The sequence below is a fragment of the Hyla sarda genome, chromosome 1 (assembly GCF_029499605.1).
Source record: "Hyla sarda isolate aHylSar1 chromosome 1, aHylSar1.hap1, whole genome shotgun sequence".
Lineage (NCBI taxonomy): Eukaryota > Metazoa > Chordata > Amphibia > Anura > Hylidae > Hyla > Hyla sarda.
Window position 1 is genome coordinate 400,251,374 of NC_079189.1, and position 144,179 is coordinate 400,395,552.

A 144,179-nucleotide genomic window follows, 5' to 3' on the forward strand; every position below is an offset into this window, starting at 1 on the left:
CCCTATTGTACATGACGCTGCCCTGTTGTTGTTTTTATGGGGCCCCTGTTCCCTCAATATTTCCTTAGTTGCTGATTTCTTTTACGATTTCTCTGTTGTTGGATTGACTTGTTCACACATATGCTGGATTGGAGGTCGGTAATCCTGTTAATCGTCTCCCCCGAGACGTCACTGTTCCTTCTGGCTGCTTATAAAACCATTATTATTTTGCTCTTCCTATTTCTGTCTTATATTATAAAGTGTACACTGTTCCATTATATATGGTCCTATGATTAGTCACTTATTTGTTGCTATTTTATGATCTGTATTAATGTCCTTTACGGGCACCTAAGATGTCACGGGCACCTATGATGTGATGTCTCATAATGTCTGCGGGCTCAATTCCCCTATGAAGCGTAAAAAGGCCATGTTAGACTATCTTAAACATAACCCTGATGTACTTTGTTTACAAGAATCACACTTCACCACTACTTCCTTCCCAAAGCATAGTCACTCCTATAATTCTCGTTTCTATATGGCCGCCTTTACTTCCAGGCCCAGAGGTGTTGTGGTTTTGTTACATAATTCATTTCTGTTTACTTTGGTTAACCTTCACACCGACCCTGAAGGTAGATACTTAATCCTTGAGGGTCTCTATCAGGAGTCTCAGCTGTGTATCTTCAACTCTTATGCACCCAATGATAATCCACTGGATTTTTTTAAAGCCATTGCTTCAAAACTACACAACCTTACCTATGATCACCTCATTTGGTGTGGCGACTTTAACATGGTGATTAATGGGGTGCTTGATAGGTCTCATACGAGGGCGTTTCACCGTTCAGATGCACAGCAGAGACTTCTCTTAGACACTTTTGTCACTCATGACTTGGCAGACTCATGGAGGGAGCAAAATTTGGCTCAGAGGGGGTATATGTATTTCTCTTCTGCCCACACATTATACACAAGGATCTATTGGATGCTTACGCATTCTCCGACTTTTCCACATTTTTTGTATGCCCAACATTTTCCATGTGCGTGGTCAGACCACCATATTGTTTTTGCTCACTTTAATTTTGGTGTTAGGTGTTGTACCCCATATACCTGGAGACTTAACAAGTCTCTTCTCTCTCGCCCACATATCCACACTGCAATTGAGGAGGCTATTTCTTCCTACTTTTCTACTAACTCTGCCTCCCCTCCTGATATTGGCTGGGCCTGGATGGCCCATAAGGCATTTATTCAGGGTAAGTTCATTGCCCTAGCTTCCGGATTAAAAAAGGATTAGAACCCAATCTACTCTAGAGCATAAACTAGCTTGGTTCATTACAGCCCATAAACTGAATCCCTAACCTTATTTACTTCAGGCCATCAAGACCACTAGACTTCAACTCAATGCTGTCCTCACGGATCGCACAGAAAAAGCATTATGCTGGATGCAGGCTACATATTATAAGTGGGCCAATAAGCCAGATCGATTATTAGCCTCTATGTTATGCCAGCGACAGTGTCTCAACAGAGTTCATACTATTCAGGTGAAGCCTGGAGTGCCCACTTCCAATCCATCTTGCATCAATGAGGTCTTCCATTCTTTTTATTCCTCTCTATATAAAGAACGCTCCTCTCCTCCTTCCGCTGCCACTGTTGATGCTTTTCTTGCCTCCACCTCTTTACCTTCTCTTTCCTCCTCTGCTAGGGATTCTCTAAATCTTCCGGTATCGATTGAGGTAGTCAAACAGACAATCTCTGATTTGAAACTTGATAAGGTGCCAGGCCCGGACAGCCTTTCTGTGTTGTATTACAAAAAATGTAGTCCTGTTCTTCTCCCCCATATTGCCTCTTTTTGTAATAAACTAATGTCTGGTTCCCCCATGCTCACTGAATTTATTACAGCCTCCATTGTGGTCATCCCCAAACCTAATAAAGATCCCATTCTGCCATCAAATTATCTCCCCATTTCCTTATTAATCTAGACACAACATTTTTTGCCTCCATTTTAGCCCGTAGACTGAATCAACTTTTCCCAGATTGATCCACAATGGTCAAGTGGGGTTCATACTGGGTCGACAGGCCCCTGATAATATTCATAAAGTGTTGAATGTGGTCTATTGGGCTTCCACTACTTACACTCCCTTGATCTTATTGGGTCTGGATATTAAAAAAGCATTTGACACAATCTCAGGCCCTATCTTTTTGTAATCCTATGAGCCATGGGCTTCTCAGGCCCAATTGTAGCGGCTCTTCATTCTCTCTACTCCAATCCTCGGGCCTACCTAAAACTCTCTGCTCCCTCCCTCTATTTCTATTGTTATTGAGCGTGGTACTCGCCAGGGGTGTCCTCTTTTTCCAGCTTTATTTGCTTTGGATATGGAGCCCCTGGCGAGTATCTTTCATAGCAATCCAAACATCTCGAGGTCACCATTGCTAATTCAGTCTATAAAGTAAATTTATTTAAGGATGACCTACTACTCACCCTCACTAAGCCTCTTTTTTCAGTTTTAGACGGGTTTCCAACTGTTTCGGGCCTGGTGGTTAACAGGAGCAAATTGGAGATACTATTTTGCAATACTCCCCTTTCAGTACAGAAACTTATCCATCTTAACTTCTCACTTCGCCCTTCTACTTACTACCATCCCTACTTAGGTGTTTCTCTCCCTACACATCTTTCTTCTCTCTAGAAACTGAATTATCCCCCTCTCTTTCAAATTATTTGTAAAGATCTAGCAAGGTATAATCTACCACACATCTTTTGGGTGGGTTGTCTCCACTCAGTCAATATGGTGATCTAGCCCGACTGCTTTACTTTTTTTTTTTTAGATCACTCCCTATTTCAGTTTTCTTGGCTGATCTTAGGACACTCCAGGCTGACCTTTTTAGGTTTATATGGCGAGACCTCCATCCCAGAATTCCACAAAATGTTATGTATTACCATAAAAGTGTTGGGGGCCTATCTGTGCCCAATATTCTGAAGTATTATAAGGCGGCATTTATAGCTCAACTCCTGGTCTGCAATGTAGGTTCTTCTGGTTCCTCGGTGGCTTACCCTTGAAAATTATCTCTTATCTCCGTATATGTTATGTTCCCTTATGTGGTCATCCAGCCCAGTTTGCTCTTTCATCCCTCCTCCTGCCTTACTCTCTAGCTATTCTTTGCTACTTTGGTGCTCTATCTGATTCAAACTCCCTCTCCAGTCTCCTTTCTCCCCCGCTATGCCTCTTTTCCGTAACCCTTCTTTTCTGCCTTGACTACGTCCATTGACTTTTAGTTGGTGGTTTGCAAATAAACGTATCCATATTCATCAGTTCCTGGCGGGAAAGAGGCTTATTGGAAAAGAACAGTTTCTGTCTAGATTTAGACCCTCCTCCTCGGAAAACTTCGGGCTTGCACAGATCTTTTATTTTCTGTCCTTTCTCCCCCATACCTCGTCTTTGATTGCTCCCACACATCTTGAAGCAATGGCTATCTACACTCCCGTCCGACCTGGGGCATTGTCTCTTCTTTATTTCATGCTTAATCGTATTCCTAATGATACTAAATTGAAATTTATGTCCCAGTGGGTATCTATGTCCCTCTCTGAGTGGCAAGATTGTTGTTCTCAACTCAGTAAGGGAAGTTGGCAGGTTTCACTTGCCAAAATGTCTCTCAAGATATTGCATAGGACATACCATGTCCCAGCCCGCCTACATGCTGTCTACCCGGAGGTCTCTCCTCTCTGTTTTAAAGGATGTCCTGAGACAGGGTCCATGCTTCACATTTGGTGGTCTTGTCCACTGATATCGACTTTCTGGACTGGGGACTGGACCTCGTCTCATCAGTATTGGTGAGACAAATACCTTTCTCTTCTGATATTTGTCTTCTGGGGTGAAAACCCCATGGATTCCCCTTTGCCTCTTTTAAATTGGTCCAGTTTATATTATTAGCGGTAGGTGTCCATGTCACTTCCAAGTGGCGCTCTGTCCCCATGGTCATTTCATGGGTTAATCAGATCCTTGTCTGTGAAAAACTTAATGCCCTCAGGGAAGACACACTTGACCTGTTCAATAAAGTTTGGAAGCCCTGGCTTTCCTCTTCTCATGCCCCAGACATGTCATACTATTTATTTCTCTAACAATATGATGTAATTTTATACTCTCCAGGTGTTCTTTTTCTTATTTTAATATGTACCTCCTTTAACCCCTTAAGGACCAAGCCATTTTCCCTTTAAGGACCAGAGCATTTTTTGCACATCTGACCACTGTCACTTTAAGCATTAATAACTCTGGGATGCTTTTAATTATGAATTTGATTCCGAGAAAGTTTTTTCATGATAGATTCTACTTTAACATAGTGGTAAATTTTCGTCGATACTTGCATCATTTCTTGGTGAAAAATGTCATGAAAAATTTGAAAATGTTTCTAACTTTGAAGCCCTCTTGTAAGAAAAAAGGAAAAAAAAAATATATATATATATATATATATTAATTCACATATACAATGGGGTTTATTTACTAACGTGATCCCGACTCTTTTTTGTCGGGTTTTGCACCCAAATTGTGTCGCACGTCCCATGCGACACAATTTGCGACCAAAAAACCCAAAAACCTCCATTTTACAAGAAAAACCTGAAAAGGGGGCGTGACCACGGGATAAAGTGGGCGTTGTCCTGACAAAAGGGGCGTGGTCCCGACCGTTTTGAAAAATCCCAACATATTTACTAAGGTTTCCACAAAAAAGTGTTGTATTTGAGCTGAGAAACACCCGACAGATCAGAACAGTTGTAAAAAAGCAAAATGTAGGGAAAAGTGCAAAATGTAGGGAAACCTTAGTAAATACCTTGGGAAAATACCAGTGGGAAATCAAGACCCACAAAGAAACCTACACTCCACTCTTAGTAAGTAAACCCCAATATGTTTACTTTAACAACATAAAGTTGACATGTTTTCACGTTTGGAAGACATCAGAGGGCTTCAAAGTTCAGCAGCAATTTTCCAATTTTTCACAACATTTTCAAAATCTGAATTTTTCAGGGACCAGTTCAGTTTTCAAGTGGATTTGAAGGGACTTTATATTAGAAATACCCCATTAATTACCCCATTATAAAAACTGCACCCCTCAAAGTATTCAAAATTACATTCAGAAAGTTTGTTAACCCTTTAGGTGTTTCACAGGAATAGCAGCAAAGTGAAGGAGAAGATTCAAAATCTTAATTTTTTTTCACAAGCATGTTCTTGTAGACCCCGTTTTTGAATGTTTCCAAGAGCTAATAGGAAAAAAAGCTCCCCAAAATTTGTAACCCAATTTCTCTCGAGTAAGGAAATACCTCATATGTGGATGTAAAGTGCATTTTGGGTGCACTAGAGGGCTCAGAAGGGAAGGGGCGACAATAGGATTTTGGAGAGTAAATTTTGGTGAAATGGTTTTTGGGGGGGCATGTCACATTTAGGAAGCCCCTATGGTGCCAGAACATCAAAGAATAAAAAAAAAACACATGGCACAATATTTTGGAAAATACACCCCTCAAGGCACGTAACAAGGGGAACAGTGAGCCTTAACACCTCTGTTATAATTCGGCTAGCTGGATGTGGATCCTCTGTGTCAGCGAGGGATTGGCGTGGACCGTCTCGGTGGACCGGTTCTAGGTTGCTACTGGTATTCACCAGAGCCCGCCGCAAAGTGGGATGGTCTTGCTGCGGCGGTAGCAACCGCGTCGTATCCACCGGCAACGGCTCAACCTCGCTGACTGCTGAGAAGGCGTGGGACAGAAGGACTAGGTAGAGGCAAGGTCAGACGTAGCAGAAGGTCGGGGCAGGCGGCAAGGTTCGTAGTCAATAGCAATAGCAGAAGGTCTGGAACACAGGCTTTGGACAACACTAAACGCTTTCTCTGGCACAAGGCAAGAAGATCCGGCCAGGAAGGGAAGGGGAAGTGAGGTTAAATGGACAGGGAGCAGGTGGAAGCTAATTAGACTGATTGGGCCTAGGCACCAATCACTGGTGCACTGCCCCTTTAAATCTTAGAGAGCTGGCACGCGCGCCCTAGAGAGCGGAGCCGCGCGCGCCCTAGAGAGCGGAGCCGCGCGCGCCAGAATGTGACAATCGGGGACCGGGATGGGTAAGTGGCTTGGGATGTGATTCGCGAGCGGGCGCGTCCCGCTATGCGAATCGCATCCCCATCGTGAATGTCAGTGCAGCGCTCCCGGTCAGCGGGTCTGATCGGGGCGCTGCAGAGAGGAGAACGCCGCGAGTGCTCCGGGGAGGAGCAGGGACCCAGAGCGCTCGGCGTAACAGTACCCCCCCCCCTTAGGTCTCCCCCTCTTTTTGTCTCCTTGTCCCTTCAAATGAGACGGAAACATAGGGGACGCCTCTTGAGTTTCCTTCTGGAACAAAAAGAAGTCCTGGGTAGCTACATCAGCGGCAGGTAAACCAGAAGAAGTGGGAATGGGGAGGTGGGGCAGAGGGTGAAGCTTGTCACGGGGCAGAGTGTCACCAGGAAGGGGGCTATGAGGAGCAGATGTGAGGCATCATTTGTGACAAGCAAGACCCCAATTCTTGATCTCCCCGGTGGTCCAGTCAAGGGTGGGAGAATGACCCTGGAGCCATGGCAGACCGAGGATGACTTCAGAGGTGCAGTTGGGCAAAACAAAAAATTCAATTTTCTCGTGAGGCAGTCCAATGCTCATAAGCAAGGGCTCTGTGCGGTAACGCACAGTGCAGTCCAACTTCACTCCATTGACCGAAGAAATGTAGAGCGGCTTGACGAGACGGGTCACAGGAATGCGGAACCTATTAACCAAAGAGGCCAGAATAAAATTTCCAGCAGAACCAGAGTCCAAGAAGGCCACAGCTGAGAAGAAGGAGTTGGCAGAAGGAGCAATCCACAAGGGCACAGTTAGACGTGGAGAAGCAAAATTCACACCAAGGGACGCCACTCCCATTTGAACAGGGTGTGTGCATGCGTTTCCCAGACGTGGAGGACGAATAGGCAATCCACCAAGAAATGTTCGGTACTAGCGCAGTACAGACATACATTTTTATCTCTGCGGCGGGTCCTCTCTTCATGGGTCAGGCGAGACCGATCCACTTGCATAGCCTCCTCGGCGGGAGGCACAGGGGTAGATTGCAAAGGATACTGGGAGAGAGGTGCCCAGAGATCAAGGTCCTTTTCCTGGCGGAGCTCCTGGTGTCTTTCAGAAAAACGCTTGTCAATGCGGGGGGCCAAAAGGATAAGTTCTGACAGGTTAGCTGGAATTTCTCGTGCGGCCAGTACATCTTTGATGTTGCTGGATAGGCCTTTTTTAAAGGTTGCGCAGAGGGCCTTGTTGTTCCAAGATAATTCAGAGGTGAGGGTACGAAATTGGATAGCGTATTCGCCTACAGAAGAATTTCCCTGGACCAGGTTCAGCAGGGCAGTCTCGGCAGAAGAAGCTCGGGCTGGTTCCTCGAAGACACTACGGACTTCAGCGAAGAAGGACTGGACTGTGGCTGTGGCAGGATCATTGCGGTCCCAGAGCGGTGTGGCCCAAGACAAGGCCTTTCCAGACAGAAGACTAACCACGAACGCCACCTTAGACTGTTCTGTAGGAAATTGGTCCGACAACATCTCCATATGTAGGGAACATTGAGACAGGAAGCCACGGCAGAGTCTAGAGTCCCCATCAAATTTTTCCGGTAGGGACAAGGAGGCTAGGAGCGGCCACTCGCTGCAGAGGAGATGCAGGAGCTGGCAGAGGAGATGGTTGCTGCTGTAGCAGTGGCAGAAGTTGCTGTAACATGGCGGTCAACTGCGACAGCTGCTGTCCTTGTTGGGTAATTTGCTGCGATTGCTGGGCGACCACCGTGGGTAGGTCAGCGAGACTTGGCAGCGGCACCTCAGCGGGATCCATGGCCGGATCTACTGTTATGATTCGGCTAGCTGGATGTGGATCCTCTGTGTCAGCAAGGGATTGGCGTGGACCGTGTCGGTGGACCGGTTCTAGGTTGCTACTGGTATTCACCAGAGCCCGCCGCAAAGCGAGATGGTCTTGCTGCGGCGGTAGCAACCAGGTCGTATCCACCGACAACGGCTCAACCTCGCTGACTGCTGAGAAGGCGTGGGATAGAAGAACTAGGCAGAGGCAAGGTCAGGCGTAGCAGAAGGTCAGGGCAGGCGGCAAGGTTCGTAGTCAATAGCAATAGCAGAAGGTCTGGAACACAGGCTTTGGACAATACAAAACGCTTTCTCTGGCACAAGACAACAAGATCCGGCCAGGAAGGGAAGGGGAAGTGAGGTTAAATGGACAGGGAGCAGGTGGAAGCTAATTAGACTGATTGGGCCAGGCACCAATCACTGGTGCACTGCCCCTTTAAATCTTAGAGAGCTGGCGCGCGCGCGCCCTAGAGAGCGGAGCCGCGCGCGCCAGAACGTGACAGCCGGGGACCGGGACGGGTAAGTGGCTTGGGATGCGATTCGCGAGTGGGCGCGTCCCGCTATGCGAATCACATCCCCATCATGAATGTCAGTGCAGCGCTCCCGGTCAGTGGGCCTGAAGGGAATTGGAATTAATAAAAATCAAGTGCTCTGCTGGCACACTACAATGCTCAAAAGAGAAGGAGCACCATTGAGCTTTTGGAGAGAGAATTTGTTTGGGTTAAAAGTTGGGGGCCATGTGCGTTTACAAAGCCCCCCGTGGTGCCAGAATAGTGGACCCCCCACATGTGACAACATTTTTGGAAACTAAACCCCTCACAGAATTTTAAAAGGGATGCAGTGAGCATTTACACCCCAGTGGCGTTTGACAGATCTTTGGAACAGTGGGCTGTGCAAATGAAAAATGACATTTTTCATTTTCACGGACCACTGTTCCAAAAATCTGTCAGACACCTGTGGGGCGTAAATGCTCACTGTACCCCTTATTATATTATGTGAGGGGTGTAGTTTCCAAAATGGGGTCACATGTGCAAGGGGGGCATTGTTCTGGCACCATGTAGGCTTTGTAAACACACATGGCCTTCAATTCCAGACAAATTTTCTCTCCAAAAGCCCAATGGCACTCCTTCTCTTCTGAGCATTGTAGTTCGCCCGCAGAGCACTTTACATCCACATATGGGGTATGTTCTTACTCAGAAGAAATGGGGTTACAAGTTTTGGGGGGCTTTTTTTTCCTATTTTCCCTTGTGAAAATACCCTAAAAAAAAATTAGGGTCAAACATTTTAGCATTTTTGTTAAAAAAAATGTTTTTTTCATTTTCCCATTGAAATTTAATGAACATTCGTCAAACACCTGTGGGGTGTTAAGGCTCACTATACCCTTGTTACATTCCGTGAGGGGTGTGGTTCCCAAAATGGGGTCAAAGGTGGGTATTTATTTTTTTGCGTTTATGTTAGAACCGCTGTAAAATCAGCCCCGTCTGTGCAAATCAACAATTTAGGCCTCAAATGTACATAGTGCCCTCTCACTCCTGAGCCTTGTTGTGCGTCCGCAGAGCATTTTACTCTCACATGTGGGGTATTTCCATACTCAGGAGAAATTGCGTTACACATTTTGTTTTTTTTTCTTTTCTTTTACCTCTTGTGATAATAAAAAGTATGGGCAACAACAGCATGTAAGCGTAATTATTTTTTTTTTTTTTACACTAACAGGCTGGTGTAGACCACAACTTTTCCTTTTCGAACGGGGTGAAAGGAGAAAAATCCACCAAACATTTGTAGCGCAATTACTCCCGAGTACGGAAATACCCCATATGTGGCCCTAAACTGTTTCCTTGAAATACGACAGGGCTCTGAAGTGAGAGAGCGGCATGCGCATTTGAGGACTACATTTGGGATTGCATAGGGGTGGACATAGGGATATTCTATGCCAGTGATTCCCAAACAGGGTGCATCCAGCTGTTGCTAAACTCCCAGCATGCCTGGACAGTCAATGGCTGTCCGGAAATGCTGGGAGTTGTTGTTTTGCAACAGCTGGAGGCTCCGTTTTGGAAACAATGCTGTACAATGCGTTTTTCATTTTCATTGGGGGGGGAAGGGGGGGACAGTCTAAGGGGGTGTATATGTAGTGTTTTACCCTTTATAATGTGTTAGTGTAGTGTAGTGTAGTGTTTTTAGAGTACATTAACACTGGCAGGGGTTTATGGTGATTTTCCCGCTAGGAGTTTGCGCTGAGGCGGAAAATTTGCCGCAGCTCAAACTTGAAGCAGGAAACTCACTGGAAACCCCTGCCCGTGTGATTGTAACCTGTACATTCGTACATTCACATGGGGGGGGCAAACTTCTAGCTGTTGCAAAACTACGACTCCCAGCATGCAATGATAGACCGTGCATGCTGGGAGTTATACTTTTGCAACAGCTGGAGGCACACTGGTTGGAAAACCTTGAGTTATGTTCTGTTACCTAACTCAGCATTTGAATGAAAAACGGATTCCTCAAAAAACGGCTGAACTGCATCAAAACGTGTGTACAAATTTTAATCCGTATACGGTTAAAAAACTTATATGGTTTGAAAAATTATGTCTGATTGCATCTGTTTTTTATGTATACATTTTTAACTTTTCATTCCATTATAAAGTTTCACTTGTTTGATTGAAATTCCAAGACAAAAACTGTGCAAAGTCAAAAACCGTATGGTGAAAACTGGATGGAACCATATGACTGCCATGTTAAAAAAAAATAAAATGTTTACGTTTCAATATGGTTTTTCACCAGGACCAAAAACAGTAGTAGTCTACGGTTTTGGGTACGCGAAAAAAAACTGACAAAACCGTACAGAATGCAAAACGGACACAACCGGATGCATCTCTTTGCATATGGTTTTCAATGGAGAGTCAATGCATACGGTTTTCAATACGGTTCCGTACGGTTTTCAAATTGAAAACATATATGGGAACTGTATTGCAAAAACGTGGTTTGAACCCAGCCTCATATGTGTACTGTACCCTAGAAAGAGATGCAGAGTAACCAGTAGTGATGTCGCGAACATAAAATTTTCGGTTCATGTACCGCGAATGTGAACGTCTGCAAAAGTTCGCGAACCGGGCGAACCGCCATTGACTTCAGTGGGCAGGCGAATTTTAAAACCCACAGTGACTCTTTCTGGCCACAATAGTGATTTAAAAGTTGTTTCAAGGGGACTAACACCTGGACTGTGGCTTGCCGGAGTGGGATCCATGGCAAAACTGCCATGGAAAATTACATAATTGATGCAGAGTCTGGTTTTAATCCATAAAGGGCATAAATCACCTATTATTCCTAAATGGTTTGGAATAACGTGCTTTAGCCCCCTTTAGGCATCACATAGTTAGATTCCCCCCTTTAGACAGCACATAGATTTCCCCATATTAGGCAGCACATAGTTAGAGCCTCCCTTTAGGCAGCACATAGTTAGATCCCCCCTTTAGGCATCACATAGTTACATTCCCCTTTAGGCAGCACATAGATTCCCCCATGTTAGGCAGCACATAGTTAGAGCTCCCCTTAAGGCAGTACATAAGATTCCCCCATATTAGGCAGCGTATAGTTAGAGCCCCCCTTGAGGCAGCAAGACCCCAGCGCTGCAAGGCAGCAGTGCTAACCTCTGAGCCACCATGCTACCCTTAGCATACATCTAATATCTAATATGTTGAAAAAATGGACAGAGATGTCAGCAGAGAGTACCTGAAAAATTGCTGGGGTGCCGGTGATGTGGAGCAAGACGCAGCAGTGGAAGAGGACTCGGCCGAGGATGTTATGGAAGAAGATGGAGTAGGAGGAGTAGAGGAGGTGGCAGCAGTCCTGCCTGCAAGTCGTGGCGGTGTCATCAACTCCTCTGCCGAGCCACGCATTCCATGCTTGGCAGCCGTCACCAGGTTTACCCAATGAGCAGTGTAGGTGATATACCTGCCCTGACCATGCTTTGCAGACCAGGTATCAGTGGTCAGATGGACCCTTGCCCCTACACTGTGTGCCAGACATGCCATCATTTCCTTTTGCACAATGGAGTAAAGGTTGGGGATTGCCTTTTGTGTAAAAATTTTTTGTCCGGGTACCTTCCACTGCGGTGTCCCAATGGCTACAAATTTTTTTAAAGGCCTCAGACTCCACCAGCTTGTATGGTAAAAGCTGGTGGGCTAGCAGTTCCGACAAGCCAGCTGTCAGACGCTGGGCTAGGGGGTGACTTTGAGACATCGTCTTCTTGCGCTCAAACATCTCCTTGACAGACACCTGACTGTGGGCAGATGAGCAGGAACTGCTCAAGGCGAGAGACGGAGAGGCGGATGGTTGAGAGGGGGCAAGGAGGGCAGCAGTGGTTGACCTGGCTGAAGATGCTGGACCAGGAGGAGGATGGCGGCTTTGACTTTGTGTGCTGCTTGTACTGACGTGTTGATCCCATAGGCGTTTGCGATGTGACATCATGTGCCTTCGCAAAGCAGTTGTGCCTAGGTGGGTGTTGGACTTCCCACGACTCAGTTTCTTCTGGCACAGGTTGCAAATGGCCTCGCTGTTGTCAGAGGCAGACACACAAAAAAAATTCCACACTGCTGAGCTCTGCGATGACGGCATTCTGGTGGTGTCAACAGCATGCGTTGATTGGCGTCCCGTGTGGCTGACCCCGGGTGCCGATGCATGCTGTCTGACTGTGCCACTAGCTCCTTGCAACGACCTCCCCCTGCTTCCAACTCATCTCCTCCTCCTCTCTGTCTCCCCTTCTGAACTTTCCCCCTCTTCTTCTCTTCTAGCGGGCACCCACATGGCATCCACGGACACATCATCATCATCAACACCTTCACTGCTATCTGACACCTCAAGAAAGGAAGCAGCAGTGGGTACAACATCATCATCACACCGTACGTCCATGTGTGTAATGCTGCCTGACTGAGACATATCCCTGTTAACTACATCCTCTGGCAATAATGGTTGCGCATCACTCATGTCTTCAAACTGATGTGTAAATAACTCCTCTGACGGATCAAGTAAAGCTGCTGTGGTGCTAGTGTTGGTGGTGGCGGCAGGCGGGCAAGTGGTAGCATGAGAGGTGCCTGAAGCTAAGCTAGAGGAGGAGAAGGACGGTGTGTCAATGTTCCGAGCGGAAGTTTTAGTAGTAGATTGGGTGTCTTGTGATAGCCAGTCAACTAAGTCCTCAGAACTTTGGGGGTTTTTATTTGCGCAACTGTCACACCTAATGTGATTTGCACTAGGGTGACACAATTTGCCCTGCAGGCAGGAAAAATGGCAACTGTGACGTGAACTAACAGTGACGGCTGATTTTATTTAACAGTCAAAAAAGGTATTTTTTTTAATTTGCACAACGGTCACACCTAATGTGATTTGCACTAGTGTGACAATGAGCAAAAAAACTTGCCAGCGGAGTTCCCCTTTTATGCAGTGGTCCCCAACCAGGGTGCCTCCATCTGTTGCAAAACACACAGACTGATATCTTTCAGCCCTTTGAATACTGTAGCAGTTAGTTGCTTGAAGGAACTTTAGTTTGATTCTGGAGTACCCCTTTTAACCAGCGGTTCCCTCCCAACCAGGGTACCTCCAGCTGTTGCAAGACTAACGGACTGATATCTTTCTGCCCTTTGAATACTGTAGTAGTTAGTTGATTTAAAGAAAAAAAGCTTGCCAGCGGAGTTCCCCTTTTAAGCAGTGGTCCCCAACCAGGGTACCTACAGCTGTTGCAAAACACACGGACTGATATCTTTCAGCCCTTTAAATACTGTAGTAGTTAGTTGCTTGAAGGAACTTTAGTTTGATTCTGGAGTACCCCTTTTAACCAGCGGTTCCCTCCCAACCAGGGTGCCTCCAGCTGTTGCAAGACTAACGGACTGATATCTTTCAGCCCTTTGAATACTGTAGTAGTTAGCTGCTTGAAGAAACTTAAGTTTGATTCTCCAGTACCCCTTTTAACCAGCGGTTCCCTCCCAACCAGGCTGCCTCCAGCTGTTGCAAGATCAACGGACTGATATAGCCCAACCAGGCAATTGAAGGGAAGGGTGTAAGGGGATAAGGGGAAGGGATGTAGTTTCATAATTCTGCATAAGCGTTAATGTTATTTTGTTCCAGGAATGTATCTAACCTTGTTTTAAAGCTGTTAATTGTTCCTGCTGTGACAATTCAAAGAGCTCTTAGAATACTGTAGTAGTTAGTTGCTTGAAGGAACTTAAGTTTGATTCTGGAGTACCCCTTTTAACCAGCGGTTCCCTCCCAACCAGGACTGATATCTTTCAGCCCTAGAAAGGGCTTTTTTGGGTGCTGTCCTTAAACCAGATGTTATACTAGTGCTTTAGGAGTAAACTGGACCCTGAATACACCACCTAGCAGCAACCTAGCTATCGCTTTCCCTATACAACAGGAGCAGCTTCTCTAACCCTCCACTTCCTAAGCCTGCAGCATGCTGAATGAGGGTAAAATGGCATCCGTGCAAGAGGTAGGAGGGTCTGGAAGGGAGGGACTGATGCTGATTGGCTGTAATGTGTCTGCTGACTCTGACTCACAGGGTCAAAGTTTACTGCAATGTTAAAGTATAGGGGGCAGATCGAACTTCACATATGTTCGCCCGGCGATGCAAACTCGGACATGCGAAATTTGCCGGGAACTGTTCACGGGCGAACAATTCGCGACATCTCTAGTAACCAGGTGACCCTGTCCACCCAATGGGAACCCCCAAATTGCCCTGTATATAGTGTAGGGGGGAGTTGCCCCAGTTTAGTTTCAGGTCAGTGCTGAGTCACTGAGATGAGCTAGCTAATAGTCATATCCTGGCGGTATCAATAAAATTGGACCTTAGCAGAACCCTAGTCAGCGTAGGATATCTCTTAATCTCCAAGTCTATCGAATTCAAGTGGTTGGAAAGCACTATAAATCTCAGCAAGGCAACAGGGCTCCCAAGGGTTACTCTGCATTCCTTCAACTCTGCTCCATACTGTGAGTGTTGTACCATCTGCTCCTGCCTCAGTAAAAGACAGTTATCCGTAACCTGGTGTGGTGTGTTTGTTACCTCCCTGCCTGGCCCAGGAGAAGCTGTCTCCACCTCGAACCGTGTATAGGCTAATTGTGCCCTGGAATCACGAATTGACAAGTATACCTTGCACCCCCATGTCACCACAACTTGAGCCGATGCCACAGGTTTGACATTTTATAATTCCTTATTGACTCCCTGCCAACATCTGGTTGCTGTACTTTTGCTGTAAAAACAAACAAACACTGTGGCTTGTTTTTGCAATAAAAAAAAAAAAACAAGTGGAAACAGCCTCAAACTACTGATCTACTGATATGTCTAAGAAGCACCACAGGATAGGTATTAGTTTCTGATAATGGGGGGACGGCACCTCTGAGACCCCCCTCCCCACCCTCCCCCTTTGCTATGTTTACAAAGGGGACCTGTCTGTCCCTCTGCACGGGACAGCATGTTGGCAATCACTCAATGCATTCTCTATGGGAGTTTCAGTATGCATGCAGAGAGTGCCCAAATGCTGCTCTGTGGACAGTAAGAGACCGGGCCCCTTTCTGGAGATCGTTTTGGGGTTCTCAGTGGTCAGATTCCACTACGTATTCCCTATCCTGTGAATGTTTTAAAGTACTGAAGTAGGTCTTCAAAATTACGCTGAAACACACTGTTATTAGACAGAAATTTGAAACTTTGTGGAGTGTCACAGAAAGTCATTCTTTTTTGGGTTAAAAGTGTCATTAATATGTCTTAAATGTTGTTTGCCAGAATCTTGGTGCATTTAAATGCCTAGAATGTGCTGGTAACTGGTTGATACATTTTTCCTCATTGAATTTAGAGAGGAATAAGTTATACCATTACTGGCTATGGGTTAACAAGTTGATCACTGGGGGTCTGTCCATTAGGAACCCCCAAGGCCACTGATCACAGTGAATGAAAATTGACATTCAACACCACACAGCTTAGGGTTTTGCTTAGTCTACTAATCTATGATACGCTGAACTGTATACTGTATGTATGTATGTAATTATAGTTATGTTGTACAGGCAGGAAATACGTGTGTACCTATGTGTCACTCTGAGCACAGAGATACACAGCACTGTCTTCAGGCTTGATATCACGTATAAGGAGAACACTAGATTTTCTTCCTTCATTAAAAGTTAATTTATGCTTATTGTTTAGCAGGTCAGTGTCCTGGAAGCTACCAATTACATGTACTGGTCCTTGACCAGGAAGCATCCTGTACCAGCGAATGTAGTCACCAGTAGTTATAGCGGCATGGTCACATTTGAGATTTAAATCTTCTCCTGCTAAACCTTCTTGTCTGGCTTCTTGTACGACATTACAGGTGCATGGAATGCCTGAAAAGCATACATGTGACAAGTAAATAATTCATCACTGATATAACTACATAATATAGTGTAATAAAGAAAGATTGTCTGCTCCAACATGTGTTTTTCCAGCTGTTGTAGAACTACAACACCCATCATACCCTGACAGTCACATGCTGGAGAGCCATAGATGGAAGGCCACCAGAGACTAAACACTTGAAAAATGTAAAAGACTGGATTTATGCTCTATGAACTATATATAAGTTGTCTAAGTCAGACATATACTTACTTAAAATAAATATTACTGTGGCCTTGAAAAAAAACATGTTCCTTGTAGACAATTAAAAAAAAAATCTTTGTGAATGTGCAGTATGTGACTGCTGAATGTGAGTAATGTTCTGCATGTGGGAAGATTTTCTTGCCTTTGCTTCAGTTACGTATGATGATCCCACCCCTAGGTCTTCAGAGAAATGTAAACATATATTTAGTGCCAACACCATAGTGCCACCTAGTGACATTTACTCTACTAGAACTGTACAAAATAAAATATCTCCTCTAGTGACTCCTCTAGTCTAGTTTTATAAGAAATTTGTGAGCTAGTATTGATTCCCTATATATCTAACCAGAACTCCTGGAAGGGGTTAAAAGCACCTTCACAAGCATCTGTTTAGATCTGTTTGTGAACTTCTGAATGTAAGCAGAGAAATTTGTGATATATATATATATATATATATATATATATATATATATATATATATGCTAATATGCTGCAAGCATCCAAAGGGAGGCCACAAGTGCCCAGCAATTTCATCCCTTATTGCTACTTTCACCTCTCTGCTGTGTACTGTAAAGGGTGGAAATGCTGTGATCTGGAGGTGATCTTCTCAACCCTATAGACACTTTTTATTTACACATATGAAAAAAGTGCTAAATGCTCATCTCACTAGCAGAAGTTCACAAAACTAATGGTGTCTGTGCAAAGTGACACCATCTGAATGATTAATTTTTTTATATGTGGTGTGCCACGGGGGTGCGATGTGAGGTGTATGAGGCAGTTGTTGTAGCACAAGGGCAGATGGTGTTAACTCCTTAATGTTCGTGACGCCAGGGCGTGGTTTTCACCGAGAACCACCCGAATGGTACGGAAGGTAAATAATAGTCCAAAGTCAGGTTAGGGTTAACCGTAGCTTTACTGAGGTAGACAGATGGTATAGTCTTTACAACTAGGCCAGGATCCCAGAGAGGTGACCAGTAACACAAGAGACCTTGCAGCTTGCTGGGACTTGTAGTGACTTTGACAGACTTTAGCACAGCCACGCTGACTATAATAAACTTGACTTGACTGAAGATAGTGACAGCAGACAGAGATGACTTGACTTACTGACTTGCAGCTGTAATTTAGGCTTGAGGCCTCCAGATGTGCTGCACACTGGCTTTGAGACGTCTGGACTGGACTTGACCTCAGCAGAAAGTGTGGTGGAAGAGCCAAAAGTAGACAGATTGCAGTACCTCCCCCTCTTATAAAGGGGGGCTGAGCAAGGAGCCCATAGGCTAGCTGTGGGTCATTTGGTCCTCTGGTGTTCTCTGGGTAACAAAACATGTGAGTTTAATGTGTGACAACCATAATCATATGACTAACAACCATGTGACCATATCACAGGTTCTTTACATTTAATGTACAACTAAACACATCATGCGGGTACACTGCAGGTGAGTCCTGGGTATGTTCAGGAACTCAAACTGATAGGACAGTGGGATGCATATCCTGTACCGGGACATCACATATAATTATGCAGACATCTTAGTTTTAATGATAAACTGGGTGTAAAGTCAAGTAGGTGGCTCTCGGATGCTTCTCTCCACCTCACTGGGCTTGACTGACAGGTCCCTACCTATACATACAGGTGAAACTGGAAAAATTAGAATATCGTGCAAAAGTTAATCTATTTCAGTAATGCAACTCGTCTGCAGAAGAAAGCATGAAGTGCTTCAAAAATCTCCTGGTAGATGAATGTGTTGACCCTGGACTTAAAGGTGTACTCCTCTGGGAAACATTTTTTTTTTTTTTTAATCAACTGGTGCCAGAAAGTTAAACAGATTTGTAAATTACTGCTATTTATCAATCTTAATCTATCCAGTACTTATCAGATGCTGTATGCTCCACAGGATGTTCTTTTCTTTTTGAATTTCTTTTTCTGTCTGACCACAGTGCTCTCTGCTGACACCTCTGTCCATGTCCGGAACTGTCGAGAGCAGGATAGGTTTTCTGTGGGATTTACTCCTACTCTGGACAGTTCCTAAAATGGACAGAGATGTAAGCATAGAGCACTGTGGTCAGACAGAAAGGAAATTCAAAAAGAAAAGAACTTCCTCTGGAGCATACAGCAGCTGATGAGTCCCGGAAAGATTAAGATTTTTAAATAGAAGTAATTTACAAATCTGTTTGCCTTTCTGGCACCAGTTGCTTTAAAAAAATGTTTTTTTCTAGTGGAGTAGCCCTTTGAGGAAGCACAGTGGACAAACACTAGCAGATGACATGACAAATCATATAATATAGTGGGGATTTAGGGTTTTCATGAGCTGTAAGCAATAATCAACACAATTATGACAAATCACAGCTTGAACTGTCTTGCTAAGCATGTAATGAGTCTCTCTCATATATTAGTTTCACCTTTTAAGTTGCATTTCTGAAAGAAATTAACTTTTGCACGGCATTCAGATTTTTCAAATCTTGCCTGTTAAAGGAGAAACCTTTAGTTCAAGAAGGCAGGGACCAGTAAGTGGCCTCCTTGACTAGAGGAAGAGAAGAGTCAATACATTGAACTGATCACCTGCCTATATAAGCTAGGAGTAGTGATCAGTTCAATGTCTGTGAAAGGTTATACCTTAGCTGTAACCTCCTACATACTAGATAAATGCTGGTTTAATAATCTTTGGCTTTTTCCTTGACTCTTCTCTTGCTGTACATTCCTGCACTCCACTATCTCGTGGTTCCGACTTCGGCTATACTAACATTGAATTGACCGTGTGTATGTCTTAGTGTATCTCTGTTAGTTTGTGTGCCTCCAGCTGTTTCCCGACTCCTACTGTTTTTGTATTTTATTTTGACAAAGCTGCTGGGCACTTAGCAGGAAGGGTTTGTCATCGTGGTTGGCGATCTGTCACTTAGGGCAGATAGGTAATAGGTAGGGACAGTGCTTGTGAAATAGGGCTCCACTGTTCCCTGCCTATACGTGACACCAGCATTGCACCCACATATCTGGGATTGTGACAAATGATGGTATTCTAAGGCTCCTAAATTACACCTGTATTACCACAAACTGTAACTGCTGTTTACAGCTAAAGAAGTAGAAATAATATTGTGTTGTGTCTTTTCCTTGTCTCTCTTTGTCTGGTCAACTGCAAGTACCATGGCTCCAAGGGCATCCCTATCAATATCACCCACCAGTACACAGGGGCACACCTGAAGGGATTTCTACCACTGTACCAAAATGTGCACGCCTAAGGAAGGGTTACATGGGACACCCACACCCCCTGCAGGACCATTGACGTTTCAGTAGAGCCACACAGGCTTTAAGTATGAACAGGATCCTTGGAATCCTTGCCACAGGCAACCTTTCTTGTGCACTAAACAATACTACTCTTAGTCACATTTTTGTTAAGATCTAGCATATAAATAGTGCCTAAAACAAAACATTTTACTTTTTATTGGTCATCCTGTTCCATATAGTGCCATTATGCTGCAACACCTCCTATGACATCAGAGGCCAACAGGAACAGCTTTTCTCTTGCCATAGTGAAAGCAGGGGACAGCTGTATAATCAACTGGGTCTGTGATGTCCATAGATAAAAAAGCTTAAAGTGTAAATATGAACTTTCAGTCACCAGTATTAGAGAGTGTGAGAGCAATAACACCAAATATAAAACATCTGCTCCCCATTCACACGTAAGACCTTGTAACACTTTTACAGTAGTGTAGTGAAGAAAAAGGCAAGGGTGGTCACCAATAGAGCAGTCAGAATGTGAAAGTTTAGTGTCCCAGTACCAAATGCTGCCCTGTGGGCTGCGGCTCTTCTCGGGAATGCCTGCTGCTCTTGAGTTGGGCTCACAGTTACAATGGTTATTGTCACGATGCCGGCTGGCAGGTAGTGGACCCTCTGTGCCAGAGAGGGATTGGCGTGGACCGTGCTAGTGGACCGGTTCTAAGTCACTACTGGTTTTCACCAGAGCCCGCCGCAAAGCGGGATGGTCTTGCTGCGGCGGTAGTGACCAGGTCGTATCCACTAGCAACGGCTCACCTCTCTGGCTGCTGAAGATAGGCGCGGTACAAGGGAGTAGGCAGAAGCAAGGTCGGACGTAGCAGAAGGTCGGGGCAGGCAGCAAGGATCGTAGTCAGGGGCAACGGCAGAAGGTCTGGAAACACTGGCAAGGGACACACAAGGAACGCTTTCACTGGCACTAAGGCAACAAGATCCGGCAAGGGAGTGCAAGGGAAGTGAGGTAATATAGGGAGTGCACAGGTGATAACTCTAATTGGAACCACTGCGCCAATCAGCGGCGCAGTGGCCCTTTAAATCGCAGAGACCCGGCGCGCGCGCGCCCTAGGGAGCGGGGCCGCGCGCGCCGGGACAGAACAGACGGGGAGCGAGTCAGGTAGGAGAGCCGGGGTGCGCATCGCGAGCGGGCGCTACCCGCATCGCGAATCGCATCCCGGCTAGCAGCAGGATCGCAGCGCCCCGGGTCAGAGGACGTGACCGGGGCGCTGCAGCGGAGGAGGTGAAGCGAGCGCTCCGGGGAGGAGCGGGAACCCGGAGCGCTCGGCGTAACAGTACCCCCCCCCTTGGGTCTCCCCCTCTTCTTGGAGCCTGAGAACCTGAGGAGCAGACTTTTGTCAAGGATGTTGTCCTCAGGTTCCCAGGATCTCTCTTCAGGACCACAACCCTCCCAGTCTACTAAAAAAAAATTTTTTCCTCTGACCTTTTTGGCAGCCAAAATCTCCTTGACCGAGAAGACGTCCGAGGAGCCGGAAACAGGAGTGGGAGGAACAGATTTGGGAGAAAAACGGTTGAGGATGAGTGGTTTGAGAAGAGAGACGTGAAAGGCATTAGGGATACGAAGAGAAGGAGGAAGAAGAAGTTTATAAGAGACAGGATTAATTTGACACAGAATTTTGAAAGGACCAAGATAGCGTGGTCCCAACTTGTAGCTAGGGACACGGAAGCGGACATATTTAGCGGAGAGCCATACCTTGTCTCCAGGGGAAAAAACGGGGGGAGCTCTTCTTTTCTTATCCGCGAACCTCTTCATGCGTGAAGAAGCCTGTAAGAGAGAATTTTGGGTCTCTCTCCATATAATGGAAAGGTCACGAGAAATTTCATCCACAGCGGGCAGACCAGAGGGCAAGGGGGTAGGGAGGGGGGGAAGAGGGTGACGGCCGTACACCACGAAAAATGGGGATTTGGAGGAAGATTCAGAGACCCTGAAGTTATACGAGAATTCGGCCCATGGAAGGAGATCTGCCCAGTCATCCTGGCGGGAGGAAACAAAATGTCGCAAATAATCACCCAGGATCTGGTTAATTCTTTCTACTTGTCCATTGGACTGGGGATGATATGCAGAGGAAAAATTTAATTTAATCTTGAGTTGTTTACAGAGAGCTCTCCAGAATTTAGACACGAATTGGACCCCTCTATCCGAGACAATCTGCGTAGGCAACCCGTGAAGACGAAAAATGTGTACAAAAAATTGTTTAGCCAACTGAGGCGCTGAAGGAAGACCAGGAAGAGGAATGAAATGTGCCATTTTGGAGAATCGATCAACGACCACCCAAATAACGGTGTTGCCACGGGAAGGGGGTAAATCAGTAATAAAATCCATACCAATCAGAGACCAAGGCTGTTCGGGGACAGGCAGAGGATGAAGAAAACCGGCGGGCTTCTGGCGAGGAGTCTTATCCCGGGCACAGATAGTGCAGGCTCGCACAAAGTCCCCAACATCCGTCTCCAGAGTCGGCCACCAATAGAAGCGGGAGATGAGTTGCACAGATTTCTTGATGCCCGCATGACCTGCGAGATGGGAGGAGTGACCCCATTTGAGGATTCCGAGGCGTTGGCGTGGAGAAACAAAGGTCTTTCCTGGAGGAGTCTGTCTGATGGAGGCAGGAGAAGTGGAGATCAGGCAGTCAGGTGGAATGATGTGTTGCGGAGGGAGATCAACTTCTGAGGCATCCGAGGAACGAGAGAGAGCATCGGCTCTAATGTTCTTATCGGCAGGACGAAAGTGAATCTCAAAATTAAATCGGGCAAAGAACAGAGACCACCGGGCCTGGCGAGGGTTCAGCCGTTGGGCCGACTGGAGGTAGGAGAGGTTCTTGTGGTCGGTGTAGATAATAACAGGAAATCTTGATCCCTCCAGCAGATGCCTCCATTCCTCAAGTGCTAATTTAATGGCTAGAAGCTCTCGATCCCCGATGGAGTAGTTCCTCTCCGCTGGAGAGAAGGTCCTAGAGAAAAAACCACAAGTGACAGCATGCCCGGAAGGATTTTTTTGAAGAAGAACAGCTCCAGCTCCTACTGAGGAGGCATCAACCTCCAATAGGAAGGGTTTGGAAGGGTCAGGTCTGGAGAGCACGGGAGCCGAAGAAAAGGCAGACTTGAGTTGTTTAAAGGAGTCTTCTGCTTGAGGAGGCCAGGACTTGGGATCAGCATTTTTCTTGGTTAAAGCCACGATAGGAGCCACAATGGTAGAAAAATGTGGAATAAATTGCCTGTAATAATTGGCGAACCCCAAAAAGCGTTGGATAGCACGGAGTCCGGAGGGGCGTGGCCAATTTAAGACGGCAGAGAGTTTGTCTGGATCCATCTGTAGTCCCTGGCCAGAGACCAAATATCCTAGAAAAGGAAGAGATTGGCATTCAAACAGACATTTCTCAATTTTGGCATAGAGTTGGTTGTCACGAAGTCTCTGAAGAACCATACGGACATGCCGGCGGTGTTCCTCTAGATTGGCAGAAAAAATTAGGATATCGTCCAGATATACCACAACACAGGAGTATAATAGATCACGAAAAATTTCATTGACAAAGTCTTGGAAGACGGCAGGGGCATTGCACAGTCCAAAGGGCATGACCAAATACTCAAAGTGTCCATCTCTGGTGTTAAATGCCGTTTTCCACTCGTCCCCCTCTCTGATGCGGATGAGGTTATAGGCGCCTCTTAAGTCCAATTTAGTGAAGATGTGGGCACCTTGGAGGCGATCAAAGAGTTCAGAGATGAGGGGTAAGGGGTAGCGGTTCTTAACCGTGATTTTATTAAGACCGCGGTAGTCAATGCAAGGACGTAGGGAGCCATCTTTTTTGGAGACAAAGAAAAATCCGGCTCCGGCAGGAGAGGAGGATTTACGGATAAAGCCCCTTTTTAGATTCTCCTGGACGTATTCGGACATGGCAAGAGTCTCTGGGGCAGAGAGAGGATAAATTCTGCCCCGGGGTGGAGTAGTACCCGGGAGGAGGTCGATAGGGCAATCATAAGGCCTGTGAGGAGGTAGAGTCTCAGCTTGTTTTTTGCAGAAAACATCCGCGAAGTCCATATAGGCCTTGGGGAGACCGGTTACTGGAGGAACCACAGAGTTACGGCAAGGGTTACTGGGAACCGGTTTTAGACAGTTCTTGGAACAAGAGGACCCCCAACTCTTGATCTCCCCAGTGGACCAATCCAGGGTTGGGGAATGAAGTTGAAGCCAGGGAAGTCCAAGGAGAATCTCCGAGGTGCAATTGGGGAGGACCAAAAGTTCAATCCTCTCATGATGAGATCCGATGCTCATAAGAAGGGGCTCCGTGCGGAAACGTATGGTACAGTCCAATCTTTCATTATTTACACAATTGATGTAGAGGGGTCTGGCGAGACTGGTCACTGGGATGTTGAACCTGTTGACGAGAGAGGCCAAAATAAAATTTCCTGCAGAACCAGAGTCCAAGAAGGCCACTGTAGAGAAGGAGAAGGCAGAAGCAGACATCCGCACAGGCACAGTAAGACGTGGAGAAGCAGAGTAGACATCAAGGACTGTCTCACCCTTGTGCGGAGTCAGCATACGTCTTTCCAGGCGGGGAGGACGGATAGGACAATCCCTCAGGAAGTGTTCGGTACTAGCACAGTACAGGCAGAGGTTCTCCATACGGCGTCGTGTCCTCTCTTGAGGTGTCAGGCGAGACCGGTCGACCTGCATAGCCTCCACGGCGGGAGGCACAGGAACAGATTGCAGGGGACCAGAGGAGAGAGGAGCCGAGGAGACGAAACGCCTCGTGCGAACAGAGTCCATATCTTGGCGGAGTTCCTGACGCCTTTCAGAAAAACGCATGTCAATGCGAGTGGCTAGGTGAATAAGTTCATGTAGATTAGCAGGAATTTCTCGTGCGGCCAGAACATCTTTAATGTTGCTGGATAGGCCTTTTTTGAAGGTCGCGCAGAGGGCCTCATTATTCCAGGACAATTCTGAAGCAAGTGTACGGAATTGTACGGCATACTCGCCAACGGAAGAATTACCCTGGACCAGGTTCAACAGGGCAGTCTCAGCAGAAGAGGCTCGGGCAGGTTCCTCAAAGACACTTCGGATTTCCGAGAAGAAGGAGTGTACTGAGGCAGTGACGGGGTCATTGCGGTCCCAGAGCGGTGTGGCCCATGACAGGGCTTTTCCGGACAGAAGACTGACTACGAAAGCCACCTTAGACCTTTCAGTGGGAAACAGGTCCGACATCATCTCCAGATGCAGGGAACATTGGGAAAGGAAGCCACGGCAAAACTTAGAGTCCCCATCAAACTTATCCGGCAAGGATAAGCGTATCCCAGGAGCGGCCACTCGCTGCGGAGGAGGTGCAGGAGCTGGCGGAGGAGATGACTGCTGAAGCTGTGGTAGCAACTGTTGTAGCATAACGGTCAGTTGAGACAGCTGTTGGCCTTGTTGCGCAATCTGTTGTGACTGCTGGGCGACCACCGTGGTGAGGTCAGCGACAACTGGCAGAGGAACTTCAGCGGGATCCATGGCCGGATCTACTGTCACGATGCCGGCTGGCAGGTAGTGGACCCTCTGTGCCAGAGAGGGATTGGCGTGGACCGTGCTAGTGGACCGGTTCTAAGTCACTACTGGTTTTCACCAGAGCCCGCCGCAAAGCGGGATGGTCTTGCTGCGGCGGTAGTGACCAGGTCGTATCCACTAGCAACGGCTCACCTCTCTGGCTGCTGAAGATAGGCGCGGTACAAGGGAGTAGGCAGAAGCAAGGTCGGACGTAGCAGAAGGTCGGGGCAGGCAGCAAGGATCGTAGTCAGGGGCAACGGCAGAAGGTCTGGAAACACTGGCAAGGGACACACAAGGAACGCTTTCACTGGCACTAAGGCAACAAGATCCGGCAAGGGAGTGCAAGGGAAGTGAGGTAATATAGGGAGTGCACAGGTGATAACTCTAATTGGAACCACTGCGCCAATCAGCGGCGCAGTGGCCCTTTAAATCGCAGAGACCCGGCGCGCGCGCGCCCTAGGGAGCGGGGCCGCGCGCGCCGGGACAGAACAGACGGGGAGCGAGTCAGGTAGGAGAGCCGGGGTGCGCATCGCGAGCGGGCGCTACCCGCATCGCGAATCGCATCCCGGCTAGCAGCAGGATCGCAGCGCCCCGGGTCAGAGGACGTGACCGGGGCGCTGCAGCGGAGGAGGTGAAGCGAGCGCTCCGGGGAGGAGCGGGAACCCGGAGCGCTCGGCGTAACAGTTATCCTGTTATAGCACTTTATTCTATTTACTGTGTTTACTGGATTCATTATGTTATTTACGTACTGGATACGCTAGTACTTTAGGACCAAGGGCGTACCTTTACACCCGTGGGAATTTCAGTCCCTGCCACGCTCCGGGCGGGGACCGGACCAGGGTGACTGCTGATATCGATCAGCAGGCACTCCATGCACATGAGCATGCAAATTTCGTCGATCGCCGCAAATCACCGGTGAATTCACACTGATTTGCTCCAATCCCGGGTCATACGGGTCTATGGTGACCCGGTGACCCAGAAAATAAGGGGGTCGGGGTTGTCCAAGACACCCACGATTCCCCTGAAAGGATAGGAGTGAGGTGGCAGGGGTGCCACCCCTCCTATCCCTGCTTTTGGTCATCAAGAAGCGACGACCAATAACAGATTGGGGGTGGGGGGGTTAACTTTCGTTTCCCTGTTCTGCCCACCCACAATAGGCAGGGCAGAACGGGGAAACCAAAGGGGACCGGCACCGAAGTCCACCTAGCCATCGGCAGTGGCAGCAGGCGGGTATTGGCGGCAGAAGAGCACGGCGATGCGGCTCCCCGGATCCTACGGAAGCCGGTGAGTTGCCTAGCAACAGCTGGAGGGCTACAGTTTGAGACCATTATACAGTGGTCTCTAAACTGTAGTCCTCCAGATATTGCAAAACTCCAACTCCCAGCTGTCTGGGCATGCTGGGATTTGCAGTTTTGCAACAGCTGGTAGGCCACCATTTGGCGATCACTGTGCAGTGGTCACTAAACTGTAGCCCTCCAGATTTTGCAAAACTGCAAATCCCAGCATGTCCACACAGCAAACAGCTGTCTCGGCATGCTGGGAGTTGTAGTTGCGTACCTGCAGCTGTTACATCTCCCAGAATGCCCTTTGGCGATCAGTACATGTTGGGAGTTGTAGTTTGGCAACAGCTGGAGGCACACTGGTTGGAAAATACTGAGTTAGGTAACAGAACCTAACTGAAGGTTCTCCAACTGTTCTCCGCTGTTGCAAAAGTACAACTCCCAGCATGCACAGTCTGTCAGTACATGCTGGGAGTTATAGTTTTGAAACAGCTGGAGGTTTTCCCCCCATGTGAATGTACAGGGTACATTCACATGGGCAGGTTTATAGGGAGTTTTTTCACTGCAGCGCAAACTCCTAGCGGGAAACTCACTGTAAACCTCCGCCCATGTGAATGTACCCTAAAAACACTACACTACAATAACACATAATAAAGGTTAAAACACTACATGTACACCCCCTTACACTGTCCCCCCCCAATAAAAATTATAAACAAATCGTACGCCAGTGTTTCCAAAATGGAGCCTCCAGCTATTGCAAAACAACAATGACCACCCCTATGCAATCCCTAATTTAGTCCTCAAATGCGCATGGTGCTCTCTCACTTCGGAGCCATCGTATTTCAAGGAAACAATTTGTAACGCAATTTGTAATGCAATTTGTTACGCAATTTGTAACGCAATTTCTCCTGAGTAAGGAGATACCCCAAATGTGGATGTAAAGTGCTCTGCGGGCGAACTACAATGATCAGAAGAGAAGGAGCGCCATTGGGCTTTTGAAGAGAAAATGTGTCTGGAATTGAATGCCACGTGTGTTTACAAAGCCCCTATAGTGCCAGAACGATGACCCCCCCCCCCCCACATGTGACCCCATTTTGGAAACTACACCCCTCACATAATGTATTAAGGGGTACAGTGAGCATTTACGGTGTCTGACAGAATAGGTGACTGACAGAACTTTGGAACAGTGGTCCGTAAAAATGAAAAATTTAAGTTTCCATTTGCACAGCCCACTGTTCCAAGGATCTGTAAAACGCCAGTGGGGTGTAAATGATCACTGCACCCCTTATTAAATTCTATGAGGTGTGTAGTTTCCAAAATGGGGTCATATGTGGGGGTCCACTGTTCTGGCACCATGGGGGCTTTGTAAACACACATGGCCCCTGACTTTCATTCCAAACAAATTTCCAAAAGCTCAATGGCACTCCTTCTCTTCTGAGCATTGTAGTTCACCAGCAGAGCACTTGATGTCCACACATGGGGTATTTCCATACTCAGAAGAAATGGAGTTACAAATTTTGGGGGTAATTTTCTCCTATTACCCTTTGTAAAAATGTCAAATTTGTGGAAAAACCAGCATTTTTGTGAAATTTTTTTTTTTCACTTTAACAAAAAGTCGTCAAACACCTGTGAGGTGTTAAGGCTTACTATACCCCTTGTTACGTTCCTTGAGGGGTTTAGTTTCCAAAATAGTATGCCTTGTATTTTTTTTTTTTTTTTTGCTGTTCTGGCACCATAGTGGCTCCCTAAATGCAACATGCCCCCCAAAAAACCATCAGCAAAATTTGCTTTCCAAAAGTCAAATGTGACTCCTTCTCTTCTGAGCATTGTAGTTTGCCGGCAGAGCATTTAACATCCTAAAATGGAGTATTTCCATACTCAGAAGAGATGGGGTTACAAATTTTGGGGGCATTTTCTCCCACTACCCTTCGTAAAAATGGTAAATTTGTGGGAAAAACTGCACTTTAGGGAAAATGTTTTTTTTTTTTTTTTCATTTACACATCCGACTTTAACAAAAAGTCGTCAAACACCTGTGGGGTGTTAAGGCTCACTGGACCCCTTGTTACGTGCCTTGAGGGTGTAGTTTCCAAAATAGTATGCCATGTGGTTTTTTTTCTGCTGTTCTGGCACCATAGGGGCTTCCTATATGTGACATGCCCCCCAAAAAACATTTCAGAAAAACTCACTCTCCAAAATCCCATTGTCGCTCCCTCCCTTCTGAGCCCTCTACTGTGCCCGCCGAACACTTGGCACACACATATGAGGTATTTCCTTACTCGAGAGAAATTGGGTTACAAATTTTGAGAGGATTTTTCTCCTTTTACCCCTTTGCTGCTATTCCTGTTAAACATCTAAAGGGATAACACACTTACTGAATGTCATTTTGAATACTTTGAGGGGTGCAGTTTTTATAATGGGGTCAATTGTGGGGTATTTCTAATATGAAGGCCCTTCAAATCCACTTCAAAACTGAACTGGTCACTGGTCATTTATTTGGAATGTCCATTTTCCTTATAAGCAGAGAGCTTCAAAAATGAAAAAAATTAAAAATTTTACATTTTTTCATCAAATTTTGGAATTTTTCACCAAGAAATGATGCAAGTATCGGCGAAAATTTACCATTAACATAAAGTAGAATGTGTCACGAAAAAACAATCTCTGAATCAGAATGAAAAGTAAAAGCATCCCAGAGTTATTAATGCTTAAATGGGCACTGTCACCAACTTTATTTTTTTATATGTTGTAGTACTTATGTGCTACAACATATCTCTAATATACTTTTATTTTTTTATTAAAATAGTTTAATTTACATTTGAAAACCGGCCACTAGGGGTCTCCCTCCTAGTGGCCGGCTGCAGCCTGACGTCACGCCTGAAAAAGGACTGATGCAGCCGGGCATCGGTCCTTTTTCATTCAGCCTGCGCTCGCTCCCTGCCTGTCAATCAGACAGGCAGGGAGCGAGCGCATTGGCTCCCCACTTGCTGGGAGGCCACTCCTCCCGCCCATCGCCGCTTCATCGCCGTCACCGCCGCTTCGTCGCCGTCACCGCCGCTGTCCCTGCATGCCCGCTGCTGGACTCTGCAGTAAGTGTAATGGGGGGGGGGGGGGGGGGGGTTGTGATGGAGGGAACAGGGTATGGCGTGGGGGGGGGGGAGGGAGACGGAGGGGACGGGCTAGCGCCGCATGTAACTAATAGTTTATCTACACAGGGTGCCTCCAGCTGTTTCAATACTACAACTCCCAGCATGCCCTGACAGCCAATAGATGTCAGGGCAAGCTGGGAGTTGTAGTGATGAAACAGCTGGAGGCACCCTGTGTAGATGAACTAAGGGCGGAAGTCCCCCCCCAGCAGGCATCAGTGATGCGGTGCCTGCTGGGGAAGTCTGCCTGGTAGTGAGCACACTGCCAGGCAGACAAAAAGCATTTTTAACCCCTTAACGACGCAGGACGTATATTTACGTCCTGCGCCGGTTCCCGCGATATGATGCGGGATCGCGCCGCGATCCCGCATCATATCGCGTCGGTCCCGGCGCTCATCAATGGCCGGGACCCGCGGCTAATACCATACATCGCCGACCGCGGCGATGTGCGGTATTAACCCTTTAGAAGCGGTGGTCAAAGCTGACCGCCGCTTCTAAAGTGAAAGTGACCCGGCTGCTCAGTCAGGCTGTTCGGGACCGCCGCGGTGAAATCGCGGCATCCCGAACAGCTTGCAGGACACCGGGAGGGCCCTTACCTGCCTCCTCGGTGTCCGATCGACGAATGACTGCTCCGTGCCTGCAGTCAAGCGCCGATAACACTGATCACAGGCGTGTTAATACACGCCTGTGATCTGTGTAAAAGATCAGTGTGTGCAGTGTTATAGGTCCCTATGGGACCTATAACACTGCAAAAAAAATTTAAAAAAAAGTGTTAATAAAGGTCATTTAACCCCTTCCCTAATAAAAGTTTGAATCACCCCCCTTTTCCCATAAAAAAATAAAACAGTGTAAAAAAATAAAAATAAACATATGTGGTATCGCCGCATGCGTAAATGTCCTAACTATAAAAATATATCATTAATTAAACCGCACGGTCAATGGCGTATGCGCAAAAAAATTCCAAAGTCCAAAAAAGCGTATTTTGGTCACTTTTTAAACCATTAAAAAATGAAGAAAAAGTGATCAAAAAGTCCGATCAAAACAAAAATTATACTGATAAAAACGTAAGATCACGGCGCAAAAAATGAGTCCTCATACTGCCCTGTACGTGGCAAAATAAAAAGTTATAGGGGTCAGAAGATGACATTTGTAAACGTATACATTTTCCTGCATGTAGTTATGATTTTTTCCAGAAGTGCGACAAAATCAAACCTATATAAGTAGGGTATCATTTTAACCGCATGGACCTACAAAATAATGATAAGGTGTAATTTTTACCGAAATATGCACTGTGTAGAAACGGAAGCCCCCAAAAGATACAAAATGGCGTTTTTTTATTCGATTTTGTCACACAATGATTTTTTTTCCGTTTCGCCGTACATTTTTGGGTAAAATGACTAATGTCACTGCAAAGTAGAATTGGCGACGCAAAAAATAAGCCATAATATGGATTTTTAGGCAGAAAATTGAAAGGGTTATGATTTTTAAAAGGTAAGGAGGAAAAAACGAAAGTGCAAAAACGGAAAAAACCTGAGTCCTTAAGGGGTTAATAGAGTAAAAATAAAAATTAAAAGCAGGGAGGGGGTTAGGGATAGATTGGCAATAGGCAGGGACAGAAAAAAAATAGGATGGTGGGAGCTACTCTTTAAAGTGACAGTGGTCAGATGTGCAAAAAATGCTCTGGTCCTTAAGGTGAAAATGAGCTTGGTCCTTAAGGGATTAAGATAGAGATGCAGTGGTAATCATTTGACCCAGTTTGCCCAAAAGCAAATTCTCCTGTATATAGTGTAGAGGGGGGGGGGGGGGGGGAGGAGTTTTCCCAGTTCAGTTGAGCCCAAAGTTAAAGGGGTTATCCAGGAAAAAACTTTTTCCTGGATCCAGAAAGTTAAACAGATTTGTAAATTACTTATAATAAAAAATCTTAATCCTTTCATTACTTATGAGCTTCTGAAGTCAAGGTTGTTCTTTTCTGTCTAAGCCCTGTCTGATGACACCTGTCTCGGGAAACGCCCAGTTTAGAAGCAAATCCCTATAGCAAACCTCTTCTAAACTGGGCGTTTCCCGAGACAGGTGTCATCAGAGAGCGCTTAGACAGAAAAGAACAACCTTTACTTCAGAAGCTCATAAGTACTGAAAGGATTAAGATTTTTTAATAGAAGTAATTTACAAATCTGTTTAACTTTCTGGAGCCAGTTGATATATAAAAATAAGTTTTTGCCTGGAATACCCCTTTAAGTCTGAGCTGCAGTGTGGAAAAGAGATGGAATTCATGTGTGGTGAATCCAGAGGGAAGCCTGAGAAAATCTCTGAATCAAATCAGCCCCCCCATTCTGCAAGAGTTCTCCATAGAGTGGTGAGTCAAGCCCTGGCGGTGTTAGTAATTGGACCTTGTCAGAACCTTAGTCAGCGTGGGATATCTTCAAGTCTCACATCTCAAGTTCATAGAATTGCATCCCTTCTCCTCTGGTCTGTACTGTGTGTTGTACCATCTACACCTGCTCGGTAAAAGACAGTTATCCATAACCCGACGTCGGTATGTTTCTTACCCCCCATGTGTGGCCCAGGAGAAGCTGTCTCCCCCTCGGACCATGTATAGGCTAAGGTGCCCTGGTGTCACGAATTGACTAGAATCCCTTGCACCCCCGTGATAGCAACCAAGCCTGGGGGTGAGACAGGAGAATAGTTAGGAATGGAACTACATTGCACTAAACTGGAACTATATTGCTTTAATAAAATTATAATACTTTGTAAATAATAATAACTCTTTAATTATATAGCGCACACAAATTCTACAGTGCTTTACAGTCAAATTGGTCCCTTTTCCCATCGGAGCTCACAATCTAAACCTATCAGTATGCTTGAAAGTGTGGGAGGAAACTGGAGTACCCGGGGGACTCCCATGCAAACACAGAGTGACATTCAAACTCTTTACAGATGTGCTTTCGGGCCCCCTTAGGGACCACGGCGCTGGTGCGACTGCTACCTCTGCACCCCTAAAGCTACGCCCCTGAGAGCGGACACAGAGCTCCCTGTAGCCACCAATGTTTGTGTCAGAAACAAAGTAATATAACTTTATTAAAGCAAAATGACAAAAAAAATAATTTTTTTTCAAAATCCCCTTTTAACTGTCAGAGTCAGGAGTGTTACAATAGGTTTCAGAAGAAAAATCCCAAGGGTAAGACAGAAGTGATATCCAGGAATTAGGTCAGGGTCAGGATAAAACAAGAGTCAGGATCCGAAGGAGAAACATGATGCACGAAAAGGTATTACTCAGCTTCCAGACTGTACTGTGGTTGACTTTCACTTTAAATGGACAGCACGAAGAATCTATATGCAAAGAGGGCTTATGTGAACAGACCTGGAAGGAGGCTGTAGTTAGGTCATATTGTTTTATTTCCTATAGTAGACACACAAATGCCACACCCCTAACCATGTCCTCAACCAAGCCCCATAACCCCACCAGCCTACTTTACATATTGAATATTCTTTAACTGCTGTTTAATAACACACTACACATGCACAACCAACACTCCGGCCAGGTAGTGACCCACCCTGAGAAACAGTTACCCAGGTCCCTGAGGAATTATTTAGTTATGGTTACATTGAAAAATCTGAGCATATCAGAGTACTTCCTAGTTTTCCTGGTTGATTTTGAGATAAAAGGTGGCATTCACAACAACTTCTCCTGATGAAGCAGTTACAAAACACACAGTAACAGTAACCTCCTGCTGGTGACACTGTTGTTTGTTTTTCTATATATATATATAGATACTAGCTGAGTACCTGACACTGCCCAGTTTTTCCTAATTTATCCTTGTGGGGGAGGAAAAGCAACAAAGGAGGAAGCTTTTGTCCTCATATCCCATGACTAAATCCTGACCCCATATCCCCTCCTCATATCCCGACCCCAAATTCCCTCCTCATATCCCATCCCTATATCCTGTCCTAATATCCCAACCTCATATTCCGTCCTCATATCCAGTCCCTATTTCCAAATCTCATATCCCGACGTCATATTCCGTCCCCATATCCCATCCCCATATCCTGACCCCATGTCCCGTCCTCATATCCTGACCCTATATCCCGTCCTCATATGCCGTCCTCATATCCCATCTTCATATCCTGACCCCATGTCCTGACCCCATATCCCGACCTCATATCCCAACCTCATATCCCATCCTCATATCCAGTTCTCATATACCGTCCTCATATCCCGTCCTCATATCCCAACCTCATATCCCGTCCCCATAGCTAATCCTCATTTCTAATCCTCATATCCCGTCCTCAGGTGGGGCTGCGTTGTGGTAAAGATATTGTAAACTTTAAAAAAAAGTGTGCGGCTTAAAAGGTGGGCATGTCTTTGTGAGATGGGACATGGCATGCAGGGATGGTGTGGATTGCCAGCCGGACTGATGCATTCACCAGGAGAAGCAGAGCAGAGCTTGTGGAGTAAGGCACCAGAAGTCCTATATACTTGCATGGAACTTCAAACAAAAACCCCATCCTTCCCATATGGGGGCAGGTTAGGAGTTAATAAAAAAAAATTATTTTATTTTTATTTGACATATAAGTAACATGTGACCAAGTATTATCGAAATATCTCCAGCTGTTTAGAAGTTATGCAGTAACATATTTCCCATAGACTTGTATGGGACTTTAAATAAAAACCCAGACTCTCGCAAATAGGGGTGGGTAAGGGTTAAATTATCAATTTCTATGTTTGTTGTTGACATATAAGTAACATGTGTGCCAAGTTTCATTTTAATATCTTTAGCCGTTTGGACGTGATGCTGGAACATACACACACATACACATACACATTGAGTTTTACATATCTACTAGCTGAGTACCCAGCGTTGCCCGTGTTTCCTTCCTAATCCTTGTTGTGGAGGAAAATCAACAGAGGAAGCTTTTGACTTCATATCCCGTCCTCATATGTTGTTGTCATATCCCAACCCCATATCCTGTCCTCATATCTCGACCTCCTATCCCAACCTCTTATCCCGTCCTCCTTTCCCATCCTCTTATCCCGTCCTCATATCCCGACCTCATATCCCGACCTCATATCCCGACCATCCCGTCCTCCTATCTTGACCTCCTATCCCGACCTCCTATGCCGTCCTCATATCCCATCCTCATATCCCGTCCTCCTATCCCGTCCTGGTATCTCGACCTCCTATCTCGACCTCCTATCTCGACCTCTTATCCCGACCTCCTATCCCGTCCTCCTATCCCGTCCTCCTATCTCGACCTCCTATCCCGACCTCCTATACTGTGCTCCTATCCCATCCTCTTATCCCTTCCTCCTATCCCGTCCTCCCATCCCGACCTCCTATGCCGACCTCCTATCTCGACCTCATATCCCATCCTCATATCCCGTCCTCCTATCTCGACCTCCTATCTCGACCTCTTATCCCGACCTCCTATCCCGACCTCCTATCCCAACCCGTAATATGTGTACCAGGTATTGAAATATCTCCAGCCGTACTGAAGTTATGTGGGAACATACATTTCCCATTGATTTGCATGGGACTTTAAACAAAAACCCCTACACTCACAAATGGGGGTAGTTAAGGGTTAAATTAACTATCCTATATTTTAAGTGGACATATACGCAACATGTGACCAAGTATTATCGAAATATATCCAGCCGTTTGGAAGTTATGCAGTAACATATATTTCCCATAGACTTGTATGGGACTTTAAACAAAAACCCCGACCCTGACAAATGGGGGTGATTAACCCCTTATGGACACATGACGTACTGGAACGCGTGGCCCCGCGTCATAGCGGGTCGGGCCCGGCCGTTGTCTAACAACGGCCGGGACCCGTGGCTAATAGCGCGCGGCATTGATCGCAGTGCCGCGCGCTAACGCCGCGTCTAAAGTGAAAGTGAAAGTGTGCCGGTCAGCTCAGTGGGCTGTTCGGGATAGCCGCGGCGAAATCGCGGCATCCCGAACAGCTTACAGGACAGCAGGAGGGTCCCTACCTGCCTCCAAGCTGTCCGATCGCCGAATGACTGCTCAGTGCCTGAGATCCAGGCATGAGCAGTCAAGCAGCAGAATCATCGATCACTGGTTTCTTATGAGAAACCAGTGATCAATGTGAAAGATCAGTGTGTGCAGTGTTATAGGTCCCTATGGGACCTATAACCCTGAAAAAAAAAAAGTGAAAAAAAAAATTGTAAATAAAAATAGATAGTGTGAATTAAAATAAAAATAAACATATATGGTATCGCGGAAATGTCCGAATTATAAAAATATATTGTTAATCAAATCACTCGGTCAATGGCGTGCGCGCAAAAAAATTCAAAAGTCCAAAATAGTGCATTTTTTTTCACTTTTTATATCATGAATAAGTCCTATTATATCATGAATAAGTCCTATCAATGCAAAAATGGTACAGCTAAAAACTTCAGATCACGGCACAAAAAATGAGCCCTCATATCGCCCCATACGTGGAAAAATAAAAAAAGTTATAGGGGTCAGAAATGACAATTTTAAACGTATTCATTTTCCTGCATGAAGTTATGATTTTTTCCAGAAGTACGACAAAATCAAACCTATATAAGTAGGGTATCATTTTAACCATATGGACCTACAGAATAAATATCAGGTGTCATTTTGCCGAAAAATGTACTATGTAGAAACGGAAGCCCCCAAAAGTTACAAAACGGCGGATTTTTTTCAATTTTGTCTCACAATGATTTTTTTTTCCGTTTCACCGTAGATTTTTGGGCAAAATGACTGACGTCATTACAAAGTAGAATTGGTGGCGCAAAAAATAAGCCATCATATGGATTTTTAGGTGCGAAATTGAAAGAGTTATGATTTTTTAAAGGCAAGGAGCAAAAAATGAAAATACAAAAACCGAAAAAAACCCGGTCCTTAAGGGGTTAAGGGTTAAATTACCTATCCTATGTTTGTTGTTGAAATATAAGTAACATGTGTGCCAAGTTTCATGTTAATATCTTTAGCCGTTTGGAAGTTTTTGTGGAACATACACACATACATACATACACACACACACACATTGAGTTTTATATATATACTAGCTGAGTACCCGGCGTTGCTCGGTTTTTCCTTCCTCATCCTTGTTGGGGAGGAAAATAAACAAAGGAGGAAGCTTTTGACTTCATATCCTGTCCTCATATATTGTTGTCATATCCCAACCCCATATCCCGACCTCCAATCCCGTCCTCCTATCTCGACCTCCTGTCCCGACCTCCTATACCATCCTCCTGTCCCATCCTCCTATCTCGACCTCCTATGCCGTTCTCCTATCCCGTCCTCCTGTCCCATCCTCCTATTCTGTCCTCCTATCCCGACCTCCTATCTCGACCTCCTACCTCAACCTCCTATCCTGTCCTCCTATCCCGTCCTCCTATCCCATCCTCCTATGTCGACCTCCTATCCCGTTCTCCTATCCAGTCCTCCTATCCCCACCTCCTATCCTGTCCTCCAATCTCGAGTTCCTATCCCGACCTCCTATCCCGTCCTCCTTTCTCAACCTCCTATCTCGACCTCCTATCTCGACCTCCTATCCCGTCCTCCTTTCCCAACCTCCTTTCCCGTCCTCATATCTCGACCTCCTATCCAGACCTCATATCCCGTCCTCCTATCCCGACCTCCTACCTGACCTCCTATCCCGATCTGCTATCCTGACCTCCTATCCCGACCCCCACAGATCACCTCAGTTGAAGTGGTTCTCCAGCTGTTGGAAAGCTAAAACTCCCATCATGTCTCGAGTGCCTCAGGCATTATCGGAGTTGTAGTTTAATAACAGCTGGAGATACACAGATTGGACACAGTTTTATCCATCATCACTGCAGAACTTACAAGTGACTACAGCTCTGATGGGACAGTCAGGAGAATACACATTGATATCAGTGACCTGAGTGACGTCTTCTCTGTTATCTTTTCTTCCTCATCTGGTCCAGAGACCAGGTCTTCCTCCAGCTCCATCTTCTCTGCAGAGTCTGACATCCAGACATCATTGGCTCCTCACTGTCAGCAGATCCTCATCCTCTGCATGAAGACAGTAATCATTATAACCTTGCCAGAAAGTGTACCCTAAATAAAATACTGCCCCACACTGTACTCTGAATATAATACTGCTATACACTGTACCCTGAATATAATCATGCCACACTCTGTACCCTGAATTTAATACTGCTATACACTGTACCCTAAAGAAAATACTGCTATACACTTTACCCACTAAATATAATACTGCCACACACTGTACCCCCTGAATATTATTCTGACATACATGCATACACATACACATCTTATCCTCTGTGCCCTCATCACCCCCAAAACCCCCGACAACCCCCTCCTCATCACTACTATTACCCCCCCTCCTCATTACCCCCATAACCCCCCTGCACCTCTCATCCACTCCATAACCCCCCTGCACCTCTCATCCACTCCATAACCCCCCTGCACCTCTCATCATCCCCATAACCCCCTGCACCTCTCATAATCCCGATAACTTCCCCTGCACCTCTCATAACCCCAATAACTTCCCCTGCACCTCTCATCACCCCCATAACCCCCATGCACCTCTCATCACCCCCATAACCCCCTGCACCTCTCATCACCCCCATAACCCCCCTGCACCTCTTATCACCCCAATAACACCCATGCACCTCTCATTGCCCCCATAACCCCCCTGCACCTCTCATCACCCCCATAACCCCCTGCACCTCTCATCACCCCCATAACCCCCCTGCACCTCTCATCACCCCCATAACCCCCCTGCACCTCTCATCATCCCCATAACCCCCTGCACCTCTCATCACCCCAATAACCCCCCTGCACCTCTCATCACCCCATAACCCCCCTGCACCTCTCATCATCCCCATAACCCCCCTGCACCTCTCATCACCCCCATAACCCCCCTGCACCTCTCATCACCCTCATAACCCCCCTGCACCTCTCATCACCCCCATAACCCCCCTGCACCTCTCATCACCCCCATAACCCCCTACACCTCTCATCACCCCCTGCACCTCTCCTCACCCCCATAACCCCAATAACTTCCCCTGCACCTCTCATCACCCCCATAACCCCCCTGCACCTTTCATCCACTCCATAACCCCCCTGCACCTCTCATCATCCCCATAACCCCCTGCACCTCTCATAACCCCAATAACTTCCCCTGCACTTCTCATCACCCCCATAACCCCCGGCACCTCTCATCACCCCCATGACCCCCCTGCACCTCTCATCACCCCCATAACCCCCCTGCACCTCTCATTCACTCCATAACCCCCTGTACCTCTCATCATCCCCATAACCCCCTGCACCTCTCATAACCCCAATAACTTCCCCTGCACCTCTCATCACCCCCATAACACCCATGCACCTCTCATCACCCCCATAACCCCCATGCACCTCTCATCACCCCCATAACCCCCTGCACCTCTCATCACCCCATAACCCCCTTGCACCTTTCATCACCCCCATAACCCCCCTGCACCTCCTATCACCCCCCAAAAAACCCCTGCACCTCTTATCACCCCCCATAACCCCCCTGCACCTCTTATCACCCCAATAACACCCATGCACCTCTCATTGCCCCCATAACCCCCCTGCACCTCTCATCACCCCCATAACCCCCTGCACCTCTCATCACCCCCATAACCCCCCTGCACCTCTCATCACCCCCATAACCCCCCTGCACCTCTCATCATCCCCATAACCCCCTGCACCTCTCATCACCCCAATAACCCCCCTGCACCTCTCATCACCCCATAACCCCCCTGCACCTCTCATCATCCCCATAACCCCCCTGCACCTCTCATCACCCCCATAACCCCCCTGCACCTCTCATCACCCTCATAACCCCCCTGCACCTCTCATCACCCCCATAACCCCCCTGCACCTCTCATCACTCCCCATAACCCCCTACACCTCTCATCACCCCCTGCACCTCTCCTCACCCCCATAACCCCAATAACTTCCCCTGCACCTCTCATCACCCCCATAACCCCCCTGCACCTTTCATCCACTCCATAACCCCCCTGCACCTCTCATCATCCCCATAACCCCCTGCACCTCTCATAACCCCAATAACTTCCCCTGCACTTCTCATCACCCCCATAACCCCCGGCACCTCTCATCACCCCCATAACCCCCCTGCACCTCTCATCACCTCCATAACCCCCCTGCACCTCTCATTCACTCCATAACCCCCTGTACCTCTCATCATCCCCATAACCCCCTGCACCTCTCATAACCCCAATAACTTCCCCTGCACCTCTCATCACCCCCATAACCCCCATGCACCTCTCATCACCCCCATAACCCCCATGCACCTCTCATCACCCCCATAACCCCCTGCACCTCTCATCACCCCATAACCCCCTTGCACCTTTCATCACCCCCATAACCCCCCTGCACCTCCTATCACCCCCAAAAAAAACCTGCACCTCTTATCACCCCCCATAACCCCCCTGCACCTCTTATCACCCCCATAACCCCCCTGCACCTCTCATCACCCCCTGCACCTCTCATCACCCCCATAACCCCCCATTCACCTCTCATCACCCCCATAACACCCCTGCACCTCTCATCACCCCCATAACAGCCCTGCACCTCTCATCACCCCCATAACCCCCCTGCACCTCTCATCACCCCCATCCCCCATAACCCCCCTGCACCTTTCATCACCCCCCTCCCTCGCACCTCTCATCACCCCCCCCCCCCGCAGCTCTCATAACCCCCCCCCCCTGGAACTTGGAAATGTTATGCTCAATGGCCGTGCGTGCTGTTGATATGTTTTGAATAAACTGGGCCGAGGTTGTCCCATTTTACCACATATGGTGTGCTCTTGTTATTGGAGAGAGGTATTTTTGGGTGGGTGAAGGTGAGTAATATTGGGGGGGGGGTCACAATCTTTAATCTCTCCAGTCAAGACAATTTTGGTGCATATTATGCAGGATATGTGGTGCATTTACAATAGTTAAAGGGGTACTCTGGTGAAAAACTTTTTTTTATTTATTTTTTTAAATCAACTGGTGCCAGAAAGTTAAACAGATTTGTAAATTACTTCTATTAAAAATCTTAATCCTTCCTGTACTTATTAGCTGCTGAATACTGCAGTGGAAATTATTTTCCGTTTGAAACACAGAGCTCTCTGCTGACATCATGAGCACAGTGCTCTCTGCTGACATCATGAGCACGGTGCTTTCTGCTGACATCTCTGTCCATTTTAGGAACTGCCAGCATAAAAGGAAATCCCCATAGCACACATATGCTGTTCTGGACAGTTCCTAAAATGGACAGAGATGTCAGCAGAGAGCACTGTGCTCGTGATGTCAGCAGACAGTTCTGTGTTTCAAAAAGAAAATAATTTTCGCTGTAGTAATAAGTACAGGAAGGATTAAGATTTTTTAATGGAAGTAATTTACAAATCTGTTAACTTTCTGGCACCAGTTGATTTAAAAAAAAAAAAAAGTTTTTCACCGGAGTACCCCTTTAATCTGTCACACAATGCCCATTTAAATGAATACTTTGTACTTTCTATCTTTTGGCTTAAAAAAAGATGACAAAACTGTACAGTACACACATCTGTTACAATTTGGCTGTTTGATTTTCTAATCTGCAGTAGGCAGCTGTTTGGTTCTTGTACAGATCTGCAGTCTGTCACTGTCACTGTGTCCCTCACTGCACAGTAATACACGGCTGTGTCTTCCCCCTTCACATTCTTTATATGAAGTTCAGTACTGAGGGAACTTTTCTCCACATTCATTGAGTATTTTGGCTTTAGGTTAGTGGTTTGGGTATAGCCATAAGCACAGATCTCCAGGGCCAATCCAGGAATGTGCTTGTACCATATGAGATTATCATAACTTTTTATAGTGTGATTGCACTTCAGGGTGACATTTTGGCTTTCTTTAGTTAGGTAATCCTCATCCTGGAACACCTGCGTATTTGATTTTACACCTGAAAAAGATTTTTTTTTTTATTATTTAGAAGACATAAGATAGGAATGTTCATAGATGCTGTATAGTAATTACATGGATTTTATTACGATAAAATAACTATTCTATTCTTGTTAATGAAAAAAAATTAGACATTTTTAGCATAGTATGTATTACTTAATGTTGACTTATTGTTTCATATTTATATATACTGTCCTAATGTTACTATGCATTAGCAATATTAAATAATATGATGACATTTTAAATAGTAAAAGTGTTACCTTTAAACATAGCAAAAGTTAAGAAGATTGCAAGCACAACAATATTGCTCCACGCCATGCTTTCGCGAGATGGAAGATGAATGTACAGGATGTCTGGGTGACTGTAGATAACACATTTCAGACACACCCATTGTTGTGGTGACAACTTTAACATTTCATTTGAGCGTACTGTATATTAGGCAGTTGAGCAGTTTTTAAGCAATCAGTTTTATATACAGTACATCAACCTGCTCTTTATCTTAAAGAGGACTTTTTACCTACAAAGTGTTTTTCTGCATATTTGACATGTTAGAGTCTGTTCACATTACATTATTTCTGCTTGGAGTTGCAGCACAGAATCAGCGTTATTTCCAGCAGGAAAAAAAAAGGTTTATTGAACAAATGGGATTCTACTACTAAATTCCCCCAAAAGATTGAACATGTTCATTCTTTAGGAAAAAATGCAGTGTGAGCTGTGCATCGGAAATCCCATAAAATCTTTCGTTTGCTGCTTAAAAGAGATCTTCGGCGTAAATGAACTAATCCCCAATTCAAATGCCCCCCCCCCCCCCCCGTGCTTACCCTTTAGCCTTTGAATATGGGATAAGTAAATTTTCGTCAGAGTACTCCTGTAATCAAATCATATAAACCCTGCTTCTTAGGTCCTCCTCCTCCATTTTATATTGCTCTTAGACATAATACAGACATTGCCTAAAATATTTTCTTTAAATTTAAACAAGTGGGTTCTTAGCCTCTGACAGAAAATATCTTAAAAATGATAGGGAAGGGAAATACAAAGTATATGAGAAAGATGATGTTAAGGCTTTAGTATGATTATATACACATGTAGGGATGAGAGAATCAAATCTGACGAATACGAATTTGTTAAGAATTTCAGGAAAAATTTGATTTGTAACGAATGCGAATATCGCCGCAATTCGATCGCACAAATTGCTTCATTAAACTCCATTTAGTGCAGTTCAGGCTCCAGGGCATCTAAGATGGTGGCTCCACATGTCAGGACATGGGGCAAGGAATTCTGGGAAGACAGGAACAAGGGTAGGCTGGATGACCCTGAATCACATGCAGCATGCAGCCTATCAGCAGTCAGTCACCCCTGTGATGTCACAGCCCTAAATAATCGGCAGCCATCTTACGGCCACTCACATCAGCGTTCTATTGCAGAGAGAGAGGGACAGAGAGCAGTGTGTGTTGCACAGAATAGCATTTTTAGAGCAGTGATTCACCTCAAGCTCATATCCAGCTTAAAAGTACTGATAGGGAATGGAGAGAGATTGACAGAAAGTGCAATTTTGGATGTATTACAGCAGCGATTCCCCTCAAGCCCAAATCCAGCCTAGAAGCTCTGATAGGGAAGGGAGTAAGATTGAGAGAAAGTGCAATTTTGGGTGTACTACACAGCGACTGTGTGCTGCAGCACTGGTGTGTACAACAACTGAAAAGCTAATAGCAGCCAGCCAATTAGGGTGAGCAGAGCACTAAAAGCCACAATCACCTGCTATTAGTGCCTAATATTGGTTGAGTAGTGGAGGGTATTGTCCTCTATTAAGTGTATCCTGTCTGTACATAGGTGGTGTACCATTTGGTTCCTGTTAAAGTCTTAAGGGCCTAGTTACTGTGAAAGGCCAGCCAAAAGTACACACCTGCTGGTGTTGTAGACAAATAATGTTTTAAGCAAACTGGACCGCATTGTACTCCCCTCATAAGTGCATACGACGTACGTACATCTAAGTGGTGTACCACTTTGTTCTGTTAATGTTCTAAGGGCCTAATTACTGTAAAAGGCCAGGCAAAAGTACACACCTGCTGGTGTTGTAGAAAAATACTGTTTTAAGCGTAGTGGAGGGCATTGTATTCCCCTCTTTAGTGCATATCACGTATGTACATCTAAGTGGTGTATCATTTTGTTCCTATTAACCCCTTGCCGCATATGGATGTTTCTAAAAGTCCATAAGCGGCTCCCGAGGTATGACTCATGCTCAGCAGGTGAGCACGCATCATACCCGGTGGGTCCTGGGTTGCTATAAGCATCCGGGACCCACGGCTAATGCCAGACATCACCGATCGGGCTGATGTTACATAGTTACATAGTTAGTACGGTCGAAAAAAGACATATGTCCATCAAGTTCAACCAGGGAATTAAGGGGTAGGGGTGTGGCGCGATATTGGGGAAGGGATGAGATTTTATATTTCTTCATAAGCATTAATCTTATTTTGTTCCAGGAATGTATCTAATCCTGTTTTAAAGCTGTTAATTGTTCCTGCTGTGACCAGTTCCTGAGGTAGACCGTTCCATAAATTCACAGTCCTCACGGTAAAGAAGGCGTGTCGCCCCTTGAGACTAAACTTTTTTTTCTCCAGACGGAGGGAGTGCCCCCTCGTCCTTTGGGGGGGTTTAACCTGGAACAGTTTTTCTCCATATTTTTTGTATGGGCCATTAATATACTTATATACGTTTATCATATCCCCCCTTAAACGTCTCTTCTCAAGACTAAACAATTGTAACTCCTTTAATCGCTCCTCATAGCTAAGATGTTCCATGCCCCATATTAGTTTAGTCGCGCGTCTCTGCACCCTTTCCAACTCCGCAGTGTCCCTTTTATGGACAGGTGACCAAAACTGAACAGCATATTCCAGGTGAGGCCGTACCAATGCTTTATAAAGGGGGAGTATTATGTCCCTGTCCCTTGAGTCCATGCCTCTTTTGATACATGACAATATCCTGCCGGCTTTGGAAGCAGCAGCCTGACATTGCATGCTATTCTGTAGCCTGTGATCTACAAGTACACCCAGATCATTCTCTACCAGTGACTCTGACAGTTTAACCCCTTCAGGACGGAGCCCATTTTGGCCTTAAGGACCGGAGCGTTTTTTGCACATCTGACCACTGTCACTTTAATCATTAATAACTCTGGAATGCTTTTAGTTATCATTCTGATTCCGAGATTGTTTTTTCGTGACATATTCTACTTTAACATAGTGGTAAATTTTTGTCGATACTTGCATCCTTTCTTGGTGAAAAATCCGTAAATTTGATGAAAAATTTGAAAATTTAGCATTTTTCTAACTTTGAAACTTTCTGCTTGTAAGGAAAATGGATATTACGAATACATTTTTTTTTGGTTCACATATACAATATGTCTACTTTATGTTTGCATCATAAAATTGACGTGTTTTTACTTTTGGAAGACACCAGAGGACTTCAACGGTCAGCAGCAATTTTCCGATTTTTCACAAAATTTTCAAACTCAGTATTTTTCAGGGACCAGTTCAGGTTTGAAGTGGATTTGAAGGGTCTTCATATTAGAAATACCCCATAAATGACCCCATTATAAAAACTACACCCCCCAAAGTATTCAAAATGACATTCAGTAAGTGTTTTAACCCTTTAGGTGTTTCACACGAATAGCAGCAAAGTGAAGGAGAAAATTCACAATCTTCATTTTTTACACTCACATGTTCTTGTAGACCCAATTTTAGAATTTTTACAAGGGGTAAAAGGACAAAATTTTTACTTGTATTTGTAGCCCAATTTCTCTCGAGTAAGCACATACCTCATATGTCTATATAAAATGTTCGGCGGGCGCAGTAGAGGGCTCAGAAGGGAAGGAGCGACAAGGGGATTTTGGAGAGTACGTTTTTCTGAAATGGTTTTTGGGGGGCATGTTACCTTTAGGAAGCCCTTATGGTGCCAGAACAGCAAAAAAAACCCACATGGCATACCATTTTGGAAACTAGACCCCTCGGGGAATGTAACATGGGATAAAGTGAACCTTAATACCCCACAGGTGTTTCACGACTTTTGCAAATGTAAAAAAAAAAAAAAAATTTTACCTAAAATGCTTGTTTTCCCAAAAAATTTTTATTTTTAAAAAGGGTAATAGCAGAAAATACCCCTAAAAATTTGAAGCCCAATTTCTCCCGATTCAGAAAACACCCCATATGGGGGTGAAAAGTGCTCTGCTGGCGCACTACAGGTCTCAGAAGAGAAGGAGTCACATTTGGCTTTTTGAAAGCGAATTTTGCTCTGGGGGCATGCCGCATTTAGGAAGCCCCTATGGTGCCAGGATAGCAAAAAAAAAACACATGGCATACCATTTTGGAAACTAGACCCCTCGGGGAACGTAACAAGGGGTTAAGTGAACCTTTATACCCCACAGGTGTTTCACGACTTTTGCATATGTAAAAATTTTTATTTTTTTTTTACCTAAAATGCTTGTTTTCCCCAAAATTTTACATTTTTAAAAAGGGTAAAAGCAGAAAATACCCCCCAAAATTTGTAACACAATTTCTCCCGAGTACGGCGATACCCCATATGTGACCCTAAACTGTTGCCTTGAAATACGACAGGGCTCCAAAGTGAGAGCGCCATGCGCATTTGAGGCCTAAATTAGGGATTGCATAGGGGTGGACATAGGGGTATTCTACGCCAGTGATTCCCAAACAGGGTGCCTCCAGCTGTTGCAAAACTCCCAGCATGCCTGAACAGTCAACGGCTGTCCGACAATACTGGGAGTTGTTTTGCAACAGCTGGAGGCTCCGTTCTGGAAACAGTGGCGTACCAGACGTTTTTCATTTTTATTGGGGAGGGGAGGGGGGCTGTGTAGGGGTATGTGTATATGTAGTGTTTTTTACTTTTTATTTTATTTTTTTGTGGTAGTGTAGTGTAGTGTTTTTAGGGTACAGTCACATGGGCGGGGGTTCACAGTAGTTTCTCGCTGGCAATTTGAGCTGCAGCAGAAAGTTTGCGGCAGCTCAAATTTGCAGCCAGATACTTACTGTAATCCTCCGCCCATGTGAGTGTACCCTGTACGTTCACATTGGGGGGGGGGACATCCAGCTGTTGCATAACTACCACTCCCAGCATGCCCGTTGGCTGTCGGTGACTGCTGAGAGTTGTAGTTTTGCAACAACTGTAGGTACACTGGTTATGTATCACTGAGTTTGTGACCTAACTCAGTGTTTCACAACCAGTGTGCCTCCAGCTGTTGCAAAACTACAACTCCCAGCATGTACGGTGCATGGTGTAAGGTGACTGCTGAGAGTTGTAGTTTGCAACAGCTGGAGGCACACCGGTCGTGAAACACTGAGTTAGGTAAAAAAAAACTCTTGAGTTTCACAACCAGTGTGCCTTCAGCTGTTGCAAAACTATAACTCTCAGCAGTCACCGACAGCCAACGGGCATGCTGGGAGTTGTAGTTATGCAACCAGCAGATGCACCACTACAACTCCCAGCATGCACTTTAGCTGTTTGTGCAAGCTGGGAGTTGTAGTTATACAACAGCTGAAGGTACACTTTTCCATAGAAAGAATGTGCCTCCAGCTGTTGCAAAACCATAAGTCCCAGCATGCCCATAAGGGAATGCTGGGAGTTGTGGTGGTCTGCCTCCTGCTGTTGCATAACTACAGCTCCCAGCATGCCCTTTTTGCATGCTGGGAGCTGTTGCTAAGCAACAGCAGGAGGCTGTAACTCACCTCCTGCTGCTGCTCCGTCGCAGGACTGTCCCTCGCCGCCGCAGCTGCTCCTGGGGCCCCGATCCCAACAGGGGCGCCGGGGATCGGGGTCCCCAGCACCGGGGGTCGTCTTCCCGCACCCGCTCACGTCCTCCGGAAGAGGGGCGGAGCGGGTGCGGGAGTGACACCCGCAGCAGGCGCCCTGATTGGTCGGCCGGTAATCCGGCCGACGAATCAGGGCGATCGTGAGGTGGCACCAGTGCCACCTCACCCCTGCAGGCTCTGGCTGTTCGGGGCCGTCAGAGACGGCCCCGAACAGCCAGTAATTCCGGGTCACCGGGTCACCGGAGACCCGATTGACCCGGAATCGCCGCAGATCGCTGGACTGAATTGTCCAGCGATCTGCGGCGATCGCCGACATGGGGGGGCATAATGACCCCCCTGGGCGATATGCCGGGATGCCTGCTGAACGATTTCAGCAGGCATCCGGCTCCGGTCCCCAACCGGCTAGCGGTGGGGGCCGGAATTCCCACGGGCGTATGGATACGCCCTCGGTCCTTAAGGACTCGGGATGCAGGGCGTATCCATACGCCCTATGTCCTGAAGAGGTTAATCCCCCCTAAGACATACGACGCATGCAGGTTATTAGTACCCAGATGCATAACTTTACATTTATCCACATTGAACCTCATTTGCCAAGTGGATGCCCAGACACTTAGTCTATCCAAGTCATCTTGTAACTTATGCACATCCTCTATAGACTGTACTGTGCTACAAAGCTTGGTGTCATCTGCAAAGATAGAAACAGAGCTGTTAATACCATCCTCTATATCATTGATAAATAAATTAAACAACAGCGGTCCCAGTACTCTTTAGACGTGGCGATCAAAGTTGATAGCTGCGTCTAAAGTGAAAGTAAAAGCTTCCCGGCAGCCCAGTCGGGCTGATCGGGACCATCACGGCTTGAGCAATCAACTGCTGATAACACTGATCAATGCATTGGAATGCAATGGCAGGGATCAGTGTATTGAATCAATGTACTGCATGTTGTAGTCCCCTATGGGGGCTATAACATTGCAAAGAAAAGGGGAAAAAAAGTTAATAAAGACGATTTAACAATATGTATAAGAGAAAAATACAGCAAAATAAGGCTTATCCTCCATTCACACATTACCTTTTTGTTATTGGTGGTGCCAGATGCTTACTCTTTTATTACACATCAAAAGATGATTTCACCCCACCCCCCCTTTTCCCATAAAAAACTGTGTAAATAAAAATAAATAAACATATGTGGTATTGCCGCATGTGTAAATATCCGAACTATAAAAATATATTGTTCATTAAACTGCAGGGTCAATGGCGTACGCGCAAAAAAAAATCCAAAGTCCAAAATAGCATATTTTTGGTCACTTTTTATACCATAAAAAAATGAATAAAAAGCGATCAAAAAGTCAGATCAAAACATAAAGGGTACCGATAAAAACTTCAGATCACAAAGAAAAAAAATTTGCCCTCATACCGCCCAATATATGAAAAAATGAAAAAGTTATAGGGGTCAGAAGAGGACAATTTTAAACGTATAAATTTTCCTGCATGTAGTTATGATTTTTTTTCAGAATACAAAATCAAACCTACATACTGTAAGGCTGGGTCCACACTACGTTTTGTCCCATACGGGAGCGCATACGGCAGGGGGGAGCTAAAAGCTCGCGCTCCCGTATGTGACCGTATGCGCTCCCGTATGCCATTCACTTCAATGAGCCGACCGGAGTGAAACGTTCAGTCCGGTCGGCTCATTTTTGCGCCGTATGCGCTTTTACAACCGGACCTAAAACTGTGGTCAACCACGGTTTTAGGTCCGGTTGTAAAAGCGCACACGGCGCAAAAATGAGCCGACCGGACCGAACGTTTCACTCCGGTCGGCTCATTGAAATGAATGACATACGGGAGCGCATACGGTCACATACGGGAGCGCGAGGTTTTAGCTCCCCCCTGCCGTATGCGCTCCCGTATGGGACAAAACGTAGTGTGGACCCAGCCTAAGTTGGGTATCATTTTAACCATATGGTCCTACAGAAAAAAGATAAGGTATAATTTTACCAAAAAACGTACTGCGTAGAAACTGAAGGCCCAAAAATTTACAAAATGGCGTTTTGTCACACAATGTTTTTTTATCCGTTTCACCTTAGATTTTTGGGTAAAATGACTAATGTCACTGCAAAGTAGAATTGGTGGCGCAAAAAATAAGCCATCAAAGGGATTTTTAGGTGCAAAATTGAAAGGTTTATGATTTTTAAAAAGGTAAGGCGGAAAAGACAGAAGTGCAACAATAAAAATTGACAAAGAGATAAGGGGTTAAAGTCCTAAGGGCCTAGTTACTGTGAAAGGCCAGCCAAAAGTACACACCTGCTGGTGTTGTAGACAAATACTGTTTTAAGCGTAGTGGAGAGTATTGTACTCCCCTCATATACACACTAAGTATGTCATGCAGAGAAGTGCCAAGACGTGCACAGAGGAGTGGCAGAGGCCCGAGCTCCCGGTATCAGTTAGAGGTCATGTCTCGACCAGCAATCCATCTGCCCTCATCGATTGGTTAACACGGTCATCCACATCATCACAAGTGACATCTGACACCCCCAGTCAAAGGTTAATGGGTTCCTCAGACACAACCCTCAGTACCTGTCCTCCCATTGCCTCTGTCCTATGCTGTTCCCTTCCCCACAGAAGTATCTTATGCTGTGGGTTCAGCTCCACTATTTAGTGAGGACGATATACTAGAGGACAGTCAGCAGCTACTGCTCAGCCACGAAGTGGAGAGGGGCGTGTGAGGTGGCGAGTGTTCAGGGTCCTGAAGCAGACACTGTTGAGGAACCTAAGGAGGACATCAGTGGCATGCAGACACAACTCGATAATGATGAAGCCGATCGCACTTGGGAGACGGGTGCAGAAGGGGCTTCATCATCATCATCATCATCAGAAGAGGGTTGCAGGTTGCCCGTGAGGCAGCAGCTGAGGCAGCAAGGTGGTAGCACGGTTGACAGTCAGCATCGTGGCAGAAGTGGAAATTTTGGAGCCAAACGTGCCCGGGGTAGACCACCTGCTTCGCGGCAGCCTACCTTCCCGGGAGGTAGTGGAACAGGGGTTCCTGGAGACGACGGCAGTAGCAGTCAATCAGTGCGGACTGTTGGTGGGAAAATCAGCTACTCGGCGGTGTGGCAGTTTTTCATCAAGAATCCGGAGGAGGTTAACATGGCCACATGCAAGATGATTCGGCAGAAGGTGAAGGGTGGCCAGGGTCCCAGTGTTGGCACAACGGCCCTACTGTCAGTTTTGTAGGTGTTTTTTATATTAAAGGAGTAGTCCGGTGTGCACTTTTCTTATTTTATCCGGTCTGGGCTGCAAAAAAAAAAAAAAAGAAAACAAACTTTCTCTTACCTGCCAACGCGCCCCAGAAGCTCCAGTACAGGTGTTCGGTCGCCGGCTGTTTGCCTATTACTTCCTGTTAGCCCGGCACATGGAGCTTCAGCCTATCAACGGCCGCAGCGATGTCCCGCCTTGGCCGGTGATAGGCTGAAGCTCCATGTGACGTGCCGGGCTAACAGGAAGTAAGAAGCAAACAGCCTGGCGACCGAACGCCTGTACCGGAGCTCCTGGGGCACGTTGGCAGGTAAGAGAAAGTTTGTTTTCTTTTGTTTTGCAGCCCGTACCGGATAAAATAAGAAAAGTGCGCGCCGGACTACTCCTTTAAGGCTGTGTTGACACAGTGAGTGCAGTATTTCTGTATTGTTAATGTGTTTTTTACTTGATTTTGCATTTTACAAAATCACAGGAAAAACACATCCCTTTCTTCTCTCTCTGCCCTCTGTGCTTCTACATAGACTTGCAAGGGCATCTATAACTTTTCTGAGCTGACTTGTCTTGAAACGGACTTTGACCAGTTTTTGAGAGTGAATGGTGAGTTTAGGAGGGAAGATGAGTTAGGATAAGTGGAGAAAGAGCATTTTTCTCTGATAGGATACATTATACTTGAACTATTGATTTACCATTGAAAGACTTAGTATTCTATGCTATAACACACGTGCCCTATTTACAGGATAGGGGCTAAGTGTCTCATTACAGGTAGTCCAAATACTGGGGGATAACTGACCGCTGTACAAGTGCAACCTGCCACTCTATTCTGACAGGAAACCCTGATCTCCAGATCTCGTTAGGGTTCCTGCAGTCTGGCAGACCTCAATCAGACATTAATAATCTATTCTGTGACTACATGTTAAAGGCTGAAATCCACCTTTAAGATCCAAAACACTATGGGGGAGATTTATCAAAACCTGTGCGAAAGGAAAAGTTGCCCAGTTGCCCATAGCAAACAATCTGATTGCTTCTTTCATTTTGCAGAGGCCCTGTATAAAATTATTTTTCAAAAAACATGTAAGAAACCATTTCATTAACCAACATCATTCCTACAGGCGTGTTCTTTTATAATGATAAATCACCAAGCACATATTAAGATCACATCTAAGGCATCTTTTTCTTAACTGAACTCAAGTGAAATGTGTTTTTTTTTTTTTTTTAAATCTATGTCCAGACTGCCAGAATGAAAATAATAAATATTAACTTATTTTCAGCCGCTCCCCGATGCTTCTGATATTGCTGTCCTGCCCTCCGGTCCTGATCTTCCTAGCTAATGGCTTGCCATAGTGATGTCCTGCCTCAACTACTGATAAGCTAAGCGGCAGTGTCATTTAATGGGCCGGTCATTCTTCCTGGTGCTGGGGCCCGTTACATTAATCTGAAGAACATTTAACCCCTTAAGGACTCAGCCCATTTTGGCCTTAAGGACTCAGACAATTTAATTTTTACGTTTTCATTTTTTCCTCCTCGCCTACTAAAAATCATAACTCTTTTATATTTTCATTCACAGACTAGTATGAGGGCTTGTTTTTTGCGCGACCAGTTGTCCTTTGTAATGACATCACTCATTATATCATAAAATGTATGGCGCAACAAAAAAACACTATTTTTGTGGGGAAATTAAAACGAAAAACGCAATTTTTCTAATTTTGAAAGGTTTTGTTTTCTCGCCGAACAATTTATGGTAAAAATGACGTGTGTTCTTTATTCTTAGGGTCAATACGATTAAAATGATACCCATTATTATATACTTTTATATTATTGTTGCGCTTAAAAAAAAATCACAAACTTTTTAACCAAATTAGTACGTTTATAATCCCTTTATTTTGATGACCTCTAACTTTTTTATTTTTCCGTATAAGTGGCGTTATGGGGGCTCATTTTTTGCGCCATGATCTGTACTTTTTTTTGATACCACATTTGCATATAAAAAACTTTTCATACACTTTTTATAATTTTTTTTTAATAAAATGTATTAAAAAAAGTAGGAATTTGGGACTTTTTTTATTTTTTTTCGTTCACGCCGTTCACCGTACGGGATCATTAACATTTTATTTTAATATTTCGGACATTTGCGCATGCGGCGATACCAAATATGTCTATAAAAAATGTTTTTTACGCTTTTTGGGGGTAAAATAGGAAAAAACGGACGTTTTACTTTTTTATTGGGGGAGGGGATTTTTCACTTTTTTTTTACTTTTACTTTTACATTTTTTTACATTTTTTTTTACACTTGAATAGTCCCCATAGGGGACTATTCATAGCAATACCATGATTGCTATTACTGATCTGTTCTATGTATAGGACATAGAACAGATCAGTGTTATCGGTCATCTCCTGCTCTGGTCTGCTCGATCACAGACCAGAGCAGGAGACGCCGGGAGCCGCACGGAGGAAGGAGAGGGGACCTCCGTGTGGCGTTATGAATGATTGGATCCCCGCCGCAGCGCTGCGGGCGATCTGATCGTTCATTTAAATCGCGAACTCCCGCAGATGCCGGGATCTGTATTGATCCCGGCACCTGAGGGGTTAATGGCGGACGCCCGCGAGATCGCGGGCGTCGGCCATTGCCGGCGGGTCCCTGGCTGCGATCAGCAGCCGGGATCAGCCGCGCATGACACGGGCATCGCTCCGATGCCCGCGGTTATGCTTAGGACGTAAATGTACGTCCTGGTGCGTTAAGTACCACCTCACCAGGACGTACATTTACGTCCTGCGTCCTTAAGGGGTTAAACTGTTACAAAAATATGTACAAAAAGTATTTGTTTCATTAACCTTCCTCTAGTATTTCTTTTAATAATAATTCTTTAAAGATTCTGCAGCGCTGTACACTCAAATAGGTCTCTGTTACATTAAGGCTAAAAATCTAAATATGAGATATAAATATGAGATTCCCAGGGCTGGTGCAAGGATTTTTGCACCCTAGGCAAAAGATAACTTTGCCGCCCCTTGACCACGCCCATTGGCTCCACCGTTTGACATGCCCCGCCTTACTACTGGGGTTACACACTGTAACAAACCTCCTCCTCATGTAAGTACCTTACTACTGGGGTTACACACTGTAATAAACCTCCTCCTTATGTAAGTACTTTACTACTGGGGTTACACACTGTAACAAACCTCCTCCTCATGTAAGTACCTTACTACTGGGGTTACACACTGTAACAAACCTCCTCCTCATGTAAGTACCTTACTACTGGGGTGACACACTGTAACAAACCTCCTCCTCATTTAATCACCTTACTACAGGGGTTCTCACACTGGTGTGGTGCTCTGTGGCGGCCATTGTTGCTGTGATGCTTTGTCGTTGGGGGTGTGTTTCGGGGACTTGATCGGGCATAAGTGAGGCTGCCTGGCCGCCTGGTCATTCTCCCTATGGGCTTGGTGTTGTAGGGGCAGTGGTCGCCGCCCGGCGCAACACCAGTGTTAGGTTAGGGACCCACTCTGACTAGGTGACCTTGATGTGGCGAGTGGGCTTGTACTTATTAAAATGTATAGTAACAACCTGTTAGTTTTTTAAATTATGCTTATAGCAAGTAGATCAAAATACAAATGGTGGATGTGCGGATATGTTTCTGTTTCTCTATTTTTGTTTTATATAATTAGTATTTACCATTAGGGGGGAAAATTTTTTTTTTTAATTTGGCAAAATAGGACAGGTACACATAATGCCCTCAGTGTACAATAAAGAGAAAAGTCAGAAGAGCAAACTCAAAGATCACAGCTACATCAGCCACCAGATGGCATCAGATGGTTTGATATAATGATATCTTTTACGTAAATGTAAACATTTAATCATACATTGAACTGCAAGGGCATGTGGAAAAGAGCTCAAGAATTAAAGGGTTTTTAAAGATGAAAATATTGTTAGCCTATCCTTATCAATATCAATCTAGGCATGCTCACCAACTACCTGTTTGAAGGGCTTTGCATATGCAATGGCCTCTATCAGACTGCATCAGAAGAGCAGTGATTGGAGACATGGAGGTAAGGAGAAGCCTTTCAGTTGCCATTTTACCTGACCACAACTGCCGTACTGCACTGCAGAGGTCCCAATCACTCCCCAGAACGCACACGCATGTGATTTGTGGCATTTACAGGGTTAATGTCAGACATCAGCATGATCGTTGATGTCCGGCAGACGATAAGCACACTTAGACACAAAGAGGACGTAAAATGCACCTTTTGTAGTGAAACGGTTGAAATAGGGTAGGTTAGTAGTTCCCCATTAAGGCGATATATCTCCTACAGTAGGCCGATAGTTACCCCATCAACTTGTTCCCCTGTTGACTACTACTCTGGATGATAGGAGGAGAAGTGGTCCTACAGCAATAGGAGTAGAGTATGTGGAAGGGCAAAAAATGGTATGCATACCTCTGAAAAATCCTTCTATATATAAAGTTTTATTATTTTGATTATGTTTTAAATTATATTGAGTTTTCATTTTGGTCCTAAATAATCATGCTCACATAGGGGGAGATGTATCAAAACCTGTGCAGAGAAAAACTTGCCCAGTTGCCCATAGCAACCAATCAGCTTGCTGCTTTCATTTTTATGAAGGCCTGTGAAAAATGAAAGAAGCAATCTGATTGGTTGCTATGGGCAACTGGGCAAGTTTTCCTCTGCACAGGTTTTGATAAATCTCCCCCTATAGAGATTAGTTTTAGTAGCAATGATACTATGGTGAGCCACCGGTGTTATAGCGGGCCCACGGGGTGTTGTGGTGTAGGTAGCGGGGTCAGATGGTGTTAACCCCTAGTGTTCGTGAGGCCAGGATGTGATTGTTTGTGTAGGGCACCGCCGACAGCCAACCCAAAAACGGCATATAGTAAAAGAGTCCAAAGCAGAGTTTTGATGCAACTGGAACTTTATTGAAGAAGGCATAAAACAGTCTTTACAGATAGCCAACTTCCACAGAGGTGACCGGGACACAGGGAACCTCTCAGGCTTGCTTGGACTTTTAGTTATTATGATGCAGGCCACTGTACTACTGTTATCACTTTGTAGGGACTTGACTTGTACTCACAGATTTGATGTGGCTGCAGGTTTATAGGCTTTGGCCTAGATATGCTGGACTTGACTTGTACAGGACTTGTGCTTGCTTTAAGGTCCAGGTCTAAAGAGAGAGAATGTGTAGACTACAGCCCCTTATATATCAGGGGGGCTGGACTAAATCCCATTGGTAGCTGGTTGCCTGTGGTTACCTGTGCCCATTGAACTCTGGGTATCATGTGATCACATGTCACATGACATATCACATGACCTTAGGAAGGTCCTATACAGGGTAACTATCCTAACAACCTTCATATACAGTTTACATTCACTGTACAATACTTACAATAAATGTACCTGCTTAATATACAACAATAATACCATAATGACTTGGGGGGATCCTGCAGGAGATCCCTGTGGACCTGAGGGACTCTACCTGAGGGGACTTTAGGACTGTACAGAACCATGTTCTGTACCGGGACACCGCAATACATTAGATCTATTTCCTCATTTTTATCTGCTACACTTGTTGATCAATTAATCCTATAGATGAATTGATTACATTTTTTGAAAGGTAGAATGCTCTTGAAGTAACCGTTGTCTCTGCTGCATTGGTATGCTGGCGATCAGGTCTTCAGCTCCTTGGCTACGCTGGCGATGTATAGCGTCTGTGTAGCCCTAGGTAGCGGATGACACGGCCGCCGGCAGATCATGTGACCGGGTCAGGTGGTGAGTCATGCGATCTGAACTCTCTATAGTAGCAAGTTGCACAGGCGCATTTGCGTTTCTCCCCACGCCACAAACGCCATTATAATTATGCAGAACTTGGAAGGACCTCCTTTCTTGTTATTATGTTAATATTTAACACATGAGTTATGATTGTAAATGATGAATGATTTTTATTTACACAGTTTTTTTATGGGAAAAGGGGGGTGATTCAAACTTTTATTAGGGAAGGGGTTAAATCACATTCACACTTTTTTTTCACTTTTTCTTTTGCAGTGTTATAGCCCCCATAGGGGGCTATAACACTGCACACACTGACCTTTTACACTGAGCACTGGCATGTATTAATATGCCATTGATCAGTGTTATCGGCGCTTGACTACTCCTGCTTGGATTTCAGGCAAGGAGCAGTCATTCGGTGATCGGACACCTAGGAGGCACGTAGGGATCCTCCCGGTGTCCTGTAAGTTGTTCGGGACGCCGCGATTTCATTGCCGCAGTTCCGAACAGCCTGACTAAGCTGCCGGGACACTTTCAGTTTCACTTCAGACGCGGCGGTCAATTTTGATCACCGCATCTGAATGGTTCATACAGGGCATCACCGCGATCAATGATGTCCTGTATTAGCCATGGGTGATGGGCACCGGGACCGACCTTATATAATGCCGGGTCACCGCATGACCCCGCATTATATCGCGGGAGACGGCACAAGATGTAAATATGCATCCCGTGTTGTTAAGGGGTTAACAAAATGTTTAACTTGGGCTTTTGGGGGAGTGTTTTTTTTTGGAATAAAAGTTTTTTTAGTTGTGTTTTTTTTTATTTACTTTACAGGTTTAGTAGTGGAAGCCATCTTATAGACGGAGTCCATTACTAAGCCGGACTCCATCTATCAGATGACTTCCACTACTAAGCCTGTAAAGGAAATAAAAAAAAACACTTTTTAAAAACTTTTATTCCAAAAAAACACTCCCCCACAAGCCCTCGTTAGCCGTTTTATTAATATTTAGAAGAAAAAAAACACTGGTCATCAAGGTAGTCCACCGAATCTGAAGAAGTCCTCTGCATACATTGATCTGAAATGATAAGAAAAAACACGGAAAATGGTTTGTACGTTTATGGCGCCATAAACCAGTGTTTCCAAACAAGCAGCCTTTAGCTGTTGCTAAACTACAAGCCCCATCATTTGTAATTTAGCAAAAGTGAGTCTCCAGTTAAGCAACAGCTGGAGTCTTGCTGTTTCTAAACTACAACTCCCATGATGGGAGTTGTAGTTTAGCAACAGCTGGAGGTACCCTGTTCCTAAACTACAACTCCCATGATGGGAGTTGTAGTTTAACAACAGCTGGAGGCACCCCCCCATCTCTCCCCAGTCATCTCTTGCCCAAAATTGCTCAAAAAACTGCTTAACCGGACGTGCAACTTTCTGTGTGACATTTGTAAGCAAAAAAACAGCTCTAAATCCCTTGATAAATCTCCCCCATGAAGTTTTGCACCTGAATGCATGGAAGAAGTACTAGGAACACTGAGATCATGTGTCAGAGTAGCCCAGCATACCTTGCAGCTGGCAGCAATATCACATGACCCCAGGTTAGTCAATCATTGCTTGCATTGTGCGACATATAGCACCCAGGCCAAACCGAAGAAAGGAGCCTTGAGAGGGGCCTGTCAGTTGTCAACTTTGTTCTTGCTCACTTGTGGGCCCTCCATTGGGCCCAACATCTGTGCAGTATGCTTTGCTGCAGGGTTTTCAACGTTTAACTTAAAGGAAATATGTCATCAGTTTCAGCTGCACTAACATTTCTGTACAGACAGGTAGTGCAGGTGATACTGATGACATCCATACTTACCTGATCCAGTTCCATGCTCCATTTCTCCTGCAATCTTCCGTCATATGTTCCGAGAAATTCCAGAAATTAAAAAAACGCCAGCTACCGCATCCCCACCGGTCCCGTGCCGCATCACATTCATTTGAATAAACCGACCGGAGTCAGCTAGTGACTCCAGTCGGCTAATTTTTAAACAATATCAGCTTTGTTGCGGCACTAAAAACTGGGACAGACCACAGTTTTCAGTCTGGCAACAAAACTGTATACAGTCCAAAAATATACGGTCCAGCTAGTGACTCTTTTCGGCTCATTCAAATTAATGGGATGCGGCACGGGTCCGATGGGGATACGGCAGGGATGGGTTTTTACATTTCTCCGCTGGATCCGGTAGCTGTATGGGCATGTAGCCTGAAGGACATATACACAAAAAGTGACACGGAAATAAAGTTGCCAGGGACTTCTAGTGCAGGTAGCATTTCTGTACCATATTGTCTAGGCCCTCTTCTTTCTAAGTTTTTGGTGGAGGCAGCGTGGTACAGAAATTCTGTCTGCATCAGAAACTGGGAGAGAAGAGGCATCACCCCAGGAGTAAAGCTGCAGGGGAGTGGTGTGACAAGTAAGTTGTTTTTTTCATGAGACACAGTGTGGCCTAATAGTATATGGGGCCACAAAGGGGGCCTAATACTATATGGGGCACAAAGGAGGATTAATGCTATATGGGGGCCTAATGCTATATGGAGAATAGCGGAGATCTAATCCTATATGGGCCTAACACTACATGGGGCCACAGAAGGGACCTAACAAGTTTATGAGGGCACATAGGGCGCATAACACTATATCTGGACACAGAAGAGCCTAACTTCTATGTTGGGAAAATGGGGCTTAAACCTATATGGGAGTACTGAGCGGGCCTAAACCTATATGGGAGTACTGAGGGGGCCTAAACCTATATGGGAGTACTGTGGGGGTCTAAACCTATATGGGAGTACTGAGGGGGTCTAAAGCCATATGGGAGCAAAGAGGCGCCACACAATATATGGGCACACAGAGGGGTCTAACACTATATGGGGCACAGAGGGGTATAATACAATATGAGAGCACAGAGGGGATCTAACTACTATATGGGAGCACAAAGAGGCCTAACTACTATATGGGAGCACAGAGGGGGGCCTTACACTATATGGGGGTGCAGAGGGACATGATAGTATATGTGGGCATAGAGAGGACCTTACTACTATGTGGGAGTAAATAGGGGGACTGACTACTATATGTGGGCATAGAAGGGGCATATTATATTAAGCCACAAAATGGGCACTACTATTGTATGGGGCAATACAGATGGTGAGTTTGTAAAGAGGCATGGATGGTGCTGGAGCAAGGAGCCTAAAATGTTTTTTCAGCATATTATGTAGAGAGGCATCATGGCCCAGAGAAGTCTTAATGTGGTAGAGGGGTGTGGTGAGGGCAGATGTGGTTACCCTAGGGGGAGATGGCATTAACCCCTTGTATCCCTGACACCAGGGCGTGGATTAGATTAAAATGACCCGAAGGTATATCGCTGGATCCTGGGCTAGGCACGGGGGCAATAAAGACTCCAACGCCAAGTTACGGACAACGGTAGCTTTACTGAGGGTAGACAGTTGGTAAAGTCGATACAGTTCAGCCAGGGCCCAAGGAGGTGACCAGTGATGCAGAGACCTTAAGGGCTTGCTGGAACTTGTAGTAGGACTGGACAATTGAATGCAGACCACGCTGACTTGACAGATGACAGGGACTGACTTGACTTGACTCACAAAGCTGTGACTTTAGATTACTTGACTTGATGGTGGCTGCAGGACTGGACTTTGAGATCTCCAACACTCTGGACACACACACTAGGCACGACTGCACTGGACATCAGCTTAACAGAAGAGAAGAGCTCAAAGAGAGAAGCTAGCTACACCTAGGGCTTATATGGGGGAGACTAGCAGGGAGCCCATAGGTCACTCTTGGGATCACCTGGTCACTGGTACCTCCTGGGTAACACACATGACATCACATGGTATAACTCTTAAAGCAACATTACATTTAATTACACTTTACATGATAAAACATATTTACAAAGGGGAAACAAGTGCAGGGGGCCTTGTGGACACTGGAGGAGGCTGCCTGACAGGACAGCAGGAGCATGGGGTAAAACCTCCCGTACTGGGCCACCATATTAATGATGCCATGGGCAAAGTGACCGATTCTGATCAGAGAAAATGTTACCTGTGATTTAGAGAAAGCTTTACCTGTGACATACATGTCACTGGATGAAACTGCATGTGGTTACTTGTACAATCTGCAGGTCCTGTGTAGAGTTGGTATCTACCACTATATGGTCACTGTATGGGGGATATTAGTCTTTGTATAGTGACTTTTATTCTGTAACAGTATAGTGGTATTAGTTATTATGTTGTGGTAATGGCAGCGGCTATGATGCTGTGTTAATTTTTGTCCCTTGTAAATTAGTATTATTGGTTGTATTGGTCTTAGTATACTGGAAATAGTCAGCAACAGCATGGTGATAATATGTATGGCGATAATATTAATTCCTTATATACGGGTGTTCATTAACTATATGACCCACTTAGACATATGAAATATTAATATGCATGGGAAATTGTTTTACCCATGTAAACGGAATTTGAGAGTGGAACCAAATAGAAAGAATTGCCAAGTTACCTTTTTTCTTTATGATTCACTGTCTCCCATTGAAGAAAAGAAAAAACTCTCCCATTGACTTTAACCCCTTAAGGACACATGACGTACTGGAACGTCATGTGTCCACTCCCGATCTATAACGCGGGGCCACGGCGTGGCCCCGCGTCATAGCGGGTCGGGCCCGGCCTCTAACAACGGCCGGGACCCGTGGCTAATAGCGCGCGGCATTGATCGCTGTGCCGCGCGCTATTAACCCTTTAGACGCGGCGTTCAAAGTTGAACGCCGCGTCTAAAGTGAAACCGAAAGCATCCCGGCTAGCTCAGTGGGCTGTTCGGGATAGCCGCGGTGAAATCGCGGCATCCCGAACAGCTGACAGGACAGCGGGAGGGCCCCTACCTGCCTCCTCGCTGTCCGATCGCCGAATGACTGCTCAGTGCCTGAGATCCAGGCATGAGCAGTCATGCGGCAGAATCGTTGATCACTGGTTTCTTATGAGAAACCAGTGATCAACATAGAAGATCAGTGTGTGCAGTGTTATAGGTCCCTATGGGACCTATAACACTGCAAAAAAAAAGTGAAAAAAAAAGTGAATAAAGATCATTTAACTCCTCCCCTATTAAAAGTTTGAATCACCCCCCTTTTCCAATAAAAAAAAAAACACAGTGTAAATAAAAATAAAAATAAACATATGTGGTATCACCGCGTGCGGAAATGTCCGAATTATAAAAATATATCATTAATTAAACCGCTCGGTCAATGGCGTGCGCGCAAAAAAATTCCAAAGTCCAAAATAGTGCATTTTTGGTCACTTTTTATATCATTTAAAAATGAATAAAAAGTGATCAATAAGTCCTATCAATGCAAAAATGGTACCGTTAAAAACTTCAGATCACGGCGCAAAAAATGAGCCCTCATACCGCCCCATACACGGAAAAATAAAAAAGTTATAGGGGTCAGAAGATGACAATTTTAAACGTATTAATTTTCCTGCATGTAGTTATGATTTTTTCCAGAAGTCCGACAAAATCAAACCTATATAAGTAGGGTATCATTTTAATCTTATGGACCTACAGAATACATATCAGGTGTCATTTTTACCGAAAAATGTACTACGTAGAAACGGAAGCCCCCAAAAGTTACAAAACAGCGTTTTTTTTTTCAATTTTGTCGCACAATGATTTTTTTTCCCGCTTCACCATAGATTTTTGGGCAAAATGACTGACGTCATTACAAAGTAGAATTGGTGGCGCAAAAAATAAGCCATCATATGGATTTTTAGGTGTAAATTTGAAAGAGTTATGATTTTTTAAAGGCAAGGAGCAAAAAACGAAAATGCAAAAACGGAAAAACCTCCGGTCCTTAAGGGGTTAAAGTGAGGCTGTACGGTTTTTGGCATGAAAATGGGCATGTTTGTTCTTGTCTGTTCCTAGATATAGAATTTCATATATGTATAGATACAGATCACATAAACATTAATCCTTTATATATACACAGGGCTATATATGCTTCCTACTATACTAGTTGCCACAAAATACTGTTCCTCCTAAAATAGCTCCAGACCACAACCATGCACTATTCTAGATTTATGAATGTGCGTGATGGGCAGAGTTCAGGTTTGTCAGTTTGTTATAGTTATTTTTTTTTTTTTCGTTTACACATTGACAAATAACACTTTAAAAAATATGTAAAAAAATAAAAATGTATTTCATTTTTAAATACAAAAGTATAAACAGCTGATACATTCCCTTTGTAAAAGTCAATCCCACCCCAGATTAAACTTTACTTTTAGAGTGCAAAGAGTATACAGTGGTCCCTCAACATACGATGGTAATTCATTCCAAATGAACCATTGTTAGTTGAAACGATCGTATGTTGAGGGATCCGTGCAATGAAAAGTATAGGAAGCTGTACTCACCTGTCCCCGCCGCTCCGGACCATCACTGCTGCCCTGGATGTCGCCCTCCATTGATGTCGCCATGTCCCCACCGCTCCGGATCGTCTCTGCTGCCTGGGATCGTCGCTCTTCATCGCCGTCATCACGTCGCTGCACACGCCGCTCCTATTGGATGACGGGACGTCATGCGCGTTGGCGTGATGAGGACGAAGGAGAGCGACGGCGATGCAGGGGATCCTGAAGAGAACGGTCCAGAGCGCTGGGAACAGGTGAGTGATCATCACCGGACCACACAGGGCACCTTAAATGGCTATCCAGTGCCAGCTGAAGCAGTCTGTGCTGCTGAATAGCCGTTTATGCAATGGCCACGACATACAAAAGCATTGTATGTTGATGCTGCCTTCAACATGCGATGGCCTCTGAGATGCCATCATATTTTGAAATTATCGTATGTCGGGGCCATCGTAGGTCGGGGGGTCACTGTAGTAGCTGCTGCATAGGATAAGCCATAGGAGGGTCCGATTATAGCCTCTGGCCTCTATTTAAATTGTTGTCTGATGTCTCTATTAAAGGGGAAATCTTGCCTGGGGTCTGTACTAAGGATCTACAACTTTTTAGAGGGCCTGTTTTTGAAGTCTCTAAAAAGGTAGTCAAGTCTGTAGTCTTTATTTTGGGGGTATGGGGTTTATATTTGGTTAGGTAGTCTGTGGTCTGTATTATTTGGGGGATATATATTAATTTTGGGGAGCGATGATGGTGTCACATGTACTATCTGTGATTAAATTAAGTATGTAAGTGTATATCCTACATAAAAAGAGAGGGCATAAAGCAAAACATTTAGCTTTGCATGCCATTTTCAGAATCTCAAATGTTCACAAGTATGACATTTAAACAAGTGGGGGAGATACAGTATATCAAAACCTGTTCAGAGGAAAAGTATCCATTTTATTTGTGCTTGGTGGGTGGTTCTTGTACAGATCTGCAGTCTGTCACTGTCACTGTGTCCCTCACTGCACAGTAATACACGGCTGCGTCTTCCCCCTTCACATTCTTTATATGAAGCTGTGTAGTCAGAGATTTTCTGTCTATAGTCATTGAGTATCTTGGATATGGGTTAGTAACTGCAGTAAGACCATAACCATAGATCTCTAGGCCGTGTCCAGGGATTTGCTTGTACCAGATCAGAAGGTCATAGGTTGATATTTTGTGAGAACAGTTCAGGGTGATATCTTGGTTTTCTGTAATCTGAAGATCAGACTCCTGTGACACCTGAGAATCACACCGCACATCTGGAAACAAATGAATAAGCAAGTGATTAGGATTATCCTAAATAAATAATAAATATTGTGCTAAATCTATTAGGTTTTATGTGAAATATATTATTTAGTATCATTCATTATATTATGTACAAATGTGTGGAAAGAACAGTCATTTGTAATAATATTTGACTTACCTGTAATGAAAAGAAATAATAATAGACCTGGAATCATTGATCCACCATTAGTCCACATCATGTTGTATTGTGAATACTACAAGATGTATAATCAGGTGTGAGAGACTGTAAAGCGTGAGATGAAATATATAACACACACCGCACCTCCTCCTCCCCTATGATGTGGTATGAGATACAGAATTCAGAGCTCCTTCTCATCTATATAATACTGAAATGCACAGTGTTCTACCATTGCATATGGAAACTGTATTACCGGCACAATAATACACAGCTATTTTACACCTTTTTTTTTCTTTTTTTAAGGAGTACACACATCCAATTGTAGTCTGTTGAAATGCAAATATGGAGCAAGTTCCAGATGGCCTGGGACAGATACAGTAGGAGTGAGGGGTTGCCCACGGCTCATATACAAGAGATAGTTGGCATTGTATAATAATGTCGTTGTCACGATGCCGGCTGGCAGGTAGTGGATCCTCTGTGCCAGAGAGGGATTGGCGAGGACCGCGCTAGTGGACCGGTTCTAAGCCACTACAGGTTTTCACCAGAGCCCGCCGCAAAGCGGGATGGTCTTGCTGCGGCGGTAGTGACCAGGTCGTATCCACTAGCAACGGCTCACCTCTCTGGCTGCTGAAGATACTGAAGAAAGGCGAGGTACAAGGGAGTAGGCAGTAGCAAGGTCGGACGTAGCAGAAGGTCGGGGGCAGGCGGCAAGGTTCGTAGTCAGGGGAGATAGCAAAGGTACTGGTACACAGGCTATAAAACACACAATACGCTTTCACTGGCACTAAGGCAACAAGATCCGGCAAGGGAGTGCAAGGGAGGAGACTAGATATAGCCCGGGAACAGGTGGGAACCAATTAAGCTAATTGGGCCAGGCACCAATCATTGGTGCACTGGCCCTTTAAGTCTCAGGGAGCTGGCGCGCGCGCGCCCTAGAGAGCGGAGCCGCGCGCGCCAGCACATGACAGCGGGGGACGGGAACGGGTAAGTGACCTGGGATGCGATTCGCGAGCGGGCGCGTCCCGCTGTGCGAATCGCATCCCCAACGGCCATGACAGAGCAGCGCTCCCGGTCAGCGGGACTGACCGGGGAGCTGCAGGGAAAGAGACGCCGTGAGCGCTCCGGGGAGGAGCGGGGACCCGGAGCGCTAGGCGTAACAGTACCCCCCCCCTTAGGTCTCCCCTTCTCTTTATCGGGTAACTGCCTCCCCTGGGATGAGGACACCGGGAAAGGATGGAGGAATTCCTCAACGGCAGGCAGAACCGCAGGAGTAGGAATGGGGAGAGAGGGCAGAGGGCGGGACCTGGCACGGGGCAGTGTGACACCAGGACGAGGGTCATGAGGGGACACAGAAGCTTGCCTGATGGAACTGGGAGGGGGGGAGGGGCATTTCCTGTGGCAGGCAGAGTCCTTAATGACCTTAGGGGGACCAGATACAGGAGGAACCACAGAGTTACGGCAAGGGTTACTGGGAACCGGTTTTAGACAGTTCTTGGAACAAGAGGACCCCCAACTCTTGATCTCCCCAGTGGACCAATCCAGGGTTGGGGAATGAAGTTGAAGCCAGGGAAGTCCAAGGAGAATTTCCGAGGTGCAATTGGGGAGGACCAAAAGTTCAATCCTCTCGTGGTGAGATCCGATGCTCATAAGAAGGGGCTCCGTGCGGAAACGTATGGTACAGTCCAACCTGGCTCCGTTGACCGCGGAAATGTGGAGTGGCTTGACAAGACGGGTCACCGGAATACGGAATTTATTCACAAAGGAGTCCCGAATAAAATTCCCAGAAGCTCCAGAGTCCAGGCAGGCCACGGCTGAGAGGGAAGAGCTGGCTGAAGTGGAAATCCGAACAGGTACCGTGAGACGTGGAGAAGCCGACTTGGCATCAAGAGACGCCACACCCACGAGAGCTGAGTGCGAACGTGCGTTTCCCAGACGTGGAGGACGGATTGGGCAATCCACCAAAAAATGTTCAGTACTGGCACAGTACAGACAAAGATTCTCTTCCTTACGGCGATTCCTCTCTTCCAGGGTCAGGCGAGACCGATCCACTTGCATGGCCTCCTCGGCGGAAGGCCTAGGCGCAGATTGCAGTGGAGACTGTGGGAGAGGTGGCCAGAGATCTAAGTCTTTTTCCTGGCGGAGCTCTTGATGCCTCTCAGAAAAACGCATGTCAATGCGAGTGGCTAGATGAATGAGTTCATGCAGGCTAGCAGGAGTCTCTCGTGCGGCCAGAACATCTTTAATGTTGCTGGATAGGCCTTTTTTAAAGGTCGCGCAGAGAGCCTCATTATTCCAGGATAGTTCAGAAGCAAGAGTACGGAATTGTATGGCGTACTCGCCAACGGAGGAATTACCCTGGACCAGGTTCAGCAGGGCAGTCTCAGCAGAAGAGGCTCGGGCAGGTTCCTCAAAGACACTTCGAATTTCCGAGAAGAAGGAGTGAACAGAGGCAGTGACGGGGTCATTGCGGTCCCAGAGCGGTGTGGCCCATGACAGGGCTTTTCCAGACAGAAGGCTGACTACGAAAGCCACCTTAGACCTTTCAGTAGGAAACTGGTCCGACATCATCTCCAAGTGCAGAGAACATTGCGAAAGGAAGCCACGGCAAAACTTAGAGTCCCCATTAAATTTGTCCGGCAAAGACAGGCGGAGGCTAGGAGTGGCCACTCGCTGCGGAAGGGGTGCAGGAGCTGGCGGAGGAGATGATTGCTGATGAAGTTGCGACTGAAGTTGGTGCACAATGGTGGACATTTCTGACATCTGGTGGGTTAGATGGGCGATCTGTCGGGCTTGCTGGGCGACCACCGTGGTGATATCAGAGGCAACTGGCAGGGGAACCTCAGCGGGATCCATCGCCGGATCTACTGTCACGATGCCGGCTGGCAGGTAGTGGATCCTCTGTGCCAGAGAGGGATTGGCGAGGACCGCGCTAGTGGACCGGTTCTAAGCCACTACAGGTTTTCACCAGAGCCCGCCGCAAAGCGGGATGGTCTTGCTGCGGCGGTAGTGACCAGGTCGTATCCACTAGCAACGGCTCACCTCTCTGGCTGCTGAAGATACTGAAGAAAGGCGAGGTACAAGGGAGTAGGCAGTAGCAAGGTCGGACGTAGCAGAAGGTCGGGGGCAGGCGGCAAGGTTCGTAGTCAGGGGAGATAGCAAAGGTACTGGTACACAGGCTATAAAACACACAATACGCTTTCACTGGCACTAAGGCAACAAGATCCGGCAAGGGAGTGCAAGGGAGGAGACTAGATATAGCCCGGGAACAGGTGGGAACCAATTAAGCTAATTGGGCCAGGCACCAATCATTGGTGCACTGGCCCTTTAAGTCTCAGGGAGCTGGCGCGCGCGCGCCCTAGAGAGCGGAGCCGCGCGCGCCAGCACATGACAGCGGGGGACGGGAACGGGTAAGTGACCTGGGATGCGATTCGCGAGCGGGCGCGTCCCGCTGTGCGAATCGCATCCCCAACGGCCATGACAGAGCAGCGCTCCCGGTCAGCGGGACTGACCGGGGAGCTGCAGGGAAAGAGACGCCGTGAGCGCTCCGGGGAGGAGCGGGGACCCGGAGCGCTAGGCGTAACAGTCGTAATATGAAAAGGGGGGAGCCACAAAGTGCGCACTTAAGAGTCTGTGGAGGTTATGACTGTAAAGTTGCTACAAAACTATGAAGGATAATTCTCAGGTGAAAAGGAGAGACCATTGCATATTGAATGTCTGGGTTAAAAGGGAGCCACTGGTACTGATGTATCACTGGGACCCCCACCCATCATGGGAAAGGGGGTACTGGGTCTCTCAATTAAATGGAGCAGTGATTAAATATATAGACGGTCACTCCATTCATACTCTATGGGAACGCTACAGCTTCGAATTGCCTAATATATCCAAATATTACTATGCTGCCCAATGTGCCCCTCTTGTGAAATATTACACATTTACTAGGCCCTTCAAGAAGTGATGTTAGCCCTGCACCCTGCAAGCATTACTATGAAAAACCTCCTCTTGTGGACCCCCCCCCCCCCCCCCCCTATGTAATCCCATCAGGAAACATTCTCTATGTCTGTGGGAGAATGTGAAGTACTCTCTTGGCCTGCTGTTACCTCATGTTCCCCTCCTCCCCTCTCTACCATAATTTCCCCCCCTATTTCAACCAGCACAGGAACCTCCACTGACTTTGCCTTCTGGCACCCTAAAGGCCATACTTTAGAATATTACTTATACTTAAATATATTGACGGCTTGACCCCCATTTTACCCTCCAGGCCGGCTTTTATCTTTCATTCAGGGATTTCTTTATGTATTTACAAATGAATATATTATTTCTTTCCATAGACACAGGACCACACATTCCCTGTCTCGCTATCCTGTACAGCATGGATGCCAATTTGTCCCTCACTCCACTGGTCTTATTACCATCACACACCATTTATTTTTTTCTTAATGCCTGAGGGCAATCTTTCCCCCCCCCCCCCCCACCATACTTTGGTATGAAATAGCAGAAGGCAGAATGAATGCAGATTCGGGAGCCCCCTTAGGAGTGTCCTTAACAAACTCATGTTTGAAACATTATATGAAATGATGTGATGGTGGTACCTAGTGCCTGTACAAATTGCTCACACAGTTCTTGGTTACTTACTAGACTGCTATAAAATCTGTACGGCATCTGGTGATGTCTGCCATATTTGGTGAGACTGACCTGTAGTTGCTGGGTTTTAATCCCGAATTTATACTTTAGTCTGCTGGATCACAGGATTCTTATTGACCCACAACCAGGGATCAAGCCCTGGGGAAAAGAGTGTGGGAACTCACCCAAGATTTCCACTCAAGGGCTGGTCCTGCAGGACTCCTGCTAATGGGAACCATGTTACTCTTATGAAAAAGTGCAGGAACTCCATTCCCATGTGTTCCTGCAGGACTTGAGCCCTGCCCACAACCCCTGAGAAGCCTTACTGATCTTATCTATTGAGGGCATGCCTCACAAACAGAAGCTGATTACTTCTATTGTCCGTGCCACCAAGAAAATAATTGTGAAGGCCTGGAAACAAAGTACTTATGGCTCTCTCCCAAGGTAAACCTAAGAGGTTAAGAACCTTTGTAGTGGTTGGTCCCCCTGGCAATGTTTCTCTGCCCAGTCAACCTGCTCTGCCCCATCAACCCAGAGTACTTCACCTATCCCCTCTCCCTTCTATGTCCAGTCTTGTCCTGTCTTGTAGCCAAGTCTAGTCTTTGTCATGGACTTTTTTGTTGGTCAGTTCTGTATACATTTGTCCTACGTGAGTGTTCATTGAGCCGTGACCTCACGGCTTACTTGTATTGTTTCTAATCTTTTATGATAATATAAAAAACTTGGATAAAAACTAAAGTAAAAAATAAATAAAGAAAAAAAGAACTATTATCACTCTATCTTAATTTTGCCTCTGCCATGCTGACACCGTATGGTTAAAAATGATTGTTACATTCAATTACCTATACGTATACTTACCTTACATGTACCATGCTGACATCTAATGACCAAAAACTGTCAATACACCCTCTTAGCCTGTACCCATCGACTGCCTAAAGAAAGGTTATATAAGTGCAATTCATTGTAAGATGTACAGTAATTTTAACCCTCTCAGCTTCGAGTTGTCTTTTTAAAGTTATTTTATGTTTATATTTTTCCAATTCACCTTTATTACTTATTAACATACCTCATTCGGTCTCACTCTTAGGACATGTTTTTTTTTTTTTTTTAAAGGGTTGATTCACCACCATTGTACACATTTAAAAAAAAAAACATTTAAGAATATTTAGAACAGCGGGTGCTACCTATATATTGCCTGAATGACACAGCCTGGAGTTGGCTGATGCATGAGTACACACCAGGGCTTCACAATCCCCCCCAAAAAACACAACAATTGTAGATATTTATGAAGAAGACTTTTGGATAGCGGGTGCTACCTATGAGAAAATTTGAAATTCCCAGACCCAGGCCCAGCAGTGGCATCAGTAAACCATATATTGCCTGAATGACACAGCCTGGAGTTGACTGATGCATGAGTACACACCAGGGCTTCACAATTCCCCCCCAAAAAACACCACAATTTTATAAATTTTTGAAAAAGATTTTGAATAGCGGGTGCTACCTATGAGAAAATTTGAAATTCCCAGACTCAGGCCCCACAGCGGCATCAGTAAACCAGATATTGCCTGAATGACACAGCCTGGAGTTGGCTGATGCATGAGTACACACTAGGGCTTCACAATCCCTCCAAAAAAACACAACAATTGTAGAAATTTATGAAGAAGACTTTTGGATAGCGGGTGCTACCTATGAGAAAATTTGAAATTCCCAGACCCAGGCCCAGCAGCGCCATCAGTAAACCATATATTGCCTGAATGACACAGGCTGGAGTTGGCTGATGCATGAGTAAGCACCAAAGCTTTACAATCCCTAATAAAAAAGACAAACATTTTTGACTATAAATGTTAACGAAAATTTAGGACAACGGGTGCTCTCTATATATTACCAGAATGACGCAGCCTGGAGTTGGCTGCAGCATGAGGAGACCATTGAAATGTGTGACTTTTTTATTTGAAATTTAAATCAAAATTTGTGTCCCGGACCCCGCCGTGTGGGTAAAAAGGACCTAATCTCACAAGCACCAACAGGGCTCATGTGGCCGTAAGATGTAGGCGCAACGTCTCCATAGCCCTGACTGGCCATTTTTTGTTTTTGTACCTCTTGTCACGATTCGGCTGGCTGGAGGTGGATCCTCTGTGCCAGAGAGGGATTGGCGTGGACCGTGTTGGTGGACCGGTTCTAAGTTGCTACTGGTTTTCATCAGAGCCCGCCGCAAAGCGGGATGGTCTTGCAGCGGCGGTAGCAACCAGGTCGTATCCACCGGCAACGGCTCAACCTCTCTGACTGCTGAGATAAGCGCGGTACAAGGGAGTAGACAAGAGCAGGGTCGGACGTAGCAGAACGTCAGGGCAGGCAGCAAGGATCATAGTCAGGGGCAACGGCCGGAGGTCTGGAACACAGGCTAGAAACACACAAGGAAACGCTTTCACTGGCACAATGGCAACAAGATCCGGCAAGGAAGTGCAGGGGAAGTGAGGTATAAATAGGGAAGTGCACAGGTGAAGGTACTGATTAAAACCCATGCGCCAATCAGTGGCGCATCGGCCCTTTAAATCGCAAAGACCCGGCGTGCGCGCCCTAGGGAGCAGGGCCGCGCGCGCCGGGACAGCACAGACGGGGAACGAGTCTGGTAAGCGGGTCGGGATGCGCATCGCGAGCGGGCGTGTCCCGCATCGCGAATCGCACCCGGCTGGGGACATTATTGCAGCGCACCCGGTCAGCAGGTCTGACCGGGGCGCTGCGAACAGGAGAACGCTGTGAGCGCTCCGGGGAGGAGCGGGGACCCGGAGCGCTCGGCATAACAGTACCCCCCCCCTTGGGTCTCCCCCTCTTTTTAGAACCTGAGAATTTGAGGATAAGCTTCTTGTCAAGGATGTTGTCCTCGGGTTCCCATGACCTCTCCTCTGGGCCACAATTCTCCCAAATAAGAAATTTTTTTTTACCTCTGACCGTCTTGGATGCCAGAATTTCTTTCACAGAGAAGATGTCAGAGGACCCGGAAACAGGAGTAGGAGCAACAACCTTGGGAGAGAAGCGGTTAAGGATGAGTGGTTTAAGGAGAGAGACATGAAAAGCATTGGGAATACGGAGAGAAGGAGGAAGAAGGAGCTTGTAGGAGACAGGGTTGATTTGGCATTTGATTTTAAAAGGACCAAGATAACGTGGTCCCAGTTTATAACTGGGGACACGAAAGCGGACATACTTGGCGGAGAGCCATACTTTGTCTCCGGGAGAAAAAACGGGGGGAATTCTTCTTTTTTTATCGGCATGTCTCTTCATCCGGGATGAGGCCTGTAGGAGAGAATCTTGAGTCTCTTTCCAGATGGTGGAGAAGTCCCGAGTCACCTCATCAACAGCGGGCAAACCAGAGTGGGGAGTGGGAAGGGGGGGGGAAGAGGGTGACGGCCGTACACCACAAAAAATGGGGATTTAGCGGAAGACTCAGAGACTCTGAAATTGTATGAGAATTCGGCCCATGGTAGAAGGTCGGCCCAGTCATCCTGGCGGGACGAAACAAAATGTCGCAAATAGTCACCCAGAACCTGATTAATTCTTTCCACTTGCCCATTGGATTGGGGATGATAAGAAGACGAGAAGTTTAACTTGATTTTAAGTTGATTACAGAGGGCCCTCCAGAAATTTGACACAAATTGAATGCCTCTATCCGAGACGATATGCGTAGGAAGCCCGTGAAGGCGAAAAATGTGCATAAAAAATTGTTTCGCCAACTGAGGCGCAGAAGGAAGACCTGGAAGAGGGATAAAATGTGCCATCTTGGAGAACCGATTAACGACCACCCAAATAACTGTGTTGCGATGGGATAAAGGTAAGTCAGTGATGGAATTGGGTAGAGGAGACTCCATTTTTGTGTTCAAAGACTCCATTTTGTATGAAGACTTGATTATTCTCGGTCTAAGTGACTGTATTCTAACTTTCTTGTGAATTCTACATAACTAACTAGACGGTGGGCATCTTATCTTCAAGAATGCAGACACTCTTATCTTTTTCTACCCCAGATGCGTCCTTAAAACAATGGTTCATTATATTTGAGCTTAAGCAATGTATATTTTGTATTTAACTTTCTTCTTACTATGTGAAAGATTTATGGTTTTCCTGTGTTTGTACAATGTAAAGCTTACTGAGCATGCCTTATTGAAAATGGGCTATATAAGAAAATACACTGCAAGAGGGCTAGGCCAGTTCTGCCTTCAGCTTACAGAGACAACACTTGTGTTTGTATCGTGATTTTGAATGGCAGGTAGTGTTGGAAGGAACGTTGGGTGACTGCAGCCCCATACAGGCTTTCCACACACAAATTGGGCATCCGCCGACAGAAGATGTCTCGGCCTTTGGGGTCGAACCTAACAGTCAGTAATAAAGTCCATACCAATCTGAGACCATGGTCGCTCAGGAACAGGCAGAGGATGGAGGAGACCAGCAGGCTTCTGGCGAGGGGTCTTGTCCCGGGCACAGACTGTACAAGCCCGCACAAAATCAGGAACATCAGCTTCCAGGGTAGACCACCAATAAAAACGAGAGATGAGCTGGATGGATTTTTTGATGCCAGCATTGCCTGCGAGGTGTGAGGAGTGTCCCCACCTGAGAATCCTGAGGCGCTGGCGTGGAGAGACGAAGGTCTTCCCTGGAGGAGTTTGTCTGATGGAAGCTGGAGAAGTGGAGATCAGACAGTCCGGAGGAATAATGTGTTGCGGGGAAGCTTCCATTTCAGAGGCATCCGATGAACGAGAGAGAGCGTCAGCCCCAAAAGTTCTTGTCAGCGGGGCGAAAATGAATTTCAAAGTTAAGACGGGCAAAGAATAACGACCACCTAGCCTGGCGAGGGTTCAGCCATTGGGCAGACTGAAGATAAGAGAGATTCTTGTGATCAGTGTATATAATAACTGGGTATTTGGATCCCTCCAGCAGGTGCCTCCATTCTTCAAGCGCCAATTTTATGGCCAGTAGTTCTCGATCACCAATGGAGTAGTTTTTCTCCGCCGGAGAGAAGGTCCTAGAAAAGAAACCACAAGTAACAGCATGTCCGGAAGAATTTTTTTGTCGGAGTACCGCTCCAGCTCCTACCGAGGAGGCGTCTACCTCCAGCGAGAAGGGCTTAGATGGATCAGGTCTGGAGAGTACGGGAGCAGAAGAAAAGGCAGTTTTGAGATGATTGAATGCCTCTTCCGCTTGAGGAGGCCAGGACTTAGGGTTGGCGTTTTTCTTGGTTAGGGCCACGATTGGGGCCACAATAGTGGAAAAATGCAGAATAAATTCTCTGTAATAATTGGCAAACCCCAAGAAACGTTGGATAGCACGGAGTCCGGAGGGGCGTGGCCAATCCAATACGGCTGATAGTTTGTCCGGGTCCATTTGGAGTCCCTGGCCAGAGACTAAGTATCCTAGGAAGGGAAGAGATTGACATTCAAAGAGACATTTTTCCATTTTGGCATATAATTGATTGTCCCGAAGTCTCTGAAGAACCATGCGGACATGCCGGCGGTGTTCTTCTAGGTTAGAAGAAAAAATCAAAATATTGTCCAGATAGACCACAACACAGGTATATAGAAGATCACGAAAAATTTCATTTACAAAGTCTTGGAAGACGGCAGGGGCGTTGCAAAGCCCAAAGGGCATAACCAGGGCCGGATTAACGTAGGGGCGGATGGAGCTGCCGCTCCAGGCCCCAACGTTAAAATAGGCCCAGCGAATAGCATGGGCGGCCCGCGACAGCTATATTTACAGGAAAAGAGGGCCGGCCATGCAGAGGAGGCTCTTTCATTAGGCCACCGCCTAAGGCCTCGCTCTGACTCCTGACCAAAGCTCAAGCCCTAAGTGGTCTAATGGAAGAGCCGCTCCTGGGGCTGCTGAGTGTGCCGTGCGCAGACACGTCCGCTATGTCCCCGCCCCGGAGCACGGGAGAAAGAAGGAGCGCAGGAGAAAAGAGCGCTGGCCCTCAGCACCATCACGTCGTCCGTTGCTGCCTGTTGCCTGATTCAGGTGCCCCCTCAGTGACCTTAGCTACCCCCCCCCCCCCCCAGCACGGGGAGCACGGAGAAGTTCGCGCCTCCCTGCTCTGAAAAGTTCTTGTCTTCATTCCCCTGAGACCTGCCTGCGTGGAAGATAAGAAGAACTGTGCCGGCGGGGGGCGGAGGTCATCTGTTATGCAGTTAGTAGTCCTGTTGAGGTAAGGATGCCTTAATGGATTCTCATTTTGTCCGGTGATAATCCCCCAGTGTTTTCAAAACAGTGAGCCTCCAGCTGTTGCAAAACTACAACTCCCAACATGCTCCCAACGGCTGTCTGGGCATGTTGGGAGTTGTAGTTTTGCAACAACTGTTTGGAAAACGCAGATACTGTAGATAGATATTAGATAGATAGATAGATAGATAGATATGAGATGGATATATAGATATGAGATAGATATGAGATAGATAGATAGATAGATAGATAGATAGATAGATAGATAGATATGAGATGGATATATAGATATGAGATAGATATGAGATAGAGAGATAGATATGAGATAGATAGATATGAGATAGATATAGATAGATATGAAATAGATAGTTAGATAGATATGAGAGAGATATATGAAATGGATAGATAGATATGTGATTATCTATCTTTCTATGCTTCCCAACAGTCTGCCTCCAGCTGCTGCAAAACTACAACTCTCAGTATGTCCGGACAGCTGAGTTGTAGTTTTGCAACAGCTGGAGACACCTCGGGTGGGAAACACTGATCTGTCTATCTAGCACCTATCAATCTATCTATCTATCTCATATCTATCTATCATCTATCTCATCTATCTACTTGTATCTGTGTATATCTATCTCATATCTATCTATCTATCTATCTATCTATCTATCTATCTATCTATCTATCTGTGTTTCCCAACCAGGGTGCCTCCAGCTACTGCAAAACTACAACTCCCAGCATGCCTAAAGAGCCTTTGGCTGTATGGGCATACTGGGAGTTGTAGTTTTGCAACAGATAAAGCTCCTCTGGTTGGGAAACACTGATCTATCTATCTATCTTGGCTCAAGGCCAAAAGGGGTTGTGTCCCAAAGGAGTTAAAATATAGATTTTTTGTATTGCACATGGATGGATGGATGGTGGCCCCATGAGTTGTCAGTGCACCACCGCAGTATGTAAACACAGACAGTGTTTGGCAGTGCAGCCGCAGTGAAGGCATGCCGCAGCCTCCTGTGCCTTTTCCCCCATCACCATGCTCCACTACTCTGTAGCAGCCGGCTACAAAAACATTACACAGTCATGATAACACTGACCATGCCTTGGCCGGCCCATGCCACCCATGATGCCCATCATGCTATATGCCCTCCCTACTACTATGTGCAGTGCCACACTGACACTGTACTGTGACATCACTGCTTAACCCTGTACTTTGCAACATGGCCTCCCCCTGTACTGTGATATTACTGTGTATATTAACCCTGTACTGTGATATTACTGTGTATATTAACTATGTACTGTGATGGTGCTGTGCATGTTAACCCTGTACTGTGATTTACAGTACAGGGTTAATATGCACAGTGACATCACAATACATGGTTAATATATACCGTGACATGCCAGTACAGGGTTAATATGCACAGTGATGTCACAATACACTGTTAAAGGGGCTATCTGGCTGAAGGGTTTTATTTTCAGAATTATGCCTATATCTAGTATATAAAAAAATAAACCTGTACTCACCTCCAGCGCTCCTATGGGGCCTCCGGTGTCCTGTTCCGGTCCCTGAGTGCAGGATCGGATCACCATGGGAGGAATGCTGAAAATTATGTGAGGCCTCATGTTCTCATTTCGCCTAAGGCGTCACAAAGTCTAGAGCCGCCTCTGCGGCCATGTGATGTCCCAGGCCAGTCCTGTTTCCTTACCTACGGCCCTGGGTGGTTAGGTGGACAGCGGGCTGCTTAACCTATTGACCCGCGTGCCCCACGTGACATCAGGGTAGAATAGGAGGCTCCTCCCGATTTCTAGAAACCGCAGCGTATGTGCTGCATTTTAGTTCAGCTAAGATTGAAGTATTAGACCGCAGTTTCTGCTGCTTGCCTGAGGTCCCGCTGGCGGTCTCTGCCTCTGTAGTCTCACCAAAGGTACCACCAGTCCACCAGGTATGAACTTACCTGCCATTCAGGTACACAGAAAAACTAGGTGACAATTTCTCACCTAGATTTTCCATGTTCCTGAATGGCATGTCTGCTTATAATAGCTGAGCTATATACCATTCAGAAGCCAAGAAAATCTAGGTGACAATTTCTAACCTAGCTTATTTCATTCTCCTGAATGGCATATCTGCTTATCATAGCTCAGCTATTATAAATAGATTTACCTATAACTTTTAGTCAAATCTGTCTATAATAGCTGAGCTATGAAAAGCAGATATGCCATTCAGGAGCCCAGAAAAGCTAGGTGATAATTTCTTACCTAGCTTTTTCATGCTCCTGAATGGCATATCTGCTTATATGGGCCCCCATAAAAGTGATTTTTATTTTTTATAGCTGAAGAACAGATTCTATAAAGATATGCAAAGTTTCCATACGGTATCATATACTCATTTATCCTGGTAATTTTATGTGCTTAAAACAAGTGACGAATGCACTTTATTTGTGTTAAACAAAATTGCTTTGTGTTGAGTTTTCATTTTATATATTTCTTCAAAAAGGCCCATCAAAATCTTCAGCACCAGGCCCATGATGCTCTTAATCCGGCCCTGGGCATAACCAGATATTCAAAGTGTCCATCTCTGGTGTTAAACGCGGTCTTCCACTCGTCCCCCTCCCTGATGCGGATGAGATTATATGCACCTCTTAAATCCAACTTGGTAAAGATGTTGGCGCCACGTAGGCGGTCAAAGAGTTCTGAGATAAGAGGCAGGGGATAGCGTTTTTTTACAGTGATTTTATTAAGTCTGCGGTAATCAATGCAGGGACGTAAGGAGCCATCTTTTTTGGAAACGAAGAAAAATCCAGCTCCGGCAGGGGAGGAAGACTTGCAGATAAACCCCTTTTTTAAATTCTCTTGGATGTACTCCGACATGGCTTGTGTTTCCGGAGCGGACAAAGGATAGATTCTGCCCCGGGGTGGAGTAGTACCAGGGAGGAGGTCAATAGGACAGTCATAAGGCCTGTGAGGAGGCAAAGTTTCTGCTTGTTTTTTGCAAAAAACATCAGCATAGTCCAGATAGGCCTTGGGGAGACCTGGTATTGGAGGAGCCATAGGGTTTTGACTGACAGTACTGGGAGCAGGCATAAGACAGTTCTTGTGGCAAGTAGTACCCCAGTTCTTGATCTCCCCGGTGGTCCAATTGAGGGTTGGGGAATGGCGTTGAAGCCATGGTAGTCCAAGAAGAATTTCCGAAGTGCAGTTAGAGAGGACCAGAAATTCAATCTTTTCGTAATGGGGTCCAATGCACATTAAGTGGGGTTCCGTGCGGTAACGCATAGTACAGTCCAATCTTTCATTATTAACAGAGGCGATGTAGAGGGGTCTGGCGAGACTGGTCACCGGGATGTTGAACCTGTTGACGAAAGAGGCCAAAATAAAATTTCCTGCAGATCCGGAATCCAAGAAGGCCACAGCTGAGAAGGAGAAGGTAGAAGAAGAAATCCGCTCAGGCACAGTAAGACGTGGGGAAGCAGAGTTCACACCTAGAGCTGTCTCACCTTTGTGCAGAGTCGGAATACGTCTTTCCTGACGTGGAGGTTGGATAGGACAATCCTTCAAGAAGTGTTCGGTACTGGCACAGTACAGGCAAAGGTTCTCCATGCAGTGTCATGTCCTCTCTTGAGGTGTCAAGCGAGACCGGTCAACTTGCATAGCCTCCATGGCGGAAGGCACAGGAACGCATTGCAGTGGACCAGAGGAGAGAGGAGCCTGGGAGAGAAACCGCCTCGTGTAAACAAAGTCCATATCCTGGCGGAGCTCCTGACGCCTTTCGGAAAAACGCATGTCAATGCGGATGGCAAGATGAATAAGTTCATGCAGGATAGCAGGGATTTCTCGTGCGGCCAGCACATCTTTGATGTTACTGGATAGGCCTTTTTTGAAGGTCGCGCAGAGGGCCTCGTTATTCCAGGACAATTCGGAGGCGAGAGTACGGAATTGGATGGCGTACTCGCCGACAGAAGAATTACCCCGGACCAGCTTCAGCAGGGCAGTCTCGGCAGAAGAGGCTCGGGCTGGTTCCTCGAAGACACTTCGAATCTCCGTGAAGAAAGAGTGTACAGAGGCAGTGACAGGATCATTGCGGTCCCAGAGCGGTGTGGCCCATGACAGGGCTTTCCCAGACAGAAGGCTGACCACGAAAGCCACCTTTGACCTTTCAGTTGGAAATTGGTCCGACATCATCTCCAAATGCAGGGAACATTGTGAAAGAAAACCACGGCAAAATTTAGAGTCCCCATCAAATTTGTCCGGCAATGATAAATGGAGGCTGGATGCGGCCACTCGCTGCGGAGGAGGTGCAGGAGCTGGCGGAGGAGATGGTTGCTGAAGCTGTGGTAGAAGCTGCTGTAGCATCACGGTCAGTTGAGACAGCTGGTGGCCTTGTTGCACTATCTGTTGCGACTGCTGGGCGACCACCGTGGTGAGGTCAGCGACAACTGGCAGCGGCACCTCAGCGGGATCCATGGCCGGATCTACTGTCACGATTCGGCTGGCTGGAGATGGATCCTCTGTGCCAGAGAGGGATTGGCGTGGACCGTGTCGGTGGACCGGTTCTAAGTTGCTACTGGTATTCACCAGAGCCCGCCGCAAAGCGGGAAGGTCTTGCAGCGGCGGGAGCAACAAGGTCGTATCCACCGACAACGGCTCAACCTCTCTGACTGCTGAGATAAGCGCGGTACAAGGGAGTAGACAAGAGCAAGGTTGGACGTAGCAGAAGGTCGGGGCAGGCGGCAAGGTTCGTAGTCAATGTGGATAGCAGAAGATCTGGAACACAGGCTTTGGACAACACTAAACGCTTTCACTGGCACAAGGCAACAAGATCCGGCAGGGAAGTGCAGGGGAAGTGAGGTAATATAGCCAGGGAGCAGGTGGAAGCTAATTAGGCTGATTGGGCCAGGCACCAATCATTGGTGCACTGGCCCTTTAAATCTTAGAGAGCTGGCGCGCGCGAGCCCTAAGGAGCGGAGCCACGCGCGCCAGGACATGACAGCCGGAGGCTGGGACAGGTGCGTGACTTGGGATGCGATTCGCGATCGGGCGCGTCCCGCTATGCCGATTGCATCCCCGCCGGCAGTGTCAGTGCAGCACTCCCGGTCAGCGGGTCTGACCGGGGCGCTGCAGAGAGAGGAACGCTGCGAGCGCTCCGGGGAGGAGCAGGGACCCGGAGCGCTCGGCGTAACAGGGAGGTGTTAAATTATCTTTATTCACTTTTTTTATCCACTTTTTTTTTGCAGTGTTATAGCTCCCATAGTGACCTATAACACTGCACACACTCATCTATCACATTGATCACTGGTTTCTCATAGGAAACCAGTGATTGATGATTCTGCCGCTTGACTGCCCATGCCTGGATCTCAGGCACTGAGCAGTCATTCGGCGATCGGACACCAGGAGGCAGTTAGGGACCCTCCTCATGTCCTGCAGCTGTTCGGGACGCCACAATTTCACCGCGACGATCCTGAACAGCTCCCTGAGCTAACCGGCATGGTTTCACTTTCACTTTAGACTTTGATCGCCGCGTCTAAAGGGTTAATAGCGCGCGGCACCCCGATCACTGCCACACGCTATTAGCCACGGGTCCCGGCCGTTGTTAGAGCCCCGCGTTATAGAAAGGGAAAGGACTCAGGACGTACCTGTACGTCCTTGGTCCTTAAGGTGTTAAGGACTAGGCTGAATTTTGCCTAATAGGATTGCTTATCTTTCTGGCTCCAGTTGATTTAAAAAAAAAAATGTTTGCCAGAGGAGTACCCCCTTAAGGTGTCTGTTTTCATATCAATATAATGGAGATCAAGTCTGAAGTCTATTTATTTTGTGGGGGGGGGGGGGCTGATTTGGGTCCATATTTATTAATGGTGTATTTAAGTTGGCTGCATATCCTAAAAAAAAAAAAAATAAATAAGGCTAAAAACTTTACTTTGTATGCCATTTTCCAAATTCCCCAGATGTGCCTTCTGAAAAGTTGAGAAGTATGACATTTGTACACACTATAGTGCATAGTAATGGGGTTAGAAGTGCAGTTTAAGTAAAAGTATTTCCTCAGTACTCATTTGTATCTGTGCTTGGTGGGTGGTTCTTGTACAGATCTGCAGTCTGTCACTGTCACTGTGTCCCTCACTGCACAGTAATACACGGCTGCGTCTTCCCCCTTCACATTCTTTATATGAAGCTGTGTAGTGAGAGATTTTCTGTCTATAGTCATTGAGTATCTGGGATCCTGGTGTGTAACTGTGGTCACACCATGAGAACAGATCTTTAGGCCGTGTCCAGGGATTTGCTTGTACCAGATCAGAAGGTCATGGTTTGATATTTTGTGAGAACAGTTCAGGGTGATATCTTGGTTTTCTGTAATCTGAAGATCAGACTCCTGTGACACCTGAGAATCACACCGCACATCTGGAAACAAATGAATAAGCAAGTGATCAGTATTATCCTAAATAAATAATAAATATTGTGCTAAATCTATTAGGTTTTATGTAAAACATAATATTTGGTATCTTTCATTATATTATGTACAAATGTTTGGGGGGAAAAAAACAATTTTTGTAATAATATTTGACTTACCTGTAATGAAAAGAAATAGTAATAGACCTGGAATCATTGATCCACCATTAGTCCACATCATGTTGTATTGTGAATACTACAAGATATATAATCAGGTGTGTGAGAGATTGTAAAGCGTGAGATGAAATACATGACACACACCGCACCTCCTCCTCCCCTATGATGTGGTATGAGATACAGAATTCAGAGCTCCTTCTCATCTATGTAATACACAGTTGTCTACCATTGACCATTTGCGCTCTTGCCTTTGATAAAGCCACTGTGTGTGGGGAAATGTCAATGTGGGAGGTGGGGGGGATAGGGGGCGGCCAAAGTGTTAGGTTTTAATATTCACTTATCAGGTCCAGTGGGTTATTGATTGGTTACCATGGTCTGCAACCACAGTCCCCTTGATACAGAAGTGTATGGCAGGCAGCACCATGCCCATTATAATTTAGCCAACCTTCAGGTATCTGGACAGTTCCTGACATGGATAACAGAGAACTGTGTGGTCAGACTGGAAAGAACTTCACAAATTTCTCTCTCTGTAGTATACAGCAGTTGATAAGTACTGGAAGGACTAAGATTTTTTTAATAACAATTAAAGTAATTTATAACTCTGTTTAACTTTCTGACCCCAGTTGTTTTGTTAACATTTTTTCCCACCAGAGTACCCCATTAAAATGTCAGATTGCTGTCTAGTAATCACTGTGCAAGTGATTTGTCTATTCTGACTATTTTAGGCAGTACTGTACTTCTTCATGTGTTAGACAGGTGACATTTTACCTGCCATTTTATTTTCCTCTGTGAATACAGTGAAGAAAAATATATTTAATACATTTGCTTTTTCCTCAATACTTTTTAAAGGGCAAACACGTGGACTGTACCATTTTTGGTCTTACAGTTTTAGTTTTCATGGGACTTTTTGATTGCTTTCTCTTAATTTTTTATTGTATATGAAGTGACCAAAAATGCACAATTTTTGACTTTAGTATTTTTTTACGTGTACGCCATCGACCTTGTGATTTAGCTAACCCTTTATTTTAATAGTTCGGACATTTACGCATGTGGCGGTACTGCATATGTTTGTTTATTTTTTATTACATTTCTTTAGTTAAAAAATTGGAAAACTGGGGGTGATTCAAACTTTTATTCACTTTTTTATTTTTTTACACTGCTTACACTTTTTTTTTGTCCCCATAGGGGGCTATACTTTTTGATTGCATACACTGTTCAATGCTGAGCTTTGGCTCAGCATTGATCAGTGTAATCAGTGCTTTGCTGTTCCTGCCTGCCATGGCTGTGTCTGTGGACATCAGAGCATCAATCCCAGAACTGCTGGGATAGTTTTTTAACATTTCATCAACTTTGGCCTGATTGGCAATGTCCAGCATAAACCCTGGGTTCTCTCTGCTCAGCTCATGAGCGTGTTTTAAACAGTCTCAACGCACCTTAGCAAAAGAAGGCTGGCACTGGTCCTGTGTAAATGTGCACTTATATCTGCAGTCAAACCTAGCAGTTCATAATGCAGTTCGGGGCCTTCTCTCCGTCTCACCCCGGTGCTCAAACCCGCAGAGGGAAGCAAACTCCATGCATAAAATCAAAGAAAAGAAGATGCGGGGGCACTCACATTTAGGTGATCAGGCAACAGGCTTCTTTATTTCAGTGGTGCAGGTAAAACCAAAGCATAGCAGCGCGTCAGGAGACTATAGCTATTTTGTGCCGCTCCCGGCACTTCTTCAGGTCACGCCTATCCAGGTGAACAGGGGTCAGGTAAATACTTCCTGAAACCCCACATCATTGGGAAAAGGGTGTTACAATAATGCAATACAAAAATGCAAAATGCAAACACTTCTAAAAACATAATACCTTTACTTACCTGTAATGAAAATAAATAGTAATAGACCTGGAATCATTGATCCACCATTAGTCCACATCATGTTGTATTGTGTATAGTACAAGTTGTATAATCAGGTTTGTACCTTTCAAACAGTGGTAACTAGAGAACTTTGCATGTTCGTGTTCGCATCGCCAGGCGAACATATGTGAAGTTCAATTCGCCCCCTATACTTTAACATTGCGGTAAACTTTGAATCTGTGAGGTAGAGTCAGCAGACACATTACAGCCAATCAGCAGCAGTCACTCCCTTCCAGACCCTCCTACTTCCTGCACCGGTGCCATTTTACCTTCATTTTACCTTCATGCATGCTGCAGGCCTAGAAAGTGGAGGGACAGAGAAGCTGCTCCTGCTGCAATAGGGAAAGGGATAGCTCAGTTGGTGCTAGGTGGTGTATTCAGGGTCCACTTTACTTCTAAAGCACTAGTCTAACATCTGCTTTAAGGACAGCACCCAAAAAATCCCTTTTTAGGGCTCAAATATCAGTCCGTGTGTCTTGCAACAGCTGGAGGCACCCTGGTTGGGAGGGAACCGCTGGTTAAAAGGAGTACTCCAGTGTAAAACCTAAGTTCCTTCAAGCAGCTAACTACAGTATTAAATGGGCTATAAGTTCAGTCCGTGTGTCTTGCACACGTCATTCTAGCTGGGCGGAGCAGCTGCCCGGCTCATGAATATTCATTAACTTATCCTCGTGGTCTAACTCCTTTTTCTCGGTCTGGTGGGGAGGGCCGCGCATGCGCCGTGTTCCGTACACCAGGAAGCGGCGTTCTCCCCCCGGTTTCACTCGAGCTGCGGCCCTATACAAGTAAGAAGACGGGCTGCATGAGTGAAAAGCCGGGGGTGGGAGGAAGGGAGGGATGGAGAGTGTTTTTATTCACAAACTGAAGGAACAAGCAGGTTATATATAGATATATTTGTGTGGATAACTTCATGAATATTCATGAACCGGGCAGCAGCTCCGCCCAGCTATAATGACGTGTGGCCAAGTCCCAGATGATAACACCTCCCACTGAGTCCCAAGCCAGGGAATAACAGAAAACTAAAAATATAGATATCTTAAGAACCGCTCAACCATTTTTAACCAGGTAAGAAGCGTTTTAATCAGGATCACCCGCACTACAAGCCTGTGTAACAGGTTTAGTATGGGTGATTCCGATGACAGATTTCCTGTAACTACCAGGACTACCCATACACCCTGAGTCTTTAACAGGTTAAAGAACATTTTGGGGTTCGTTTTACTCTCTTTGAAAATGTGTCTTTCTGTCTCCCCCTTTTGCAGCTTTTAGGTAGGTTCACATGTGCCATATTTTTCTGCGTATTTGCTGCTGCGTATTTGCCTACCCATTGAAGTCAATGGGTAGAAGAATTAGCTGCTGAAAATATGCAGCAAAATATGTGTGACCGTAGCTATTATCTGTTTTTCACATATTACATTTTTTTGCCTATAGCTTTTTAATGCTTCTTCACTGCCCTCCTGTTTTAGTAGCTCAAATGTTTTTTGTTTTTTTTTGTCATTTATTGCTTACTTTACATTTTTATTCTTTCACATTGGTATTCTCATGATCCTAATCCTTTTATTCCAGTAAAGTACATACCACTCACTGTAAGATTTTAAGATATTTTTAAATATCTCCAATTTAGTTTCTTTACTTTTGTTTTTGATCACATTATCCCTATTTATAATGTTAAGGGTCTCTCTGAGCTGACCAAACTTTGCCTTTCGAAACATTGTTGTTCTTGTGGTTCCTCAAAGGGTTCTCTTATTGAAGGTTCTTATTGAAGGGTTCTCTTATTTCCTAGGTGCTCCCTGACCTGCACATTAGTTAAGGACCATTAGCTCAGGACCATCTTCTGCAGGATGCACATCATGGCGTGATGTCAACACATGTGGACTGAAGGATAAGCCTGTGCCGTTTCTCTGCCCAGTCAACCTGCTCTGCCTCAACCCAGAGTACTTCACCTATCCCCCCTCCCTTCTATGTCCAGTCTTGTCCTGTCTTGTAGCCATGTCTAGTCTTTGTCATGGACTTTTTTGTTGAGCGCTTCTGTATACATTTGTCCTGCATGAGTGTTCTTTGATCACACAGCTTACTTGTATTCTTTGTATTCTTTAATGGTAACATGAAAAGCTGGGATAAAAACTAAAGGTTAATTAAAAAGATGTTTTTAAAAATAAACAATTATCTTAATTTTGCCCCTGCCATGCTGACACCCTATGGTTAAAAATGATTGTTACATTCATTCACTTATATGTATACTTACCTAACATGTACTATGCTGACATCTAATGAAGAAAAAGTGTCAATACACCCTTTTACTCTCTACCTATCCACTGCATATAGAAAGGTTATGTAAGGCCATTAATTGCTGGATCTACAGTTATATTAAGCTTTCCTTATAATAATAATATTATAATATTAACTTATTTACTTATTAACATACCTCATTAATTCTCACCAATCTGAGTACATGTTTATATATATTAATTTGTTTTACTTTACAGTTGGAAACCTATGAATCTGTGTGTATAAATATATATATATATATATATATATATATATATATATATATGTGCGAATGTGTCATTATGTATATTGTGAAGACTCCCCACCCTAATATGACTCTTGACATTTTAGATCTAAGTTTGTTATATAAATGTGCAATCCTTGCTATACTAAATAAACTTAAAGGAACTAGGTGACAATTCCATTCCTCGGCTCTTCCCACTTTAACCTGGACAGATCTTTAGCTGGAATAAAGTGGGTACCACTGACTCAATGATACTTACTAGGCTTATTGTGGGTGTTCTGCCTTATTACACAACGTATCAAGATTATAATACATTAAAGAAGATACTGTGTATATTATAATACATTTCAGGTAGTGTTGAGCGCGAATATTTGAATTGCTAATTTTAATTACACTTCGCAATTTCGCAAATATTTATAATATAGCGATATATATTGGTTATGACTCTTTTACTATTTTTTTCCACAGTACACATCAGAATGATGTGTACTGTGTAAATAAAAAGTGATCATCCTTCCCTGCTTCCAGCTTGTGGTCCAAAGAAGGCTCCAATATTATTTACTGTGTGAGGCGGTGTGAAGCGCGAATATTTCGTAAATACATTTCAGGAGGCACTGTGTATATTATAATCAGATATGGTTCATTGTTATCGCTCCAACCTGTTCCATTGGATTCTTGTGATAATTCCACAGGTAATATGACGTTGATGACCATAGGGCCTCAGTCTTGAAAAGATTACATCGATTTTTTTAAATAAAAATTTTAGATTTATATTAGATTCCTAAATTTATGTCCCAGCATTTACTTTAAACTAATACTGTATGACCACAAAACCCAATCTAACAGGGAGTCACATGGCAGCACAATGACAGAGCCAAGAGGTGGCAGCAGCATGAGGAGAACATAATCTGGCAGAATGACACAGCCTGGAATTGGTGGCAGCAAGAGGAGACCATATATTGGCTGAATGACACAGCCTGGAGTTGGTGGCAGTATGAGGAGACCATAGGGCCTCACAATCCCTAAGATTAAAAGATTAATTTTCACATTTAAATTGAAGATTTATGGAAGCTAGTGCTACCATAATTTTTTTTAGGTAATATCCCATTACCAGCAGCATCAGTAAACCAAATAGTGGCATAATGACACAGCCTGGAGCTGGCGGCAGCATAAGGAGACAATAGGGCTTCACAATTCCTAAGATTGAAAGATGAATTTTCAAATTTAAATTTTAGGTAATGTCCCAGGCCCAGCAGCATGAGGAAACCATATAGTGGCTGAATGGCACAGCCTGGAGGTGGCGGAAGCATGAGTAGACCATATAGTGGCTGAATGACACAGCCTGGAGTTGGCAACAACATGAGGAGACCATATAGTGGCTGAATGGCACAGACTGGAGTTGGCGGCAGCATGAGTAGAACATATAGTGGCTGAATGGCACAGCCTGGAGTTTGCGGCAGATATGGATACTATATAGTGGCTGAATGGCACAGCCTGGAGGTGGCGGCAGCATGAGTAGAACATATAGTGGCTTAATGACACAGCGCAGAGATGGCAACAACATGAGGAGACCATATAGGGGCTAAATGACAAAGCATGGAGGTGGCAGAAGCATGAGAAGACCATGGATGGCAAAGCCTGGAGTGGGTGGCAGCATGAGTAGAACATATAGTGGCTGAATGGCACAGCCTTTAGTTGGCAGCAGCATGAGAACATATAGTGGCTTAATGACACAGCGAGGAGGTGGCGGCAGCATGAGGAGACCATATAGTGGCTAAATGGCACAGCCTGGAGTTGGCGGCAGCATGAGGAGAACATACAGTGGCTGAATGGCCCAACCTGAAGTTGGCGGCAGCATGAGGAGAACATATAGTGACTGAATGGCCCAGCCTGGAGGTGGCGGCAGCATGAGTAGAACATACAGTGGCTGAATGACACAGCATGGAGGTGGCGGAAGCATGAGGAGACCATATAGTGGCTTAATAGCACAGCCTGGAGTTGGAGGCAGCATGAGTAGAACATATAGTGGCTGAATGGCACAGCCTGGAGGTGGCAGAAGCATGAGGAGACCATATAGTCCCTGAATGACGCAGCCTGGAGTAGGCAGCAGTATGAGGAGTACATATAGTGGAAGAATGAGACAAGCCTGGAGTGGGCAGCAGCAGCATCAGGAGTTCTGAAAGTGACCCAGTGACAGAGTGGTGCGGTGGGTGGTAATACCAGTACCCGGTGACAAAGGTGGGTGAAAAAAGGTCTAATGTGGAGGAATGTTTGTAACTGGGGAGCAGCGCCTTAAATCTGTTTGACACTATCCATATTTGAGAAGTGTTGGTGGGGCACCATGGTCAATCTACTCTGATGCATCAGGCATTGGTTGGTGAACATCCTGGCTGATCCATGCCTGATTCATCTTCACATGGACCGACACGTTCTCCTTGGGGTGACTATGGCCAACGCCACACTAGACACCCGCTCTGATGGCACAATACTGCAGGACAGCCTTTCCAGGGCAAACCCTGCTAGTTGCGGCCACAAATCAAGTTTGGCTGCCCAGAAGTCCAGCGGATCTTCAAGGTGTGATGGCATGGTCATGTCAAGGTATGCCACCACCTGCTGGTTCTGGTCCTGCTCCAGGTCTACCTGCTGCTGATGAGTTGCTTCACTATGCGGGTGAAGAAAGCTACTCATCAGCGACTGTAGACTCAGGCTGCTGCTGATGGAGCTGGTACTGCTCCTGCCACTCCACCCCTCCCAAGCAGCCATGGCAGTGGAAGGTAAACACAGAGGGCCCCCCGAGTCAGACCTGCGAGAGAATGGATGATGGCGCCGATAGGCCTCGGCCAACTGACTACATAGTATGTCTCTGTAGTAGGTCAGTTTGTCCTCCCTCTCAGTGGGTGTAAAAAAGGCCCCCAGGAGGCACTGTGTATATTATAATACATTTCAGGAGGCACTGTGTATATTATAATACATTTCAGGAGGCACTGTGTATATTATAATACATTTCAGGAGGCACTGTGTCTGTTAAAATGCATTTCAGGAGGCACTGTGTATATTATAATACATTTCAGGAGGCAATGTGTATATTATCATACATTTCAGGAGGCACTGTGTATATTATAATACATTTCAGGAGGCACTGTGTATATTATAATACATTTCAGGAGGCACTGTGTCTGTTAAAATGCATTTCAGGAGGCACTGTGTGTATATTATAAGGGTACGTTCCCACACGGCATATTTTGCTGCGTATTTGCTGCGTATTTGGTGCTGCGTATTTTCCTACCCATTGACTTCAACAGAGAAAATAAAATATGCAGCAGCAAATACGCAGCAAATACGCTGTGTGGGAATGTACCCTAATACATTTCCGGAGGCACTGTGTATATTATAATACATTTCAGGAGGCACTGTGTATATTACAATACATTTCAGGAGGCACTGTGTATAATATAATACATTTCAGGAGGCACTGTGTATATTATAATACATTTCAGGAGGCACTGTGTGTATATTATAATACATTTCAGGAGGCACTGTGTGTATATTATAATACATTTCAGGAGCCACTGTGTGTATATTATAATACATTTCAGGAGGCACTGTGTATATTATAACACATTTCAGGAGGCACTGTGTATATTATAATACATTTCAGGAGGCACTGTGTATATTATAACACATTTCAGGAGGCACTGTGTATATTATAACACATTTCAGGAGGCACTGTGTATATTATAACACATTTCAGGAGGCACTGTGTATATTTTAATACATTTCAGGAGGCACTGTATATATTATAACACATTTCAGGAGGCACTGTGTATATTACAATACATTTCAGGAGGCACTGTGTATAATATAATACATTTCAGGAGGCACTGTGTATATTATAACACATTTCAGGAGGCACTGTGTATATTACAATACATTTCAGGAGGCACTGTGTATAATATAATACATTTCAGGAGGCACTGTGTATATTATAATACATTTCAGGAGGCACTGTGTATAATATAATACATTTCAGGAGGCACTGTGTGTATATTATAATACATTTCAGGAGGCACTGTGTGTATATTATAATACATTTCAGGAGCCACTGTGTGTATATTATAATACATTTCAGGAGGCACTGTGTATATTATAACACATTTCAGGAGGCACTGTGTATATTATAATACATTTCAGGAGGCACTGTGTATATTATAACACATTTCAGGAGGCACTGTGTATATTATAACACATTTCAGGAGGCACTGTGTATATTATAATACATTTCAGGAGGCACTGTGTCTGTTAAAATGCATTTCAGGAGGCACTGTGTATATTATAATACATTTCAGGAGGCAATGTGTATATTATCATACATTTCAGGAGGCACTGTGTATATTATAATACATTTCAGGAGGCACTGTGTATATTATAATACATTTCAGGAGGCACTGTGTCTGTTAAAATGCATTTCAGGAGGCACTGTGTGTATATTATAAGGGTACGTTCCCACACGGCATATTTTGCTGCGTATTTGCTGCGTATTTGGTGCTGCGTATTTTCCTACCCATTGACTTCAACAGAGAAAATAAAATATGCAGCAGCAAATACGCAGCAAATACGCTGTGTGGGAATGTACCCTAATACATTTCCGGAGGCACTGTGTATATTATAATACATTTCAGGAGGCACTGTGTATATTACAATACATTTCAGGAGGCACTGTGTATAATATAATACATTTCAGGAGGCACTGTGTATATTATAATACATTTCAGGAGGCACTGTGTGTATATTATAATACATTTCAGGAGGCACTGTGTGTATATTATAATACATTTCAGGAGCCACTGTGTGTATATTATAATACATTTCAGGAGGCACTGTGTATATTATAACACATTTCAGGAGGCACTGTGTATATTATAATACATTTCAGGAGGCACTGTGTATATTATAACACATTTCAGGAGGCACTGTGTATATTATAACACATTTCAGGAGGCACTGTGTATATTATAACACATTTCAGGAGGCACTGTGTATATTTTAATACATTTCAGGAGGCACTGTATATATTATAACACATTTCAGGAGGCACTGTGTATATTACAATACATTTCAGGAGGCACTGTGTATAATATAATACATTTCAGGAGGCACTGTGTATATTATAACACATTTCAGGAGGCACTGTGTATATTACAATACATTTCAGGAGGCACTGTGTATAATATAATACATTTCAGGAGGCACTGTGTATATTATAATACATTTCAGGAGGCACTGTGTATAATATAATACATTTCAGGAGGCACTGTGTGTATATTATAATACATTTCAGGAGGCACTGTGTGTATATTATAATACATTTCAGGAGCCACTGTGTGTATATTATAATACATTTCAGGAGGCACTGTGTATATTATAACACATTTCAGGAGGCACTGTGTATATTATAATACATTTCAGGAGGCACTGTGTATATTATAACACATTTCAGGAGGCACTGTGTATATTATAACACATTTCAGGAGGCACTGTGTATATTATAACACATTTCAGGAGGCACTGTGTATATTTTAATACATTTCAGGAGGCACTGTGTATATTATAACACATTTCAGGAGGCACTGTGTATATTATAACACATTTCAGGAGGCACTGTGTATATTATAATACATTTCAGGAGGCACTGTGTATATTATAACACATTTCAGTAGGCACTGTGTATATTACAATACATTTCAGGAGACACTGTGTGTATATTATAACACATTTCAGGAGGCACTGTGTATATTATAACACATTTCAGGAGGCACTGTGTATATTATAATACATTTCAGGAGGCACTGTGTATATTATAACACATATCAGGAGGCATTGTGTATATTATAATACATTTCAGGAGGTACTGTGTATATTATAATACATTTCAGGAGGCACTGTGTATATTATAATACATTTCAGGAGGTACTGTGTATATTATAATACATTTCAGGAGACACTGTGTATATTATAATACATGTCAGGAGGCACTGTGTATATTATAACACATTTCAGGAGGCACTGTGTATATTACAATACATTTCAGGAGGCACTATGTATATTATAATACTGTATAATAAGACAAGTGTCTATAATATGAAAGGCCTATCGCATATACCATATATATATATATATATATATATATATATATATATATATATATATATATATAAAGTATGGAGCTTAAATAGCTCCCATAATGATTAGATAGTGTCTACTTATCAAAAGTACAAGTACATTATTATTTTTCCGACCATAATATGCTTGAATGGGGAGGCCAGTCAAAATAATGAAAGTGGTGAAAAATGAATTATAATGAGCTATTATTGTTAGCTGGCGTAAATGTAATACAGTGCAATATTAAAATCACAAGTTTGCCAGCAAATGCATAATGTAAACTGAGATAGTGTTAGTGAATATATCCAGGCACAATAAAGAAACCTATTAAAGAAAAAAATCTAAAAAACTTCAAAAACTACAAAATATTAATAAATAGAAAAATATATACGAATGAGTAAAGATGAAATAAATGATAATATTCAAAAGAGGGATTTTTCATTGGAAAAAGATAGACCAACTAATATATGTACATCAAATCATTCCGATAATTTAAGCCATTAGGTGCACGAGAGTCTGGGAATAAAATCCAGAAGGCCTCTCAAGAGTGCACCAGACGTGACCGGTCTCCTCCTCTGCGAGGTTGGTGAACTTGTTCTATGCCACATATGATTATGTCTGAACAGTCTCCCTCATGGACTTCTCGGATGTTTACTTAATCCAGATGACATAATGGCACTATTGAATGAATGAATAGGTAAGCCTGCTCTCAGGTGCTCAGCTATGCGGGTTTTCAATTTTCTGATTGTACGGCCCACATACTGGAGATGTCATTTTTGACAAGTAGCCAAATATATTATGTGACTGGAGGTGCAATTAATGAATGATTTTATCGGGAAGGTGGAATGATTAACAGCAGGGGTGAATGTTCGTGTATTAGTAACCAGAGTACACATGGGACAGCGGGACTGATTACATTTGTGAAAACCAGTGGTGGATTTAGGTGAGTCTCTGTATTCACTGGGAGATCATTGATTTCTGAGGGACCTGGATCTTCTGACTACAAATCTGACTCCCGTCTGAAGATTTTTTTTAGTTTTTAAAGTTTTTCTGATTTTTAGATTTTTTCTTTAATAGGTTTCTTTCTTGTGCCTTGATTAAATTCACAAACACTATCTCAGTTTACATTATGTGTTTGCTGGCGAACTTGTGATTTTAATATTGCACTGTATTACATTTACGCCAGCTAACAATAATAGTTCATTATAATTAATAAATTATTACTTTCATTATTTTGACTGGCCTCACCTTTCAAGCATATTATGGTCGGAAAAATAATAATGTACTTGTACTATTGATAAGTAGACACCATCTAATCATTATGGGAGCTATTTAAGCTCCATACTTTATATATGGTATATGCCATAGGACTTTCATATTATAGACACTTGTCTTGTTATACTTTATAGGTGCTTTCGTCTTATACCTTTGTTTTGTATTATGGAGTATGTGGGTTGGTTACGAGTATCATATACATATATATTGTTCCTTTATATATACCGTTTTGCCCCATATTCTATAGAACCATGAAACCAATGTGGTTAAGTTATATGTGTTGCATTTAATTTCAAATTTTTTTGTCTAATTTTGTAACACTATTCCTATTCATTGGCATATGTGATTGCAATTGCAATCTCGACTCTCCGTTGATATCATGTTCACATTTTGCGTTCTTCTGAAATTGGTTACTTAGGTGAATCTATCTCCATTACGGGTTTTCAACCCAGTCCAGTACATACCTTATCGAAAGTTTTCACCTACTCCTCCACCGATCTGTTGTCACACGCCAGTCTGTCTGGATGGGAGGTTCCTGGTCATTACCACATGCAGTATTGATATATAAGCAAGCACTGTCTTCCTCATAACTTGCCATGATTAAGAGCTTGATATAAGCTCGAAACGCGATGGCGTGTTTTTTTTTATCCATGGATTCTCCGTGTTTTTAATGTAACTATTAAAGCTTGATTATAAACTGGTGCCGGAAAGTTAAACAGATTTGTAAATGACTTCTATTTAAAAATCTTAATCCTTCCAGTACTTATCATCTACTGATGTTCCACAGGAAGTTCTTTTCTTTTTGAATTTCTTTTCTGTCTGACCACAGTGCTCTCTGCTGACACCTCTGTCCATGTCTTGAACTGTCTTGAGCAGCAGAGGTTATCTATGGGGATTTTCTCCTGCTCTGGACATTTCCTGAAATAGACAGGGGTGTCAGCAGAAATCACTGTGGTCAGACAGAAAAGAAATTCAAAAAGAAAATAACTTCCGTCTTAGTATACAGCAGCTGATAAGTACTAGAAGGGTTAAGACTTTTTAATAGAAGTCATTTACAAATCTGTTTAACTTTCTGGCAGCAGTTGATTAAAAAATTTTTTTTTTCCACTGGAGTACTCCTTTAAAGGAAAACTGTCAGCTTTCTCCCCACCGCACTAACAAGCGGTACTGGCTGGTAGTGCGGGGTGCACTGATCAGTTTGATGCTTACCGTGACTGGATCCACCGCGCCGTTCGGCCCTAATCTTCTATTTTCGGGATGCGCTAATGAGGTACTAACTTGCACCGGCCGGGCTAACTGGCACTGACATCAGTCCCACTGGCCTCAGCGCTGCCCAGCTCATCAATATTCCTCCCCTCTCTTTTCAATACAGAGCGGGGAGAAGAGGGAGAGGCGGAGGGAGGGGATGAATAATGATGAGCTGGGCGGCGTTGCGGCAGGCGGCACTTACGTCAGAGTGCCAGTTAGCCCGGCATTAGCATATCCCCAAAATAGAAAATTAGGGCCGAACGGCGTGGCGGATCAGAGCACGGTAAGGATCAAACTGATCAGCGTCCCCTGCATTACCAGCCAGTACCGCTGGTTAGTGCAGAGGGAGAAGGCTGACAGTTTTCCTTTAAGTTGTCTTAAGTGCATTACTTTTTGCCTTACATATTTGGAGTGGATCAACCCTTTTTTTGTGATTTCATGGTCCCCCTGTTTCAACATTCCTCCTGTCTCTGGATGACTGTTGTCTGGAGCCTTTCCCAGGATCCTGTTCAGCTGGAGACAACATCTGATAACTTGGCATCACGGGCACGATAAAGAAAAGTAAAAACGGGGCGTGGCCTGGACGCGCTGGAGATGAGTCGCACCTAATGTGAGCTCCGTACAGGACAGGGATTTAAGGGCTTTATTCACCTGCTATGGGAGGCAATAAGTGGGGAAAGAAGAAGAAAACGACTCCTAACAACTCTGAGACCCTCCAGACGGACATTGCGAATTACTTTCAGCGCCCGTTTGCTCAGGCGGTTCAGCTACGGACTCCGGCCTTGCTCCCGCCAGCGCTGCAAGACGCCGCTCTCACAGTACAGCCGACTCCTCCTCCTCCTGCCTCGCAAGACATAATGGCTGCTGCTCTGAACTCCCGGGCTGACGGAGCTGCGCACGACTACACTCAGCCACCCATCCAGTCTAAGACTACTGGAGATATCTCTGAAGGAGATTGCATGCTGCAACCTCGATCACACCATGTCTCGGAAGTAACCGCGACCATGAGCACCGCGGGTATCCAGGGGCGCGTGACCTCCTCTCCGTCGCCGACACCTGCGGCGGGGACTAGAGGCCCCCCTGATCCTGCTCCTCCATCCTCCACACCGCTGGACCCAGTGACAGCATATGAAGATTTAGGCCGGGGGAGATCGTCCTCCTCCCTGCTTGTTCCACCCATGGTAGGGAGTGGAGGCCCCCCTGACCCTTCATGCAAGCTCCATCTGCAGACAGCGACCGGGACACCACGGTATGTCACAGCACAAGGGACTACAACCCCCTCCCCCCTACCTATCTCACCTATGACAGTGACTGGGAGCCCCTCTGCTACATCTAACTCTATCTCTGCTGTACCTAACTCCCTGATCACGGCCGACCCTTGTGCTCACCCTCCCTCCTCTTCAGGGCCCTGCGCCTATAACACTACCATGCAGGTGGAGCGCCCACCATCCCATCTCTTCCATATTGATCGAGGGAACGCCCTGCCTTCTCCTCCTGCCTGTCCAAGTCACATAGGCCTCCACCCTGTGTCTGATGAGACCTCCTGTGCACAGGCTGCTGTGATGCCTCCCCTGGAGAAAAGAGAGAGAGACACTATATGCCGCATTTCTCCCAAAACTACTGCTAAGTTACAGTGCTCTCCTGCTCCCCTGAACCCTCCATCACTTGTCTCTCCGCAGCCGGTCCCAGATCCACCTCCTCAGGACGTCACAGATTGGTCTGTTGCCATGGACTCGGGTTCTGAAGGCGACCCTGAAAACTCTAATGTGGACAGCGACTCACCGGAATATTGGAGTGCCAGCCCACCGGCGAAAAAGACTATTTTCAGAACACCACTTAAACAATCGGCTAGTGCTTCATTTAGGTCTGATCACTCCTCCTCTGATGACACCCTGACAGACTCTAAACGCCCCGTACGGCGTTCTCAAACGGCAGCCTTTGCTTCCTCCCTTACCCCGCCTCAGCCAACATCTAATCTACCTACACCCGAAGCTGCGGCAACTACATTGCAGAAGTTCCCAGAACTTCAGGCTTTACTCGCCCTGCTACCTACTAAACTGGACTTGCAATCACTATCCTCTGACCTCAAAGCTGCCAGGAGATAGGACCTTAAACCTGTAAAAGCGGAGGTCGCACAGCTAAATGATCGTGTACAGAACCTTGAAGAATTCCGCACGTCAATTACCTCACAGGTCCACGCCTTGAGAGACTCGATGACTACCCTACAATCACAACAACTGCAGGATATGGAGCATTTGGATGATTTGGACAACAGGAATCGGAGGAACAATATACGGGTCAAAGGCCTTCCAGAATCAGTCCTGCCTACAGACATCCCTGCTACCTTACAAAGACTTTTTAATGAGATACTCCAGAAACCCCAGGACACCCCGCTAGAACTGGATAGAGCCCATCGTGCATTAAAAGCTAGACATCCTGACCCTAAAAAGCCACGTGATATCATCTGCAGAGTCCACCACTACCTAGTGAAAGATGAAATTATGAGAAAAGCAAGGGATCTCAAAAATATATCCTACAATGGCTCTCCAGTGTTTCTGTACCCAGATCTGTCATTGCGCACACTCAGATTGAGAACTGCCCTGAAGCCTCTTCTTCATCTGCTGCAAAATGCCCGAATTGTCTATAGATGGAGCTTCCCTTTCTGCCTTCACGCCAAGCATGGCGCCACCTCAGCTTCGCTCAGACGCCCTGAGGACCTACAACCCTTTCTTCAGACTTTCAAATTACCCCGGGTGCCGCTCCCTGACTGGGAACAATTGTTTCATCCTCCACACCCGACTCCCATGATGACACCTGCTCAGCGTCCTCGATCTGGAGATACCGGACGCACCCAGGAACCTGTACCACGTCCTCCTGCTGGCCGCTGCAAGACCTGAGATGACTCAATGTGATCTGTCCTCCCTACCCAGAGAAGCTATCCTGCTCCTTGATCTCCTGTCTCATCTTCTGACCTGATACCGCAGTGTTTTGCTGGATCTGGGATTACATCCCACATTGCTAATTACCGGTTGTATGCCTTTTCATAATTTTGCTGTTGGCCATTTACTGTTTATCTCTCTTCTGTGCTTCCGATATCTTCTCCCCATTGTACTTAGTCTACTCAGCTACATCTGCCTCCCTCATTTTTATTATTGGCCAGTCTCTCGACTGCCTCTGACTTGTTTTTGCCCTCACGTATTAATGCTGGGTCCCAATGCCCCATGATTGGGCCTCGGCTTCACATAGCTTTCCATCCCTGCCCTGTACCTACCCTCTCACAAGACTTCTGATCCTTTATTCATGTCTGGTACTCCTACCACGTTTTCCCCCACTAGCTTGATGACTAGGCTGGTCCTAATCCTGATACTGACCCTTATGGTCGACTCTTCTAGTCCCCTTGCAGCCACTCACTTGTGGCGGCTACTCTCTCTTTTCTTCCATCTCCTTTACCTATTCTCACTTCCTCCCCTCTTGCTTTTCTTTTACAGGTTTGTCGGCCTCTCCATTCACGCATCGCACGACCTGGGATTCCTTCTCCTCCGTGGCTCCACTGGTAAGTGGACCATAACACATTCCTTCACTCATGGCGACTACCATTAAACTAGCCTCCCTTAATGTCAAGGGATTTAATACCCCAGAGAAACGAGCTAAAATTCTCTACTCTTTTCACAAACAGAGAGTACAGATCTTATCCCTTCAGGAGACCCACTTTAAAGCGGGTCATCTACCCTCCATTTCCTTAAAATATTACTCGCACTGGATACATAGTGTCAACCAGGACTCCAGAACCAAAGGTGTCTCTTTAGCTTTCCATAGATCGCTGCCGATCACGGTTACAGCAACACAAAAAGATCCTCAGGCCCGCTATGTATTTGCTAATTGTACTGTGGCTGGCCAACCGCTCACAATTGCATCGCTTTATGCTCCTAACCATAATCAGATTTCTTTCCTTCTCGGGGTCTTAGACGCCTTAGCATCCTTTTCCACTGGCCCGATACTCCTTGGTGGGGACTTTAATCTCCCCCTATTCCCAAGGGTAGATACATCCACTGGCTCCTCCCTCCTCTCACATAGCGGGCTCAGGGCCTTGAGAAGGAAACTTCACTCTATGCAACTCAGCGACACGTGGCGTTCTCTACACCCACAGGGCAGAGACTATACGTTTTACTCCCACCCACGTCAGATGTACAGTAGACTAGATTACATTTTCTGTCCACACCATCTCCTCCCGTCCATTTCCAATGATCAGATAGGTACAATTACCCTCTCCGACCATGCACCGGTGTTCTGCTCGCTGACCCTTCCTGCTTTCTCCAAGCCTCATTCTACTTGGAGGTTGAATGATTCTCTCCTCCGTGACTCTCTATGTTTGCAAGATCTTAAATCTGCTATATCTCTTTTTCAACAAGACCATATCTCGGACCCCTCCTCCCCCATGATCAAATGGGAAGCATTAAAATGTGTACTTAGAGGTGTTCTGATGCAGCATGGGGCCCGGTTGAAGAGGGAACGGTCAGCCAAGTTTCAGACCCTGCATTCTAGACTTTTCGCGCTTGAATCCCTACATAAACAGTCTCAATTAGACAGCACATTCCGGGAACTAGTCCGCACTCGTGGGGAACTTTTGGAACTTCTCTCTTCCCAACATAGATATTACTCACAGCTGACTGGGAGACGCTACTACGAGTGGGGTAACAAGACAGGGAAACTGCTTGCTCAGGCCCTGAAAGCTCGTAAATCCGCTCTGTTTATCCCGACTATCAAAAACCGCACGGGCTCACTCTGCTCCCTCACCCCTGAAATTTTGGAGGTTTTTAGGCAATACTACCATGACCTTTATAATCTTCCGAAACCTGATAGCGCCCCTCCCCAGACTTCTGAGACTATCTCCTTATCCCAATATCTAAACTCCACAGCTCTACCTCGCTTATCTGACTCAGTAGTTCAGGATCTGGAGGGACTGTTTACAGCGGATGAGCTAGATTCCGTTATCTCCTCTATGTCATCGGGGAAGAGTCCGGGGCCGGATGGCTACACGGCTACCTTTTATAAAGCTCTCCGCTCTGAACTGTCCACTCCCTTGCTTGAAGCTTTCAATAATATCTCCCAAGACTCTCCCCCTCCTCCTGATTTCCTACAGGTCTTTATCACCGTGATACCAAAGGAAAATAAGGATCCCCTCCTCTGTCCCAGTTACCGCCCAATCTCCCTCATCAACACTGACGCCAAACTCTTTACTAAGCTGATAGCCAATAGACTGGCGGTGCACATGCCCCTCCTGGTTCACCCGGACCAAGTTGGCTTCATACCTGGTCGTGAGGCCAGAGATAATACTCTTAAGACCTCCTCGGCTATCCACTTTGCCAAGAAACATAACTATCCTCTTATCCTCTTATCACTAGATGCCGAGAAGGCTTTTGACCGGGTGGACTGGGGGTTCATGTTCGCCTCCCTTTCTCAAATTGGGCTAGGGAACAAAATGCTTGCACGTATAATGGCCATGTATGGGAATCCGCGAGCGCGGATCCGCATAAATGGTAACCTTTCTACACCGTTTATCATTAACAATGGCACAAGACAGGACTGCCCCCTGTCCCCCTTACTGTATGCCCTATGTATGGAACACTTACTAGTAGCAATCCGCAACAACCCGGATATCAAAGGCCTAACTACTTCCACTGCACATTACAAGTGCTCAGCCTATGCAGACGACTTACTGCTCTATATCTCCTCCCCATTCCTTTCCCTCCCCTCACTGATGTCCACTATACGCCAATACTCCTCTTTCAGTAACTATAAACTTAACCTAACTAAGTGCGAGGCTCTAAACATCTCCCTCCCTTCCCAAGCTATCTCTTCGCCCCCTCCTTGACTCTTACCCATTCAAATGGCAAACACAAGCACTCAAATATCTAGGCATTCAGGTCCCCGTAAACCTTGCAGACACCTTCAAACTCAACTTCCCTCCAATACTCCACTCTCTGAAGGCAGACTTGGATAGATGGGTGACCAAAGACTTTTCCTGGTTAGGGAGGGTTAACATAAAGAAAATGAACGCCCTACCAAAACTCTTATACCTATTCTCCAGCATCCCACTGCACCTCCCCCGTACCTTTTTGCAGAGACTCTCCAGACTTCAGTCTGGGTTTGTTTGGCAGCACAAACATCCTAGGTTGGCTAAGCATGTCTTAACCAGACGAAAACTAGAGGGCGGCCTTGCCCTACCAGATTATATGTCTTACTATTTAGCGGCTGTTCTTAACAGGGTCTGTGATTGCTGTAACCGTGATACGACTAAACAATGGGTGCTCTTGGAGGAGCATACTATTGGCACACGCCTGGCGGCCTTCCTTTGGACACCCCAAACTTCTCCGCCTGCAATCCCCCCCTCCCAACTTCCACCAGTGCTCCAATCGATATACTTGGCAAGGCGGAGATACATGTCGAACATACAATTGTTCCCTCCCGGTGGCCCACTGACGCCCCTTTTTGATAATCCGCTCTTCCCCCCGACCTCCTCCGGAGGTCCCTTCCTCTCACACACTAGAGACAGTCATATGGTTATTGGAGATCTCCTGTCCCCCACATCACTCAAACCGTTATCTGAAATTGTAACGGGATCTCCTGTAGCACCTATCCATCTCTTTCAATACCATCAGCTAACACATTTTTACAACATCTCTAGGATAGACTTGAACTTACACCGCCAACTCACTGAGTTTGAGCGAATATGCATACTTGACCGACCTCCACCCCGCACGATTAGTCTATTATACTCTCTTCTTTTAGGTAACGTGACCTCCATTCCGCTACCCTTCCGGAAGGGTTGGGAATTGGACCTTGGCCACCAGATCTCTGACGACGACTGGCGGGCAGCCCTGCGCAATTGCCACAGATCCACTATATCCTGCAAAGCTCAGGAAACTAATTATAAAATCCTTACCAGATGGTATAGAGTGCCGACTCTATTAGCCACCTTTTATCCGGGGCTAGATGACTCGTGCTGGCGTTGCCATGCTTCTGAGGGCTCTATGTTACATATCTGGCTGACCTGCCCGTTGTTGTCGGACTTCTGGTCTAATGTTTTCACCATATCCTCCCACATCTCCTCGACCCCCTTACCTATGTCACCGGAGATAGCGCTATTGTCTATATTCCCACCAGGCTTGTTAAAATCCTGCTCCCGATTGGTCTCCTACCTGCTCATTGCGGCTAGGACGGTGATACCTAGACTATGGAAGTGTTCTCAACCGCCCACTATCTCCTCATGGCTCATGGAAGTGACACATATTCACAGGATGGAGGAACTCCTGGCAGACTCCCCCTCCAGGCTAGCGAAATACAGCTCTACCTGGTCCCCTTGGCTGTCTTTCCTCTCTTCAAAGGAATTCGAAACCATGGGATTATCTCAAACCCTCAATATCTCCTCTACGTCCACCATCCAACCCATCCCTCCCCTGCCAGATAATACTATATGAGCCACACTCGCCATGCCTCCTATCACTTGTTCTTTTACTCACAATGGTCCAGCTGGAGTCTACGGAGGTCTGGATCCCAGAGTCGGTTGCGATGTGTGTGTGGAGCGGAGACCAACCTGTACTATACATTTTTTCCTCCTTGTCTTCCCCTCTTTGCCTCCTCCTTACCCTTCCTTTCTTTCTTCCTCTCTTTATACTTTGTACTTTCACTTCCTATATTCACAGTATTGCCCAGCAGACAACTTTCTGTTGTTCTTCTTGTTGTTACTATGTCTCTTTGCATAATACAGGTACCTCGCTCATTGGTTTTCTCCCTTTTGTGGAACTAACCTCACTGTTTTGTCCATCAGCAACCTTCCTCTCGTATAAGTAGCAATTATACTCATATCAATAAACTGTTCTATGTATGTTCCCTAACCTGCTGAGAAATGCAAAGAATGATATAGCTGTTATTTGAAACTCCCTATGTGGAGCCCATTTTTATGCTCTACCTTGTGCTTATGTGTTTTGGGCCCTCCGGGCTTTGTTTGATTTCTTGTATTAAAACCTTAATAAAATTTACTTTAAAAAAAAAAAAAAAAAGTAAAAACTTGGGCTAGGCTGAATTTTGCCTAATAGGATTGGTCCGGTCTGGTATCCTCATAAGGAGGTTTGTTCTAGGGTATGAATAAAAGAGGGCCTACATTTCTTAAGGTGTCTGTTTTGATTTCTGTATAATGAAGGTCAAGTCTGGAGGGAGGTCCGATTTCGGTCTATATTTATTAAGGGTGCATGTAAGTTGGTAACATATCCTAAAAAAAAAAAAAAAAAAAAAATTTACTTTACTTTGTATGCCATTTTTCCTCACATGTCCCTTCTGAAAAGTTGAGAAGTATGGCATTTGTACACACTATAGTGCATAGTAATGGGTTAGAAGTGCAGTTTAAGTAAAAGTATTTCCTCAGTACTCATTTGTATCTGTGCTTGGTGGGTGGTTCTTGTACAAATCTGCAGTCTGTCACTGTCACTGTGTCACTCACTGCACAGTAATACACGGCTGTGTCTTCCCCCTTCACATTCTTTATATGAAGCTGTGTAGTGAGAGATTTTCTGTCTATAGTCATTGAGTATCTGGGATCCTGGTGTGTAACTGTGGTCACACCATGAGAACAGATCTTTAGGCCGTGTCCAGGGATTTGCTTGTACCAGATCAGAAGGTCATAGGTTGATATTTTGTGAGAACAGTTCAGGGTGATATCTTGGTTTTCTGTAATCTGAAGATCAGACTCCTGTGACACCTGAGAATCACACCGCACATCTGGAAACAAATGAATAAGCAAGTGATCAGGATTATCCTAAATACATAAATTAACAAATATTGTGCTAAATCTATTAGGTTTTATGTAAAACATAATATTTGGTTTCTTTCATTAAATTATGTACAAATGTTTTGGATTATTATTATTTTTTTTTTAATAATATTTGACTTACCTGTAATGAAAAGAAATAGTAATAGACTTGGAATCATTGATCCACCATTAGTCCACATCATGTTGTATTGTGAATACTACAAGATATATAATCAGGTGTGTGAGAGACTGTAAAGCGTGAGATGAAATATATAACACACACCGCACCTCCTCCTCCCCTATGATGTGGTATGAGATACAGAATTCAGAGCTCCTTCTCATCTATGTAATACACAGTTGTCTACATTGCATATGGAAACTGTATTACCAACACAATATTACACAGCTATTTTACACCTTTTTTTCTCCCGACTTTTCATCACACATAGTGGCTTCATCAAGGGCAATTAACCATTTGCCCTCTTGCCTTTGATAAAGCCACTGTGTGTCAAGCTAAGTATCTCACTATTTCATTACTGCACCATAGCTGAACCGCTTCTCATGTTGTATCTATATACTCATGTTTTATTTGTCTCTTTGTGCTAGCAGTGTGCTGCTGTATTCTCCTGTTGTTGTATATTTAGCCCAGCAGCCTGCACCTGTAAGCCAGGTCCGTATGATAGTTTGGAATCAATTGTGCTGGCCAACTTATTCTTCGTTTGTATTACACATATGGGGGAGTGGCTACCTCCATGTTGGTTCTTGCACCCCATCCACCTCTATCAGATGTATATAAGGTGATTTGGATGTTCCAGATCTTGCAATGCCTGTTGATCTGTTCACACAGAGGCATATTCATAGTGTAGGGTCTGTCCCAATGAGATCACCTTACCGTGGTGGGACGGTTCAAGCTATTTGGCAGCCAAATCGCAAGCTAAGTATCTCACTATTTCATTACTGCACCATAGCTGAACAGCTTCTCATGTTGTATCTATATATTCATGTTTTATCTGTATCTTTGTGCTGGCAGTGTGCTGCTGTATTCTCCTGTTGCTGTATATTTAGCCCAGCAGCCTGCACCTGTAAGCCAGGTCCATATGATAGTTTGGAATCAATAGTGCTGGCCAACTTATTCTTTGTTTATATATATATATATATATATATATATATATATATATATATATATATATATAGTGCACTTATATATGTCACCTTCTGACCCCTATAATTTTTATTTTTCAACATTTGGGGCTTTATGTATGTACACAACCTTTAACTCCTTCCCGCTATAGGACGCAGGCATACGTCCAAGCATCCGACATATTGGCGCATTTGGACATATGCATACGTCCTAGCGATCTCCAGCACTGTCGCAGGCAGCACAGGAGATCAGCGACGGGACCCGGCTGTTAATCACAGCCAGAGTCACACCGCAGCTGCTGGAGATGCGATTGCACCGATCCCGGCAGCATTAACCCCCTAGATGCTGTGATCAATCCTGATCACGGCATCTATGGTGTTGACAGGGGGAGCGCTCTCCCCTGTTCACCAACGGCGGCGCCGCGATACGATCGCAGGTCACTGTTGGTTGCTATGGCAGCGGGAGGTCAGATCATGACCTCCTGTCTGCCTGCTACGGAAGCCTGTGTGATCCAGCCAAAGGCTGGATCGCACAGGCTGTACAGTGTGCAGCTCATCAGGTCATACTGTGCTGCAGTACAAATGTATTGCAGCATAGTATAACCTGTAAAAAGTGTAAAAAATGTAATTAAAAGTTCTTCAATAAAAGTATGAAGTGTAAAAAATAAAATATAAAAAAATGCCCCTTTCCCAATAAAAGCCCTGTATTATCACCAAAAAAGATCAAAAACACAAGTCATATACAAAATAGGTATTGCCACGTCCGTAAACATGTGTACTATAAAATAACAATGTAAATTATCCTGCACAGTGAACACCGTAAAAAAAAAAACATTAAAAAAAAACGCAAAATTCGCCAATTTTGGTACAAATAGCAGAATAAAAAGATCAAAAGGTAGCACATATCGCAAAAATTATACCATTAAAAATTACAGCTCATTACGCTAAAAAATAAGCCCTTACTGAATGGCGTCAGATGAAAAATGAAACAGTTACGGCTGTTGGAAAATGAATGGCAGAAAAATTATTTTGCTCAGAAAAGGAAAACGAACATAGAAAGCTATATAAAATGGGTATCGCCATAATTGTACTGACCCACAGAATAAATATAACATCACTTTTACCGCACAGTGTACACCATAAAAAATAAAAACGCCAGAAATTTTCCATTTTTTTTTCAATTTTTTGAAGTTTTTCACAAAAAATGCTGCTTGTGTCAACAAAAATGCACCACTTATATAAAGTACAATATGTCAAGAAAAAACTCTCAGAATGGCTCTGCTCAGAAAAAGTGTTCTAACGTTATTACCATTTAAAGAGATTCTTATCAAATTAAAAAAAAAAATAGCCTGGTTATTGAGGTAAAAAATGGGTCTGTTCTTAAGGGGTTAAGTACAAATGTAAAAAAGACATGGGGATGCGCTCCGTAGTGTAAGATCTTAGGGTTAGCGAGACAAATGCAACAGTGTGAATTGCACTTACCAGATGCGGTTGCACTTCTGTCCAAGTACAACCATGGATATGAGCATGTAGATGAAATGAGGAGGGTCTTTGCATCTGCTCCGCGCCAAACAATATCGATAAAACCAGATTTCCTCCAAATACCAGCAGAGTAATGGCAGCGCTGAGACCAGGATAAAAGTAAGGATTCTTTATTCCCACAATGCAATGCGTTTCGTGGAAGTTCCACTTCATCAGGCATGTTCAGGTAGGTAAGGTGTGACTGTTATATAGGGAGAATCATTAACCCCTTACAGGGAAAAAGATTAACCCTTTACATAGTTTAAAAACATCAGATCAAAGAATATATACATATATATATGTATATATATATATATATATATATATATATACAAAAAAAGCATACAAGTAAGGAAAAGTACACAATGTATACATACATATAGCAACAAAAGAATATATGTAACATAAATGTAATAAGAAAAAATTGCGTATATATACACACATATAGATCGGCAAATACCGAAAGGAAAAAAAAAACACACATCATAGAAAAAATGAATAGGATAAAGACTATATATATAGATATATATATATACATATATATATATATATATATATATATATATATATATATATATATTACCAATCTATGAAAGAATATAAAAAATATTATAAAAATGAATATAAAAAAATATAATATATAATATTAAAATAAATACCGTATTTATCGGGGTATATCCCGCACCGGCCTATAACACGCACCCTCATTTTACCAAGGATATTTGGGTAAAAAAAGTTTTTTACCCAAATATCCATGGTAATATGAGGGTGCGTGTGTGTGTGTGTATACCCCGATACACCCCCAGGAAAGGCAGCGGGAGAGAGGCCGTCGCTGCCGGCTTCTCTGCCTCTGCCTTTCCTGGGGTCTAGAGCCCTGCTGCCGCCGCTTCTCTCCCGCTGGCTATCGGCACCGCTGCCCGTTCTCTCCCTGACTATCGGTGCCGGCGCCCCATTGCCGACGCCGATAGCCAGGGGGAGAGAAGCGGCGCCAACAGCCAGGGGGAGAGAAGGGGCAGCGGCACCCATTGCCGGCACCGCTGCCTCCCCCCATCCCCTGTTGCATAATTACCTGTTGCCGGGGTCGGGTCCGCGCTGCTTCAGGCCTCCGGTGTGCGTCCCATGCGTCGTTGCTATGCACTGCACGGGGCAATGACGAGTGACGTCTTTGCGCCGCGCCGTGCAGCGCATGGCAACGACGCAGGGGACGCACACCGGAGGCCTGAAGCAGCGCGGACCCGACCCTGGCAACAGGTAATTATGCAAGCGGGGATGGGGGGAGGCAACGGGGCAGCGGCGCCGGCAATGGGTGCCGCTGCTCCTTCTCTCTCCCTGGCTGTCGGCGCCGCTTCTCTCCCCCTGGCTATCGGCGCCGGCAATGGGGCACTGGCACCGATAGTCAAGGGGAGAGAACGGGCAGCGGCGCCGATAGCCAGGGGGAGAGAAGCCGGCAGCGCTGGAGGTCTCTGCACCTGCAAAGCCGCTGCAGTTCAAAGCGCCCGCTTTAAATCATTGAACTGCAGCGGCTTATCGGCGTATAACATGCAGGTAGACTTTAGGCTAAAAATTTTAGCCTAAAAAGTGCGTGTTATACGCCGATAAATATGGTACATATATTATGTGGAGTGATGATTGCATATACAGAAAATGAAAATAAAATACACAATAATTAAAATATAGATAATATAAATATATAAGGAAAATAATTTGAATGATATTATGCAGCAAAAAAATTATAATATAAAAAATAGTACACAATCATTAATTAAATAAGGAAAAATTTATTAGAATGATATTATACAGCGGAAAATAATTAAAAAAATTATATAAAAAATAATTAACCGGCATTCTCAACGGTTTCATTTAAACCATCAGGAAACAAAGTAGAGAGAGAAAATAACCAAAAGGCTTCCCTATTGTTCATTCTTTGTACACGATTATGAACATTTTCTGAAATGGTTTCAAGAATGGTAAGTCTCAAATTATCAATATTATTATTATGTTTAAGGTGTAAATGACGGGACACACTATGGAACTTGTATGCATTTTTTATGTTGCACCTGTGCTTATTCATACGTGACCGCACTGTCTGAACAGACATTAAAAAAGCAGGTTTGAAAGCCCACCATGTAATATTGTTTGACCTATTTTTGTAAGCCATTAACCCCTTGCGGACGGAGCCTATTAAGGACGGGAGCATTTTTTTCAAATTTGACCTATATCACTTTAATGCATTAATAATCTGGGATGCTTTTACTTATAAATTTGATTCCGAGATTTTTTTTTCGCGACATATTCTACTTTATGTTAGTGGTAAATTTTCGTCAATATTTGCATAATTTCTTGGTGAAAAATTCCCAAATTTCATGAAAAATGTGAAAATTTAGCATTTTTCTAACTTTGAAGCTCTCTGCTTGTAAGGAAAAGGGACATGTCAAATACATTATATATTGATTCACATATCAAATATGTCAACTTTATGTTGGCATCATAAAGTTGACATGTTTTTACATTTTGAAGACATTAGAGGGCTTCAAAGTATAGCAGCAATTTTACAATTTTTCACAAAAATTTCAAAATCAGACTTTTTCAGGGACCAGTTAAGTTTTGCAGTGAATTTGAGGGTCTTTATGTTAGAAATCCCCTTTAATGGACCCCATTATGAAAGCTGAACCCCTCAAAGTATTCAAAATGACATTCAAAAAGTTTGTTTACTCTTTAGGTGTTTCACAGGAATAGCAGCAAAATGGAGGAGAAAAATCAAAATCTCAATTTTTTACACTAACATGTTATTGTAGCCCCATTTTTTTTCATTTTTACAAAGAGTAAAAAGTTAAAAGCCCCCCCCCCCCCCCCCAAAACTTGTAATTCCTTTTTTCTGGAGTAAGGAAATACCTCATATGTGGATATAAAGTGCTCTGTGGGTGCACTAGAGGGCCCAGAAAAAAAGGAGCGACAATGGGATTTTGGAGAGGGAATTTTGCTGAAATGGTTTTTGGGGGCATTTAGGAAGCCCTCATTATGCCAGAACAGTAAAAAAAAAAAAAAAAACACATGACACACTATTTTGGAAACTACACCTCTCATGGAACGTAACAAGGGGTAAATTGAATCTTTATAACCCATAGGTGATTGCCAAGAAAATGAAAAATTAGATTTTTAACACTAAAATGCAGATGTTACCCCAAACTTTTCATTTTCACAAGGAGTAATAGGAGAAAATACCCCCCAAAATGTGTAACCTCATTTTTCTCGAGTAAGGAAATACTTCATATGTGGATGTAAAGTGCTCTGCGGGTGCAGTAGAGGGCTCAGAAGTGAAGGAGCGACATTGGACTTTTGAAGAGCGAATTTTGCTGAAATGGTTTTTGGGGAGCAAGTCGCATTTAGGGAGCCCCCATGATGCCAGAACAGTAAAAAAAAAAAAACATATGGCACACTATTTTGGAAACTACACCCCTCAAGGACCATAACAAGGGGTAAAGTGAGCCTTAACACCCCACAGGTAATTGACGAACTTTCATTAAAGTGGGAAGTAAAAATAAAAAAATTCATGTTTTCAATATAATGCTGGTGTTACCCCAAATTTTTAAAATTTACAAGGGGTAATAGGAGAAAATGCCCACAAGAATGTGTAACCCCATTTCTTCTGAGTATGGAAATACCTCATATGTGGATATACAGTGCTCTGCGAGCGAACTACAATGCTTAGAAGAGAAGGAGTGCCATTGGGCTTTTGGAGAGAGAATTTGGTTGGAATGGAAGTCAGGGGCCATGTGCGTTTACAAAGCCCCCCCCCCCCCCCCCTGTGGTTCCATAACAGTGGACACCCCACATGTGACCCCATTTTGGAACCTACCTTCCTCACAGAATTTAATAAGGGGTGCAGGGAGCATTTACACCCCATTGGTGTTTGACAGATCTTTGGAACAGTGGGTTGTGCAAAGGAAAAAAAAAATTTCATTTTTACGGACGACTGTTCAAAAAATCTGTCAGACACCTGTGGGGTGTAAATGCTCACTGCACTCCTTGTTACATTCCGTGAGGGGTTTAGTTTTCAAAATGGGGTCACATGTGGGGGGGGATCCACTGTCCTGGCATCATGGGGGCTTTGCAAACGCACATGGCCTTCAATTCCAGCCTAATTCTCTATCCAAAAGCCCAATGGCGCTCCTCCTCTGAGCCCTGTAGTGCGCCCGCAGAGCACTTTGCATCCACATATGGGGTATTTCCATACTCAGAAGAAATGAGGTTACAAATTTTGGGAGACTTTGTTCCTATTACCCCTTGTGAAAATGAAACATTTGGGGTAACAGCAGCATTTTAGGGAAAATTTCTTTTTTTTTTATTTTCACGTCCAACTTTAATGAAAATTCATCAAAAACCTGTGGGATGTTAAGGCTCACTATACCCCTTGTTACTTTTCTTAAGGGGTATAGTTTCCATAATGGGGTCATATGTGGGTGTTTTTTTTTTTTTTTTTGCGTTCACGTCAGAACAGCTGTAATGCAAATCGCCAATTTAGGCCTCAAATGTACATGGCGCTCTCACTCCTGAGCCCTGTTGTGTGTCCGCAGAGCATTTTACGTCCACATATGGGGTATTTCCATACTCAGGAGAAATTGCGTTACAAATTTTGTGGGTCTTTTTCTCCTTTTACCTCTTGTGAAAATGAAAAGTATGGGGCAACACCAACATGTTAGTGTAAAATGTTTTATTTTTTTACACTAAAATGCTGGTGTAGCCCATAACTTTTCCTTTTTATAAGGGGTAAATGGAGAAAAATCCCCTCAAAATTTGTAACGCAATTTCTCCCGAGTACGGAAATACCCCATATGTGGCCCTTAACTGTTGCCTTGAAATACGACAGGGCTCTGAAGTGAGAGAGTTCCATGCGCATTTGAGGCATAAATTAGGACTTTGCAATAGGGGCGTACCCGGATACAAGAATGGGGCTTGTCTCCACCAAAACCCTACAGCAGTGTTTCCCAAACAGGGTGCCTCCAGCTGTTGCAAAACTCCCAGCCTTCCGGGACAGTTAATGGCTGTCTGGCAATACTGGGAGTTGTTGTTTTACAACAGCTAGAGGCTCCGTTTAGGAAACACTGTCATATGAGACGTTTTTCATTGTTATTGGGGGGGGGGGGGGGGGGGGGAAACGCTAAGAAGTTGTCTCAAAACTGTAGCCCTCCAGATGTTGCAAAACTACAAGCATGCCCAGACTGCCCAGGCATGCTGGGAGTTGTAGTTTTGCAACATCTGGAGGTCCACAGTTTGGAGACCACTGTGTAGTGGTCTTCAAACTGTGGTCCTTCAGATGTTGCAAAACTCCAACTTTCAGCATGCACTGACTGTCTGGGCATGCTGGGAATTATAGTTTTGCAACATCTGGAGGGCTACAGTTTGGAGACCACTACTTAGGGGTCTCCAAACTGTGCCACTTCATGTATGGCAAAGCTATAACTCCCAGCATGCCTGTTCAGTCAATCCTGATCGACGAATGGCAGGGGATAGGGGGAAGCCCCCCTGCCACCTTGCTCCTATCCTTTAGAATGGTCAGAGCTGTCTCTGACAGCTCTAATCACTCTTATTTTCTGGGCGATCGGGTCACCAGTGACCCGATTGGCCTGGAATCACCGCAAATCGCCGGTCTGAATTGTCTCAGGAGCCACCCCAGGCATTTGCACTGGATGCCTGCTAATAGATATCAGCAGTCATCCAGGTCCGATCACCGCCCGAAAGTACAAGGACGCGAGGGCGTACCTGTATGCCCTCCATCCCCAAGAGGTTAAAAGCTATTTTTGCTATTTTTTTCTCTATCCGAGAGCAATAATATCAACTGTATTAACTGTATTAAAGTGATGCAAACAATTGTTGCACATTTTAGGTAGAACAGCGCCCTCTAGTAGATCTCATTTAGAGAGAAAAATTTAATTAGCTATATAAATCAGGATCACATCTTGTTAAGTAATTTATTCAACATCCTGTAATTTACACAGGTTTACATATGGGGCTATTGGTGGACTCCACAGACTCTAGAGACTAACAGCAGTGCAAGCTTGTTTGAAGGAGGGTCTGGAAATTTATGTGGAGGACTTCATCTATTTAAAGGATAAACTGGGAAAAATAACACTTGGTCAAAGTTCATGTCACGTGGTGGTGAATAAGTGTTGTGTATACGTTAATATGCACATCCATAACGATATGAGCCTGCTATGGGCTCATGCTGTAGTTTCATATACCTTTGATTTAACAAAAAGGTTCAAAGATTCAAAGATTCAATTTGGATAGTGGAGGGGCGGGCTTAGGATCCTTACTACGGGAGCGAGAGGCGGCCAGCAGCTGGGGGAGACGCCTTATTCTCTTTAGAAATCCTGAGAAAGAAAGGAAGGCGCCTCATGTGCGGGATCAGTAGATCTTGCAGGTGGGGGTAGGGGACGGTAATTCCCAAGCCGCTTACCGAAGTTGGTTGTGCGCCCACACACAACAAGGTTAAGAGCAGAAGAGATATGGAAGAAGGTCCACTGCAGCCCTCCTGGGTAAGAGTAGAATCAAAAGCGAATGACCAGGGAGTCAGGAGTTTGGAAACACGTTTCGCTGCGCATGCGCAGCTTCATCACCTGCCTGATGAAGCTGCGCATGCGCAGTGAAACGCGTTGCATCTAATAAATCCATTGATTTTACTTGGCTGTCTGATGGTTCCTCTCTGCGCCAGACAAACTCCTGACTCCCTGGTCATTCGCTTTTGATTCTACTCTTTAGAAATCCTGGAACTTCAGAAGAAGATATCTAAGCGGCCAGTTGACGAAGATAAGTAAGTGACCCCTCGTTTGAATCCTGTTCACCCACACTATAACCCAGTCTATTGGGTTTAGCGTGGGTAAACAGGCTGACAGTTTTCCTTTAACTCCTTACATGCTAGAGAAGTTATATCACCCCAGATACTTTCAACCTGTACTTAGCTACCAAGGGGACCAATACCTCCTCTTGTACTCAAATGTAAAATCTGTGTGGTACAATATTATCACTGAGCTTTAACAAAGACTATGGGGGGCATTTATCAAAATTTGTGCAAAGGAAAAATGGAGCAATTTCCTATAGCAACCAATCAGATATCTTCTTTTTATTTTTCAGAGGCCTTTTTAAAAATTAAAGACGCAATCTGATTGGTTGCTATGGGCAGCTGGTCAATTTTTCCTCTGCACCTGCTTTGATAAATCGCCCTGTATATCCTGTTATGAGCTTGCACAGGAACTTAGTAAAGAAACTGTTATTTTTCCAAGTTCACAAGTGTGCTGGCTGCCATTATTCACACCAACAATCGCACCACCTTTACCCAGATACTACATATATATAGGGGAGCTCCAGGGTCACACGCTTTGGGCCCCTATGACAAATGTTGCTGTTATCACATGGAAGGTGTCCAGCGTCCATGGAAGATGCCCAGCCTCCAATTAAAGTAACACATTCTGCCTGGCAAACTATTAATATCAGCTGACCCCCACTGCAACATCTATACCCTTACCCAGTGGATCCAACAACTCAATGGTAGGTTGGTTGTTGGCTATTCATCCAATGTGTTTGGAGTGCCAGGGCAAATCATAAAGCTATTGGGACTGCTTTTTTCAACCTTCATTCCACACAGACTCCAGCCATATGTAGGACTATTGGGGGACATTTATCAATGTTGGTGTGAGGTAGTGGAAATTTTACCTGAGTTTAATTGGTGTATTTTTGGCGTGGCTGCTCAAAATGTACCAAAATGGTGCACAGGACTAGAGGAATTCTGCACAATTCTAGAAACCAGTGAGCTACAGAGCTAGGTTCAAGCGTTTTGCTCTGGCATCTGATACATATGTATATGTACTATTAGGTGGTGTAGGTTTTCGCAAAAAAAAGGAGGCTTTGAGCAAAAGTTGTGCACAAAAAAAATAATGCAACGCATGATAACTTCTTGCCCACTGTATAAAGTGCTCCGCGATGCCCAAAACAGTACACTGCTTTGAAAAGATTGCAAAAAAAAAGCTGCAAAAATGGCAATTGCACAAAATTTGGCACCTAATAAATACCAGAAAAACTGTGTACGTGGATTTATAAATGTCCCCTACAGTGTGTACAAGATATTCGGCCTCCATTTTATTGGAACACTAGCTGAGTACCTGGCGTTGCCTGGTTTTTCCTATCTAATCCTTGTGGGGGAGGAAAATCAACACAGGAGGAGGTGCTTGTCCTCATATCCTGACCCCAAATCCCATCCTCATATCTCCTCCTCAAATCCCATCCTCATTAGTGTTGAGCGGCATAGGCCATATTCGAATTCGCGAATATTCGCGAATATATGGACGAATATTCGTCATATATTCGCGAATATTCGCATATTCGTTATATTATCGTTTTATTTTCGCATATGCGAAACATTCACGTATGCGAAAATTAACATATGTGAATAATAGCATATACAAAATTAGCATACGCGTAAATTCGCATATGCGAAATTTAGCATATGCTAATTTTCGCATATGCGAATTTTCGCGCGCCAGTCTCACACAGTAGTATTACAGCCTTCTTTACACCACACAAGCTGGAAGCAGAGAGGGGTGATCACTGTGATGTGTACTGTGAAGAAAAAAAAAAAAAAAGAAAATTCGTAATTACGAATATATAGCGCTATATTCGCGAAATTCGCGAATTCGCGAATATGCGATATTCGCGAATAACATTCAAATTGCGAATATTCGCGAGCAACACTAATCCTCATATCCCGTTCTCATATCTTGTCCTCATATACCGTCCTCATATCCAGTCCTCATATCTTTTACTCTTTTATTCGAGTTTTCAGCTTAGCATTACTGCGCGCATTATGGCTCTGTTGAGAAAGGCTCAGGTGGAGCCGTAACGCGCTCAGTAACGCTAAGCTGAAAACTTGAATAAAAGAGTAAAAGCAACCTACCGTGTGCCGGGATCTTCTTCATCCGTACAAATGTGCATGTGTCCACTAAAACAGACTCCATGAGGGTGGTATGAGGGACCGACGTCCACAGGAGTGGGGTTGTGCTTACAGTCCTACACCATGCAGGACGTTTGCCATTTGCCAGAGAACACCAAGATTGGCAAATTCACCACTAGTGCCCTGTGCTCATCACAGATGAAAGCAGGTTTACACTGAGCACATGTGACAGACGTGACAGAGTCTTAAGACGTTGTGGAGAACGTTCTGCTGCCTTCAACATCCTCCAGCATGACCGATTTGGCGGTGGGTCAGTAATGGTGTGGGGCGGCATTTCTTTTGGGGGGCACACAGCACTCCATGTGCTTGCCAGAGGTAGCCTGACTGCCATTAGGTACCGAAATGAGATCCTCAGACCCCTTGTGAGACCATATGCTGGTGCAGTTGGCCCTGGGTTCCTCTTAAAGCAAGATAATGCTAGACCTCATGTGGCTGGAGTGTGTCAGCAGTTCCTGCAAGAGGAAGGCATTGATGCTATGGATTGACCCTCCCATTCCCCAGACCTGAATCCGATTGAGCACATCTGAGACATCATGTCTCGCTCCATCCACCAACGCCATGTTGCACCACAGACTGGCGGATGCTTTAGTCCAGGTCTGGGTGGACATCCCTCAGGAGACCATCCACTACCTCATCAGGAGCATGCCCAGGCATTGTAGGGAGGTCATACGGGCACGTGGAGGCCAAACACACTACTGAGCCTCATTGTAACTTGTTCAACCCCTTAAGGACACATGACGTTCTCATACGTCTCCATTTCCGAGTCCTTAAGGACACATGACGTATGAGAACGTCATGTGTTTTACCGCCCCCCCGTAACCATCTGGAGCGGAGCCGGTGCCCGATGCCTGCTGAAATCATTCAGCAGGCATCGGGGCATATCGCCCAGGGGGTCATGATGACCCCCCATGTCGGCGATGGCCGCAGATCGCTGGACAATTCAGTCCAGCGATCTGCGGCGGATTCCGGGTCAATCGGGTCTCCAGTGACCCGGTGACCCGGAATTATTGGCTGATCGGGGCCGTCAGAGACGGCCCCGAACAGCCATAGCCAGCAGGGGTGAGGTGGCACTGGTGCCACCTCACGATCGCCCTGATTCGTCGGCCGGATTACCGGCCGACCAATCAGGGCGCCTGCTGCGGGTGTCACTCCCGCAACCCGCTCCGCCCCTCTTCCGGAGGATGTGAGCGGGTGCGGGACGTGCACACCGGGTGCTGGGGACCACGATCCCCGGCGTCCCTGTTGGGATCGGGGCCCCAGGAGCAGCGGCGTCGAGGGACTGACCTGTGCGGCTGGATCGTTGGAGGTGAGTGACAGCTGCCTGCTGTTGCTTAGCAACAGCTCCCAGCATGCAAAAAGGGCATGCTGGGAGCTGTAGTTATGCAACAGCAGGAGGCAGACCACCACAACTCCCAGCATTCCCTTATGGGCATGCTGGGACTTGTAGTTTTGCAACAGCTGGAGGCACATTCTTTCTATGAAAAAGTGTACCTTCAACTGTTGTATAACTACAACCCCCAGCTTGCACAATCAGCTAAAGTGCATGCTGGGAGTTGTAGTGGTGCATCTGGTGGTTGCATAACTACAACTCCCAGCATGCCCGTTGGCTGTCGGTGACTGCTGAGAGTTGTAGTTTTGCAACAGCTGAAGGCACACTGAGTTAAGTAGCAAACCAGTGTGTCTCCAGCTGTTGCATAACTACAATCCCCAGCATCCCCAGCCAAAGTAGTATGCCTCCAGCTGTTGCATAACTACAAGACCCAGCATGCCCTTCCGCTGTCCGTACATGCTGGGGGTTGTAGCTTTTGCAACAGCTGAAGGCACACCCCTGTGTTTCACAACCAGTGTGCCTCCAGCTGTTGCAAAACTACAACTCCCAGCATGCACTGATAGACCGTACATGCTGGGAGTTGTAGTTTTGCAACAGCTGGATGTCCCCCCCCCCCCCCAATGTGAACGTACAGGGTACACTCACATGGGCGGAGGATTACAGTAAGTATCTGGCTGCAAGTTTGAGGTGCGGCAAATTTTCTGCTGCAGCTCAAACTGCCAGCGAGAAACTACTGTGAACCCCCGCCCGTGCGACTGTACCCTAAAAACACTACACTACACTAACACAAAATAAAATAAAAAGTAAAAAAACACTACATATACACTTATCCCTACACAGCCCCCCTCCCCAATAAAAATGAAAAACGTCTGGTACGCCACTGTTTCCAAAACGGAGCATCCAGCTGTTGCAAAACAACTACTCCCAGTATTGCCAGATAGCCGTTGACTGTCTAGGCATGCTGGGAGATTTACAACAGCTGGAGGCACCCTGTTTGGAAATCACTGGCGTAGAATACCCCTATGTCCACCCCTATGCAAGTCCCTAATTCAGGCCTCAAATCCGCATGGCGCTCTCACTTTGGAGCCCTGTCGTATTTCAAGGCAACAGTTTAGGGCCACATATGGGCTATCGCCGTACTCGGGAGAAATTGTGTTACAAATTTTGGGGGGTATTTTCTGCTATTACCCTTTTTAAAAATGTTAAATTTTTGGGAACACAAGCATTTTAGGTAAAAAAAATATATATTTTTTTACATATGCAAAAGTCGTGAAACACCTGTAGGTTCAAATTAAGGTTCAAAGGTTAAAGGTTCAAATTACCCCTTGTTACGTTCCCTGAGGGGTCTAGTTTCCAAAATGGTATGCCATGTGTTTTTTTTTTTTGCTGTCCTGGCACCATAGGGGCTTCCTAAATGTGGCATGCCCCCAGAGAAAAATTTGCTTTCAAAAAGCCAAATGTGACTCCTTCTCTTCTGAGACCTGTAGTGCGCCAGTAGAGCACTTTTAACCCCCATATGGGGTGTTTTCTGAATCGAGAGAAATTGGGCTTCAAATTTTGGGGGGTATTTTCTGCTATTACCCTTTTTAAAATTGTAAAAATTTTGGGAAACCAAGCATTTTAGGTAAAAAAAATATATATTTTTTTACATATGCAAAAGTTGTGAATCACCTGTGGGGTATTAAGGTTCACTTTACCCCTTGTTACGTTCCCTGAGGGGTCTAGTTCCAAAAATGGTATGCCATGTGTTTTTTTTTGCTGTCCTGGCACCATAGAGGCTTCCTAAACGTGACATGCCCCCCAAAAACCATTTGTCGCTCCTTCCCTTCTGAGCCCTCTACTGCGCCCTGCGCCCGCTGAACAATTAACATAGACATATCAGGTATGTGCTTACTCGTGAGAAATTGGGCTACAAATACAAGTAAAAATTTTCTCCTTTTTACCCCTTGCAAAAATTAAAAAATTGGGTCTACAAGAACATGCAAGTGTAAAAAATGAAGATTTTGAATTTTCTCCTTTACTTTGCCGCTATTCCTGTGAAACACCTAAAGGGTTAATACACTTACTGAATGTCATTTTGAATACTTTGGGGGGTGCAGTTTTTATAATGGGGTAATTTATGGGATATTTCTAATATGAAGACCCTTCAAATCCACTTCAAACCTGAACTGGTCCCTGAAAAATTGTAAGTTTGAAAATGTTGTGAAAAATTTTAAAATTGCTGCTGAACTTTGAAGCCTCTGGTGTCTTCCAAAAGTAAAAACTCATAAATTTTATGATGCAAACATAAAGTAGACATATTGTATATGTGAACCCAAAAAAAATATATTTTGAATATCCATTTTCCTTACAAGCAGAGAGCTTCAAAGTTAGAAAAATGCAAAATTTTCATTTTTTTCATCAAATTTGGGGATTTTTCACCAAGAAAGGATGCAAGTTACCATAAAATTTTACCACTAAGTTAAAGTAGAATATGTCACGAAAAAACAATCTCGGAATCAGAATGATAACTAAAAGCATTCCAGAGTTATTAATGTTTAAAGTGACAGTGGTCAGAATTGCAAAAAACGCTCCGGTCCTTAAGGTGTAAAATGTCCTGGTCCTTAAGGGGTTAAAGGACATTACATCAAAGTTGGATCAGCCTGTAGTGTGGTTTTCCCCTTTGATTTTGAGTGTGACTCCATATCCAGACCTCCATGGGTTGACAAATTTGATTTCCATTGATAATTTTTGTGTGATTTTGTTGTCAGCACATTCAACTATGTAAAGACGAAAGTATTTCATATGATTAGTTCATTCATTCAGATCTAGGATGTGTTATCTTTGTGTTTTTTTTTGAGCAGTGTTTATATAGATTAGTTTGCCAAGTTGCCAAATAAAAGACTGTTTGATAGATTTATCAAAACCCGTGCAGAGGAAAAGTTGACCAGTTTCCCATAGATTGCTTCCTTTATTTTAAAATGGCCCCTGGAAAAAAAAAAAAAAGAAGAAGAATCAACTGGTCAACTTTTCCTCTGCACAGGCTTTGATAATTCTCCCTCATATATTTTCATCACACATGTGTTTGAATCATTATTCGCACTAGTAACATCAAGGGTACCCTTCATTCCTCCAACCAGACATGTATTAGGGGGTGTGCCATGGGAATTGTTATCCTGTATCACCAATGTGCAGCCCCCCTATACTATGCCAGCCTAAGAAGCACAGGATTACCCTGTGAGACCCTTGTGCTATGTGACACAAACTACAGAGTATGTGACAAGCTGTGCAACCATTGCTCCCAGCCATGCCACATGTGTTTCCACTGTAAGGCCATATTCACACAATGGAATTTTTGTGCAGCATTCCAAGAAGAATTACGCACAGACATTCTGCTGCAGCAAAGTCCATTGATTTCAATGGGAATCCGGATTTCACACGGGCGTATGTTCGCACAGAAAATTTCTGCAAGGACATTCCCCCAAGAGTGGAGTGCCGACAAAACATGCCAGCGCTAGAACCGCTCGGAAATGCATTTACATGGGGACTCCGCAGAAAGAAAAGATATGTCCACATGAAATGCATTTCCGAGTGGTCCTAGCGCTGGCATGTTTTGTCGGCACTCCCCTCCTGGGGAATTGTCCTTGCGGAAATTTTCTGTGCGAACATACGCCCGTGTGAACATTACTCTACCTTACTGAGACAGCCTGCCTCCCCTCACTGCTGCCACAAGTACATGTCTTGTTTGGTTCTTGTACAGATCTGCAGTCTGTCACTGTCACTGTGTCCCTCACTGCACAGTAATACACGGCTGCATCTTCCCCCTTCACATTCTTTATATGAAGCTGTGTAGTGAGAGAGTCTTTGTCGATAGTCATTGAGTATCTCGGATACAGGTTATTAGCTTTGGTGACCCCATGAGCATAGATCTCTAGGCTGAGTCCAGGGATGTGCTTGTACCACGCCAGAAATTGGTAATTTTTAATTTTATGACTACAATTCAGAGTAATATCTTGGTCTTCTGTGGTGTGGCGGTCAGGAGCCTGTAACACCTGATCATCTGACTGCACATCTGGAAAGCACAATGAAAATGATTCTTTATTGTTCAATCTGCATCATTTAATGGTTATTTTATTATACATTATTATACATACATTATTATATATAAATTCCTTATACATCTGATATTTAATAACATATATCACCTAATAGGCTGTATATTATGTACCAAAATTATGACGTTACCAGTATACAGTTATAAAAACCATTCTTACCTATAATAGGAATACATAGTAAGAGGCCTGTAAGAACGGTTCTGCTAGTAGTCCACATCATGTTGTACTTTGTATACTCCGAGTTGTAACTTCTGCTATCTGAACGGCTGTGAAGAGGAGATGTGACATATAGCACAGACCACATCCCAATATTTCCTGTCATGTGACAGACACCACAACTCTTATGTATAATTCATCCAGCATATTTTATTATGTATAACATATACAAATGTTCTATTATTGTCATATTGGCTCTGTCTATATTTACCCTGCAGAGGTTAAATAACCCTTTCACTCACCATGATATGCACTATATATTCATAACAAGCTTAAAAGGTAATTTTCATCAAAAAAAACCTTTTGATATATTATAGATTAATGTATGCAGAATAACTTTCCAATAGTATGTTATTAAAAAAATATGCTTCTTTCTATTTAATTTTCCACTTTGAAAAAATGACCACTAGGGGTCTCCCTACCAGTCCTTCTTTATAGATTTCAGACTCATGCAGGAGTCCTAAATCTCAGACTGCAGCTGGAACACAAACTCCGCACTGCTCACTGCCAGGGAGCAGTGTTGAGCTTGTCTGTGCCACGGCTGCAGTCTGAGATTTAGGAATCCAGCATGAGTCTGAAATCTATAAAGAAGGACTGGTAGGGAGACCCCTAGTGGTCATTTTTTCAAAGTGGAAAATTAAATAGAAAGAAGTATATTTTTTAATAACATGCAATTGTAAAGTTATTCTGCATACATTAATCTATAATATATCAAAAGTTTTTTTAATTAAAGGTACCCTTTAAAGAAGTACTCCACCCCTAGACATGTTATCCCCTATCCAAAGAAAAGGGGAAAAGATGTCTTATTTGGGTGCGGGTGGTAGGGGTGGTAACATCATGAACACACCCCTCGTGACTTCACGCTATGCCCTCTCAATGCAAGTCTATGGGAGGGGGCGTAGCCCCCTCCCATAGACTTGCATTGAGATGGCATTGCGTGACGTCACAAGGTGCGTGGCCATGACGTCACCACCCCCACCGCTCGCTCCAAGCATTCAGAACAAAATGTTCTGAACGCTGGGGCAGCGTAGTACCCCTTTAAGACTCTGTGATGGATACTGTATAAATGTCACAGTGATTATTTGGATTTTGCCACTAAAGCCACGAGTTTAGCAAGTGTTCAATCAATAGTAACTATGACAGGTAAATGGTTTGTGGAGTCACGTACAATGTCTACAAAGCATCTGTGATCCTAAGTCATTACTTGTAAAATATATGTCCTGTAGAAATGTTCATAACATAATTTGTTACCCTTATCTGTATGACCTAGCATCTCAAAGGAATTTATCCCCTTTTGATCCAGAAGAGCATGAACACCTCAAGTCTCTACGTGAATTTATGACAGGGTGTTGATAACACAGTTGTACTACATGAGGCAATTAAACACTATGGCCAGTAATGTTGTTTACAGATGAAAAGATACAAGAAGCTGAACATTCTAATACCATATCTAACAACTATTCAAAATATGTTTCTATGGGTATATCCGTGGCTCCTATCATATACAGCTTTTCTAAATAAAGCTAAGCTTGTTACCATTGCTTAAAACCCTACTTGGTGCTGCAGTTAACACCTTAACGACCAAGGACATGTATACACGTCCTTGTGCTGTTAAGCAGGTATGGCTCGGGCTCCCGACTTGAGCCCGCGCCGTACCGGCCGGCCCCCAGCTGATACCTGTAGCTGGGGGCCGGTGTTATTAGCCGACAGGGGCAAGGCTTTATCAATTGAGTGCAGAGCACACAGATTAATGTGGTTGTATGGAACCACATTGATCTGTATGAGGAATCAAATGATTCCTCCTAAAAGTCCCCTAAGGGGACTAAAAGTGTAAAAAAAGAAGTTTAAAAAAAGTTTAAAAACATACACATTAACCTCTTCCTTATTAAAAGTTAATATCACCCCCCTTTTCCAAAATTCCATATAAAAACATATAAACATGATAAAAATAAACATATGTGATATTGCCGTGTGCGTAAATGTCCAAACTATAAAAATATAAGGTTAATGAAACCGCACGGTCAATGGCGTATACATAAAAAAAATACCAAAGTCCAGAATTGCCTATTTTTGGTCACTTTGAATACCCTAAAAATGTATAAAAACAGATCAAAACGTCCCATCAAAACAAAAATGATACCGATGAAAAATGAGCCCTCACACATCCCCGTATACGGAAAAATAAAAAAGTTATAGGGGTCAGAAATGGACATTTTAAACCTACAAATTTTCCTGCATAAAGTCATAATTTCTTTAACAGACCTAAAAATCAAATCTCTATAAGTTGGCTATCATTTTAATCATATGGACCTACAGAATAAAGAGAAGGTGTCATTTTTGCCAAAAAGTGTGAAGTGTAGAAACTGAAGCCCCCAAAACTAAGAAAATGCCAGTTTTTTTTGTTTGTTTTGTTTTTACTTTAGCCCCACAAATATTTTTTTTCTAGTTTCGCCATAGATTTTGTGGTGAAATTATTGATGTTATTACAAAGTAATATTGGTGGCGCAAAAACAAGCCCTCATATGGGTGTGTAGGTGGAAAATTAAAAGTGTTATGATTTTTAGAAGGTGAGGAGGAAAAAGCAAAAGTGCAAAAACTAAAAAAATAACTGTGGTCCTTAAGGGGTTAAACTGTGAAAATCTTTTTGATGGATTCTCTTCAAGGCTGTCTAAAATGTATTACAAATAACTATCCAATATAGCAAATATTTAAGAAACAATAGCTAAAATATCTACAGTCTGCATGTTTACAAATATTGTAAGCCCATGTGTAAGAAACATGATGTGAACCCGGCCTTACCAGGTATAAATATGTGCAGCAATTCAGGAGATATTCCTCTTGCTGCCACTATGGTAATTTCTTCTTATGTGCAATGCTTTTCCAGCTTGCTCCGGCTGATAACCCTGCCCCCTTCGGCAGATAAGTTTGCCCCCTTTATAAATATTCATCCCCTTTTCCTTAGCATGTCTGTGAAGTGGGCAGTGTTATCCCCACAGTGTGTGTGTGTGGGGGGGGGGGGGGGATTGAATATCTGTGGAACGGCTGCACCGTTGAACACCTGTTAAGAAGCATTAGAGACAGGGTCACCAGCACTAGACACCTGTATATTAAGGTTAGTGTGGGTTTCACCACTGGACTACTCCTTTAATCCAGTAAAGGAACTTTTCTTGTTCCAAGTTCTTAAGTGTGCTGGCTGACATTATTTGCACCAACATCACAGGCATTCCACACCTTCAGACAGACATTAAATATATAGCCTTGGGGTCCCAGCCTGTCGGCCCCCAGATAAATGTTGCTGTTGTCACAAGCAGTGCCGGTTTTAGGCTTAGCGTGGCCATAGGCAAAATCAAAAGAGGGGCCCCAAAAGTCGTAATAGTGCACTAACCAGACTTGCACATTTTTGGTCACTTCAATTACCATAAAAAATATCTAAAAAGCAATTGAAGAGTCCCATCAAAACAAAAATGGTACCGATAAAAACTACAAATCAAAGCGCAAAAAATGACCCTCATACATCCCCATATGCAGAAAAATTTAAGAGTTATAGGGATCAGAATAGTACAATTTTATATTTTTGTATAGTTCCCCCACATTAGGTTGACAGTATAGTTCCCCCACATTAGGTTGGCAGTACAGTTCCCCCACATTAGGTTGGCAGTACAGTTCCCACACATTAGGTTGGCAGTATAGTTCCCCCACATGAGGTGCAGTACAGTTCCCCCACATTAGCTTGGCAGTACAGTTCCCACACATTAGGTTGGCAGTATAGTTCCCCCACATGGGGTGCAGTACAGTTCCCCCACATGAGATGCAGTACAGTTTCCCCCACATGAGGTACAGCACAGTTCCCCCCACATAAGGTGCAGTACAGTTCCCCCCACATGAGGTGCAGTACAGTTCCCCCACATGAGGTGCAGTACAGTTCCCCCACATGAGGTGCAGCACAGTTCCCCCCACATAAGGTGCAGTACAGTTCCCCCCACATTAGGTGCAGTACAGTTCCCCCCACTATAAATGCAGTACAGTTCCCCCACAATAGGTGGAGTACAGTTCCCCCCACATTAGGTGCAGTACAGTCCCCCCCCCCACATTAGGTGCAGTACAGTTCCCCCCACATTAGGTGCAGTACAGTTCCCCCCACATTAGGTGCAGTACAGTTTCCCCCACATTAGGTGCTGTACAGTTCCCCCCACATTAGGTGCAGTACAGTTCCGCCCACATTAGTTGCAGTACACTTCCCCCACATTAGGTGCAGTACAGTTCCCCCACATTAGGTGCAGTACAGTTCCCCCACATTAGGTGCAGTATAGTTCCCCCACATTAGGTGCAGTGCAGTTCCCCCACATTAGGTGCAGTACAGTTCCCCCCACATTAGGTCCAGTACAGTTCCCCCCACATTAGGTGCAGTACAGTTCCCCCCACATTAAGTGCAGCACAGTTCCCCACATTAAGTGCAGTACAGTTTCCGACATTAGGTGCATTACAGTTTCCCCACATTAGGTGCAGTATAGTTCCCCCCCCCCCCCCCCCATTAGGTGCAGTTTAGTTCCCCCACAGACATACAGCCTTCAGCCATATACAGTGTATGGCTGGAGGCTGTATGCCAGTTTATTGCCCCACTTCAGTGTTCCACCACCACTCCGGGGTCATGATCTACTGCCATGGCCTATGGGCCATAGCAGTAGGTCCCGGGACCGGAGGTTGGAACACTGAAGATGATGTGCTGGTGTTGGATACTTACCATGCGAGCGTCCTCCTCACTGCTCTGCTCTGCTCTTCTCCTATGGGCGTATGTAGGGACGTCAGTTTTTAAAGTTAACGCGGGCTGCATAGAGGTAACATCCTTGTGTCCTGAAAAGATTTTTGGGGACACAGGAATGTTCCAAATGTGACGGGGGCCCCCTGCAGACACGGGGCTTGGAGCAGGCACTCCATGAGCACCAATGATGATCCGGCCCTGACCATATCCAGTCTGAGAGGTTAGACTAGACTAAACTTTTTTTATGCTCAAAGCAAGCGTCCCCTTGTCTAGAAAGTTTCCTGTGAAGTGTATGGGAATGCAAATAGTGCATAGCTACTCCCAGCCAAAATGTATTAAAGAAACTGCAGTAGATAACTTTAATACAAAAGTAAATAGACTTATAAGGTAAGGCTAATTCCCATCCAACAGGTACTACAGCACTCCTAGTAAGGCATATACATACAGTATTTTATGCAGAAAATAAACATTTTCCACTTATCAGGCACACCTATTCCTCCTCTGCCCCTTTCCCTCTCAATTCCCTGATAAAATACAAATTGAGAGGCTGCAGACTGAGAGGTCAGATTACAGCTGTTGGCAATATAGTATGGAGAAGGGAGGTGAAGGAGAATGGAGCTGATCTCAGGAAAAGCAAAGAGATAGTGCCTGCAGAAGGGAAATGGATGATAAATATCAGATCCAAATCATATAATGGAATTATGTTCTTCTTAGAGTTAGAGTTAATTTGGCCAAACCTGCTAAAATAGTTTCAACCAGTGGCCGGACCACCACGATCAGACATGTTATCCCCTATCCTTTGGATAGGACATAAGATATTTAAGGGGAAAGTATCCCTTTAAGGGCTATTGGTGAAGTTTGATTCAACTTATTATTCCTTCCTAAACTTCATAGATATTTTAGTTTTTTTCACAGTCAAATGTTAATTCCAATAAGTGCTGTTAGTCAAAAAATGTATTTCCTGCAAAATAAAGTTAGCAGCTCCACCTGGTGTTATAGTCTAGAAAGCAATTACAACAATGTAAGATTATCTAAAGAGTAACTATATTAGAGGAAAACATTTCCCCTTAATGCTATAGACAAAGGGCAACCTTATTCATTTAACATCAATGTTAACTAGAATAATGCACCAGCACATGAGTCTAGTGGATTGATGCCACTTGTAAATAGCCCAGGTCCTCTTCTTTTTCAAAAACAGGGTACCTTACACCATTCCAAATATAAAACTGTGGCATTTGAGGTCATATACGGTAGTCATTCTGAGAGCCAGAGGCGTAGCTTATAGCTTCTGGGCCCCAATGCAAAATCTGCATCAGGGCTTAATGTGCAATTATAATATTTGGTCTCTAATTGGGCAGATGTGCTTTGGGGCCCCCTTAGGCACCAGGGCCCCGGAGTGATTGCTAACTCTGCTACCTCTATAGCTATGCCCCTACGAGACAATAGTTTTAATCCTATATTTGAGTCTCACTGCTTAAGATCTAATGTGTTGTGATGCATGGCATAAATAAGAATGTCAAAAGTCTATAAGTAATGCTACTCTATGGAAATGTTTATTGATCATAGTGATATAGCTTCCAATTAGAGATGAGCGAACTTACAGTAAATTTGATTCATCACGAACTTCTCGGCTCGGCGGTTGCTGACTTTTCCTGCATAAATTAGTTCAGCTTTCCGGTGCTCCGGTGGGCTGGAAAAGGTGGATACAGTCCTAGGAAAGAGTCTCCTAGGACTGTATCCACCTTTTCCAGCCCACGGGAGCACCTGAAAGCTGAACTAATTTATGCAGGAAAAGTCATCAACTGCCGAGCCGAGAAGTTTGTGACGAATCGAATTTACTGTAAGTTCGCTCATCTCTACTTCCAATGCTTATAAAACAGAAGCACATTTCTAAGCACTCTATAGAGATTGTGATCATTCACATGAATCACTGTCCCCATTGGGGTTCACTGTATAACATACACAACCAACATACACAAAGGGCTCATACACATGGCTGTGTTTTTTTTTTTTTTTTTTTATAAAGGTGTATTTCAGCTATTACTGAAGTCCATGAGGCCTTTTTTTTTTTTTTTAAAGTAAAGTTTTATTAAGCATTTTTAAATTTCCACAACAACGAAACACATAGAACATATTAGCAGGGATGTGGAAATTCTATAGCCCGACGCCCGGGACAAGTAGTTTTGGGTGCATTGGGTGCATTGGGTGAATTGTTTATAGCCCTGTTATTTTTCTTTAATGTTGGTGTGAGGCGCAGGAGCGGATGGAAGTCTGCACCTCACACCGGCCTCAGAGTGTATGGAGGGGGCGGCGGCCTCCAGCTGACTGCAGAGTCCCCTTATCTCCCCTCCCGGAGGATGGACGGAGCTCAGAAGACACAGCAGGGTGAGAGAGGATGTAGACAGCTCCGTGCACAGCTCCATCCCCCGCATCGGGCGCAGGTTAAGTTATTCGCGTAGTGCTGCGCATGCGCAGTACTACTTTACCTGCGCCCGATGCTCTATTTTCTGTTCCCCGCTCCCTGAGCGTTAACGGGACAGGGAGTAGAGCTGCGGGGGACAGGGAGTAGAGCTGCGGGCGTGGGGCGCTCGCGGGGACGCACACTGATGACAGCGCCATCGGGCATAGGGATCCCAATAGCGCTGTGGATGTAATAATAGAGTAAATGTATATGAGGCAGCCGTATGAGCTGCGTACGTGTGAACTTCTGTCGGGCCACAGAGGCCATGAGAGCTCCGTACAGCTTCAGCTATCACAGAGTGAGGAGATCCTCTCCCTGTGATAGCCAAACTGACACTACTGTGCGCATCGATGCGTGACGTTTAAATATGTCACGTGACAAGAGAGAGCCAATAGGTTGTGATGGAGGCGGACCATCTCATTCTATGGCAAATCTCATTCCACGGCAATGCACCGGGACTACAGCTCTGATGTCCACTCATGGCGGCTCAGGTGAGGAGGCCGAGAATACAGGCGACAGGAAGGGTGGTTGTATATGTATGGTGTGAGTGTATGTGTGATGTGTGTATGTAATGTATGATGGGGGGGCAGCGGCAGGTGTATGTATGATGTGTGCATATGTATGGTGTATGTCAGTGTTTCCCAACCAGGGTGCCTCCAGCTGTTGCAAAACTACAACTCCCAGCATGCCCTGGGCATGCTGGGAGTTGTAGTTTTGCAACAGCTGGAGGCACCCTGGTTGGGAAACACTGGTGGATATGTATGGTGTGAGTGTATGTGTGTATGATGTCTATGTGTGATGTGTATGTAATGGATAATGTGTGTATGATGTCTATGTGCGATGTGTATGTAATGTATAATGTGTGTATGATGTCTATGTGTGATGTGTGTATGTAATGTATGATGTGTGTATAATGTCTAAGTGTGATGTGTGTGTATGTGATGTATGATGTGGGGGGGCAGCGGTGGGTGTATGTATGATGTGTGCATATGTATGGTGTATATGTATGGTGTGAGTGTATGTGTGTATGATGTATGTGTGATGTGTGTATGTAATGTATGATATGTGTATATGTATGGTGTATATGTATGGTGTGAGTGTATGTGTATATGTAATGTATGATGTGGGGGGGGCAGTGGCGGGGGTGTGTGTGTATGTATGATATGGGGGCAGTGGCTGGTGCATGTATGATATGTGTATGCATGAATGTTTTGTATAGGAGCGGACTGTCACGTCGGGCATTAGGGCAGTTGTGTCATCTAATTTTATTTATTTTTAGTGGCACCCGCACTAAATTGCACCCCCAGAATCCCCCCACCCTTCATACTCACCCGCCAACCAAGAGCCCCACGGATGCACACAAACACGCCCGAACCAAAACTACAACTCCCAGCATGTTGGACCATAACCTAAACTGTAGAACTATAAAGTGCAACATGCTGGGAGTTGTAGTTTTGGTTCGGGTCAGCTGCAGAGCCATAGGCTGCATCAGGGCATGCTGGGTGTTGTAGTTACTAACTGCAATTCCCTGTATTCCTTGACAAATCCTATGGCTCTGCAGCTGACACAAACCAAAACTACAACTCCCAGCATGTTACACAATAACCTTAACTGTACTACTATACAGTGCAACATGCTGCAACACCCACAGAGCCATAGGCTGCATCAGGGCATGCTGGGAGTTGTAGTTATCTAGTAACTAAATGCAACTTCCAGCATTTTCTGACACAAAATGCAGCACATAAACTGGAGAAGCAGAACCCCCCCCCCCCCTATCCCCCCCAGTAACACATAAGTCCCTATGAAGACTGAAAAATAGTGATTAAAATATTTTAAAAAGTGCGTATATATGTGAATAAGCCCCTTTCCTAATAAAAGTTTCCAATTTTCTTTAAATAAAAATAATGTACAAAAATAAACATAAGTGGTATCGCTGCATGTGGAAATGTCCAGACTATTAAAATATAATGTTAATTAAACCGTACGGTGAACGGTGTAAATGTAAATAATAGTCCAGAATTCTTCATTTTTGGTCACTTCATATGAGAATTTTTTTATAAGGTGATCAAAAAGTTACATCTAGACTTTTCTGGGCTTTCCTCGGGTGTAAGAGGATCTACAGCTCTCCCTCCGCTAATATCCTGGCATACTGCGATCACCTATTAACCCATTAGATCACCGCTGTCAGCAGTGTCTAAAGGATCTTATATCCATCCCTGGTGGTCTAGTGGGGGGGGATCAGACTATTTTGGTGGAAATTATTTTATCTACCAGGACAAGTGGATTTTCTTGAGGGACAAGTAGATTGTGTTCCGCTTTAGTCCCTTGGACAAGTAGTTTTTTTTTAAATTTCCACACCCCTGATTAGGCAAAAAAATCTATGTCAACAAGGGAGATCATAACGGTGGGCTCAACGCAGGGAGCTAATGAGCTAAATTGTGTAAACAAACGGATGTCCAAAGAAAGTATATAACATCCATATGGCAAAATCGATGACATCTATAGCATGTATCATCAGAGTAAAATAACCACAAGGGTGAGACACAACAACGGTATGCTATCAGAGAGAAACGTGGAAAATGAGTGATATGCGTAGTGAAGCCAACCATATGTGGAGGTTAAACAAAATGGCATGGTCTCCAAGCAGGCTATAGAGAATAAGGGGGAACATTAGGAGGGGAGGAAAAAGAGTTAGTAGAGGTAGAGAGAAAGGAGGCAGAAAAAGAGAAAAAAAATAAAAAAGGGGGGAAGAGAAGAGGTATGCAGGTCGGTTGTTAATCCATACACACACCGCATCAGACACCGGGATTTGTCCATCCGCGATCTCCAGCTGGTTCAAGGCAAATTTCCCCAATATTTCCCAAAAATGCTTTTGGTTTGCACCGTACATTTTATAGTAAAATAAAAAGTGTAATTACATAGTACAATTGGTGACGCAAAAAACAAGCTCTCACATGGGTCTGTGGATGGAAAAATAAAAAAGTTATGGATTTTAGAAGGCAAGGAGGAAAAAACGAAAACGCGAAAATTCAACTGCCTTTGTCCTTTAAAGGGGTACTCCGCCCCCAGACATCTTATTCCCTATGCAAAGGATAGGGGATAAGATGTCTGATCACGGGGGTTCTGTTGCCGGGGACCCCTGCAATCTCCCTGCTGACCGTGTTTGTTTAAAGCGTTGGGTGCAGCGTTGGAGGCTCTTGACGTCATGGCCATGCCCCTACAATGCAAGGCTATGGGACGGGGCATGGCAGATGTCACACCCCTTCCATAGATTTGCATTGAAAGGGCGTGGCAGGGGGGCGGTGGGACTCCCCGTGATCAGAAATCTTATCCCCTATCCTTTGGATATGGGATAAGATGTCTAGGGGCGGAGTACCCCTTTAAGGCTAAAACAGACTGTGTCCTTAAGGGGTTAAATATGCAGTATAACCAAACTCACATCCAAAAAAATCTCTGATACCATGAAGAAAAAAAAAAGGATAAAGGGGTACTCCGGTGGAAAAGTTTTTCTTATATCAACTGGCTCCAGAAAGGTAAACAGATTTGTAAATTTCCTCTATTAAAAAATCTTTATCCTTTCAGTACTTATCAGCTGCTGTATACTACAGAGGAAGTTGAGTTGTTCTTTACTGTCTGACCACAGTGCTCTCTGCTGACACCCCTCAGTCCATGTAAGGAACTGTCCAGAGCAGAAGCAAATACCCATAGTAAACCTCTCCTGCTTGGACAGTTGAGTTCCTGACATGGACAGAGGTGTAAGATGAGAGCACTGTGATCAGACAGAAAAGAACAACTCAACTTCCTCTGTAGTATACAGTAGCTGATAAGTACTGAAAGGATTGAGATTTTTTTTTAATAGAAGTAGAAGATTTACAAATCTGTTTAATTTTCTGGAGCCAGTTGATCTATATATTTAAAGAAAAAAAATAAGTGTTTTCCACAGGAGAACCCCTTTAAGTTTCTTTATATCTGCAAAGATTGCCAAACAATTCAATGTCACAAGGGGTGATAATTTAGAACAACTATCGAGTTGTAAGTTTTTGTTACCACTACATGTAATATAAGTATAGTACACGCGAGAACGGTTGCTACAATACATTGCTGATCTTTAGGTTTATTTTTGTGTTTCATTATATTATCTTTTTTATCATCTTTTTTTATATTTAATATACTTTTCTTTATCTGGTGGGTACATCTAGAATAGCATATTATCCCTTCATTGCCCATGCATAATACCCAACCCTCTGAGTATCTACTATATACAGTAATCCATACACAGAAGAATCAGGCATCACAATATATCCCTGGGTTCACACTACGTTTTTCAAATACGGTTACCGTATACGGTTTTCCGCTAAAAAACGTATGGCAAAAACCGTATGCAATCGTATACAACCATATGACTCCCAATACGTTTTTTCCCCGTATACGGTTCCAAAACATATGTACGGTTCTATCCGTTTGCATCCGTTTTTGCCTACGGTTTTGCTATTTTGTTGGAATTAGTTTTCAAGCAATTTAATAAAGTTACTATTGTTCTATTGAAATTCCTTCTGCGCATGTGTCAACTCCAAAAACGGATTAGAAAAACCGTGTGCAACCGTATTCTGAAATTCTGTGTACGGTTCTCATAGACAACAATGTTAAAAGAACCGCATACGGTTCGCATACGGTTCTCCAACCGGAGGCAAAAACGTGGTCGACAGCGTTTTTGCCTACGGTTGAAAAATCGGCAAAACCGTATCCGAGGCAAAACGGATGCTACCGTACACAACATTTGGAATTCGGTTTACAATGCATTCTCTATGCATACGTTTTTGGATATAGTCGTATACGTTTTTTTGCGGGAAAACCGTATACGGTTACCGTATTTGAAAATCGTAGTGTGAACCTAACTGCACTTTACATGCTGTTGTTACATACAATGTTATTATTAGACATTTTTTACTCGATACATTATTGTATTTTCTTTCTTAAACTTTAGTATGGGGAATAGCAGAATGTTTTGTTATATATTAGATGAAGTTCTGTTTTAGTGATGGTGTATATAGCAGCTGACAGCTTATTGTACAGGGTCCCTGTTAGGGTTTCTCACAGTGCTTCCAGCGCACAGTAGTACACGGCGGAGTCTTCCACTTGTGTTTTGTTTATATAGAGGTATGCGAACTTCTTATTTGTGTTCAGATGCATCATGAATTGTTTGTTGAATTTATAACCATTTGAGTTTAAGTAGAAAAGTCCCTGGATTTGGCGGCTACTGACATGTTGGTACCATTGCACACTGTACTCTGTGCCGGTGTATGTGCAGTTTATTTGCACAACTTCTCCCTCTGCAACAGTAATATCTGGGTCCTGATGAACCGAGTTCTGTCCTAGGATACCTGAAATATAAGATATTGTAGTTAAGAGTCATATATATATATATATATATATATATATATATATATATATATATATATATTCCATCAATCGTTTGTACTGGGTGGTAGATATTATTTCCCTTTTTTAAGTTTGATAATTTGATATTCTCTAGTTCTAGTACTTTTCAGCTAAAATGTAGCTCTTGAAAGCACATGATCACATTGCAGTGGATTACCGTATTTTTCGCCGTATAAGACGCACTTTTTCTTCCCCAAAACTGGGGGAAAAAGTCGGTGCGTCTTATACGGCGAATACACCCCTATCGCGGCGGTCCCTGCGGCCATCAACGGCCGGGACCCGCGGCTAATACAGGACATCACCGATCGCGGTGATGCCCTGTATTAACCCTTCAGACGCTTCGATCAAAGCTGACTGCCGCGTCTGAAGGGAAAGTGACACTAACCCGGCTGTTCAGTCGGGCTGTTCGGGACCGCCGCGATTTCACCGCGGCGGTCCCGAACAGCCCGACTGAATAGCCGGGCTAGTGCTAACAGGACACCGGGAGGGACCTTACCTGCCTCCTCGGTGTCTTCTCTGTTCTGGGATCCCCTGTATGGCCGGCGCTCTCCTTCCTCATCATCACGTCGTCGCATACGTGCGTCGGCGTGCGTAACGACGTGATGGCGGCAACGGAGAGCAAGGATACCCGGCCGGCAGCAGAGACGTTCCGGAGCGACGAGGGCACGGTGTCAGCGATGGAGCGACATCCATGGCAGCGGTGACGTGTCCAGAGCGGCGGGAACACGTGAGTATTACCTCCTCCTGCAGTGGTCTTCAATCTGCGGACCTCCAGATGTTGCAAAACTACAACTCCCAGCATGCCCGGACAGCCAACGGCTGTCCAGGCATGCTGGGAGTTGTAGTTTTGCAACATCTGGAGGTCCGCAGATTGAAGACCACTATTGAGTTCAAAATCGTAATTTTTTTAGATTTTGCACCAATAAATTGGGTGCGTCTCATACGCCGGTGCGTCCTATAGGACAAAAAATACGGTAAGTTTATTAATATATTTTATATTTTAAGCATCTACTCACACGTACAGTATACTGCACAGATTTGATGCACAGGATTTGAAGCTGTATTGAGTCATTTAGTTTACATGGAAATCTGCAGCATCCAATCCGCGCAGGATACTGTACGTGTGAATAGACCCCAAAACAGGAAAATCATGTGATATATCAATAGACTAATGATACTGATTAACAGTTCAATGCTATTTGGCTTTACCTGTAATGAGTATAGTAAAGACTGCAGACGTCCTTATGCCAGCTGCCATCATGTACACACCTCACAGGGCGCTGCGATCTGGGGCTTCTTCATGTGGAGCAGCTGTTGTTTGGTGGTTTGTATGTGGGGTGTGGGGTGTTTCTAATCCCAGTAAGGCTTTACTTTGTCTTTATGAGGTGGAAACAATACTAATATGCTGTACTGTATTGAAAAGGATCAGTTATATTGTATAAAGCAGTGTTTCCCAACCAGGGTGCCTCCAGCTGTTGCAAAACTACAACTCCCAGCATGCCCGGACAGCCTCTGGTCTCCGGGCATTCTGGGAGTTGTAGTTTTGCAACAGCTGGAGGCACCCTGGTAGGGAAACACTGGTATAAAGGGACCTTGCTAAATATATGTTATATATGCTTTACTTTATTACACATTAAATTAACCTTTTGAAAATAATAGTATTATTAGAGGGCTATAAAACAGTAATAGACAAGATAACATTGTTTTTTAAACTCACTGTGACTTGAGTGCTTAGTAGAGATGAGCGAACTTACAGTAAATTCTATTTGTCACGAACTTCTCGGCTCAGCAGTTGATAACTTTTCCTGCATAAATTAGTTCAGCTTTCCGGTGCTCCGGTGGGCTGGAAAAGGTGGATACAGTCCTAGGAGACTCTTTCCTACGAATGTATCCACCTTTTCCAGCCCACCGGAGCACCTGAAGGTTGAACTAATTTACGCAGGATAAGTCATCAACTGCCGAGCCAAGAAGTTTGTGAGGAATCGAATTTACTGTAAGTTCGCTCATCTCTAGTGCTTAGCATTGCAGCATTGTTGCTTTGATTAGGGGACCTGAATTCAAATCTGACTACAGGTATCATCAGGGAGTTTGTATGTTCTTCCCATGTTTGCATAGGTTTACCCTCGCAATCCAAAACAGTCTGATACATTTGATTGGAATTTAAAGGGTTACTCCGGCGCTAAGACATCTTATCCCCTATCCAAAGGATAGGGGATACGATGCCTGATTGCGGGGGTCCCGCCGCTAGGGACCCCCGTGATCTTGCATGCAGCACCCCGCTACAATCAGTCCCCGGAGCACTTTCGCTCAAGGGTCTGATAACTGGCGATCACGGGGGCTGGAGCAATGTGACTTCATGGCCCCACTCCTGTGTGACGTCATGCTCCGCCCCCTCAATGCAAGCCTATGGGAGGGGGTGTGACAGTCATGCCCCCTCCCATAGGCTTGCATTGAGGGGGCGGAGCATGACATCACACGGGAGCGGGGCAGTGACATCACCTTGCTCCGGATCGCGGGGGTCCTTGCTTTTTTTTTTTTTTTGTGGGAAATTAAAAAGAAAACTGCAATTTTGCAACTTTTGGAGGATTTTGTTTTTACGCAGTGCACTTTATGGTGAAAATGACATGTTCTATATAGTATGTGGGTCAATACGATTAAAATGATAGCCATGTTCACACTTTTTACTATTATTGTACCAATTAGAAAAAAAATCTCAAACTTTTTTAAACAAAATTTGTATGTTTTAGGTCACCCTAATTTGACCCCTATAGCTTTCTTATTTTTTAATACACATGGCTGTATGAGGGTTCATTTTTGCGCCATGATCTTTAGTTTTTATTGGTACCACTTTTGCGTATATGTGACTTTTTGATAATTTTTTATTACATTTTTATGGGATGTGTTGTAACCAAAATGCAGCAATTTCTGATCTTTTAAATGTTTTTATGTTTACTCCATTCACCATACAGGATAATTAACATTATATTTTAATAGTTCGGACATTTACGCACGCGGTGATACCAGTTATGTTCATTTATTTATTTACTTTTTTCCCACTTTTATTACACTTATATAGTCTCTATAGAGAACTATTTATAACAATCACTTGATTGCTAATACTGTTCAGGGCTATGTATAGGCATAGCACTGATCAGTATTATCGACTATCTACTGCTCTGGTCTGCTCAATTGCAGACCAGAAGACACCAGGATGACAGCTGGACGCAGGTGAGGAGATCTCCGCCTGCCATCTTGGGTGATCAGATCTCTGCTGCAGCACCGCAGGCAATCTGATCACCCAATCTGCACTGCCACAGATGCTGTGATCAGTATTGATCACAGCATCTGAGGGGTTAATGTTGGACATCAGCACGATCACTGATGTCCGCCATTACCGGCGGGTCCCTGGCTGCTGATAGCAGCCAGCATTTGCCGTGCATGATGCAAGCAACGATCTGGTGCTCGTGTCATATATAGGATGTAAATGTACGTCCTGGTGCGTTAAAGGAGTAGTCCGGCGCTCTTTTCTCATTTTATCCCGTCCGGGCTGCAAAATAATTGAAAACAAACTTTCTCTTACCTGCCAACGAGCCCCCAGAGCTCCAGTACAATCCGGTACAGGTGTTCGGTCCCCGGGCTGTATTCTTCTTACTTCCTGTTAGCCTGGCACGTCACACGGAGCTTCAGCCTATCACCAGCCGAGGCGGGACATCGCTGCGGCCGGTGATAGGCTGAAGCTCCGTGTGACGTGCCGGGCTAACAGGAAGTAAGAAGCAAACAGCCCGGCGACCGAACACCTGTACCGGGGTGTACCGGAGCTCCGGGGGCTCGTTGGCAGGTAAGAGAAAGTTTGTTTTCTTTTATTTTGCAGCCCGGATGGGATAAAATGAGAAAAGTGCGCGCCGGACTACTCCTTTAACCCCTTAAGGACCAAGGGTTTTTCTGTTTTTGCACTTTCGTTTTTACCTCCTCACCTCTTAAAAATCATAACCCTTTCAATTTTGCACCTAAAAATCCATATGATGGCTTATTTTTTGTGCCACCAATTCTACTTTGCAGTCACATCAATCATTTTACCCCCAAATCTACGGCGAAACGGGAAAAAAAATAATTGTGCGACGAAATTTAAGAAAAAAAGCCATTTTGTAACTTTTTTGGGGCTTCCGTTTCTACGCAGTACATTTTTCGGTAAAAATTACACCTTATCTTTATTCTGTAGTTCCATATGATTAAAATGATACCCTAGTTATATCAGTTTCATTTCGTCGTACTTCTGTAAAAAATCATAACTACATACAGAAAAATGTATATGTTTAAAATTGTCATCTTCTGACCCCTATAACTTTTTATTTTTCCGCATATGGAGTAGTATCAGGGCTCATTTTTTGCACCTTGATCTGATGTTTTTATCAGTTCCATTTTTGTATTGATCGGACTTTTTGATCACTTTTTATTAATTTTTTCATTGTATAAAAAGCGATCAAAAATACGTTATTTTGGACTTTGGAATTTTTTTGCGCGTACGCCATTGACTGTGCGGTTTAATTAATTACATATTTTTATAGTTTGGACATTTATGCACGCGGCGATACCACATATGTTTATATTTATTTTTATTTACATGGTGTGTTTTTTTATGGGAAAAGGAGGTGATTTGAACTTTTATTAAGGAAAGGGTTAAATCACATTTATTATAACTAACCAAAATACCCCCTGGGGGATCTATGGGCTACTGAAGCAAATTAACAAACTTAGGAATGTGAGTCCCCTCAGGGAAACCCTGAATAAAGACCCTCTCTGTTCTAAAACTTAACTTTTAATCTTTTTGCAAATAATAATTAAGGGTGCTCAGTTACCACTAGGTGGCAGTATGTGATTAAAATTACAATCCCTTATTTGTTATATTTCAGTTTTATGGCATCCTATGCATGGATGTTATTGACCGCGGAGCTCGGTTTGCAGTTCTCTGCTCTGATGCCGTCTTCAGACATAGCATCACACAGCTCCATGATCCATCCATATTCAAAAACAGGGATTGAGCTAAAATCTGTTCTCCTGTTCTCAACGTTTCGCCAGTAGGATCTGGCTTTTTCAAGAGTGTGAGGTACACTGAGTTATGGCGCCTCTTACTATTTATGCCCTCTCTACTGATTGCGCTAATTGCTTGGCGTTCTAATTAGCCAGTCACGCATCGTACTCCTTCTTACATCATAAACGTCACACATTTATCTCTAGCTCATTGGTGGATGTGGTTTCAGTATTAGCCAATAGTGGTTATGTCTCTGCGCATGGCATCGGACTTAATCTTACCGACATCTAATTCCTACCTACTGCGCTTGTACAGGGAATCTGTCCTGCGCATGTATTTAAACGTAGAATTTTCTCCGGCATGTCAACAACTTACTGCGCATGTCTTTTGACTTAGATTTTTTCATTGTATCATCGCTCCACTGCGCAGATCTGTTAACTTAGTTTTTCTTCTTATCTCACATGTGTCAGCATACCGCGCATGTCTTTGGACTTAGAATATTTCTTCCCAAGGCGCTGTCGGACTGCCGTATTTTAGCTGTCAGTGTGTTCTTCACTTATCTTTGGACTTAGAATATTTCTTCCCAAGGCGCTGTCAGGCAGCCGTATTTTAGCTGTCAGTGTATTCTTCACTTGTTACACTTATGGTTTAATAGACTAACAATATTGCTGGGCGGCTTTATTTTTAATACAGTTATAACCACTTTAGAATGACATTTTTATTACGGCTCTTGCCGTTATTCTGTAGTGAAAATATTGACACTGGCAGGAACTTTAAGCTTTATGATTCTAACTCTTTAATTATGTTTTATATGTATATAGTGACTGCTAAATCCTTTCCAATAGTAATTGTATTACTGTTCTCTGTTTTTATGTTTTTTACCGTTGTTTCTGTTATAGTTGGTATAGTGTAAGTGACATTAATGAGCCTTATCACAGAATGACTCAAAAAGAGTTAGTTTTTTCTTTCTCTGATTATTCATGAACCTTCATTATCATTTAATCATTAAAACATTTTCCCATTTTTTATATATAAATGTATCTGAAATACATAGTCAGATTCTTAGTGGATTTTTCTATATGAAGCCCATTATTGAAATTAAAATATCTCTGGTACCATATTTTCACTTACTCTGATATTCCACTGTCATTTGCAGTCATCTATTTATTATCATATGAGATGTATTTAGATGTAAATATAATGGTATTTTTGAACCTGCTTAATTAAGTTCATCTGTACGTCTTTATTTACTCAATATTTGTATGTTACTAATTTGGAAAATTATCCTTTCCTTCTTTTTTTATATTAGTCTCATCCGAGGGAGACAGGGAGATGTATGGCGCAGATGAGAGGGAGCTGGTCTATCTGCACCAGTGAGATGCTGTTATCCTGCTCTCCTGGCAAACCTGAAAGGCTGACATGTTTTAAAACTGCTGACAGGTGCGTCTTGTGTGCCTGCACATGTCACCTCACAACATTGCCCAGAAGCCACTGCTGTCTTAAAGCAGTGGTAGCAATAATGTAAAAAGAAAGTGGCAGCCCGACCCAGGGCTATGGGCATGAGACCCAGGGCTGCAGCCCTGTAGCCCCCCCTCCCCCTTTGCAATGTCTCTTTGTACATATTTTTTGTGGCACATTAGTATATGTGAGGGGGGGGGGGGACTTTTCAAGATGGTTGGTGACCATGGCAGCCATTTTGAAGTGGGCCATTTTGAATCCAACTTTAGTTTTTTCAGTAGGAAGAGGGTCATGTGACACATCACATAATTTTATTCTTTCATGAGTTACTTACAAGTTTCTGACCACTTATAAAATATGTTCAATGTGCTGTCCATTGTGTTGGATTGTCAATGCAACCCTCTTCTCCCACTCTTCACACACTGATAGCAACACCGCAGGAGAAATGCTAGCACAGGCTTCCAGTATCCGTAGTTTCAGGTGCTGCAGATCTCGTATCATCACAGCTTAGACAATTGCCTTCAGATGACCCCAAAGATAAAAGTCTAAGGTGTCAGATCAGGAGACCTTGGGGGTCATTCAACTGGCCCACGACGACCAATCCACTTTCCAGGAAACTGTTCATCTAGGAATGCTCGGACCTGACACCCATAATGTGGTGGTGCACCATCTTGCTGGAAAAACTCAGGGAACGTGCCAGCTTCAGTGCATAAAGAGGGAAACACATCATTATGTAGCAATTTCACATATCCAATGGCTTTGAGGTTTCCATTGATGAAGAATGGCCCCACTATCTTTGTACCCCATATACCACACCATGCCATCAATTTTTGTGTTCCAACAGTCTTGAAGGGATCTATCCAACGTGGGTTAGTGTCAGACCGATAGCAGTGGTTTTGTTTGTTAACTTCACCATTCACATAAAAATTTGCCTCATCACTGAACAAAATCTTCTGTGTAAACTGAGGGTCCTCTTCCAATTTTAGTTTTGCCCATTCAGCAGCACCTGAAACTATGGATACTGGAAGTGTGTGCTAGCATTTCTCCTGCGGTGTTGCTATCAGTGTGTGAAGAGCGGGAGAAGAGGGTTGCATTGACAATCCAACACAATGGGCAGCACATTGAACACATTTTATAAGTGGTCAGAAACTTGTAAATAACTCATGAAAGAATAAAGTTACGCTAAAATCAAGCACATCATTGTTTTTCTTGTGAAATTCCCAATAAGTTTGATGTATCACATGATCCTCTTCCTATTGAAAAAAAAAGTTGGATTCAAAATGGCCGACTTCAAAATGGCCGCCATGGTCACCACCCATCTTGAAAAGTTTCACAAACAGGAAGTTAATATCACCAACCGTTCCAATTTTATTAAGGTGTATCCATATAAACGGCCCACCCTGTATCTATATATATATATATATATATGTGTGTGTGTGTGTGTGTGTGTGTGTGTGTGTGTATAAGGGGAAAGGGAATATGCAAAGCTGCTAAATCTAGCCACATTTTCAAGTAGTTGTCATCAGTTTTTCACTCCATGTTTTAGAAACTGATTGGGATTTATTGCCAAACCAGAGATGTAGAGATGTCTCCAGAAAGAAAGAGGACCCATCTGCAGACAGTGCTGTTTCAGGGGTTGTTGCCCTTCATCAGTCCAGAGCAGGGTGTTCTGGCTTAGCTTGTTATAGGCCTGTAGACTGAGATGAAGCACTGCTAATAGATCAAATGGTTCACTTCACTCCAATGTTATACTGTTCTTCAACATCACCTTACCTGTACAATGGATTTCTTCTTCATCTGTGATGCCTTTATTACTATATGCTTCATCATGCATACCATATATACAGTTTACATATATGTATGGTAATATTATATGTCTTTATTTTCTATTACTTTGGTGTTTTTTTATGTTTTCATGTGTTACATGCTGTTAAATATAGATGTGCAGTGTTTGTTCACATTTTTTCACACTAGGGGGCCCTCTAGTATTCAGCATTTGTCACTTTGCACTTGAGTAGATGGTGATATAACCTATATATACCTATAATCATTTTAATATTATTTATCTTTGTAAAAATAGTTTTTACCCACAATTCCTTTTTTAATTAATGTATATTTATATTTATAAGCATACACATTCAGTCATTTGCATTATGTACTCATACATTTATACATTTTTGATATTCATGGACATTTTTCTTTATATATTCTCATTCATAATTTTTCCACACACACACACACAGACATATATGTTTATATATATATTTGTGTTCGGGGACTTAATGCGTAGCGTACCTACCTAAACTAATCACCTGATGAACTAGCTAACAGGCAGTCTGAGTTGTGCCATGTACTGCCGCGTGTAGGTGTACCTGAATAAAATAGAGGGCATACCTATTAACCGTGAATGGATTATAGAAGAAAATGGGGGGATTAAATGGGTGGGATGCGAAGAACCCGCGGCGTGGAGATGTACTGACGCCGCAGGCACTTATAGTTGTAACCCCGCCCCCTCACACAAACACAGGCCAACTACGCCGGGTATGTAGCGCATGTATGTGCTGGATATGACTGCCGGATTACCCCCTAAACCTCTTACTAAGGCACGTATGTGCTTGATGAATTGTGCCGTGGTGAGAGCGGCCCCTTGAAACAACAGCAACGGCTGAGATCTACTGGCTCCTAGACGAGAGGTCAAGAGATCGCTTAGGATGTGCACCGGACACCACCTATGATTGGTAGGAAAGTATCGGATAGTAACCACTTGCCCTGGTAGGGATGTTTTAGTAGAGTTTAATTCTAGCTTGTAGTGATCCGAACTCCGTATTAATTAACCCAGTGTCAAACAAGGGCTACTAGCTGACTTACATGTGAATTCTCTGGGTCTGAGGAACCTGTAGTAACCTAAAAATAAAGCTGCCTTCAGACACAGACTATCTCTGAAGCCAAATGGTGATCTGTCTAAAGCGTCGGCTAAATCTCTAAATAATTTGGCCGCCAGAGGATGCCGGGAAGGAGTCTTCACTCCTTCACACCTTAGAGCGCCCCTAAGTGCAGCTTTGATAGCGTGTGACGTGAACAAAGATGCCAAATGTGGTTGTGCTAATGTGATGGGGTGCTGTACCCCAGCAAGGTAAGACCTGATTGTGTTGTGGGCAAGGTGCAAAGAAGAGTGGCAAAAGCCGATGAAACCAAGTAGGAGAGTGATTGAGTGCAGAGTTTCTTCAGGAAAATTGTTACAGAATGTGGTATAAGTGCTCCAGGCTGTGTAATATATCTTCTGAGTGCTGGGGGCCAATGATTTGATGATGAGATGTTTGGCGGCTTCCAAGTAGAGTATTAGTCCAGGATCAGTTCTTGTGGCATGGGCACTGGAGCCCCTTGAGGGTCTGCCTCTGACATGATCTGGAAAAAGAGTTGAAAATTCAGTCTGGATAAGGCGTCTGCGGCCGTGTTCCTAACCCCTTGAATATGTGAACTGGTGAACCGGAAGTGATGCTGCAGGGACAACCATACTAATCTCCTGGCTAAAGACATAATCAAGGCTGACTTGGACCTGCCTTTACTCAGAATGTCTACGGTGGCTGCGTTGTCCGAAACAAACATCACTGTCTTCCTGTGCCACAAATGACCCCATACTTTGGCCGCAGCCACGATTGGATAGAGCTCAAATAATGCTGAGCTAGAGGAGAACCCGGGTGTCCGAGACACTTCGGCCGGCCACTCTCCCGCCATCCACTTGCTGCCCCAGACGGCAGCAAAGCCAATCGAGGATGAAGCGTCAGAGAATATCAACGGTGAGAGATTATCAATGCCAGGAACAAAATATGCCCTGCCATTCCAATCTCTGAGAAATGCCTCCCACATGAGCAAATCCGCCCTGGCATGCTGATCCAAGATTACCACATCATTCTGACCAGGGACCGAAGCCATGAGTACCAACAAGTTCAGCATGCCAAGGAGTGATTGGAGCTCGACCTTCTTTACCCTGGGTGACATGGATGATCTTTCTAATGCGGGACAATTTGTCCACGGGCAGCCTGGCTTCCATGGCTTGAGTGTCCAATTCTATGCCGAGAAACGTGAGCGACTTGCTTGGACCCTCCACCTTCCTATCTGACACTGGAATTTGCA

General features: G+C 44.5%; 5 gene segments (V, D, J or C); all 5 read right to left on the bottom strand.

Annotated features, from left to right (window-relative positions):
- Window positions 1-15,919: 15,919 nt before the first annotated feature.
- LOC130366634 (T cell receptor alpha variable 4-like) lies at window positions 15,920-58,340 on the bottom strand. The segment is given in 3 exon segments: window positions 15,920-16,215; window positions 55,777-55,866; window positions 58,319-58,340. Coding segments are annotated over 3 exon segments (408 nt in total).
- A 4,032-nt stretch (window positions 58,341-62,372) lies between these two features.
- Window positions 62,373-64,455, bottom strand: LOC130277187 (T cell receptor alpha variable 26-2-like). The segment is given in 2 exon segments: window positions 62,373-64,166; window positions 64,331-64,455. Coding segments are annotated over 2 exon segments (405 nt in total).
- A 16,722-nt stretch (window positions 64,456-81,177) lies between these two features.
- LOC130277180 (T cell receptor alpha variable 26-2-like) lies at window positions 81,178-81,785 on the bottom strand. The segment is given in 2 exon segments: window positions 81,178-81,532; window positions 81,701-81,785. Coding segments are annotated over 2 exon segments (411 nt in total).
- Window positions 81,786-103,213: 21,428 nt separating this feature from the next.
- LOC130366729 (T cell receptor alpha variable 4-like) lies at window positions 103,214-103,867 on the bottom strand. The segment is given in 2 exon segments: window positions 103,214-103,563; window positions 103,737-103,867. Coding segments are annotated over 2 exon segments (411 nt in total).
- Window positions 103,868-115,067: 11,200 nt separating this feature from the next.
- LOC130366802 (T cell receptor alpha variable 26-2-like) lies at window positions 115,068-125,725 on the bottom strand. The segment is given in 4 exon segments: window positions 115,068-115,174; window positions 120,305-120,640; window positions 120,843-120,949; window positions 125,641-125,725. Coding segments are annotated over 3 exon segments (504 nt in total).
- Window positions 125,726-144,179: the final 18,454 nt, after the last annotated feature.